This window comes from Mauremys reevesii, linkage group 14 (genome assembly GCF_016161935.1).
Source record: "Mauremys reevesii isolate NIE-2019 linkage group 14, ASM1616193v1, whole genome shotgun sequence".
Lineage (NCBI taxonomy): Eukaryota > Metazoa > Chordata > Testudines > Geoemydidae > Mauremys > Mauremys reevesii.
Genome location: NC_052636.1, coordinates 6,713,960 through 6,844,929, shown reverse-complemented (window position 1 = coordinate 6,844,929; position 130,970 = coordinate 6,713,960). Strand labels below are relative to the sequence as shown.

General features: G+C 52.7%; 1 protein-coding gene, 4 non-coding genes and 1 pseudogene across 5 annotated transcripts; 5 read left to right on the top strand and 1 right to left on the bottom strand.

Annotated features, from left to right (window-relative positions):
• The first annotated feature begins 2,863 nt into the window (after window positions 1-2,863).
• On the top strand, window positions 2,864-2,945 carry TRNAS-GCU. Its single transcript has one exon. It is a non-coding gene; the product is annotated as a tRNA-Ser (tRNA).
• Window positions 2,946-15,660: 12,715 nt separating this feature from the next.
• LOC120381407 (zinc finger protein 420-like) lies at window positions 15,661-92,062 on the bottom strand. Its single transcript, XM_039499597.1, has 3 exons — window positions 91,681-92,062; window positions 38,337-38,348; window positions 15,661-16,640 (listed from the first exon to the last, which is right to left on the bottom strand). Exons 1-3 carry the CDS (start codon window positions 92,060-92,062, stop codon window positions 15,661-15,663), a joined length of 1,374 nt encoding a protein of 457 aa, XP_039355531.1.
• TRNAT-AGU lies at window positions 40,791-40,864 on the top strand. The gene has a single exon. It is a non-coding gene; the product is annotated as a tRNA-Thr (tRNA).
• TRNAC-GCA lies at window positions 49,736-49,807 on the top strand. Its single transcript has one exon. It is a non-coding gene; the product is annotated as a tRNA-Cys (tRNA).
• On the top strand, window positions 55,171-55,252 carry TRNAR-UCU. The gene has a single exon. It is a non-coding gene; the product is annotated as a tRNA-Arg (tRNA).
• Window positions 92,063-99,109: 7,047 nt separating the features above from the next.
• Window positions 99,110-130,970, top strand: part of LOC120381406 — an 83,811-nt pseudogene continuing 51,950 nt past the window's right edge.

The following is a 130,970-nucleotide window of genomic DNA, read 5'->3' as shown; positions in this document are numbered from 1 at the left end:
GGTTACAGGAATTTATCACACAACCCTCCCTGCTCCCCAGAGCCCCACGGGGAGAAGCTAGGGAAGGGGGAGTCATTCCTCCCCTGCGCTCCCAGAAGAGCTGCTAGGACTCCTTCCTGCCAGCTACTCACCCCTGGATCCATCCTCAGCTCCTGGGATCTTCCTGCTCCAAAGGCTCCAGAGGCCTGGGGTGGGGAGGGCGTCACTGCACCGTCTGACACACAAGGGAGGTTTCTGGAATTGAAGGAAGGAGCAGAAAATGGCGAGGAAAGAAACAGAGAGAAAACGCCTCGTCTCCCCTCCTCCCAGCAAGAAATGTTACCAAGGACCCGCGTTAGGAAACGGTGCCCTGGGCAAAACTTGTACTTTGGCACTTCCCCATCGCCCTGGACGATCCCCTCCCTTACCCCCAGCTCCTGCACTCCCGACCCTTGCACCTCCCCCACCCCAAACTCTGCCCCCACCTGTGCCCTAAACCCAACGCTGTGTACCCTTTGCCCTTAACTCCTGCACTCCCATCCTGTGCCCCCAGCCACTGCCCTCTCCTGCACCCCCTTCACCCCAACCCTGCACCCTCCAACACACACACCCAGCCACTGCCCCTCTCCTGCACCCCTTCACCCCAATCCCTGCGCCCTTCCTGTGCCCCCAGCCACTGCCCCTCTCCTGCACCCCTTCACCCCAACCCCTGCACCCTCCTGTGCCACCAGCCACTGCTGCTCTCCTGCATCCCCTTCACCCCAGCCCCTGCACCCTCCTGTGCCCCCAGCCACTGCCCTCCTGCACCCCTTCACCCTAATCCCTGCGTCCCCTCCTGTGCCACCAGCCACTGCCCCTCTCCTGCACCCCTTCACCCCAACCCCTGCACCCCATCCTGTGCCACCAGCCACTGCCGCTCTTCTGCACCCACATCACCCCTAACCCCAGCACCCCCTCCTGTGCCCCCAGCCACTGCCCTCTCCTGCACCCCTTCACCCCTAACCCCTGCGCCTCCTGCGCCCCAGCCACTGCCCTCTCCTGCACCCCTTCACCCCTAACCCCTGCACCCTCCTGTGCCATCAGCCACTGCCCTCTCCTGCCCCTTCACCCCTAACCCCTGCACCCCTCCTGTGCCACCAGCCACTGCCCTCTCCTGCACCCCTTCAGCCCTAACCCCTGCACCCTCCTGTGCCACCAGCCAGTGCCCCTCTCCTGCACCCCTTCACCCTAACCCCTGCGCCTCCTGTGCCACGAGCCACTGCCCTCTCCTGCACCCCTTCACCCCTAACCCATGTGGGGACACTGACCTGTGTGCATAGAGCAGCTGGCATTGCTCCTCCGGGCACCAGTAGGGGCTGTGGGGGAGTGGGAGGTGGGCGAGAAGTGACATCATCCGCGCTCCCTGCATCCAGGTCACTTTCCTCAGCCGGGCTGCGTCAGGGGAGGGCAGAGAGCAGCAGCTTCTGATGCTCCCCTCACAGCCCAGCCCAGGTGGGGAAAGTGACCAGGACGCAGGGAGCACATAGTGTTGCTCCTCGCTCCCCCCACCCTCTATGGGGCCACGGAGGAGCATTGGGGCAGGGGAGAGCAGTGAGCAGCTTTGCACGGCCACACGGTGCCCTTGACCCCCTAGAGCCCTGGGCGGCTGCCGGGGGCCCCACCCCTAAGGCCGGCCGGGCTCCCCAGCACAAACAGCAGAGACACAGGGAGACTGGCCACCCATTGAGCAGAGGTAGCCTGGGCGGCTCGTAATGGAGGCTCGGGGGGGCTCAGCCTCCCCAAACCTTGCGTTGCCAAGGGGGCAGTGGGGCCCATGACTAGGGGCCCTGGCCAAATTAGGCCCCCCTGGAAAAGTCTCCCCCATGTCAGCCCCAGGGCTGGAGGAGCTCCCACTCCCTGCTACGGCCCGGGGGCTGCAGCAGGGCACAGAGCTTCTCTGGTCTCGGGGCCGCAGCGGGGCCGGGGTAAAGGAGTGACAGGGTGGGGCCAGTGGGGGAAGGGGTGGAGCAGAGGTGACAGTGGGTGGGGCCGTGGGTGGAAGGTGTGGAAGGGGGCGGAGCCACACACAGAAGTGTGGGGGGGGGCAGGGTTCCGGTGCTGGGGCCCCGGCACTTGTTCTCCCTTTCCCTGGGCTTTGGCATCACTAGCCCCTGCTGAGCGAGTAGGGGTCAGTGGTCCCCAAAATGTGGGGCATGACTTCTAGGGGGACACAGAGGAAGATTGATGGGGGCACCTCAGGGCCTGAGCCAGCCCCCATGGAGGGCAGGGAGGGAGCCCCATTCAGCCCCACTCTGTCCCAGCTCTTCCCCAACCCCACCCTCAGCCTGGGCCCCTGGCTCCCAGCCCGGCCTCGACCCCTTACCCTGTCCGCACCCTCTCCCCAGCAAGCACCGGCCCCACTCCCAGCCCCGGTTCTCGACCGCGGCTTCCGAGGGGCCACAGCCATGGATACGAGGGCGCAGTGTGAAATGTTTGGGGACCACTGGGTTAGGGTGACGTCCTCAATCACTTCTCTGCAGTCCAATGAAAGCGATTCCTCCCCCACCCACCCCTCCGTCAGGACGGCCTAGGTACGTTCTGCTGCCCTTCACTCGTACAGGGAGGAGAATAACATTTCATTCCACTCAATCCTAAAGTGATTTGTAACCCACCACCATCCCAAACTCGTCATTTTGGGGAAGCGGCCCCACCATGCTGCATAGCTAGGCAGAGTAGGGGTGTCTATGCAAACACGGCCTGTTCCTGAAGTCTTTCCCCAGCTCCTCACTAGATGTGAGGGGGGAGCTCATTCAGACCCTGCTTACGCTTAGTATTTAGAAACTCATTAGTGTCCCTATCTCTGCCGGCCTTAGATTTCTCCTCCTGTCCCTGTCTTAGCTGCTCAGATGAGGTAGCTGAGTGGTTAAGGTGATGGACTGCTAACCTATTGTGCTCTGCACGCATGGGTTCAAACCCCATCCTCATCAGCTGCATTTACTCTTCACTCTCCTTTATAGACAACCATCTCCCCCCTTGGTACAATGACAGATCAAACAAAACCTTTCTCAGAATCTCAGCTGCCTCCCCCTGTTGCTTCAAATAAAATGTCTAAATCCCAGATTTCTAAAAAAATTCTCTAGTCCTGCATTTCTTAGTTTTTATCTCAAAAGGGAACAGCCTCTTAATCTCCCCCAAACACCCTGGGACCTCCCCAAATAATTAAAATACCCCCAACCTGAGCAAGGCCACAACAGTGAACCAGAGCTAGTGTCTAGGCCAAGCTGTTCTGAAGGAGACAACTCAACCATTTTCCCTCTGCTTCCCTTGGCAAAGTCTGACTGAGAAAACAAAATTCCCAAACTGAAAATTTTCTGCTGAAAAACCACTACTAGTGTGTTTGGGGACTTTGGTTTGAATGTACTATTATTATTCTCTTCTGATTTCTGAATTATTTCAGTTCAGTGTTTGTCCTCCAGATGTGTTTACAGGTGTTGAGTTGTGGGGGAGAGAGGGCAACTCATGATGTCTCTACCCCCCCTTTCATAGTTTCTTCCAACGTGCTAGGAAGTCCCTTTGCTAGGATGTGAGTCAAGCAGTGCCCATTGTCGCTGTGCTATCTCGGAGAAGTCTGCATTGTACACGGTTCCTGGGATAGTCTTTGGGAGTGTGGATCCCTTTAATGGGCCAGCAGCGGGTCTGGCTCCTCTATTGTCACACCTGAAAGGCTGGTGGGGGGCATTTCCCAACCTCATCTCAGTAACACACACAGAGCAAAACTTCCCAGCCAATGCTACACACACAATCCAACACAATAGTAATGTTCAACAGACCAAGACTTTTGAAATGACACCTCACCAGGCAGACTTTGTACAAACCGTATCATCATTATATGAGACTGGTGAATATGGGGCTTCCAGGGTGCTGCTTTGAGCACAGCGAGCCACCCCTGGGCTGACATTGCAATGGAGACGTACCCTTAGAGTCCATCTCTCCTGGGATAAAGATGGCAGCATGGCTGGCCTGGGCCATCTGACATGGGCTCATGAAGCTAAAGCTGAGAGGCTAAGAACTGTGGGGCAGATATTTGTGTTCACACTGAAGCCTGGGTTCGGAAACCCTCACCCCTCGTGGGGTCTCAGAGGTTGGGCTCAAACCCATCTGTCTGCCCTGTAATTTTATAGTCTTGCAGCTCAAGCCCCATAACCCTGAGTCAGCTGACCCGGGCTTTGCGACAGGTGCCCTGGGTGTTTTAATCACAGTGCAGACATAACATTAGGCTACGTCTCCAGTGCAATGAAACACCCACAACTGGCCCGTGTCACGTTAATCAGGGTCATGCGGCTTGGGCTGTAAAGTTGCAGTGTCCGTGTCTCGGCTCAGGCTCAGTCCCCTGCTCCAGGAGCCCAGAAGGTTGGGAGGGGGTTTAGCAAGTGGAAATGGTAAAACCGCAGGGGAGTATTACCCTGGACTCATGGCATTTCTCCATCGGTCTGTCTGCTCTGGGGCGGGGACAATGACACGTCCTGCTGCATTCGTCATTTCAAAGGGTGGTTTAGGATTTTCATTCTCAGACACGGTGCACAAAACAGGACTCAACCCTCAGCATAAACTAAACAAGCTGCCCACAGATTCTGGCAGCCACAATGAGCATTTGGAGAGAGAGCTCAGACCTCCCCTGCCCCTGTCCCAGAGGGAGGGGCTTGTCTGTGAGGGGACTGGACCACTGACCTATCAGCTCCTAACTCCCAAACTTTCAGTAACTCTATCCTCAGTGCCTGTGAGTGTAATTTAAAACATAAGAAAAACCGCACTAGGCTAGACCGAAGGTCCATCCAGCTCTGAATCTTGTCTTCTGACAGTAGCCAGTACCAGGTGCCCCAAAAGCAACTCAGTAAGGTACCACTGGAACTTGAACCCAGGATCTCCTGTATACAAAACACTGGTTTTAGCCAGCTAAGCCATGGTGCCTACAGCTGCTGAAGAGATCATGTCTGCACACACCTGACTCTCTGCCAACCTCCATCTGGGCCTGACAAGCTTTGCTGGTGTTTGGATTCAGTAAAGCAGAGGAGCAGGTGAAGTTTTACTTCCAAGGTTCTTTGGACAGGTCTACACTACAAAATTAGATCGGTGTAACTACATTACTCAGGGGTGTAAAAAATTTACCTCCCTAAGCAATGCAGTTATATCAGCCTAACCCCGGTGCAGATAGCGCTGTGCCAACAGGAGGGCTTCTTCCATCAACATAGCTTGGGGAGGGGCTTGGTTAGTGAAGATGAAGAGAATAGGTGGCCCATGGCTCTTGCATTTGGGGAGGCTGGGTGTGAGCGCTGGAAGCTCCCTGGAAGTGGGGGGCCCATTGGTGCCCAGACCATGGCACTGCCCCCCACCCTTCTCCTCTCTCTGTGGCTCCACCTGTGCTCCCCCCTTGCTCCTGTTTGGCCACTTCCCACCCCCCGCTCTTCCTCTTTGGCTGAGGACGGCTCAGCCACCTCTCGCTCGCTCGTCCTCTCCCCCAAGGCCTTCCTGTCTGCTGCTTGTGCCTCTCCACCCCGTACCACAAGGTCTGCCCACCAGCCGCCACCACTCTGACCCATCCCTGCAACCCACCCTGCCCACCACCCACACCTCTCTGCCTCTCCCTTGAGACCTGCCCTGCCCACTGCCCCCACCTCCGAGACCTGCTCTGCCCACCGCTCAAAACTCTCTGCCCCTCCCGAGACCCACCCTGTCCACATCTTTCTTCGGTCGTCTGTTGTTATTCCATGAAGTATCAAGAATGGAATAAAAAGCTGAGTTTACTCCAGGGTGAGGAAAGAAAGGAGCCACCAACCCCCCGGCATTGCTGCTTTAGTTAAAATGTTTTAACTAAACAGCTATTGAACGTCCTCCCTATGCCCCTTGTGTCCCCAGAGCACATCCATGCTAGCAGTTCTTGAATGGCAACAGAAAGCAATGCACTGTGGGTAACTATCCCACTGTGCAACTGGCTGCAGGGTGTTTTGGGAAGGGTTTGCAATGCCTCACGGGCTGGTACAGCATCACATGATGCAGGTTTCTCTATCCCACCATTCCACGGGCATCTTACTAGATTACCAGCTGCTTTTCAACTGCGGTGTGCGTGGCAGGGTAGAGACTGTTTGTATGTGGGAGAGACAGTGTGTGTGTCTTGGGGAAGAGTGAGTGTGTTGAGCTAGGTAGGAGCAGATCATTATTATCCCTACTCGAAAGAGAGAGAACCTGAGGCTGAGAAAGGAGAATTGAGTTGTCTGAGGTCACACAGCCAATCAGTGGCAGAGTTGGGAATAGGACCCAAGAGCCCTGATTTTCAAACTAACCATCGGATCTTGAATTTCAGACATTGAATGACCTGAATAATGTGCTCTCAGATGAGCTCCAGACCAACAGTGCACAGTAATTATTCTGCAAGTATCTGAGGAGAACTGCAATGTCAGAGAGAATCATGAACTGCCCAGAGACCATTAATGCAGAGAAGCAGCAAAATTCATCAAACCTAGAACTGGTTCTGACTTATTTCCTTGGTCTTAAAAGAGACCAACAAGGACCTGAGTCTCCTCCTTGTCAATAACCCCCTGCTCAGCCAATCAGGGTAGAGACTGAGGATGGGAGGCTGAGGGTTCTCACCAGAGAGCCCAAAGGATGGCCCAGGTCACTGGTGGGGATCACTGCCCGAGCACTAGTTCAGCCTGGATAGGAGCAGATTCACCCCTGTGGCACCTCCTGCTGCTGACTTCCAGGAATTAGCTCTCCCAGCTCTGGAGCACACTCTGCAGGCTGATGATACACTTGTGCTTTTTACCCCTATGTCTCTCCCAAGACCCGGTGCCCCTTTATCTGAAATGCTGCCTCCTGGCAGTCACCCCTTTCTCTCAGGGTCTCCCCTTGCCAGGGGAACCCCCAACCACTATCCCCACCTCATCTCAGTACCAGGCTACTGCCAGTCATTGTCTAGCCCTGCACCCTGGGGCAGACTGCAGTATCAGCCACGCATCACTGGCAAGGAGGGTTTGGACCTGCTGCCTTGGCCTACCCCTGGGCTGCCCTCTGCAACCCCCAGGACCTATTAGCCTTTTGCTAGGCTGCAGCCTGGGGCTTTCCAGGCTGGAGCTCCCAGCTCCTCTGCCTTCCCCAGCCCTGCTTCACTCAAGTACCCTCTGTCCAGCCCCTGCAGCCAGGTCCTTCTCTCGCTACAAGCAGAAGGAGACTGACTGGGCTCCTGGCTCACAGCCTCTTATAGGGGCCAGCTGGGCCTGATTGGGGTTTGGCCCCCGCTGAGCCTGCTTCCCCCAATCAGCCCAGGCTCCTTGCCCCAGCCCCAGCCCTCTCCTGGCCTGTTTTAAGCCCCAAAGGGCAGGAGCAGGTAACCCCCAACACAGCCCCTATACTGGCTCCTCTCCAATTTCCTGTTGCGTTTCTGGCTGTGATTTTCCCTCACCTCCTTCTCCACGCACTCCTATCCGTGGCCCCACAAAGTCGTGAGACCTCCTGGTCAACCTCCTCCTCGCCCTGGCAAAAATGGCCATCTACGTGACCAGGGAGAGGCAGTTGGCCAATGGGGACTCCTGCGACTGTGGGGCTTGTTTCCGATCCTTAGTCCGTTCCCGTCTCCGGGCGGAGTTCCTCTGGGCGGCATCCGCTGGCTCCCTTGATGCCTTCGAGGGGCTGTGGGCGCTGTCCGGGGTTCTCTGCTCGGTGTCCCCGCCAGGATCCCTTCTTATGACCCTTTGACCGCACTCCTGTCCCTGTTCTTTTATTAGTTGTCCCCCCAATTAGTGGGTTTCTGATGCCCTGTTGAACCTCCCCTTAGGCTGGGGGGGGGGATCCGTTAGCATGGGGCGGGCTTCCGCCCGCCCCGTTTCCCGGAAACCCAATAGATACAGAGCTGCAGAGCCCTCCCCCACAACACACACACACACACATACCTACCGGTGTTGGGAGGGGAACAGGAGAAAGTACAAAAGAAGCAAGAGACGAAGAGAAAGGAGGGAGGGAGGAAAAGGTGAAACAAAAAGGACAAACCCCAATGTCCCCAGTGATTCTAAGGGACAAAATCCCAGGTGTGCAATAAAATTCTGCCTCCTTAAGCTCGTGTTTTCCATGCCTAGAATTCAACTCTCACCAGATGGATCAGACTGAACAGGTTTCAAACCTCCAGGAGGCTCTTACCTTCTAAACAGGGACGGCTGTTTTCTAGTAAAATCACTAAAAGGGAAGGAGAAAACTCGAAAGAGGTTCCTCCTGGCGCTCACGTCCGTGAACCCGAATACTCTCTCAGTCCTCAAAGAGAGACCTGGAGAAGGAGACTTGCTGGCGCAAAGCCACAGGGGTCTCTGAGGTTTCCCTGGCCCCTCGCCCCTGTCCTGCCTGGCTGATGTCAGCATCTCTCTGTGAGGTCACCACCTCCCCACCACCTTGGACCAATAGGCTGAGGTCCTGCAAAAGGCCTTTGTGATGTCACTGCCACACCCCTCCCTCGCTGGGCTAATGTCCTGCCCCTGGCCAGTGACGCTGGGCCCAGGCTCAATGGCAGGTGTCAGAGCCGCGGCATCAGGAGATGTAGAACCTTTGGTGGGGCCCCCGCCCGGGAAGGAACACGGTCCCCCCGCACCAACGAGGGACACCCCTGGTAGCTCGGGTCCCAGCCACAAAGCACCGGCCGTCGCCTCGACAGGTTCGGCGCCCATCAGCAGGGTGCCGTCCACAGCTGGGCAGGTTGAGGATTCCAGGGGACCCTTGGAGGCGGGAGCGGGCGCAGCAGGAGGGACGCTGGAGCTCGGGGAAGGGGAGCTGGGGTGAGGTCGGCCAGGTCGAGGCCTGCTGGCAGGATGTCGTCCTCCCCCAGGGTGACCGGGGTCAGACCCAGGGCCTCAATCTCCTCAAAGATAGAAGGGAGCTCACCCCCCACCACCCCAGGGTCCTCCCCCACTCGCGCCCGAGGCAGCGCTCACATTGGGCGTTGCAGGGGGCACAGGCGGCAAGGGAACAGGGGGGCCTCATCGGAGGCCTCCGCAGGGAGGGACTGCGGAGGAGGGATGGTGGTACCTTCCGGTGCTGCCACATCTTCCCCAGCCGGCACTGGCAGATGGGCCGACCCCGTGGGCAAGGTGGAAGGCTCGGTGTCTGCAGCCCCCTTTCTGGTCTTGCGGGGGGCTTCCGTGTCCGGTGGCACGAGCGGAGCCCGAGCCTGCCGCTTGCCCCGCTTACCCTGTACTCGGGTCCAGCCCTCCATGGCATCGCCTGCGGGTTGGTCGACAGGGGTTGGGTCAGGGGGCAGGGATGATGGTTCGGGGGCTCGGAGAGGCACAGGTGGGACAGCAGGAGGGTGGGAAGAGTCCCCCTGGGGAAAGCCCCCTCCCACACCCGGCAGTACCCCTGCCGCACCCTCCTCCACAGGCCCCGCCAGAGTGCAGGCAACAGACGCAGGAGCAGTGGTGGGCTGAGGAGGAGGAGGGGTGGCTCTGGGCACAGGGCGGGCAGGGGGTGCCGGCGATGACGGGGCCGGCACCCTGCCGGAGCTCAGGGGTCCTGGGTGCTCCTCCGTGCCGGGCCAAAGGGCAGTCCCTCCGAACGTGCCCCGTCGCCTGGCAGAGGTAACACCGGGCCTCCCCCGTGGAGTAATGCACCCGGTAATGGGCCCCCTGATAGGGGACCAGGAAAGACCCTCGAGTGCCTTCTGCCACGCACCGGCAGCAGTTGAAGCTGCACCTGCCGGCGGAACGAGAGGACGTGACAGAGGGCGGGGTCTTTGCAGCCCAAGGGGAGAGGGCTCACCACGGAGATGGGCTTCCCCAAAGTAGAGAGGGCGGGTAACAGGGCGACATTGGGCAGGAAGGGAGGGATGGAGGTCAGGACCACAAGGACACCCAGGTCCTCCAGCTGTTCTAGGGGGACGAACACGCCCCCCCACTGCCACGACCTTCTCCATCACCTCCTGGGCGGCGGCCTCTGAGGCAAGGAAGAAGGCCACCTTGCCGTACATTTTGGAGGCCGCCACGATGGCCGTGGGCCCCACCACCCTCGCCAATGCCCGCACGTAGGTCTCCACGTGGGGCGAGGCAGGCACCAGGAGGCAGCGGATGCTGTAGATGGTACCGGAGTCGGCGGTCGAGGGAGATGACGTAGCGGCAGGCGGGGGGCCGCCGCCACCTGGGCGTATGCTCTGGGGGCAAGGGGAAGGGCACCCACAGAGCTGGTGGAGGGGACAGCGGGGAGGGGCGCTGCGGCCGGTGGCGGGGCCGCGGCAGCGGTGGCAGGCTCCGCCATGGAGGGCTTAGTCTTCCTAGCGGGGCCCTTCGCCTTCTTTTTGCCCTGGCCCTTTCCGCCGGCTGGGGGGGCTCCCCCAGAGGCAGAAGGGGCGAGGGATGTGGCAGCAGCAGAGGGCACCCCGTCGCCCGCTGCTGGCAGCGCCTCAGCGGGCGTGGTGGCAGGTGGTCCGGCAGCGGCAGTTGAGGTCGAGACTAGGGGGTTTTTTGGGGGGAGCAGGTGGGGGAGGGGGGACAGGCATTGTTCCAGGGGTCCCACTCCATGCCTCCCGCCATGCTGCATAGGAGGAGAGAGGGAGGGGAAGGGGGAAACAGGTCACCACTCCTCCTGCAAGGCTGTGGGCAGGGAGGAGGGTGCCAAGATGGGGGCAGATAGGGGAACTATCAAGGACTGGGCAGAGGGGGGGTCAGTCACCAATACAGGATCGAAATCCGGCTCCTCTAGCTGCACTAGGGGAGGGGGAGGGAAGCAAGAGCAATGGGGGGTGCAGTGCAATAGGGGCAAACTCAAACAGGGAGAAGCAGGGGTGCACGAGGGGAGGGGCTACTCAGGGTGAGGGGCCGCGGAGGGAGGGGAGCAACCAGGCTGGGAGTGGGGCAGAGGGACCAAGGGGCTGGCTTCAGGGCTGGGGCAGGCCAAACAAAGCTGCAAAGGGAGATGGGTGGGGCAGGCCAACAAACTGAAGCTGGGTGTGGTGGGGGGCTACGAGGGGCAAAAGGGGCAGGCAACAAGGGGCAAAGCCAGGGGGCCAGTTGCAGAGGGGATGGGGTCAGTCCGGGGGCGGTATGTGAACCCACGAGCACTCGTGCAAAGTCAATATGGGGCTGGCTGCTGCTGGAGGTCCAAACGGTGGCAATAGGGCGTGGCAGGCCAGGCGAGCAGCTGAGTCCCAGAGGCAGATGGTAAGTGGCCTGCGGAGGTGGTGGAGGGGGCAGCGGTGGTGGTGGGGCTGGGGGGGGGGGACACAGATGGACCAGGGGGCAGGCTCCACACCACACCCCCTGTGTGCCCCACAAACACAGTCTGAACCCCACCCCTAGAGCACAGTTAGAGAGTTACTTAGTCTGCGATGGCCCCCTCCACAGTGGTCTCCAGAGTCCTGTGCGCTCCCCAGCAGCCAGTGGTCCTCGTAGTCCTCTTCCTCCTTCAGGCTCCAGCAGCTCCCCAGGGCAAACACAGCTCCAGCAGCAGCAGCTCCTCCGCCAGCAGCCCCGATGGCCAGGCAGGAATGACCCCCCCAGGTGTTAGCTGCAGTGGTGGAGGGGTCCTGGCTTCTCCTCCAGCGGTGGGGGAGGGGGGGCAGGCCAGCAAGCCCCCCCCCACCCCTCGCTCAGCAGCAGCGGCAGCAGCAGCCCAGGAAGGAGCAGTCCAGCCAGCAGCAGCAGCCCAGAGAGAGGGAGCTCCAGCCAGCAGGGCAGCCAGAGAAGGGGGGAGCACCCAGCCAGCAGGGCAGCCCAGGGACACAGAGCACTCCCGGCAGTGGGGTGCTTACCCTGCTCCTGCCCTGCGGGGCTTGAAGCAGCCCAGGAGAGGGCTGGGGCTGGGGCAAGGAGCCTGGGCTGATTGGGGGAAGCAGGCTCAGCTGTGGCCATGCTCCAGTCAGGCCCAGCTGGCCCCTATAAGAGGCTGTGAGCCAGGAGCCCAGTCAGTCTCCCTCTGCTTGTAGCAAGAGAAGGGCCTGGCTGCAGGGACCCAAGCAAGACACCTAGAGTGGGAGCAGGGATGGGGAAGGGCCAGAGGAGCTGGGAGCTCTGGCCTGGAAAGCCCCAGGCTGCAGGCCTGACTAGAGGCTGAATAGGTGCAGGGCTGCAATGGGGCAGCCCAGGGGGAAGCAGAGGCGGCAGGTCCAAACCCCTTTGCCTGTGATGAGTGGCTCATACTGCAGTCTGCCCCAGTGAACGGGGGCTGGATGGAGACTGGGCAGTAGCCGAGACTGAGGTGACGTGGGGATAGTGGGTGGGGGAGACCCAGACCTGGGGGGGTACTGCCAGGGGGTACTGCCAGGGTAAAAGGGGCACCGGGGTCCTGGGAGGGACAGGGGGCCAGCTGCGGTAAGGCAGATCACCGGCCTGCAGAGGGCGCTCTGACGGCTGGAGAGCTAATTCCCAAGAAGACCAGCAGGAGGTGCCGTCAGGTGCGTCTGCCCCCACTTACATTGGGGAATTGATTCTATGACAAGAGGAGGCGTAACCTATCCCAAAATGATCTCCCTCCTTCAGTTCAGTGACAGCCTGAAACATTACTTATCCCGGCAGAGCCGGAGGATTGAAAGCAGCTACATCAAATCCCTGTGTAGCTAGCAGGAATGAACACAAACACTCCCTGCTATCTGAAGAGATGTTTAGTTTTACCCTTGGTAAACTAGAAGTCTAAAGGGAAGGAAGGTGGTGCCATATATAAAGAGTGAAACACAAAACAATTATCATAGTTATGCCCATAGTGACTGCAAAATATTTCTATATTCTTCTTATCCTCAGTGTATTATTTTCTCTGGCGTCCATACATGGACTATACCTTGACCAAGAAATTTGAATCTCGATAAAATAATATACAGACAAGCAATAGGAAAGTAGAAACTACAGTGATAGAACAACAAAGAAATGAGGATTTCAGACCCCAGCTATTGATAAGTGATAAAATAATATACAGACAAGCAATAGAAAAGTGGAAACTACAGTGATAGAACAACAAAGAAATGAGGATTTCAGACCCCAGCTATTGATAAGTGAGTTGTTGCCAGACAGGATGCTATCATGGTAGAGGTTGCTTAACTGTCTGGCCCCCAGGGCAGGATTTTGAGGGCCTCAGAATGCCAGCACCCATCTTTTGTTTGCTTAAAACGCGAGCAGGGAGATTCCAACACCGCAGAACTCATGGAACTCCAGGAAACGTGTAACTTTAGGTCCGGGTGAGTGTGCCTAAAAATCAGCTGTGCTGGAGAAGGGCTCTAGGAGTTGAAAGAGATGTGCCATCTTGGCCTCCCGAAAGAGTGTCATCAAATATTAATGAAAACTAGGGTTGATAAGTCACATTCTTTGTAGTGTTAGGATTGGGGACTGGTCCAAAGTGCCAGTTTTAAGACTCTTTTTTCCCCTCTCTCGGGTGTTCTGGTTTCTGTATAGAGACGTGGTTTCAAATCCCACTCCTGACATGACCATTTTCTTTTACCTGGAGAAAATGGCCTCACTTCAATCTCCTTTGCAACAATAGGACACCATTTGTTTAGCTTTTCTATTCCAGTAGTTGTGAGAGAAGTTCCAAACTAGGGGGAAACAGGGCCTTTTCTCTCAACCGATCAATTTTTGTCTTCCTTCATTCCAAGCCATTTTCTCAGATACAGCCGTATTTCCCACACTTTTTTGTTCAGCGTTCTTTGCTTTTATGAAATTTTAGGGTCATCATTTAATTGCCCACAACTGTACTTATGAAGTGAAGTGAAACACAATATTTTTTGGATATTCTTGCAGAAGAGTTTTGCTTTCTGACCTGGAATTGAACAGGGGCTACCCAAGGGGGACAATGCTACTCCCTTTTCTTGCCTCATCCGAAAAAACATACATTCCTGATGCCCTTTGTTTCCTTGCCCTTTTTAGGGTAAATTTACACTTCTCAGAAGTAGAATCCTTTACAAAACCACTCAAAATCTCAGCTGTGTCGTAAGCAATGGCTTCCGGAAACATGCCCAGCTTTTCTTTAATTTGGTGACACGGGTCCAGGCAAGGGACTGGATACAGGCCTGGATCAGAATCTTCATTACCAGAGCTAGAATTTCTATTTAAAAATAGCTATTTTTCTGTTGCTATTAGATTTCCAACACTGATTTCATTTTATACACATTTTTTGCATCTATTAAGGATAAATTGAACAAAAATACCACTTCTCTTTCCTCAACACCTGCATCATGAAGGGGAGCATTCCGAATAGGAAAGATCTTCTGTGGGGCATGGGTTACAAAAATGCTTCGGGAACCAAATACATGGGCACTTTGCCAAGTTAAAAATCACTTAATGTGGAATTCTCTCCCCAAATCATCTGAGAAAATACTGACTTAAATAATTGAACTGCACTGTGATCATATGCACTTCCCTCAGTTAGTTGGGGTTCTGCTGTTGTTCACCATTTCCGAATAGAGATTTTAAATCACTGCTGTTTCTTTGTTAGCATGTGCAATAAATTGGAGAGTTCTCCACTGTTGACAGAACTGCACTTGAACTGTCATCATGGAGGGGTGGGAAAAAGCAAAGCTGAAGTGACAAATGAGGATTTTAGGAAATGGTCATTTGTCTTCAATTCTCCAAGAAATCTGAGCTACGTCCTATTGAACTGAACTAATATCCAATTGGGTGAGCAAACAGCCTTCAGGAAAGAGAGAAACCCACATCACAGAGAGACAGAATACATGGCAATGAAAGTATCAAGAGAAATTCCAGAGCAGGTTACATCTGATTAGTTAGAATCAGGACAAGAGATTCTCCCATCACATTCTCCTCTGATCCATTCAAAGCAGCTTCACTCAGCACTCTCTCAATAGTCAGTTATATTATTTACAAAATTGTAAGCATCCCAGCATCCCATAATGGGGGACAAAATAGTCCTCTTGCAGGAAGTGGCTTTACCAATAGATGAAACCTGGAATTTAAATGCCAAATAATCACACTATGTTTGTGATCCATTTAAATTCCCCTTCCAGGTCTTTGACACTTTCATCTCCAGTCATAGCGACTCTGCTATAGGAGGAAAGAAATCAAAGCATCATCTCCAAGCACGGACAGCTGAGAACTCTTCCTCATATGACATTTTGAGAAGTGGAGGGATAGAATGTGATGAAAATAAACTCTGCACAGAGAAGCCAAAATGTAACAGTTCTGGAGTGATGGGGAAGGAGGGAATCTCTGAACCACCCCATCTCCTTCCAGTGTCACAGAGGCTGAAATGACACTTTTTTCCCCTGCTCCTCTTTATTTAACTATAACATGAAAAATTCCCAATGTAACTGCTCTTTAGCACAACCCAGAGCAACGTGAGAACAACTGGCAAGGATTCAATCTGTATCACTGGCGACTCTAACAATCACTTTGCAATAGGAGGAAAGGTATAAATGTGATGCTCTCTGGTTCCTCATAAGAAGGGCACACTCCAGTTACTTGTGGGATAATTGAGTTGATAGAAAGGACAAATGGGCCCACCTCAAAAGAAGGCAAACTACAAAAGGCATAAATGGGCCACTCATCTGGCCAAGCTGAGGGATAACAGTGCTGCAAACAGTTCAAACAGATTAAAAAAGTTATTATGTGGGAATCAGGAAAAGTATGAAAGAAAAAAAATTGATAGCCCTAGAGGGTTTTATGGTGTTCACTGCCCTTGCAGATTCTCTGATGGCTAATATGAGCTGAGTGCCAAGAGAAGGTTTTTCCACACTCACTGCATTCGTAGGGCCTGTTCCCCGGTGTGGATTCTCTGATGTCTAGAAAGGTGTGAGCTGGTAGTGAAGTTTTTCCCACACTCACAGCATTCGTAGGGCCTGTCCCCTGTGTGGCTCCTCTGATGAATAGAAAGGGTTGATGTTTGAGTGAAGGTTTTCCCACACTCACTGCATTTGTAGGGCCGGTCCCCTGTGTGGATTCTCTGATGAACAGAAAGGGCTGATCTACGATTGAAGGTTTTCCCACACTCATGGCATTCGTAGGGCCTGTCCCCCGTGTGGATTCTCTGATGTTCAGAAAGGTTTGATCTTTGAGTGAAGCTTTTCCCACACTCACGGCATTCGTAGGGCCTTTCCCCCGTGTGGATTCTCTGATGTTCAGAAAGGTTTGATCTTTGAGTGAAGCTTTTCCCACACTCACGGCATTCATAGGGCCTTTCCCCCGTGTGGATTCTCTGATGTTCAGAAAGGTTTGATCTTTGAGTGAAGCTTTTCCCACACTCACGGCATTCATAGGGCCTGTACCCTGTGTGGATTCTCTGATGAACAGAAAGGTGTGAGCTGCTAGTGAAGCTTTTCCCACACTCACTGCATTCGTAGGGCCTGTCCCCCGTGTGGATTCTCTGATGTCTAAAAAGGTGTGAGCTGCTAGTGAAGGTTTTCCCACACTCACGGCATTCGTAGGGCCTGTCCCCTGTGTGGATTCTCTGATGAACAGAAAGGGCTGATCTGCGATTGAAGGTTTTCCCACACTCACGGCATTCGTAGGGCCTGTCCCCTGTGTGGATTCTCTGATGTTTAGAAACGTCTGAGCTGCTAGTGAAGGTTTTCCCACACTCACGGCATTCGTAGGGCCTGTCCCCTTTGTGGATTCTCTGATGTTTAGAAAGGTCTGATCGGCGACTGAAGGTTTTCCCACACTCACAGCATTCGTAGGGCCTGTCCCCTGTGTGGATTCTCTGATGATTAAGAAGGGCTGAGTAGTCACATAAGTTTTTTCCACACTCTGTGCATGTATTTTTTCTCTTTCCAATGATGATTTCCTGCTTTGTTGTGGTTTCCTTGAGGTCCTTCTGAGTTCCCTCAGAGGAAATACGTTTACCCATTTTCACCCCCGGCTGGTTTCCTTGTTCTCTCTCTGGTCTGTGCTGAATCTCACAGGATTTTTCCTCCTCATGACTCCTGGACACATTGCTTTTTGATCTTTGCAATAATGCTCTGTGTTTATCCACTTGCTGAACATTTTTCTGCTGAGAATTCTGCTCCTCTTTCTCACATGCCATTGCATCACCTGCGGTGAAAAAGACAGAAACATCAAACAGGGATGAAAAGTGAAAAGCTAAAACAACCTAAGTGCTGGAGGGAGGTCAAATAAAAATCACAAACTGAACTCCCCCATACTCTTCCCCAAAACAGGAGAGAGGAGGGGATCAATTTGGCTTTCAAATGCCATCCAAATTCTCAGGGGGAAGGGAGGAAGCTACTGCCTGGTGTCTGCTAGAATCTACGGGAAGCCATGAGCTATAATTACCCTGAGAATATTACCCCTGCTGGCAACAATAATGAACTGAGAGACCTCTCAAGGGCTTGGTAGGGCATCCCAGATGTTTCCTTCAGGCACTTTCACACTCAGAGTTGGTTTAATGTTTCCTCACCTCTGCAGGAAGATCTCAGGGTATGTTTTCCCTCTGAACCCTGCAGGTCTGAGACCCACGGCTCTTCCCCTTGTTCCAGCTGGGAGATCACATCAGGTTTGGAAAATGGAAACCCTGCTCAGATGAAAGAAAACAAAGGAGTTCCGTTGATTTCATAAAACTTTGTCATAAAAAAACATTCTATTAATTTAACTTTAATACTTAGTGTGACCCAGTGTGCCTGGGCTAGTCCTCACTGAAAATGCCAAGACCAGGGCAGGCTGAAAAAGGGAGAGCAGAGGCTCCCCAAACTGGTGGTTAACACGGAAGTTAAACTCACCGACCAGTCACCAACTGTGCTTCTGATCCCCCACACTGGTTATCGAGAAACTGAAAAAAGAAATCACACGGCCCCCTTTATTGCATCCCAGTTCTCTGGCTCCTAATCAGCACCTAGGTCCAGCACAGTGAGAGGTTATTTAAAAACTCTGCTCACATAAACAAAGTGTTCTTCTGACCCCAGAGTCAGTCACATTACCCGGTCAGTATAGGTTTGGATCTTACTCAAAATACTACGATGCCAGCCAGTCATTGGCATCTAAACTAAAGGTTTATAAGCAAGAAAGCATCTAAACTAAAGGTTTATTATAAAAGAAAAAGAAAAAGGGAGTTGTTAAATGGGAAAGCAGTCAGACACATTCAGAAATCTATACATCTGGTTCTTAGCAGTATTGGTGAGTTTCTGGCTTGAAAGGCTCTCTGGTACACATCCACATTATTCAGTCCTTTGTTCAAGCCTTCAGTTTGTAGAGAAGTTGCTCCAGAGGTAGGAAGGGGGATTGAAGACAAAATGGAGATGATGCAGCTGCCCTTTATATTCCTTTTGCCAATTGGCTTCTAATTCCTGTGTCCCAAACACAAGCTTCACAGCACATGGCATGGAAAAGCCTTGGAGTTCTCAGTACACAGTGTGATACAGCGTGGCCAGAGGGCAGCAGGAGAGGGTTAGCAGGGAGCCTTATTCCCTGCAGAGGGAAGAAAGTTTGCTATAGATTAACTAGAGCACCTGAAGCCAATTAGAGCCCCAGCAGTCAGTCACCTGATAAAGACCCTTGCTCCAATCAGACAGGGAAGGAGCTGGAGGAGAGGGGATTGGTGTTGGAGCAGAGAACAGTTTGAAGGGAAGCAGAGGAAAGTTTGGAGAAGTGCTGCAGTGGGCTAAGAAGTCCAAGACCCTAGGTAAGGGGCACCTGGCTTGTACAGAGGGAGGGCAGGAAGCCCCCACAAACTGAAGGGTAGGAGCGGGAAGTAGCCCAGGGGAAGGAACCATCAGTTCAAGTGGTTCACCACTATCCTCAGGGCCCCTGGGCTGGGACCTGGAGTAGAGGGCGGGCCCAGGTCCCTCCCTCTCCACTCCCCTCCTCAAGGACACTAGTGGGGCAGTTAATATTCCAATTCAGGGGCAAGAAATGGTGCCCTGAACCGCCCCCCCCCCAAGAAGAGAAAGCACGAGACCCATCATAATAGTGCCGGCAATTTGCCACAACAGGCATAACCCCGCATGTCTTGCTGACTCAATAGGTGTATCCCCTTAATCCTTTCCATGGGTTCATTGTATGGCTGATGACCCTAGCTGGGCCATCGAACAGGCTGGGCAGGGCTGATGCCAGTATGTCTGGGGGTGTCACTCAGAAACACTGCACAAGTCTGGAATACAGATATACCCTACATATCTGTAACTCACAATACAAAGATAGAAACAAGATTATCATACTTGGAAACTCATAACATTTTCACTGACTCCTTACATGGCATATATAGCACGATTCATTGCAATTTCATCATATTGGTATTGTGATACAGCATGGCCAGAGGGCAGCAGGAGAGTGTTAGCAGGGAGCCTTATTCTCTGCAAGGGGAGGAAGGTTTGCTACAGATTAACTGGAGCACCTGAGGCCAATTAGAGCACCAGCAGTCAGTCAGGTGATTAAAAACCCCCTGCTTCAGTCAGACAGTGTGGGAGTTGGAGTAGGAAGGTTTAATGTAAATAATATAATATAATTAATATTAATATAATACCCATATATATGTTGGGAACACACAGACATTTAACAAAGTTCTAGCCTTTCCATTGGCTCTTTTGGTCAGGTGCCCAATACTTTTTTTTTTTTTAAACCCTGTTGGCTTGTTAACCCTTTAGAGGTAGAGCAAGCAGAGAACTTGCACCAACAGGGATTTTACAGCCAACTGGCTGGCTGGGTGATTATAAAAGGGGGATCCATCCCCTCCCCTTCATTTATCACTGTAGGGCTTGTTAGGTACCATTTGAAAAGACATAATCTACTGAATATCCTCCTGTTAAACTGTGTAGCAACATTGTATGGAAAGTGATGAGATTTTACAGTATGATATTACTGAAAAAGCTGCAGCCCTAACCTTAAGTTTCTCAGAGACAGCAAGGCAAACAGCTGGTCAAATAGCCATTCTCCACCAGGCGGAAGGTGTGAAGAAGACATTTACATTCCATCACAGGGACACTTGAAGCTCGTATCTATGACAGCCTGTCACCATGACTCAGCTGAGAACTGAAGTGGTTTCTAGTACAAAGGACTGAATTATAAAAAGAGGTGAGGAAAATGCACGAGACTCTCTCTCTCTCCCCCTTTTCCCTCTGTTCATGACAACTCCTGAAGAACTGAATGTGGGCGGCAGGGGCAGGTTAGGGGGAATCCTGGCTGAAAGGAAAAGCAGCCTGTCTCAGCACATGGCGAGAGAAACATTTGTTTTAAATCCCTTTTAGCTTGTTAAGTTAAACATTAGTTTGTGTTTTATCTTTGCATTTCTTTCATAAACAATTCTGACTTTTATGCCTCATTACTTGTAGTCACTTCAAATCTTTTGTTTTTTCAGTAAATAATTTTGTTTCCTTTTTTTATCTAACCAGTGTGTTTAGATTAAAGTGTGTTGGAAACTCCATTTGGAATAACAAGGCTGGTGCATGTCATTTTCCACTGATGAAACAACAGATTTCATATGAGCTCCCATTGTTCAGGAGTGTGCTGGACAGTGCAAGATGCACATTTCTGGGGGAAGTCTGGGAGCAGAGAATTTTCTGAGGTTCTCCTGTGGGGTACTGTAATTTGTGAGTCACTGACTAGCAGCACTCAATACTGTGTAGCTGGGAGCGAGTTACACGCTGGAGACTGCGTGTGAACTGCCATGGGGTGGCTGCTCTCACAGTAGAGCAGTGTAAAAGGCACCCCAGCTTGGGGAACTGAGGGGACACAGCTGTTAACAGTCCAGATTGTACTGTGCTTAATGTCACAGACACTCAAATTCAAAGAGTCTCCTAAAACACACAGAAAGTAAATCCACGTCCCAGAAATCGAAGTCTCCCTGGCACTGCTTCTTGCTGACAGATGGGTCCAGAGACAGAGTCCTGGGGAAGCTGGAAACATAAGCGTGGGGCTCAGTGGAGAACGGGAACAGGAAGGGCAGGGATATTATTGAATGCAGGATCTCAGCAGTACTAGATGTCAGGATAACACATATTGCAGCCCATTGGCAAACATAATCCTAAATATACATATAAAATGATGGGGTCTAAATTAGTTATTTCCATTGATTTATACAAGGGCAATAAGATATTCTCTGTATTACTGTCTATCCCTTTCTAAATAATTCCTAACATCCTGTTTGCTTTTTTGACTTCCGCTGCACACTGCTGGATGTCTTCAGAGAACTATCCACAATGACAAAAAGATCTTTTTCCTGATTAGCCTAATTTTGCCCCCATCACATTGTATGTATAGTTGGGGTTATTTTTTCCAATCTGCATCACTTGACATTTATACACATTTGCCATTTTGTTGCCCAGTCACTTAGTTTTGTGAGATCTTTTTGAAGTTCTTCACAGTTTGCTTTGGTCTGAACTATCTTGAGCAGTTTAGTATTGTGACGTTATTGATATAATCTGGGACCATATAGAACATGGTTGCAACCAAGGTCCTGTAGTGGCACCAAATCTTATGTACAGGGGGTCATCTAAGGTGTCCAAGACCAGTTTATGGGTTGCTGGTTATAATTATGGTGTCTATATGTATGTATCATTTTGTAGTTGAAGTTATGAGTATTGGCTCTATCCTCTGTGTATTTCAAACTTATGCTGTGCTTCTGGGAGACATCCCAGACAACTTGGTGTTAGCTCTGCTTAGCCTGCTTGATGGCCCATTAAGGTCCATCAGCTATTCAACTGACCCATTGAGAGAAGGTAGATACGCCTTGTAACTCAGCAAAGTATGCAGGGACTTGCCCATGTGACTCCAGACTCCATTTTGCTGTCATTTTCCACAGTAAGAACAAAGAAGTGTTCTTACACCTGGAAAAGCCTATAAAAGGCTGATGCCTCATCTCCATCTTGTTTTCAATCCTGCTTTTTACCTCTGGAGGAACTTTGCTACAAACTGAAGCTCTCAACAAAGGACTGACTGACCCATCCCAGAGGAGGATGTACTCCAGAGTCTTGATTTGAACCTGCAGTTTACTCCATCACTGCTACAAGCCTGAACTAAGAACTTTGCCATTACTGCATGTAATTGATTCCATTTAACCAATTCTAGCTCTCATCTCTATCTTTTTCCTTTTATGAATAAACCTTTAGATTTCAGATTCTAAAGGATTGGCAACAGCATGATTTGTGGGTAAGATCTGATGTGTATATTGACCTGGGTCTGGGGCTTGATTCTTTGGGATCGAGAGAACCTTTGTCTTTTATTGGGGTGTTGGTTTTCATAACCATTCATCCCCAGGATGAGTGCACGGGTGGTGATACTGGAAGACTGGAGTGTCTAAGGAAATTGCTTGTGTGACTTGTGGTTAACCAGTGGGGTGAAACCAAAGCCCTCTTTGTCTGGCTCGTTTGGTTTGGTTTGCCTTAGAGGTGGAAAAATCCCAGCCTTGGGCTGTAACTGCCCTGTTTTAAGCGATTTGTCACTCTCAGTTGGGTCCCACCAGAACTGCATCATCACAAGTATCATCTGCAAACTTTGCCACCTCACAGTTTACCCCTTTCTCCAGATCATTTATGAATATGTTGAATACGATTGGTCAGAGGACTGACCCTTGGGGAACACTACTCCTCTCCATTCTGAAAATTTACCATTTATTCCTACCCTTTGTTCCTTGTCTTTTAACCAGTTCTCAATCCATGAAAATATCTTCCCTCTTATCCCATAATAATATAATTTATGTAAGAGCCTTGGAAAAAATAACCAACTATACATACAATATGATGGGGGCTAATTTAGCTACAACGAGTCAGGAAAAAAGATCTTGGAGTCATCGTGGATAGTTCTCTGAAGATGTCCACGCAGTGTGCAGAGGCGGTCAAAAAAGCAAACACGATGTTAGGAATCATTAAAAAGGGGATAGAGAATAAGACTGAGAATATATTATTGCCCTTATATAAATCCATGGTACACCCACATCTCGAATACTGTTTACAGATGTGGTGGTCTCACCTCAAAAAAGATATTCTAGCACTAGAAAAGGTTCAGAAAAGGGCAACTAAAATGATTAGGGGTTTAGAGAGGGTCCCATATGAGGAAAGTTTAAAGAGACTAGGTCTCTTCAGCTTGGAAAAGAGAAGACTAAGGGGGGATATGATAGAGGTATATAAAATCATGAGTCATGTTGAGAAAGTGGATAAGGAAAAGTTATTTACTTATTCCCATAATACAAGAACTAGGGGGTCACCATATGAAATTAATAGGCAGCAGGTTTAAAACAAATAAAAGAAAGTTCTTCTTCACACAGCGCACAGTCAACTTGTGGAACTCCTTACCTGAGGAGGTTGTGAAGGCTAGGACTATAACAATGTTTAAAAGGGAACTGGATAAATTGATGGTGGCTAAGTCCATAAATGGCTATTAGCCAGGATGGGTAAAGAATGGTGTCCCTAGCCTCTGTTTGTCAGAGGATGGAGATGGATGGTAGGAGAGAGATCACTTGATCATTGCCTGTTAGGTTCACTCCCTCTGGGAAACCTGGCATTGGCCACTATCGGTAGAGAGATACTGGGCTGGATGGACCTTTGGTCTGACCCGGTATGGCCATTCTTATGACCTGCTCTGTCCTTCCGATATATTTTGTACCCTGAAATGATTGTGTCCCATTGATTGTCCTCACTCCACCAGGTTTCTGTGATGCCTATTATGTCAATATTCTCCTTTAACACGAGGCACTCTAATTCACCCATCCTATTATTTAGACTTCTAGCATTTGTGTACAAGCACTTGAAAAACTTGTCATTGTTTATTTGTCTGCCCTTTTCTGATGAGTCAGATTCTTGTGTGTGTGAATGCTTCTCGTCTGATCTGGCCCCTACTTTATCCTCTTCCAGCCTCTCTGCTGGACTAGAACTAGAAACTCTATCACTAGTCTCTCCTCTAAGACAAGTCTCTGTCCGATCCAGGAGCTCCTCTGCAGCTATTGGCTTTCCCCCATCTCTTAGTTTAAAAACTTCTCCGCAACTTTTTTAATGTTAAGTGCCAGCAGTCTGGTTCCACGTTGGTTTAGGTGGAGCTCATCCTTCCTGTATAGGTTCCCCCATCCCCAAAGTTTCCCCAGTTCCTAATCAATCAATCTAAACGCCTCCTCTCTACACCATCATCTCATCCACCCACTGAGACTCTGAAGCTCTGCCTGCCTACCTGGCCCTGTGCGTGGAACTGGAAGCTTTTCTGAGAATGCCACCATAGAGGTCCCAGATTTCAGCCTCTTTCCTCGCAGACTCAATTTGGCCTCCAGGACGTCTCACCTACCGTTCCTTACGTCATTGGTGCCTACATGTACCACGACCACCGGCTCCTCCCCAGCACTACACATAAATCTATCTAGATGCCTCGAGAAATCAGCAACCTTTGTACCAAGCAGGCACGTCACCATACAGTTCTCCCGGTCATCACAAACCCAGCTATCCTTGTTTCTAATGATCAAATCTCCCATTACTAACGGCTGCCTTTTCTTAATGCCTGGGGTAACCTCAGTACAAGAGGTTACCCCAACACCATCTGGGAGGACGGTCCCAACTATGGGAAGGTTTCCCTCTGCTCCCATTGACAGCTCTCCTTCCCTGGGCCTTTCATCCTCCTCAACAGCCGCTCCTAACCCTCAGTTTTACTTGAGGAAACAGGAGATATTTGACACTGTGCGATACGGCTCCCGTGCTCTGTTCCCAAAGTGTTCTGCAGCAGGGGAGGGTCTCTGGTAGCGTGTGTGTCACTGGCATATTGGGGTGATGCTGAAACAGGGCAGAGTAGAGGTGGCATTGGGGGGCTGCCGTGAACCATGTCCCTTCTTTTCCCCTTCCAAGAACAGAGGGGACAGGAACCCTTACCCAGCGAGGTCACATTCTCATAGTTCTCCTGCATGACATCCCTGTAGAGGGCTCTCTGAGTGGGGTCCAGCAGAGCCCACTCTTCCCTGGTGAAATACACAGCCACCTCCTCGAAGGTCACCGGCCCCTGAAAGAGCAAGAGTCCAACACTCAGTACCTGCTGCCCCACTCACAGCCCCACTATACATGGGGGACAGGAACCAAACAGAAACTCTGGGTGGATTGCAGTCAGAGTCCCACCCCCACCCTGCTCAGAGCATCCAGGAAACACCAGGGGGAGGGGACGAAGCGAGAGCCTCTCCTCTCTCCTAGCAGACCCATCACCCCCCTACTAGCCACAGACTGATACAGGAGATGGAGCCCCTAGCAGGGTCCAGGGACAGCTCCCTGGTAGGAAGCCCAACACCCTCCCCATTCTGAAGAGCTGGATGTGAAGGGAGGGGAATCTCCCCCAAGCCTCATTGGTGGGTGCCCCCTTCAAATCTCACAGCAGCCGCTGGTTAGTCAGGTCGGGCTCCAGCACTAGGAGTCTGGTCAGTTTTCCCAGCCCCATGCAGCTGGGTTATTTTCTGCTCCACAAACTAGAGCATTTCCATCGCCGAACCTCCTGGGTCTGTTCCTAGAATCTAGGCCACATATTAAATAACTCCCAGCAGGTTTAGCGCACCCCTGTCCTCCTCCCTTTCTCCACCCTGTGCATTTCCTGCAAACCAGACTGCAACCTCCAAACCAGCCTGTGCAAACCTTCCCATCTCCCACGTATTTGCTGTCCCTCTCCCCCCCTGGAGGAACCCACCAGCAACCCCCTGATAATACCTACCTGAACTGGCTCCTCTGCAGCCATTTCTCTCCCCTGTCCAACGAGAGGACGGGATGAACTGGAGCAAAACATGGACATTATTCCGCAGCCTGGCAGGGCGAGAAGGGCAGTTGTGAAGGTTTCAGAACAGGCTTTAATTCATTTCACAGCATGATTCCCCCAGGCCCTTTCCCTGCAGACAGGCACCCTAGAGTCTGCCATGCTGAGAAAGGCTTGATCTCTTTGTACAGTGTAGACCTGGCCTCTCCTGCCAGGCTAAGCCCACAGAGACATTTTTAACCTCCCTTCTCCCTCCCCTCACCCCCTAACAAAGTCTCTGAACACAAGGCTAGAAAAAAGCAGAACCAAAGGAGTCACTGTGGGGGATCCCCTCAGACACTGACCCCACGGCAGCCACACCCCAGCAGGAGGGATATGGAGTCAGGAACTGGATTTTCCTCTGTCTGATTCTCATCTTTTCCACAGGAAAGTGACTCTATCCAGGGTGCAGTAATACATCTGTCTGGGCAGATTAGAGATCTGGAAATCTCTCTCCAAACTCTTCTCTCCCACAGCCCCTTTCAGTCTCTCTTTCTCCTTCTATCTCCTTTTCCCCTCTCCCTGCCCGTCTGGTAGGAAAGTCCCATTCCTGGGTAGTTTGCTCCCCCATGGCTGGATTTGCTCCTGCAATTGTTAATTGGATGAGAAATGAGGGGGGTCTGTTTGTGTGTAGTCATTTTAAGGCCAGACCCCAGCACTTTCCCTGAGGTCTTTCCGTTACCTGGAGACTCTGCCTCAGAATTTAGTATTAACAGGGCCCATGGCTGCCCTAGGGGGCTAGGACCAGCTGGAGAAAGTCATCCCCTGGGCCGGGCAGAGAAGCAGCTTTAATTCAGGTCACTTCCCAGCACAGAACCCCACTGGGGGAGCAGCAGCTGCTAAGCCTGGTCTCCCCGATCATAATGGAGGCTGCAGCGTCTGACCCAGGAAGCTGAACCCCAGTATCCTGAGCAGAGAGGGACAGAGCCTTTGAGCAGCTTCCCTCCTTTAGCTCTCTGGGGAGAGCAGCTAACGAGAGCCCCTCCTCACAGGGAGAATTGCTGATCTCATTTGCCCCACTGTCCATCTGGAGTCACTCCTTGTCCTTCCATACAGTGACTCTGGATTAACATTGGTCTCAATGAAACCAGATTTCAGAAAGAATGAGTCCAGAATGCTGTGGAAGAGACCATCGTGTGGCAGTGCTGACCCCCTTCCCACCTCCCTCATACCCCAGATCTAGGACAAGGACTGGGGGGCACAATTTTCCAAATGGAACTGAAAGTTCCTGCAGTTTTCAAAAGAGGAGAAAAGCAAAATCTGTGATTTCACACTAACAGTGACTGATAAGTGGATAGAAAGTTATCACAGTGACAGGGCATGTGACTGGGGAATGTCAGGCAGTGCTTGGAGCCAGGACTCTGACACAAGTTGATCAGAGAGAAGGATCATGGTTAGTAGCAGCCCCCAGACACTGCCCAGTACCCAGAGCCCAGACCCCACAGCCAGGGGCAACAGACACCCCCTAGCCAGGGTCCCACCAGATATTCCCTGGGACACAGCTCCCAGAATCCCTGGCCAGGGATCCCAGATACCCCTCAAAGCCCCACTGGCCAGGGAATCTCCACCAGACCATGATTGCCAGGTTGGGAATCCCAAAGGGTTCCCCCCACCAAGTGCCCCCAGCAGCCAGGGACAACCCGCCAGGAACTCAGTCCCTCACTGCCTGCCTAGGACACCCCCCTGATTTCCAGCAGGATCTGCCATGTCGTTTGTCTGGGACCCCCTCCTCTGCCCTGATGCTTTTCAGAGGGACCCTTCACTTTGCTTGCCTGGCATCCCCTGAGCTAGTGCCAGAGCTCCGCTCCCCCCCCCCACCCCTGTGCACTGGGCAGGGCAGCGATCCCAGGAGTCTGCAGGGGAAGCCCAGACAGAGCCCCTGGCACAGCACCAGGCTCCCTCTAACCCCCTGCCCCACCCTCAAGAGATGCCCAACCCCACTGTTCTGCAGCCAACAGCGACACCCACCTCCAGGACCCAAAGCCTCAGGGCTGGGCACATCAGAACCAACCCCCCCAAACCTCCAGAACCCACCAATTTGATTAGGGTCCCACCTGCCCAGTCACCTAAACAACTCCCACAACCACAACACCCCTTCAGCTCCAGCTGAAATCTCCCCACACAGACACCCCTTCCCCCAGTGCAACACTGTTACCTGACAGTGCCTGAGAAGTGGTTAGAAAGTGACCACCGCCCCCTGCTGGCCAGTCACACAGGCAGAGGGAGCCCCGGGGGATCTCTCTTGAACTGGAGTATGGAAGGTCTGGAGGGACAAAATAGGTAAGAAATGTTCATGCCTGTTACTAACAAATAATGGCCACCATGGATCCACCCCAGAGGTGGCTACATCTTAGCACTGTGGGAATCAATCTCTCACAGAGACCATTTGCCATGGGGTTTGGGATACTTCTGGACCCACACTGCACTCAGAGTGACCTCCTCATCCCGTGCCAGCTGGAGAAAAGAAAAGGGTCCAGCCAACTCTCCCATTGATCCCGAAACGGGGAGGCCTCGAGCTTTGATGTGTATTAAAGATGTGGCTGGTGTCTTTCATCAGCAAACATTTTAACACAGATAAAGGGGGGGGGGGGGAGAAATGGCTCTCAAAGGAGAGGGGAAAGATCCACACTGGGAAATTTAACCCCCTGCAACCTCCAGGATGGACAGTGATTCAGGGCAACAGGTTTCCTCTAAGAAAAGAGAAGTTGCTGGGATTGAGAAACATGGGGAACAGCCCCAAACATGAAAGGATTTTTAATTGATATTTGATAATAACGTAGAAGTGAAAGAGAAAGGGGGGAAATCTGAGAGATTTTGGCTCTATTTTTGCAAATAATAGAGAGGAAAGTGGAAAATCAAAGGAATTTTATATCAGTTTATATCTGATGTGCAGTAAAATGTCAGTGTTTCACATCAGTATTTGTTAAATGAAGAGAGAGGAAATGGGCAACATTTGCAAACATTTTATATCTATGTTTAAGAAGCTGAGAAAAGGTGTAAATCTGAGATTTTTTTTATTTTATAATTAGAGAGGGGGGGAAATCTCAGGGCATGTTCAATTAGAAACAAACAACTAGAGAGAAGTGGGGCAAACGTTTAGGGTATTTTATATCAACCTTTGAGATTTGCAGAAAAAACATGTCACAAACTATGCAACTGGAGGTGGAAAATCAGACTCCTGGAGAGACCAGGGGGAAATGGGGGAGACGGGAGAGCGGCTCGTTGGCGGGGAAAGGGGCGAATCGCCCCGGATTTTACAGCCCGGGTGAGACACTGAGCGAGAAAAGGGGCAGAACTGGAGAGAATTTGTATTGGGGGCGAGAGGCAAGTGGCACAAACAGGGACAGGATCCGATTAACCCCCCTCCCCCTTCCCCGCCCGCCACTCCCGGGAATTTCCTGGCTGCCCAGAGACAGTTCAACCCCGCATCCCACTGACCTTCCCACCCCGCAACTCCAGCTTCTCCCCGCCCGACACCCCTGCCGGGCCCCGCCCCCATCCCAGCGGGGGCGGATCCTGCTGCGGCTCCGAGGCTTCTCCCGGGTTCCCCGGGGCAGAGTCACGTGCGCGCCCCCCCCGCCCCCCCCCCCCCCGGGGTCTCTCACTCCCGGGGGCTCCGGGCGGGGCTGGGGCGGCAGAGCCTGGGCTGCCTGGGGCGGGGCCCAGCTGGAGAACCCCCCCCCGGCCTGGCCCCCCCGCACAAACCCCCCGGGGCGCAGCAGCGGCTCAGCCCGGGCCCAGCTCACGCGGAAGCGGCAGCAGCAGCTTTGTTCTCCCGCCCCCAGCGGGGCTCGCACGGAGCATGCGCGTTTTACCTGCTGAAACCCTCCCTTACCTGGGCTGGAGAGAGCGGAAGCGGCCCCGGGGCAGGCTGGGAGATGTAGTTCCTGACTCTTCCTGGAACGGAAGTGACGTTGGGGGGAGAGACCAAGCCGAGTTGCAAACGCGCGCGGGCCCCTGTGGCTCTGCCTGGCTCGCGCGGGGCCGTTGGAGCCTCTCTGCCCGCCCCTGCCCCGGTGAGTGAGAGACCCCGGCGGGGGGCACGTGACTCTGCCCCGGGGAACCCGGGAGAATCCTCGGAACCGCCTCGGCCCCAGCGGAGCCGCAGCAGGATCCGCCCCCCCCGCTGGGATGGGGGGCCCGGCGGGGGGAGATGGGGGGAGGGGGGTGTCGGGCGGGGGGGGGGAAGCTGGAGCTGGGGGGGGAAGGTCAGTGGGACGCGGGGGGGGGTTGAACTGTCTCTGGGCAGCCCGGGAATTCCCGGGAGTGGCGGGCGGGTGAAGGGGGGCGGGGGGTTAATTGGATCCTGTCCCTGTTGGTGCCACTTGCCTCTCGCCCCCGATACAAATTCTCTCTAGTTCTGCCCCTTTTCTCGCTCAGTGTCTCACACGGGCTGTAAAATCCGGGGAGATTCGCCCCTTTCCCCGCCAACGAGCCGCTCTCCCGTCTCCCCCATTTCCCCCTGGTCTCTCCAGGAGTCTGATTTTCCACCTCCAGTTGCAGGTCGTGACACGTTTTCTCTGCAAATCTCAAAGGCTGATATAAAATACCCTAAACATTTGCCCCACTTCTCTCTAGTTGTTTGTTTCTAATTGAATATGCCCTGAGATTTCCCCCCCTCTCTAATTATGAAATACCAAGAAAATCTCAGATTTACCCCTTTTCTCAGCTTCTTGAACATGGATATAAAATGTTTGCAAATGTTGCCCATTTCCTCTTTATTCATTTAACAAATACTGATGTGAAACACTGACATTTTACTGCACATCAGATATAAACTGATATAAAATCCCTTTGATTTTCCACTTTCCTCTCTATTGGATTGTATCCGTGCCAGTTGTTCTCACATTGCTCTGGGTTGTGCTGAAGAGCAGTTACATTGGGAATTTTTCATGTTATAGTTAAATAAAGATGAGCAGGGGGAAAAAGTGTCATTTCAGCCTCTGTGACACTGGAAGGAGATGGGGTGGTTCAGAGATTCCCTCCTTCCCCATCATTCCAGAACTGTTACATTTTGGCTTCTCTGTGCAGAGTTTATTTTCATCACATTCTATCCCTCCACTTCTCAAAATGTCATGTGAGGAAGAGTTCTCAGCTGTCTGTGCTTGGCGATGATGCTTTGATTTCTTTCCTCCTATATCAGAGTCGCAATGACTGGAGATGAAAGTGTCAAAGACCTGGAAGGGGAATTTAAATGGATCCCAAACATAGTGTGATTATTTGGCGTTTAAATTCCAGGTTTCATCTATTGGTAAAGCCACTTCTGGCAAGAGGATTGTTTTGTCCCCCATTATGGGATGCTGGGATACTTACAATTTTGCAAATAACATAACTGACTATTGAGAGAGTGCTGAGTAAGCTGCTTTGGATGGATCAGAGGAGAATGTGATGGGAGAATCTCTTGTCCTGATTCTAAATAATCAGATGTAACCTGCTCTGGAATTTCTCTTGATAATTTCATTGTCATGTATTCTGTCTCTCTGTAATGTGGGCTTCTCTCTTTCCTGAAGGCTGTTTGCTTACCCAATTGGATATTAGTTCAGTTCGATAGGACGTAGCTCAGATTTCTTGGAGAATTGAAGACAAATGACCATTTCCCTAAAGTCCTCATTTGTCACTTCAGCTTTGCTTTTTCCCCACCCCTCCATGATGACACGGAGAAAGTTCAAGTGCAGTTCTGTCAACAGTGGAGAACGTTCCAATTTACTGCACATGCTAACAAAGAAACAGCAGTGATTTAAAATCTCCATTTGGAAATGGTGAACAACAGCAGAACCCCAAGTAACTGAGGGAAGTGGATATGATCACAGTGGAGTTCAATTATTTAAGTCAGTATTTTCTCAGATGATTTGGGGAGAGAATTCCACATTAAGTGATTTTTAACTTGGCAAAATGCCCATGTATTTGGTTCCCAAAGCATTTTTGTAACCCATGCCCCACAGAAGATCTTTCCTATTCGGAATGCTCCCCTTCATGATGCAGATGTTGAGGAAAGAGAAGTGGTATTTTTGTTCAATTTATCCTTAATAGTTGCTCAAAATGTGTATAAAATGAAATCCATGTTGGAAATCTAATAGCTGTAGAAAAATAGCTCTTTTTAAATAGAAATTCTAGCTCTGGTAACGAAGATTCTGATCCAGGCCTGTATCCAGTCCCTTGCCTGGCCCTGTGTCACCAAATTAAAGAAAAGCTGGGCACATTTCCGGAAGCCATTGCTTACGACACTGCTGAGATTTTGAGTGGTTTTGTAAAGGATTCTACTTCTGAGAAGTGTAAATTCACCCTAAAAAGGGCAAGGAAACAAAGGGCATCGGGGATGTATGTTTTTTCGGATGAGGCAAGAAAAGGGAGTAGCATTGTCCCCCTTGGGTAGCCCCTGTTCAATTCCAGGTCAGAAAGCAAATCTCTTCTGCAAGAATATCCAAAAAATATTGTGTTTCACTTCACTTCATAAGTACAGGTGTGTGGCAATTAAATGATGACCCTAAAATTTCATAAAAGCAAAGAACGCTGAACGAAAAAGTGTGGGAAATACGGCTGTATCTGAGAAAATGGCTTGGAATGAAGGAAGACAAAAATTGATCGGTCGAGAGAAAAGACCCTGTTTCCCCCTAGTTTGGAACTTCTCTCACAACTACTGGAATAGAAAAGCTAAACAAATGGTGCTCTATTGTTGCAAAGGAGATTGAAGTGAGGCCATTTTCTCCAGATAAAAGAAAATGGTCATGTCAGGAGTGGGATTTGAAACCACGTCTCTATGCAGAAACCAGAACACCCAAGAGAGAGGAAAAAAGAGTCTTAAAACTGGCACTTTGGACCAGTCCACAATCCTAACGCTACAAAGAATGTGACTTATCAACCCTAGTTTTCATTAATATTTGATGACACTCTTTAGGGAGGCCAAGATGGCACATCTCTTTGAACTCCTAGAGCCCTTCTCCAGCACAGCTGATTTTTAGGCACACTCACCCGGACCTAAAGTTACACGTTCCCTGGAGTTCCGTGAGTTCTGCGGTGTTGGAATCTCCCTGCTCACGTTTTAAGCGAACAAAAGATGGGTGCTGGCATTCTGAGACCCTCAAAATCCTGCCCTGGGGGCCAGACAGTTAAGCAACCAGCATCCACAACCTCTACCATGATAGCATCCTGTCTGGCAACAACTCACTTATCAATAGCTGGGGCCTGAAATCCTCATTTCTTTGTTGTTCTATCACTGTAGTCTTCACTTTCCTATTGCTTGTCTGCATAATCTCTGTCTGGTTCTGTGATTGTTTCTGTCTGCTGGATAATTAATTTGTTGGCTGTAAAGCAATTCAGGTGGTGCGGTATAACTGGATAGATAATCATGTTACAGTATGTTGGGATTGGTTAGTTACATTTCAGTAAAATGATTGGTTAAGGTATAGCTAAGCAGAACTCCAGTTTTACTAAATAGTCTGCAGTCAATCAGGAAGTAAGGGGGGAATAAGGGCGGAATGGGAATGGGGGTAGGGGAATTGGAGTTATGTTTTGCTAAGGGGGGGGAATAGGAGGAGGGAATGGGAACAGGGACACAGATAAGCCTCTGTGGTGTGAGAGCTGGGAAGGGCAATACCGAGGAAGGAAATTGGAATCATTGCTTGCTGGAAATTCACCCCATAAACATTGAATTGTTTGCACCTCTTGAACTGCGGGTATTGCTGCTCTCAGGTCATGCGAGAAGGACCAGGGAATAGGAGGGTGATGGGATAACCCCTCTAAGAAGTACGTCTTTCAGGGTGTGAAAAACCCTGGAATCAGTATAATTAAGCTGCCCTAAGCCATGGTTAGATAGTGCTAAAGGAAAGATTTTTCTGTCAATGTAGCTATTACAAGGATGGAAAACCCCTCCAATCACTGTAGCAACTGTCTACTCCACAGTGCTGTAGCAGTGTCACAGCAGCATTTTAAGTGTAGGCAGCCTCAGAGAGACCAGGTCTGGCTCTGTGGATGCTCAGGCACTACAACAAGAGCAGTGACAATACACTGATGCTTCCGTAGTTGGCAGGATTCAAACTTGCCTGGGGAGACCCCAGTGGATTTCTAGTCCATCACCTTAACCACTCGGCCACAACTACTTGATGTATAGGTGCTTCACTACACAATGATTCTGTTCTCACTGAATTGTCACTTCCCATTGCTCAGACCAGCTCCCCCAGCACACTCCTGGCTGTGCATTAGTGTAAGTGTGTCCATGGCTGAACAACAAGAGTTCCTGCCCATTTCCCTTCCGGCTGGAGCATGATTAGAGTGTGTTTGTGGTTAACGACATTGCTATAGATTGTTGTTCATTCCCCACACTGACAATTCAGACCGTCCCGTTCCTATTCGAATCTCCACCAGATCATGTCAATAGCCGGAGTCAGGATTTCTCTGGGGCACTGAAATGTTTCAGGGGGTTGGTGCATGAACTCAGCCTTGCATCCATCCCAGATGTTTCATGGACTAACAGCAGCAGCGTAAAGAAAGAGCTGATCCAATATCTCACTGTCAGAGGTGAAGGTGGCCTCGTCCCGTCTGCATGACCATTGCCATTGCAGGAGAGAAGGTTTCAATGGAATCGAATGCCCTGGCTCAGACAAGAGACACAGGGAGGTTTTGCTGTTCATGGATCTGTGCAAGGGAAATTGTGTCTCTGTGTGAAATTGAGGAGGGAAATGAAACGTCCACATGGTGGCCCAATGCCCTAAGGAATGTGGGGGATGGACTCCGGCAGGGAAATGATTTCACAGGATCAAGGTATTGCCCTGATTAAAAGCTATGGCTAAAAGGCAGCCTCTGTTGTTAGTTCCTGAACCTGTGTAGGGACGCCCGAGTGCGTATCAAGTCCATTGCCGTAACCAGGGGTAGTTGATTATTTTATCAAGATTCAAATTTCTTGGTCAAGGTATAGTCAATGTATAGACGCCAGAGAAAATAATACACTGATAAGAAGAAGAATATAGAAATATTTTGCAGTCACTATGGGCATAACTATGATAATTGTTTTGTGTTTCACTCTTTATTATGGCACTACCTTCCTTCCCTTTAGACTTCTAGTTTACCAAGGGTAAAACTAAACATCTCTTCAGATACCAGGGAGTGTTTGTGTTCATTCCTGCTAGCTACACAGGGATTTGATGTAGCTGCTTTCAATCCTCCGGCTCTGCCGGGATAAGTAACATTTGAGGCTGTCACTGAACTGAAGGAGGGAGATCATTTTTTGACAGATTATGCCTCCTCTTAAAGGTGTTTGTCTGGCAGCCTTGGTTCCCAGGTCTCTCCTGAGGGAAGAAAGTTTCTGTTCAAAATACCAAAACTTAACAGAGCGGAGGGAAAGGCAACGGCCACATGATGAGGCCAATATGTACCACAACATGATTCTTTTATGTGGGATGACTCTGAACACTGACTGATCTGCACTCTCTTGTGTTTGAAGAGATGTTGAGTTTTGCACTTGGGAACCTATAAGGCTGAAGCAATGTTATGGATAGTGACACTGCGACTGAAGGGTGATTTAAGGTTGTAAAAATTGTTAAAAACACTGAGCTTAAACGTGAACTGCCTGTTATTAAAGGCTGGTTTCCCCACGTCGGTTCCATAAGCTCTGCTAGAAAGGCCCTGGGTTCTCTCCTGCCTCGGTGGGAACTCGAAGGAATCGTCCCCTGCTGCTCCAGGCTGATTTTTCTGTGGAGGGGGGCGTGGAATTGAGTTGTTTGCTGTTGAGAAGGGAGCCAGGCCAGTTCTCAGGGAACGAGAACTCCCAGCATCTGCCCAGCCCAGCCCAGGCTGCTGCCCTGTCCCAGCCTCTGTTCCCCTGGGGGCCCTGCATGTTTGACTCTAGAGCAGGCCGGGAGCAGCAGCTGAGGCAGAGGACACCTGGGCTGGGCAGATAGGAGGGAGTTTAGCAAGTGGAAATGGTAAAACCGCAGTGAAGTATTACCTTGGACTCCACAGCATTTCTCCATTGGTCTGTCTGCTTTGGGTCAGGGACAATGACACGTCCTGCTGCATTCGTCATTTCAAAGGGGGGTGTAGGATTTTCATTCTCAGACATGGTGCACAAAGCAGGACTCAACCCAGGGTGCAAATGAAATGAGCCACGCACAGGTTCTGGCAGCCACAATGAGCAGTTGGTGCGAGAGCTCAGACCTGCCCCTGTCCCAGAGGGAGGGGGGTGTCTACAAGAGGCTTGGACCACTGATCTACCAGCACCTAACTCCCAAACTTTCAGTAACTCTATCATCAGTGCCTGTGAGTGTAATTTAAACCATGAGAAAAACCACACTAGGCTAGACCAAAGGCCCATCTAGCTCTGAATCTTGTCCTCTGACAGTAGCCAATAGCAGGTGCCCCCAAAGCCACCACTGGGAGTGGAACCCAGGATCACCTGTTTACAAGGCAGGTGCTTTAGCCAGCTAAGCCATGGTGCCTGCCTGGGTGTAAGATATAGTGTCTGCCCACACCTGACTCCCTGCCATCTCCACCAGGACCTGACAAGCTTTCCTTGTGTTTGGATTCTGCAAAGCAGAGGAGCAGGTGATGTTTTCCTTGCAAGCTGTGTGTGTGTGAGTGAATCTTTGGCCAGGTCTGCTCTACAAAGTTGTTTCAGCAGAAATATATTGCTCAGGTGTGTGAAGAACACACAACGCTCCCTCGGTCGGCAGCTTGGTGTGGCTGGTGTACACACTGCAATGCCACGTCTGGCAACAAAACTGCCCTGTTTTGGTGACAAAATAAAACCACTTTGATGAGAGGCCTAGAGCTTTTTGCAGCAAACTTACAGTGACAGAGTGCCAGTGTAAATGCTGCTGGTCATTAAATCACCATAACTGGCCTCCGCCAGTATCCCACAATGCCGGCCGTGAACTCACCTGCCCTGCATTCCTGCTAAAGAGGCTGGGCCCCTCCCGTTTCATAGCTACAGGAAGTTCTGACAGCTGAGCCTGCTGCTCTGCTCCGGCAGCCAGGAGCAAATCACTGCCATGGAATGCTGCTCTCCGGCCCTGTGAACACAGAGCAGGGGGCGGGAACTTCCATACATGGGGGGGCCACCGGCATCTGAACTGTGACACCCCATGACACCCCTTCCCTCCAGGAGGCTCTTACCTTCTAAACAGGGACGGCTGTTTTCTAGTAAAATCACTAAAAGGGAAGGAGAAAACTCAAAAGAGGTTCCTCCTGGCGCTCACGTCCATGAACCCGAATACTCTCTCAGTCCTCAGAGAGAGACCTGGAGAAGGAGACTTGCTGAAGCAAAGCCACAGGGGTCTCTGAGGTTCCCCTGGCCCCTTGCCCCTGTCCTGCCTGGCTGATGTCAGCATCTCTCTGTGAGGTCACCACCTCCCCACCACCTTGGACCAATAGTCTGAGGTCCTGCCAAAGGCCTTTGTGATGTCACTGCCACACCCCTGCCTTGCTGTGCCAATGTCCCGCCCCTGGCCAGGCACTTTGGAGGTTTGAGCTACTCCCTGTGGATCACCCCACTCCAGGAGCGTTCGTTCTAGGCAGCAAGCCGGCTAGACAGGGAAACATCAGACGCTGCTCCCAATGCTACACTCAGTTTTTCAGAAATTAGTCGACTTTATGGCCAGAAGAGACCATTAGAGCATCTAATCTGACCCCCTGCATATCACAGGCCTCCTGTAGGACACCATAGCTACTTTTGGGGCAAACACATTCCAGAAAGGCATCTAGTCTTCATTAAATGACATCAGGAGATGGAGAATCCACCACTTCCCTTGGTAGCTTGTTCCTGTGGTGAATCATCCTCGCTGTTGAATCTTTGTGCCTTAGTTGTAATATGAATTTGTCTCTTTTCATCTTCCAGCCATTGGGTCTTGTTATTCCTTTCTCTGCTCGCTTCAAGAGCCCTTTAATACCCAATCTTTTCTCTCCATTAAGGCACTTCAACACTTCAGTGAAATCACCTTTCAATCTTCTTTTGATCAGCTAAACAAGTTGAGCTCTTTCAGTAGCTCCCTAGAAGGCATTTTTCTCCGGCCCTCAGAACATTTTGGTGGCTCTTTGCAGCTCTAGCTCCAATTTCACAACATCTTTTTCAAATGAGGACACCAAAACTGGAGGCTCTTCCAGTATCAGTCTCACTGATGCCGTGTCACCTCCTATGACGTTACTGACATAATCTGTAACTGTATAGATCACCATTGTGACCACTGTTCTATATTTGCAGCCAATATTGTAGAAAGGTTGTCGTGTAAGAGGTCTATGGAGAGGTTCTGATTGGCTGATTATAATGATGCTATCTCTAGATGTGTATCATTTTTGTAGCTGACGTTATGAATACTGGCTCTATGCTGCCCGTATTTCAAACTTGTGCTCTGCTTCCGGGGAACACCCCAGACAAGTTGGTGTCAGTTCTGCCTAGCCTGCTTAATGGCCCATTAAGGACCATCAGCTATACAATCTACCCATTGAGAGAAGGCAGATACACCTTGTGACTCAGCAAGGTAGCAGGGACCTGCCTATGGAGAGAACTCTAAGGTTTTTCTATGCCACGTGCTGGATAGAGTGTCCTTGGGACAAAGAAAGCAAAGACCACATGGCAAGAGACTAGAAAAGGCTGATGCCTCGTCTCCATCTTGTCTTCAGTCCTGCTTCATACCTCTGGAGGGACTTTGCTACAAACTGAAGCTCTGTACAAAGGACTGAATGACCCATCCCAACTTTGAATAGACTCCAGAGACTTGATTTGAACCTGCAGTTTATTCCATCACTGTTACAAGCCTGAACCAAGAACTTTGCCATTATTGTATGCGAAGGGTTCAAATCCATGTGCATTTTATATAACAACCTGGTCTATGGATTGTGCCAGTTCTTTTCCAGACCCAAAGTCCAGAGTATGGTCAAGGACCAGAGGCCTAGCAAATAGTGACCAACTAAGAGAAAGCTGGGGTAAACAGAAAGCCTTGCTTGCTAAGATAGGCCTGGTCAGCAAATTGCCAGCTGTTGGAGCTAAGAACTAAATAATTGTGTCTTATTCAGAATTGCAGACTGAACAAAGAATCCCTATTCCTATTGTGTTTGTTTCTTCTCTAGGGAGACATTCTTCCCACAGATCCAACCTTGAGTTTATGAAAAGTTGGCACGTCAGTATAAGATATGGCATCCTTCCACCTCCCTTCCAAGGGACCAATGCCTGCCTTAAGACACACAGAAAACAATCTTTATTGCCATAGACTTTCACTCTTTCTTTGCTTTAACCCCTAGGAATATACCTGTTCGACAATCAAAGGAGTTGCCCCATTCCTATGGATCCCAAATCAGAATTCAACATATATATTTTATACTAATAACATTTTATCAAAGTATTAATGAAATGTTAACTTGCTAACTTGAGACCATGGGTGGAGACATTATCTAATCTGTTAATCGTTGGCTAATGTGCTTATCCTGTCTTGCAAAACCTGTCCCAGGGTGTGGATCTGCCTAGCCTGTCACTTTCCCCAACCCATGGAAAATCTATATATTCTATTGTAATTAATTAATTAACAGTGTCTCTGAGCCTAATAAGCCCACTCTGCCAGCACTGTGTGTAATAAAGTCCTATTCTTGACCTCTACACGGTGTAGATTTGTGTCCTTCACAGACACCTGCTGAATAAAGAGGAGATTCAGCATCCATCTTGGCTGAATGTGTCTCCTCTCCCCACAGCTTGGTGATTTTTGAGGAAATGGAGAAGACTGCTGTACATCGCTTGCAAAAGAAACAGGTCTTTTTGGTGACAAGTGTTGAAAGGAGCCATTAGACAAATCTGGAGACAGTAAAAATGTCCCCCAATTGAACTGGCATCTGTGGATGCTGAAGCCACAACACAGAGCGCTAAACACTATATGAGAACGGGTGGTGTCAGAAGAGTCTCTACCAAAGCCTTTTCCCACCAGCAGGGGCCTCTCTGTGCACAGAACTCCTGGTAGTGTGATGGCTGCAGGCAGTGGAGAACTCCATTTTGGCACCTCTTTTGTGGTGAACATCTGCAGTGGCTATTAAAAGGTCTCTAGACAGTGATCTTTGTGAAGAGCTGGCTGAAGAACCTTCCTACTAACCAGGAGAGCCGGGCTTGGCCTGCCAGTTCTTCCTCGCCAAACCTAGTGTGTCTGTTGGCTCCTTTTTTTGTATCTCTTTTCAGAAAAAGAAAAGATCTGTCAGCAGAATCCTTCTAAGTGCTTGTTCAAGACAGAGAGAGCCTTCCTTGCGGCTAAGTCTTGGTGCCATGGGGCATGCCTCACTGCTGCACCTCCTGCTGACCATCCTAGCAATTAGCTCTGGTTCACCGGTGCGCCTTCATCTAGTAGCGTCTGGCCACCATCGGTTCTATCATTAGGACCCATGTTGCTCTCAGGACTTCAGTGTCCTCTTACGGACACAGCCCTCTGGCTGTGCCCCACTCAGTTCTCTCCCCCCTGCTGGGGGGGGGGGATGTCTTCTACCCAGACACTTGCCTCAGTGGCCGGCTGCAGTCCAGGGTGTAGCCACCTGTGTCAGTGGCTACTGAGGCAAAAGGTGTGAACCTCCAACCCTGCCATCTGTTCCCCTGGACCATTTCCCAACAGACCTAGAACCTTCCTCCACCTTTGTATAGGGCCTTAGTCTGGCAGTAGTCAACCAGGAGGTCACTCATGTACCCCTTACCCCAGCACTACTCTGATCATGGTGCCCTCCCGGCTCCTTCCTTTCTGGCAGCCAATCCTCCCTCCTCAAACTCCAAGGAGTGACTAACTCTTGCTGTGCTGAGCAGCTCTTTATATATGGGCTGCTCCAGCAAGCCTTCTCCTGATTGGCTCTCCCAATAAGCCCTTTCTTGATAGGCTGGGTTCTGCACAGCCTCTTCAAGGCTGCCTTAATCTTTCTCCTGCTTGTTTCAGGCAGACAGCCCACCACACATGGAAAGTGGCAAATGAGAAGTCTGGAGCTGAAGGAAAGGTTACCATGACTCAGAACTGAGCCGAGGTTGCTGCGACTGAAACACAGATCACTAACCATTATCTGATCACAGTGACTGGTGGGAGAGGCACATGTTAGAAGCCCTCTGTCTACTCAGCTGTGGCTTTCTGTGCACAGAGAGCCAGACACCTCAAGGTCTGCAAGTCTTGAGGGAAATGGGGAACGTCTGTACTTTCAAATTTGCAGGTGTTGACTTGAACCATCAAATGAAACAGTTGCAAATACTTTCTTCAGGCAGGCACCATGGCTTAGCTGGCTAAAGCACCTGTCTAGTAAACAGGAGATCCTGGGTTCAACTCCCAGTGGTGCCTTGGTGTATGGCTTTTGTCTCCTCTGCTCACATTTTCCTGCGTCTTCCTAGGAAACAGAAGAGGCCTCCCTTGGTATCCAAGTCATTGCTTGCTAAGGAAAAGGCTTCTTTGGAGAGAAGCATTGGAAACAATCAAATCACAAACCTGGAGTTGATGAAAACACTGCTATGACTGGCATTGGCATGGCGGTTGCTTCGACTGCAATTGCTGCAACACGAGAGCCTGCGCCACACATCCTTGTGATTCCCTGGAGATGTTCACACACACATGTCATGTCACCTTCCTTTTGATTGTCATTTGATGAAAAATGGAGCGGTTGGGAGAAAAGTCCCAGAGAGTCACACCGTGGCTAAGCTGGGTGACTCACCTGCTGGGTGGAGTTAGGGATGCAGCTCCCAGTAGTGCCTTAACAAATGTGTCTGCTCTTCCCACCTTTTGGTGAATCTTTTGCGGAAACAGAGAAGACTGCCTCTGCCTTGCAATGCAAAGGCTTGCAAAAGAAACCAGTTGTTTTTTCTGACAAGTGTCAGAAGGAGGCACATAAGAAATGTGGAGACAAGGAAAAGGTCATCGTAACTCAACATGCATCCATGGCTCTTGAGGCCAGAACGCAGAGCACTAAGCACTGTATGACCACAGCAAAATCTAAACTTTACACCTTATTACACTAGGCAGTAGTTAGGTCAAGCAATTTTCTCATCCTACTGGATGTTACCGTCCTTAATACATAGAATTCCCCTAAAACCTGGATTACTGTCCTCAGATGACCTTCATTTTCTCAGGATTCCTGCTGCTTCCAGCATAGGTGGGGGAGGAGAAAGGCAAAAACATGATGCCACAGTCTCCTATTTTATATCCTTAGTTCAAGTGTCTAGAAGACACTTGCCCAGACGTGTCCGGGTGGGCTCTGCTGAGTCACTAGGATGGGGAATCCTCCTGGTGTGGTCTCATAGACTTGAGCGGTCCCCACAGTGTTGTGTTTGGGCATCTGTCACTGAATTGGAAATCCCTTAATTACAATTCCTCTGCTGATTCATGGCTGTTGAACACCCTCCTCGGCAGGGGTCACTAGCAAAATTATAGCCTATTTCAGTAACAACCATACAGCAAAATGCATAACTTCACACACCCTCATGCTATACACATTTGGACAGAATAACCGATTTCAGCAGATCATGACTTTTCATACGATAACTTACATGGAATGGTTGGTAGGACATATCACAGCCATATAGGAATGATGACTATGTGAGCTACAGGGAGCTATTTTGAAGTACATCATGTCACAAAAGCCGATAGAGACTGGCCTTTGGGAAGAGCTGGCTGAAGAGCCTTCTGAGTAACTGAAAGATCCAGGCTTGGCCCTGCCTGTTTGTGCTTGCGAACTAAACTTGTCCGTTGGGCTCCCTTTTTTGTGTCTCTTTCACAGAAACAGAGCAGAAGTTCTTGGCCAATCCTTGAAAGTGCTTGTTCAAGACACAGAGAGCCTCTGTGCTGGGGCAGGGGTAGGGGTGCAGGAGGTGGTCGAGGGTGGAGGTGCTTACCTCGGGCAGCACAGCTCCCAAAGTGACTGGCACACACTCCCCTCCGGCAGTGGCTCCTAGGCAGTGGGATACGGGGGCGGGTCAGCTGTGGCGTTTGCACTCAGGGCTGCAGAGATATGCCGGCCACTTCCAGGAGCAGTGTGGCAGGGAGGGAGGGGGCAGAGTGGGCAGGGAGCCACCTTAGCGCTGCTGGCACATCTCCGTGTATCACTTGGGGAGGCATCAGGTCTCTGTGGGCTGCCTGGGGCAGGGGCAGTGGCCAAGGGGGCTCAGCCACCCCTTTGCCTCCTCTCACCAGGCTCCCAGCCCATCTTGCCGGCCGACAGGGATTTTAGGGTGCAGCAGCGCAGGGAGCAGGAAGGGCGAACCACAGCGGCTGCCTGCCCCACATGCAGGAAAATGGCTTGACCTGCTGGCCCCACGGACTAAGGCACCAGGTCTCCAGCTTGCCCCATTCGACCCAATGGGTTGATCTTGTGGCCAGAATTATTTGCAGTCGGGATTTCCCCCAACAGTGCCCCACAGGGGTCCAGGGTCAGCTCCAGCACAGGCCGCACAGGAAGGCTTAATGCTTGAGCTGCAGTGCATGCTGGGCAGGCTCTAAGCCGGGCTCCCCATGGCAGGAGAGAAGAAGAAGACTGGGCCCCTGGAGGGGCAGGCTGGGGCTTCCTGGATCCCATTTGCTCACAGCCAGCGCCCTGCCCCCACTCCCATGTCATCAATGGCGCCCCCAGGTCAGCCAGAATGGAGCAGCGGTTTTCACTGCACCAAGTCCACTTATGGCTTACAGGCAACTCCCAACGCCCCACCACAGCCCACCATGTCGGCCAGAAAGGAGCCCACTCAGCCTCGCCATTGCTGCTTTTCCTTCCCCCTAGAACCCCGCTTCTCCGGGCTGCAAGGAGCCATCCCTGGGAAGCCAAGAGGCAGGCACATGATTCTGCCTCCCAGCAGCCAACCGCACCTCCCCCGGCTTTGCAGAACGAATGGTGATGCTCTACTAACCCCATTTAGCCGCAATGAGGTGCTTAGCTTCTGCCCTGCCTTCCTCAGCTCGACTTTCCTCTTTTGCCCCATTCCTGCCTCACTTCCTCCTTTGGCAAGTCACGCAGAGGAGGCCAGCAGGAAGAGCCGGCCTCCACCGGCCAACCTCCAACAGCAGAGGAGGCCGAGCCACAAGCCTCCAAAAGGTGACACGCCGCACTCCTCTAGGTTCTCCAGCCTGATGCCAAGGTGCTTTCTCCACTGCTGTCAGCACCCTCTGTCATGCGGGGGTTGGAGTTATCCCAGGGACAGGCCAATAGGAGAAGGAGGAGGCCTTCCTGAACAGCAAGGGGATCTGGGAAAAGGAAGCCAGCATATTTCTGCCTGGTTTTGAACCAGGGACCTTTTGTGTGTTAGGCAAACATGATAACCACTACACTACAGAAACTCCATCTGCTTGGCTTTTGCTCACCCTGGCACAGACCGATGGACAAACCTAGAGAAAGTGGTGACAGCCCTTCAATGGGTCAGCTGGCAGAGCAGAGGACTGGAGCGGGCACTCAGGAAGTCATCCTTACGTCGCCCTTGTGACTCCAGCTTGAGGGAGAGCTTCTTTTTCTTCCCCTTGCTGACAAAGAGCAAGAGAAGAATGAAAGGGCAGGTGGGCCAACTCGGTGCAGAAGCCCATGCTGTCTTTTCCTGCTGCATAGCCTGAAATGAGGGACTCATGGCAGTTAAAGAAACTGCTGCACTTTCAGAAAACGTCCCACCCGTGCACAAAGGGGGATAGACGAGCGTGTTAGTCTAGCACGCTCCCAACTGAACTACTTCAGCAGCTGCTCGGTTTCTTTTTGGCCTCCTGCTTTTCTGTCTGGGATGTTGTTGTCAGCTATGGCACAGAAAAAGGACGTCATTGCGAGCGGCTCATGAAGACAAGATTCACTTTTGCCTTCCTTGCTCGGCTTTACTCGCTTCCTCGCCCTATTCCTGCCTTAGTTCCTGGGTTACTTGAAGGCGACGGGGGCCAGCAGTACCAGGAGGAAGTTGGGCAGCTAGACCATGGTGGCAGAAGTCCTGCCGCCACTTGCCACCCCACTCTCTTCTCCCAACCAGGGCCGGCTCCAGACCCCAGCGTGGCAAGCACGCGCGTGGGGCGGCCTTTTCCCGGGGGGGCGGCAGGCTGGGCCGGCGGACCTGCCGCAGTCATGCCTGCGGGAGGTCCACCGGAGCCCCGGGATGACCGGACCTGCCACAGGCATGACTGCAGATGGTTCGCTGGTCCCGCGGCGCGGCTGGACCGCCCCCAGGCCAGACTGCGGCAGCACAAGCCGAGCCGCCCGACCCGCGAACCGGCCCCCGCAGCGGGAGGTCCCGCTGAGCCGCGACCAGCGGACCCTCTGCAGTCATGCCCGCGGGAGGTCTGCTGCTCCCGCGGCCCGGGCACCTCCCGCGCATGACTGCTTGGGGCAGCCAAAAAGGTAGAGCCGCCCCTGCTCCCAACGTCACATATTGGCCACCAGGGACTTGGGGCCCAGCAGCGCAACGGAAGGCAGTGGACAGAGCCACCCTCACCTTGAAGCTCCGGCTCATTAAACCACATCTTCAATTGCTGATGGCCAATGAGAGACCGACATCGCTTGCTATTTTAGCACTTGGAAATGCCATTGGCCAATCTTTGGATCTCTGTAATGCTGCGCTTCAGTTCATGGGGGAAAGGTGAGAGAAGCGACCTTTGAACAAAGGGCCTGGGGTTAACATCCTAACGCTGTCTGTCTCCGACTGTAACACTATTTAATACTGGCCCACGCTGTGCTAGTGACAGTTCCATTTCTAGATGTTAGTACATTTCAGTTACTGTCAAAATTAAAAAGTTTCTATATGCTCAGAGGAAATGCATTTGTTTTATTTGCTTATATATGGCATGAATAAATACAGGTTTACAGAACCTAGCCTGCAAATTTATCATCTTATATGACAGAGAAAATCATGCGTCGAAATTGTGCGTCAAAATCATGAGCTGAGCTACAAATGCAATGAAAAATAAGATATTCAAAATTTTAACATATGGGGGGGGGGCACCGAAGACACGTCTTGCCTGGGATGCCACTTGGTCTAGGGGAGGCCCTGTCAGGGAGAGCAGGAGTTAGTCTCACACGCCTATTTCCAGGCTGTAATCTGTGGGCGCCCTGCTCTGGGGGAGGGATCGCAGCAGCCCAGTCTCAGGACTGGAACAGGCCCCGGATTGAGGTGGTGGCTGCAGGGTTTACAGCGCTCTGATGTCTCAGACAATGTGTCTCTCCCAAAGCCTCAGATCTGCATCCCCAGAAGGCTCCTGCGCTGCCTCCGCTCCTTTCACAGTCTATAGCAAGGAGCAGCAGCAAGGGTCAGGGATGAGCCATAGGGCACTAGGTGGGGGGCAGAGGGTTCAGGAGCCCAGAGTGTTTGCCTGTCTGGGCATTTTGGCTGAGACCTCAGGGACACATTGTGAGGCAGAATCCCAGGCATCTTATGAAAGGAGCATAAGGACGTAAGGACATACGAACGGCCAGACTGGGTCAGACTGGGTCCATTTAGCCCAGTATCCTGTCTTCCCATAGCGGCCAAAGCCAGGTGCCCCAGAGGGAATGAACAGAACAGGGAATCACCAAGTGACCCATCCCCTGTCACCTATTCCCAGCTCCTGGCAAACAGAGTCTAGGGACACCTTCTCTGCCCATCCTGGCTCAGAGCATGTCCTCCATGAATTGATTTAGCTCTTTTTTTGAACCCTGTTATAGTCTTGGCCTTCACAACCTCCTCTGGCAAGGAGTTCCCGCAGGTTGACTGTGCGTTGTGTGAAAAAATACTTCCTTTTGTTTGTTTTAAACCTGCTGCCTATTAATTTCATTTGGTGACCCCTGGTTCTTGTGTTATGAGAAGGAATAAGTAACACTCCTTATTTACTTTCCCCACACCAGTCATGATTTATAGACCTCTAGCATATTTCCCCTTAGTCAGCTTTTCTCCAAGCTGAAAAGTCCCAGTCTTATTATTCTCTCCTCATATGGCAGACACTCCATACCCGTTTCTGAACCTTTTCCAATTCCAATACATCTTTTTTTTAAGATGGAGCGACCATATCTGCATGCAGTATTCAAGATATGGGCGTACCATGGATTTATACAGTGGCAATAAGATTTTCTCTCTTATTCTCTATCCCTTTCTTCATGATTCCCAACATTCTGTTCGCTTTTTGCCTGCCACTGCCCATTGAGTGGATGTTTGCAGAGAACTATCCACAGTGACTCCGAGATCTCTCACGTGAGTTGGAACAGCTATTTTACATCCCATCGTTTTCCATGTAGAGTTGGGATTATGTTTGCCAATGTGCATCACTTTGCATTGATCAACATTGAATTTCATCCGCCGTTTTGTTGCCCTTTCACCTAGTTTTGTGAAATCTCTTTTTAGCTCCTCCCAGTCTGCTTCGGACTTAACTATCCTCTGTAGTTTTGGATCATCCGCAAATTTTGTCACCTCGCTGTTCAGCAGGTCGTTTATGAATATGTTGACTAGTCCCAGTACAGGCACCACTAGTTACCTGTTTGCATCCTGAAAACTGTCCATTTATTCCTACCCTTTGTTTCCTGGTTTTTAACCAGTTATTGATCCACGTGAGGACCTTCCAGAAGTGAACGTAAGCTGGTACATTCCGGTATGGGGTACTGGCAAGAGCGGGTATGCTGTGCCAGCCCGGCCCGGCTTCCCCAGTCTGGTGATTTAAAGGGCCCAGGGCTCCCTGCAGCCTCCCAAGCGCCCCTGGCGGAGCCCCGGGGAGCAAATCACTGCCCCGGAATGCTGCTCTCTCCCGCGCTACGAACACAGAGCAGGGGCGGCGGGAGCTTCCTTACAGTGGGGGGGTCACTATTGTCTGAACTGTGACACTCCCATGAAAACCCTTCCCCAAGGACCCACACTCACACCAACTCTCCCCCCGAGGCCACTCCCACAGAATTCCTCTCCCTCCCCAAGACTCCCCCTTTCCCTCCTCCATCATTTGTCCTAACAGCCAGTTAAGAGTGGTGGGGCCACGGCCCTCTAAACCCCCTGTTCCTGCACCCCTGACACAGAGCTCAGCAGCAGCGGTGTGTGTGTGCGTGTGACAGAGGCTGCTGTGCTGAGCTGAGCCAGTGAGGGAAGCGGGGGCTGATGTTGGGGCTGCCCCCTCCCCCTGCCTCAGGCCTGGTTGCTTGCAGCAGCTGTCTGAACATAGAGACAGTGTGCCGACACATTCCCTCTCCCCACACACACACTCTCTCTCCCCACACACACACACAGTCTGTACCCCGCCATGCACACTGCAGTTGAAAAGCAGCTGGCAATCTAGTAAGATGCCCATGGAACGGTGGGATAGAGAAACCTGCATCATGTGATGCTGTACCGGCCCATGAGGCATTGCAAACCCTTCCCAAAACACCCTGCAGCCAGTTGCACAGTGGGATAGTTACCCGCAGTGCACTGCTCTCTGTGGCCATCCAAGATTCTAGCGTGGATGTGCTCTGGTGACACAAGGGGCATAGTGTGGACATGCAACATCTGTTTAATTAAAACACTTTAAAGCCGCATTACTGAATAGTGTAGACAAAGCTTGAGAGTGAGACAAGACCCAGCTCCCTTGAAACTAAAGAACCACAACTTTATCCGAAGTTGGCAGGAGTCAAACCTGTGCAGGGAGACCCCAATGGATTTCTAGCCCACCACCTTAACCACTCAGCCACAACTACTGGGTTGAGATGTGTCTCTCACTGCACTCTAGTTCTGTTCTCACTGAGTGATCAATTCCAGTTGTTTCCTCAGACCAGCTTCCACAACACACACACTGCTGTGCCATTGTGTAAGTGTGTCCATGCCTGAACTGCAAGAATTCCTGCTCATTTCCCTTCTGGCTGGAGCATGAGGCGAGTGTGTTTGTGGTCAAAGACATTGCTGTAGATTGTTGTCCATTTCCTGCCTTGATCATTCAGACAGTCCCTTTCCTGCCATATCCCCAGCACAGCAGTGATCGCAATAGCAGGGGGCAGGTTTTCTCTGGGGCACTGAGATTTGTCAGGGGGTTGGTGGCTCCTTTCTTTCCTCACCCTGGAGTAAACTCAGCTTTTAATTCCATCCTTGGTGTTTCAAGGAATAACAACAGACGACCGAGGAAAGAGGTGGACAAGTGGGTCTCAGGGGAGGGGCAAAGAGGTGGGGGCGGTGGGCATGGCGGGTCTCAGGGGAGGGGCAGAGAGGTGGGGCGGTGGCCAGGGCGGGTCTCAGGGAGGGGCAGGGAGGTGGGGGTGGGCAGGGAGGGTCTCAGGGAGGGGCAGAGAGGTGGGGGCGATGGGCAGGGAGGGTCTCAGGGGAGGGGCAGAGAGGTGGGGGCGGTGGGCAGGGCGGGTCTCAGAGGAGGGGCAGAGAGGTGGGGGCAGCAGGCAGGCCTTGGGGTAGGGGGTGGAGAGGCACAAGGAGGCCTTGGGGGAGGAGAGGAGCGAGCGGAAGGTGGACCAGCAGGCCTCAGCCACAGTGGAAGAGCGGGGCTGGGAAGTGGTCAAATGGGAGTGAGGGCGGAGCACAGGTGGGGCCTCAGAGGGAAGAGAATGAGTCAAGGAGGTGGAGTGGGCAGGGCCGCCCAGAGGATTCAGGGGGCCTGGGGCAAAACAATTTTGGGGGGTCCTTCCATAAAAAAAAGTTGCAATACTCTAGAATACTGTATTCACATGGGGGCCCTGCAGGGCCTGGGGCAAATTGCCCCCCCTGCCCTCCCTCTGGGCGGCCCTGCCCTCAGCCTCTCCTCGTAAGTCCCCTGCCCCCTAATCATTTTTGTTGCCCTCCCCTAGACTCTCTCCAATTTGTTTCTGTAGTGGGGGGGACGAAAATTGGACTCAATGCTCCAGATGTGGCCTCACTAGTGCCGACTAGAAGGGAATAATCACTTCCCTCGATCTGCCAGCAATGCTCCTACTAATCCAGCCAATACGACCAGGTACACATATTGAATGCAGACCCAGCAATATTTGATAAATTGGTTACTGTCCATTCAGGAGTTTATTTCCCACCTATTCATAAATAATGAAGATGCTCTAAGCGGAGGGGAGAGAGCTGTCCCGTCCGTGTAGTTAATCCATCTCCCCGAGAGGTGGTAGCTCTGTCACTGGGGGAAGCTATGGGGGTGGGTGTGCAAGCTGTGGTGTTTACATGGATCTATAAATTTAATCAAACTCCATTTTTAAAAGCACTGTGGTCTGGGACCAGAACAGGAGATCTCTGAGGCAGGGCCTGTCCTTCAAAATCTTTAAGATCTCTGACTTACCTACACAGCAGTCATGGGGGTATAGCTCAGTGGTAGAGTGTTTGACTGCAGTTCAAGTGGTCCTTGGTTCAAATCCAAGTGCCCCCTTACAAACCTCTTCCCTCAACAAAAATAATGGCATTTCCATTATGTTCAGGAGTTCCACTGAATAGGGATTCCTGAAATGAATAGAAACACTCAATGTTTTCCTGTGCAAATGCATAAAAACCTAGCAAACATGTCCCTTCACTAAAATCAGTTCCAATCCTCTAAAGGATTAAAGAATCCTTATTGAGGTTGCAGGAAAAAACCATCCCGATGTGTAGAAAGAATAGTAAATATGGCAGGCGACAAGCTTGGCTTAACAGTGAAATCCTTGCTGATCTTAAACACAAAAAAGAAGCTTACAAGAAGTGGAAGATTGGACAAATGACCAGGGAGGAGTATAAAAATATTGCTCAGGCATGCAGGAGTGAAATCAGGAAGGTCAAATCACACGTGGAGTTACATCTAGCAAGAGATGTTAAGAGTAACAAGAAGGGTTTCTTCAGGTACGTTAGCAACATGAAGAAAGTCAAGGAAAGTGTGGGCCCCTTACTGAATGAGGGAGGTAACTTAGTGGAGAGAGGATGTGGAAAAAGCTAATGTACTCAATGCTTTTTTTTGCCTCTGTCTTCAAAAACAAGGTCAGCTCCCAGACTGCTGCACTGGGCAGCACAGCATGGGGAGAAGGTGACCAGCCCTCTGTGGAGAAAGAAGTGGTTCAGGACTGTTTAGAAAAACTGGACGAGCACAAGTCCATGGGGCCGGATGCGCTGCATCCGAGGGTGCTAAAGGAATTGGCAGATGTGATTGCAGAGCCATTGGCCATTATCTTTGAAAACTCATGGCGATCGGGGGAGGTCCTGGATGACTGGAAAAAGGCTACTGTAGTGCCCATCTTTAAAAAAGGGAAGAAGGAGGATCCGGGGAACTACAGGTCAGTCAGCCTCACCTCAGTCCCTGGAAAAATCATGGAGCAGGTCCTCAAGGAATCAATTCTGAAGCACTTAGAGGAGAGGAAAGTGATCAGGAACAGTCAGCATGGATTCACCAAGGGCAAGTCATGCCTGACTAACCTAATTGCCTTCTATGAGGAGATAACTGGCTCTGTGGATGAGGGGAAAGCAGTGGATGTGTTATTCCTTGACTTTAGAAAACCTTTTGATATGGTCTCCCACAGTATTCTTGCCAGCAAGTTAAAGAAGTATGGGCTGGATGAATGGACGGTAAGGTGGATAGAAAGCTGGCTAGATTGTCGGGCTCAACGGGTAGTGATCAACGGCTCCATGTCTAGTTGGCAGCCAGTTTCAAGCGTAGTGCCCCAAGGGTCAGTCCTGGGACCGGTTTTGTTCAATATCTTCATTAATGATTTGGAGGATGGCATGGACTGCACCCTCAGCAAGTTTGCAGATGACACTAAACTGGGAGTAGTGGTAGATACGCTGGAGGGTAGGGATAGGATACAGAGGGACCTAGACAAATTAGAGGACTGGGCCAAAAGAAACCTGATGAGGTTCAACAAGGACAAATGCAGAGTCCTGCACTTAGGACGGAAGAATCCCATTCACTGCTACAGACTAGGGACCGAATGGCTAGGAAGCAGTTCTGCAGAAAAGGACCTTGGGGTTACAGTAGACGAGAAGCTGGCTATGAGTCAACAGTGTGCCCTTGTTGCCAAGAAGGCTAACGGCATTTTGGGCTGTATAATTAGGGGCATTGCCGGCAGATTGAGGGATGTGATCATTCCTCTATTAGAATCATAGAATTCAAGATCAGAAGGGACCATTATGATCATCTAGTCTGACCTCCTGCAAGATGCAGGCCACATAAGCCGATCCACCCACTCCTTAGCAAGCGACCCCTGCCCCATGCTTAGACATTGGTGAAGCCTCATCTGGAGTACTGTGTCCAGTTTTGGGCCCCACACTACAAGAAGGATGTGGAAAAATTGGAAAGAGTCCAGCAGAGGGCAACAAAAATGATTAGGGGGCTGGAGCACATGACTTATGAGGAGAGGCTGAGGAAACTGGGCTTGTTTAGTCTGCAGAAGAGAAGACTGAGGGGGGATTTGATAGCTGCTTTCAACTACCTGACAGGGGGTTCCAAAGAGGATGGATCTAGGCTGTTCTCAGTGGTAGAAGATGACAGAACAAGGAGTAATGGTTTCAAGTTGCAGTGGGGGAGGTTTAGGTTGGATATTAGGAAAAACTTTTTCACTCAGAGAGTGGTGAAGCACTGGAATGGGTTACCTAGGGAGGTGGTGGAATCTCCTTCCTTAGAGGTTTTTAAGCTCAGGCTTGACAAAGCCCTGGCTGGGATGATTTAGTTGGGGATTGGTCCTGCTTTGAGCAGTAGGTTGGAGTAGATGACCTCCTGAAGTCCCTTCCAACCCTGATATTCTATGATTATATGATTAGATGCTCTAATGGTCTCTTCTGGCCATAATTTCTGAAAAACTGAGTGTAGCATTGGGAGCAGCATCTGATGTTTCCCTGTCTAGCCGGCTTGCTGCCTAGAACGAACGCTCCTTGAGTGGGGTGATCCACAGGGAGCAGCTCAAACCTCCAAAGTGCCTGGCCAGGGGCAGGACATTAGCCCAGCAAGGGAGGGGTGTGGCAGTGACATCACAAAGACCTTTTGCAGGACCTCAGCCTATTGGTCCAAGGTGGTGGGGAGGTGGTGACCTCACAGAGAGATGCTGACATCAGCCAGGCAGGATGGGGCAAGGGGCCAGGGAAACTTCAGAGACCCCTGTGGCTTTGCTTCAGCAAGTCTCCTTCTCCAGGTCTCTCTGAGGACTGAGAGAGTATTTGGGTTCACGGACGTGAGCGCCAGGAGGAACCTCTTTCGAGTTTTCTCCTTCCCTTGTAGTGATTTTAATAGAAAACAGCCGTCCCTGCTTAGAAGGTAAGAGCCTCCTCAAGGTTTGAAACCTGTTCAGTCTGATCCATCTGGTGGGAGTTGAATTCTAGGCATGGAAAACACGAGCTTAAGGAGGCAGAATTTTATTCCACACCTGGGATTCTGTCTCTTAGAATCACTGGGGACATTGGGGTTTGTCCTTTTTGTTTCATCTTTTCCTCCCTCCCTCCCTCCTTTCTCTTTGTCTTTTGCTTCTTTTGTCCTTTCTCCTGTTCCCCTCCCAACAGCAGCAGAGGGGTGTGTGTGTGTGTTGCGGGGGAGGGCTCGGCAGCTCCCACTGTGGGAGGTCCACACAAAAATGTGGGGCTGAAATAGTGCTCGGGCAGTGATCCCCACCAGTGACCTGGGCCATCCTTTGGGCTCTTTGGTGAGAACCCTCAGCCTCGCGTCCTCAGTCTCTACCCTGATTGGCTGAGCAGGGGGTTATTGACAGGGAGGAGACTCAGGTCCTTGTTCTCTTTTAAGACCAAGGAAATAAGTCAGAACCAGTTCTGTGTTTGATGGATTTTGCTGTTTCTCTCCATTAATGGTCTCTGAGCAGTTCATGATTCTCTCTAACATTGCAGTTCTCAAATACTTGCTGAATAATTCCTGTGCACTGTTGTTGGTCTGGAGGTCATCTGAGAGCATTTTATTCAGGTCATTCAATGTCTGAAATTCAAGATCCGATGGTTAGTTTGAAAATCAGGGCTCTTGGGTCCTATTCCCAACTCTGACACTGACTGGCTGTGTGACCTAAGACAAGTCAATTCTTCTTTCTCAGCCTTAGCTTCTCCCTCTTTCAAGTAGGGATAATAATGATCTGCTCCTACCTAGCTCAACACACTCAGTCTTCCCCAACACACACACTGTCTCTCCCCACACACACACAGTCTCCACACTGCAGTTGAAAAGCAGCTGGCAATCTAGTAGGATGCCCATGGAACAATGGGAGAGAGAAACCTGCATCACTGAAAGTGCAGCCATGGAGACACCACACAGCAGCCTTCCCTAGCAGGGGCAGGGGGGCGAGAAGCGACATCATCCGAGCTCCCTGCATCCAGGTCACTTTCCTCAGCCGGGCTGCGTCAGGGGAGGGCAGAGAGCAGCAGCTTCTGATGCTCCCCTCACAGCCCAGCCCAGGAGGGGAAAGTGACCAGGACGCATGGAGCACATAGTGTTGCTCCTCGCTCCCCCCACCCTCTGTGGGGCCACGGAGGAGCACTGGGGCAGGGGAGAGCAGTGAGCACCTTTGCACGGCCACACGGTGCCCTTTGACCCCCTGGAGCCCTGGGCGGCTGCCGGGGGCCCCACCCCTAAGGCCGGCCGGGCTCCCCAGCACGAACAGCAGAGACACAGGGAGACTGACCACCCACTGAGCAGAGGTAGCCTGGGCGGCTCGTAATGGAGGCTCGGGGGGGCTCAGCCTCCCCAAACCTTGCGTCGCCAAGGGGACAGTGGGGCCCATGACTAGGGGCCCTGGCCAAATTGGGCCCCCCTGGGAAAGTCTCCCCCATGTCAGCCCCAGGGCTGGAGGAGCTCCCACTCCCTGCTACGGCCCGGGGGCTGCAGCAGGGGCACAGAGCTTCTCTGGTCTCGGGCCGCAGCGGGCCGGGTAAAGGAGTGACAGGGTGGGGCCAGTGGGGAAGGTGGAACAGAGGTGACAGTGGGGGCCATGGGTGGAAGGTGTGGAAGGGGCGGAGCCACACACAGAAGTGGGGGGGGGCAGGGTTCCGGTGCTGGGGCCCCCGCACTTGTTCTCCCTTTCCCTGGGCTTTGGCATCACTAGCCCCTGCTTAGCGAGTAGGGGTCAGTGGTCCCCAAAATGTGGGGCGTGACTCCTAGGGGGACACAGAGGAAGATTGATGGGGGCACCCCAGGGCCTGAGCCAGCCCCCATGGAGGGCGGGGAGGGAGCAACACTCAGCCCCACTCTGTCCCAGCTCTTCCCCAACCCCACCCACAGCCTGGGCCCCGGGCTCCCAGCCCGGCCTCGGCCCCCGTTACCCAGTGCCCCACCCACTCCCCAGCAAGCAACGGCCCCACTCCCAGCCCGGTTCTCGACCGCGGCTTCCGAGGGGCCACAGCCATGGATACGAGGGCGCAGTGTGAAATGTTTGGGGACCACTGGATTAGGGTGACGTCCTCAATCACTTCTCTGCAGTCCAATGAAAGCGATTCCTCCCCCACCCACCCCTCCGTCAGGACGGCCTAGGTACGTTCTGCTGCCCTTCACTCGTACAGGGAGGAGAATAACATTTCATTCCACTCAATCCTAAAGTGATTTGTAACCCACCACCATCCAAAACTGGTCATTTTGGGGAAGCGGCCCCATCATGCTGCATAGCTAGGCAGAGTAGGGGTGTCTATGCAAACACAACCTGTTCCTGAAGTCTTCCCCCAGCTCCTCACTAGATGTGAGGGGGGAGCTCATTCAGCCCCTGCTTACGCTTAGTATTGGGAAACTCCTTAGTGGCCCTATCTCTGCTGGCCTTAGATTTCTCCTCCTGTCCACTTCTTGATAGCTCAGATGAGGTGGCCTAGTCGTTAAGGTGCTGGACTTCTAATCCATTGTGCTCAGCACGCATGGGTTTGAATCCCATCCTCATCGGATGCATTTAGTCTTCACCCTCCTTCATAGACAACCATCTCCCCCTTTGGTACGATGACAGACCCAGCAATGTTGCTTCTGTTACCCAAAATAGGGCCAGCTAGTAAGTGTAGGGAGAACTAATAACCCCCAGAGTTTGGCAAAAAGCAGCATGTTTATTATACTGACAGCTAAGCTCAAAAGAAGGGATGGGGGGTGTCATACTCACGCTCCCAGGACAGGCCTGGCACTGGAGATGTCAGGATCCTTTAAGGTAAGTGTCCCCCAGCGCCGCGATGGACGGTGTGATGAAGGTAAGTCTTCCCGAGGCACGATGAACTGCAATGCAGCGAACCACTGGCCAGGCGGTCGGGGCGAAGGGCATTCACTGGAGGTACAAGCTTGTGAGTGACTCCTGAGCACAGGGCCCCTTCCCCTTTTAAGGACCTGCTCCTCATGGCCTGCGACTGGAGATGACTTGGCTGCATCTGGTGGGTCACACTCCACCTCGGCCAGTGTCCATGCAGTGTCCCTGCTCTGGGTGTGTGAGTGCTGCCTAATGAGAGTCCCAGAGACCTTGTCTATCTAGGAGCTCTTCTGCTCTTCCAGCTGTTCAACCAGCCCCTTCATCCCACAAGCATTGCAGGAGGGGGGGGAGGGGGAAAGCCACTTCACAGGCATTCAGAGAGGGAGAGGAGACAAGCAGGGGATGGGGGGGGGGAAGTGTAACAGACCTTTTGGGGATACAGGTGATACGGAGCACACAGATCACTGCTGCTCCTACAACAGGGTAAGTTCTCAAGCAGCATGTTTCTTACTTTGCCCATCTGCCAATTTTGATGATTATCGATGGAAATATTTTGCCATTGGGTTGTGCGTTTACACAGAAATTTACATTTACCAACAAATACGTAATTCTTCCAGTCCTGCCTAGTCTGCAGTTGGTGGGTTTAGAGGGACACATTCACTCTCCCCACCCCCCAGACCAGGCCTGTGCTCTCAACTTCCCACACTGCTGGGATCCTTCCCTCATCTCCCCCCAGACCACTGCCCCACCCCCACTTCTGGGATCCCCTCCCCACACTGTCCAAATCCCCTGCTGGCAGGATCCCTTCCTGTTCCTTTCATTTCCTGTCTCCACTCTGGGCAAAAGCTCTGCACGGTTCCCACAGCAGAAGTTGAACCCAGGCCCCTGGGTGAAAACCAGGAATCCTGATCACTAGCCCATATGGGACTATTGGTGCATCTGACGAAGTGGGGATTCACCCACGAAAGCTCCTGCTCCAATACGTCTGTTAGTCTATAAGGCGCCACAGGACTCTTTGCTGCTGTTATTACTACAACTCTCTAAGCAAGGCCTGCACAACATACGGCCCGCGGGCCGCATGCAGCCCGCGGAGCCTCACTGTGCGGCCCGCGAGGGGATTCTAAATCCCTCGCACACGGCGCTCTGCGGGCAGCCCAGAGCCCTTTGAATCTCAGCCGCGGCCGGGAGTCAGAGGGCTCTGGGCTGCCCGCAGCGGCGGAGAGCGTAGAGCCCTTTAAATTCCAGCCGTGGCCAGGAATCAAAAGGCTCTGGGTTGCCCGCAGCGGCAGAGAGCGTAGAGCCCTTTAAATCCCAGCCGTGGCCGGGAATCAAAAGGCTCTGGGTTGCCCGCAGCCGCGGGGAGCCCAGAGCCCTTTAAATCTCAGCCGCAGCCAGGAATTAAAAGGCTCTGGGTTGCCCGCAGCGGCGGGGAGCCCAGAGCCCATTAAATCCCAACCGCGGCTGGGAATCAAAAGGCTCTACATTGCCCGCAGCCGCCCTTTGAATCTCAGCCGCGGCCGGGAGTCAGAGGGCTCTGGGCTGCCCGCAGAGATTCCCAGCCGCGGCTGGGATTTAAAGGGCTCAGGGCTCCCCGCGGCTGTGGGCAGCCCAGAGCTGTTTGAATCCCGGCATGCAGCCGCTGTTTGCCCCCTCCCCAGACCTCTGCCCCAACTGCCCCCCAGGGCCCCCACCCCCTATCTAAATGCTGCTGCTCCTTGTCCCCCGATTGCTCCCTCCCAAGACCCCTGCTCGAACTGCCAGTTGGGACCACAGCCCCTATCTAAGTCTCCCTTCTCCTTGTCCCCAACTGCCCCCTCCAACTTTCCCCCAGGACCCCACCCCCTACCTGTCCCCTGGGACTCCCAAGCCAATCCAACTGCTTCCAGTCCCATGACAGCCCCTGGAACTCCCTACCCTTCTCCAACCCCCAGCCCCCTTACCGTGCCACTCAGACCAGCGTGTCTAGTTCCATGCAGCTCCAGACACATTGCTGCCATGCTCCCCCATGGAGCCCACAGGCCCCACCCTGAGCACCTGCCTTCCAGATTTGAACACCTCAAAATTCAGGAGTGCTCAAGCTCAGTTTGGGCAGCCGTTACATCATTTCTCCCAAATTAAATATACTGACCCACTGTAACTTGCTGTAGAAAAAGCAGGATAAAATTGAGCAAGAAATGCTTATTAGCACTGGAATTGCTATTTTCAACAGCCATTGCCTTTTTGTTTGTTTCAGGAAGACAGTGATATTGCATAGGCAAATTCCCATAGAAAGAAAGAGTGGAACAAAAGAATAATAAAGGCACCTCAACTTTTCCTCATTTATGGAGGACAGTTTTATAATATGCATCCAGATCTCCTCCAATCACACAAGCTGAAAATTGTTCCACTTTACTGCAGCTCTGTAAGCATATGGGAACCAATCCTGTCTGTGTTTTGTGCACATCCAAAATTCCTGCTGAATGACCTGCCCTGGGAGCGTTACCAGTGACCCAGGGCTGGGGAGGCAGGAGGTGTGGGGGAGGCACTGGTGGGGGAGCCCAGTGCTGGGGCATCAGCAGGGTGGGGAGGGCACTGGTGGGGAGGAACAGGGGAAGCCCAGCGCTGAGGCGGCAGGGGGTGTGGGTCAGTGGGGGGAGAGCCCAGGATTGGGGCAGCAGGGGGGTACAGGGGGGAGCCCAGGGCTGGGACTGGGGGCAGCCAAATTTTATTTTGCTTGGGGCAGCAAAAAACCTAGAGCCAGCCCTGCCGGGTTCCCCCCAGCCGCCGGAGCCCCGAGCCCTTTAATTTGACCCTGAGGGCTCCCAGCCACCTCTTCAGCTGGGAGCCCCCGGTTGATTTAAAATAAAGTATCACCTCCCCACCCCCAACCTTCCTTTTTGGCCCACAGCTGTTTTGGTGGGGCGGCGCTGGGGAAGGAGGGTTTGTTTCTGCAGGGCTGGACGGCCCTGGGGTGGGGTGTTGCTGCGGGGCCAGGAGGTTTTGGCCCTCGGCTGTTTTCTTTGGAGGAATGTGGCCCTCGCTGCTTTACGAGTTGTGCAGGCCTGCTCTAATGGTCTCTTCTGGCCATAAAGTCGACTAATTTCTGAAAAACTGAGTGTAGCATTGGGAGCAGCATCTGATGTTTTCCTGTCTAGCCGGCTTGCTGCCTAGAACAAACGCTCCTTGAGTGGGGTGATCCACAGGGAGTAGCTCAAACCTCCAAAGTGCCTGGCCAGGGGCAGGACATTAGCCCAGCAAGGGAGGGGTGTGGCAGTGACATCACAAAGGCCTTTTGCAGGACCTCAGACTATTGGTCAAAGGTGTGGGGGGGAGGTGGTGACCTCACAGAGAGATGCTGACATCAGCCAGGCAGGACAGGGGCGAGGGGCCAGGGAAACCTCAGAGACCCCTGTGGCTTTGCTTCAGCAAGTCTCCTTCTCCAGGTCTCTCTCTGAGGACTGAGAGAGTATTCGGGTTCACGGACGTGAGTGCCAGGAGCAACCACTTTTGAGTTTTCTCCTTCCCTTTTAGTGATTTTACTAGAAAACAGCCGTCCCTGTTTAGAAGGTAAGAGCCTCCTCGAGGTCTGAAACCTGTTCAGTCTGATCCATCTGGTGACAGTTGAATTCTAGGCATGGAGAACACGAACTTAAGGAGGCAGAATTATATTGTGCACCTGGGATTTTGTCCCTAAGAATCACTGGGGACATTGGGGTTTGTCCTTTTTGTTTCACCTTTTCCTCCATCTCTCCCTCCCTCTTTTCTCTTCCTCTCTTGCTACTTCTGTCCTTTCTCCTGTTCCCCTCCCAAAACCAGGAGGGGATGTGTGTGTGTGTGTGTCATGGAGGAGGGCTCTGCAGCTCCCACTGTGGGAGGTCCACCTAAAAATGTGGGGCTGAAATAGTGCTCAGGCAGTGAGGATTGAATTAACCTTTTGTGGGTCCCAGCACCAAACATATTTGTAGGCCCCTATATAGTCACTGTGGGCTCTGAGTGTGGGCCTGGTGGGGCTGTGCCATTGGTGCCATAGCATACCCGGTACTGAACCTCAGAGACATTTTTCATTTTGATCACACACCTCTCCATGACTATACGCATTGCCATACACAGCTCCCTCAGCCCCCGGGTTTTCTCATTGAGCTGTACACCCATGTGGGTTTACCAGTGTCCCCAGTGAGCAGAACTTTCATAGTGATCAAGGAAACTCCCCACAGATTTATCTCCTTCCTCATTCAGACCTTCTCTAGCCATGTCTCGAGTACCCCCCATGTCACCAGTCACGGCATGTGGTCCTAGTCTCAGCTCAGAGTTCTAAAGCCAGCAGATACCTGATCAGTTCTGACAGATCCCCCCCTCAGCCCCCATCTTGCCATGTGAGCCAGCCACCTGCAAACACCATCTCCCCAAAGTCAGGACTTAGCCCTTGGGAATCCGAAGCCACCAGCCTCTCTCCCTCTGCTCCCATCTACATGCTAGTCTGCTACCTGGTCACCACCACCTCTCCCCATGCTTGTTTCCTTTCTACTTTGGACATGTTCCCACCCAGCTGGAAGCTTCCTCTGCCAGCCTGACCTGCTCCCTCTTTCCCTGCTCCCCCTGACATTCCTGTCCTACTGGTGACCTCTGTTCCTTGAGGTTAACTCCAGTGTCTTTAGCTGCTCTAGCTTAATGGCCCCAGTAGTCACAGAGCCACGTGTAGCTTCTCTGGCTACGGCCATGGGGCCAGTTCCCAGTGGCCAGCCTTAGCCAGCTGCAGCTACTAGCCGCAGGAGGGGTGGCAATGGCAGGGCTGAGCCTGCTTGAACCTTGCAATGGCTGCACTAGGGACTCTAAATCCTCAGCCCTGGCCCTAGGCAGCTGCAGACTCTGGAGTTAGGCACTTCCCTCCTCTAGGCCATGGCTTTAAATACCCGAGATTCCCATCACCTGCAGCAGAGGCCACCAATTCCCACGCCCCCCTCAGCCAGCTCCTAGTCGTGCAGAAAGTGCAGCCTGAGTGATTTTGGAGGCTGGGGTGGCAGGAGGATCCCGTCCCTGAGGAGCAGCTCTGCAACAAGCTCACGTGCTTCCCCGTTGGGACATTAGCCGTTACTGACAAGGTTTGTCTGTGTTCTTTTTTTTATCTCATTGTTAGGTGTGAGAAGTATGAACTGTTCAACAGGTTCCATTAGGTGGTTAATAAGATGTTTCTGAAGTAAATCACTGGCTTTACAATAAGATCCAATCTGGAGCATATGAACTATTGACCCCTGGACTCCATCTCTGAGAGGGGACTTGTTTACCATCAGGGGACAGGCTCAAACCAGTCCAAACTGGTTTTTCCCACCAAAACCAGCCCTCAGCGTTCCATCTCCTCAGCACTTTTCCCGCCACAGAAGTGATATAAGGACGTGCTCAGCGCCTGCGCGGGGCCGTCCCCCCCCAAGCGACGGCCCCTCCACGGTCGGGTCTTCCCAGCGCTCCCGAGCCGGAGAGTGACGAGCCCCCTCGGTCCCGCCGTGAGACTGAGGAACAGGAGGCCTGTCACCCCCATTCCTGCCGTCCTGCATCCCTGGTGTCCAGCCTCCCACGGAGCCCCCGGGGAGTGAGAGACCCCGGGGGGGGCACTGGGGCTGGGCAGGAAAGTGACTCTGCCCCAGGGAACCTGGGAGAAGCCTCAGAGCTGCCTCAGCCCCAGTGGGATTTGGGGGGCAGAGACTGGGGTCTGGCGGGGGGGATCCCCTGTGGTGTGGGGAGAGATGGGGGGTGTCAGGCAGGGAGGGGAGAAGCTGGAGTTGTAGGGAGGAAGGTCAGTGGGACGCGGGGTTGAACTGTCTCTGGGCAGCCAGGAAATTCCGGGAGTGGCGGGCGGGGGAAGGGGAGGGGTTAATTGGATCCGTCCCCTGTTTGTGCCACTTGCCTCTCGCCCCCGATACAAATTCTCTCTAGTTCTGCCCCTTTTCTCGCTCAGTGTCTCACACGGGGCTATAAAATCTGGGGCGATTCCCCCCTTTCCCCTCCAATGATCAGCTCTCCCGTCTCCCCCGATTTCCCCCCTTCTCCCCATGAGTCTCAAACGTCTGTTTAAAATCTTCTCTAGTGAGGGGCATTTTCCCACCCGTTTGATCTGCAGCGATTTGTCCTTGTGTAGGTGGGAAATTGTTGCCCTGAGTCATTCCCCAGCACATGGCTGCCCCTGGAGTGGGGGTGGGATGGCTCAGTGGTTGGAGCACTGGCCTGCTAAACCCAGGGCTGGGAGCTGACTCCTTGCGGGGGCCATTTGGGGATTTAGTTGGGGATTGGTCCTGCTTTGAGCAGGGGGTTGGACTAGACACCTCCTGAGGTCCCTTCCAGCCCTGATATTCTAGGAGGTGCCGGGTCTCTGCCAGGGCAGGGCAGGAGGCAGGGGGAGCTGGAGCCGGATCGCTTGGATGGGCTCTGGCTGGGAAGGTGTAATTCCTCCTCCCGGCCAGCGGGGGGCGCTGCGCCGCGGGAGCCACGTGAGCTGCCTCCTGGCCCTGCTGCTGCTGCTCTTTGGAGCTCTGGCCCTGGGGCTCCTGCTGCTGCCTGGTGGGTGCCCGGCTGCCTCCTGCTGCTCCCAGCCCCCCCCCCCGTGTGAGTGTCTGCGCCCCTCCCCCGCCCAGAGCCCCCTGCCTGCACCCCCCGCCGCAGCCAGCCCCTGTCACCCTCCCCCAGCCCCTGTCTGCACCCCCTGCCCTGCCCCCAGCCCCTGTCTGCACCCCCTGCCCTGCCCCCCATTGCGCCCCCTGCCCCCCCATTGCGCCCCCTGCCCTGCCCCCTGTCTGCACCCCCTGCCTTGCCACCCCCATTGCACCCCCTGCCCTGCCCCCAGCCCCAGTCTGCACCCCTGCCCTGCCCCATTGCACCCCCTGCCCTTCCCCAGCCCCTGTCTGCACCCCTGCCCTGCCACCCCCATTGCACCCCTGCCCCATTGCACCCCCTGCCCTGCCCCCAGCCCCTGTCTGCACCCCTGCCCTGCCACCCCCATTGCACCCCTGCCCTGCCCCAGCCCCTGTCTGCACCTCTGCCCTGCCCCCATTGCACCCCTGCACTTCCCCAGCCCCTGTCTGCACCCCTGCCCTGCCACCCCCATTGCACCCCTGCCCTGCCCCGCCCTGTCTGCACCCCTGCCCTGCCACCCCCATTGCACCCCTGCCCTGCCCCCAGCCCCGTCTGCCCCGCCGCAGCCAGCCCCATTGCACCCCTGTCCTGCCCCAGCCCCTGTCTGCACCCCCTGCCCTGCCCCAGCCCCTGCCCTGCCCCCGCCCTGCCACCCCCATTGCACCCCTGCCCTGCCACCCCATTGCACCCCTGCCCTGCCCCAGCCCCGTCTGCACCCTTTGCCCTGCCCCCATTGCACCCCTGCTCTGCCCCAGCCCCTGTCTGCACCCCTGCCCTGCCCCAGCCCCTGCCCTGCCCCCGCCCTGCCACCCCCATTGCACCCCTGCCCTGCCACCCCATTGCACCCCTGCCCTGCCCCCAGCCCCGTCTGCACCCTTTGCCCTGCCCCCATTGCACCCCTGCTCTGCCCCAGCCCCTGTCTGCACCCCTGCCCTGCCCCAGCCCCTGCCCTGCCCCCTGCCCTGCCACCCCCATTGCACCCCTGCCCTGCCCCCAGCCCCTGTCTGCACCCCTGCCCTGCCACCCCCATTGCACCCCTGCCCTGCCCCCAGCCCCGTCTGCACCCCCCGCCGCAGCCAGCCCCCATTGCACCCCTGTCCTGCCCCAGCCCCTGTCTGCACCCCTGCCCTGCCCCCATTGCACCCCTGCCCTGCCACCAGCCCCTGTCTGCACCCCTGCCCTGCCCCAGCCCCTGCCCTGCCCCCTGCCCTGCCACCCCCCATTGCACCCCTGCCCTGCCACCCCCATTGCACCCCTGCCCTGCCCCCAGCCCCGTCTGCACCCTTTGCCCTGCCACCCCCATTGCACCCCTGCCCTGCCCCCAGCCCCTGTCTGCACCCCTGCCCTGCCCTGCCACCCCCATTGCACCCCTGCCCTGCCCCCAGCCCCTGTCTGCACCCCTGCCCTGCCCCCAGCCCCATTTTATTGGGACAGTCTCAATTTTGGGGTCTTTTTCTTATATAGGATCCTATTACCCCATCTGCACCCCTGCCCTGCCACCCCCATTGCACCCTGTGCCCTGCCCCCATTGCACCCCTGCCCCAGCCCCTGTCTGCACCCTCTGCTCTGCCACCCTCCCTGCCCCCAGCCCCTGTCTGCACCCCTGCCCTGCCACCCCTGCCCACAGCCAGCCCCTGTCTGCACCCCTGCCCTCCCCAGCCCCGTCTGCACCCACTGCCCTGCCACCTCCTGCCCACAGCCAGCCCCTGTCTGCACCCCTGCCCTGCCACCCTCCCTGCCCCAGCCAGTCCCTGCCTGCACCCCTGCCCTGCCACCCCCATTGCACCCACCGCCCGCAGCCCCTGCCTACAGCCACCTCCTGCTCCCAGCTGCTCCCCTGTGTCAGTGTCTGCACCCCCGCTCCTCCTGCCCACAGCTGGCCCCTGCCACCGTCCCCACCCGCAGCCTCTGCCACCCCCGCCTCCAGCCAGCCCCTGTCTGCACCCCCTGGCCAGAGCCAGCCCCTGCCATCCGTCCTGCCACAGCCCCTGCCCACAGCCCCTGCCACCCCCCCAACCCCTGCCACAGCCCCTTTCCCCGCCACAGCCTGTCTGCACCACCTGCCCACAGCCAGCCCCTGTTGCAGCCAGCCCGTGTCTCACTCCCTGCCTCCAGCTAGCCCTGCCCCACGCCCCTGTCTGCAGCCAGCCCCATGGCCACTGGTGCCCTGCAGTTCTCAGGGCATGAACCCTGCACACCTGCTTCAATGAGGGGGGCAGGGAGCTGCCGGGACCCACACACGTGGACACCCGAGTGTGACCAGACAGCGAGTGTGAAAAATCAGGACAGAGGGTGAGGGGTAATAGGATCCTATATAAGAAAAAGACCCCAAAATTGAGACTGTCCCAATAAAATGGGGACATCTGGTCACCCTAGCACACCCCAGGGAGTGGCGGGGACCCACACATGGGAAACGGAGCTCAGTTCTAGTTCAGGCCCATCTTTGTAAAAAAGAACTGTAGGTCGGGTTAACATACATCTGTATTTTCCCAGAGATGTCAGGCTTTTAGGTTCTTAAATCGCTGTCTGGGTGGTAAATTTTAAAAATACCTCCCGGGAAAATACGGACATATGGTAACCCAATAGGTACAAAAAATCCATACTGTGGCACATCTCTTAAATCAGAACTTTCTATAGGGAACCAGTTGTTAAGATTTTAGCAGCTCATCACTGGAAGGGAGGCGCACGTGTCCCCCGTGGGGACTGCCCAGACCCCCGTTTCCCAATCCCAGTTGTTGCCCCCTAACTACCAACACAGTTGCCCCCAACCATCAGTTGCCAGTCACCCGCCCATCCCCCACTGCTGCCCCCTTCCTTTATCCAGGGACCTTTCAGCAACCCATCCCCCTCCCTTTTAATCAGCTCCTCAAAGGGCTCCCTGCTGCCCATGGGAATGGTGGGGGTGGGGCAACCATCACTTCCAGAATTGTAACATTTTCAGTAATCTCATACTGTAAAATCTCATAACTTTACATACAGTGTTACTACACATTTTAACAGGAGGATACTATTCAGTAGATTATGCGTTTTCAAATGATACCTCACAAGCCATACTGTGTACAAAATTGATCATGATTTTCTAGAAGAGTGAGCACAGGGGTATAGACTGACACAGTGTCTGTGTGTGTGTTCCCAGCAGATATGTGGGTATTTCAATCCCTTATAAGCATAGTGTTCAGCATCTTCAAGGCCCTGGGGAACTGGTCCTGGGAATTCACTCTTTTACCAAGTGTGACACTGTATGGAATTGTGAGACACTTTGGTATTAATAATAAAATAATAATATAATCTGATAAAATTGCAATGAATCGTGCTAGATATGCCATGTAAGGTGTCAGTAAAAATGTTATGATTTGCCAAGTATGATAATATTATTTCTATGTTTGTATCACCTTTGTATTGTGAGTTATAGATATGTAGGGTATATCTGTATTTCCAGACTTGTGCAGTGTTTCTGGGTGACACCCCCAGACATATTGGGATCAACACTGCCTAGCCTGTTTGATGGCCCATTGACGATCATCAGCTGTACAATGAGCCCAGGGAAAGGACCAAGGGGATACACCTATTGAGTCAGCAAGACATGCCGGGGTATGCCTGTCTACTGAGAACTCCAAGGCTTTTCCATGCCATGTGCTGTGAATCTTGTGTTTGGAACACAGGAAGTACAGGCCACATGGCAAAAGGAATATAAAGGGCAGCTGCATCATCTCCATTTTGTCTTCAATCCCCCTTCCTACCTCTGGAGCAACTTCTCTACTAACTGAAGCCTTGAACAAAGGACTGAATGACCCATCCAAACTGTGGATGTGTTCCAGACGGACTTTCAAGCCAGCAACTCACCAGTACTGCTAAGAACCTGATATATCCATTTTGGAATGTATCTGACTGCTTTCCCATTTAACTTCTTTCTGTCTTTCTTTCTTTCTTTCTTTTGTTTAAACCTTTAGTTTAGATGCTAAAGGATTGGCTGGAAGGATGGAATTTTGGGTAATATCCAAACCTATACTGACCTGGTGATATGACTGACACTTTGGGGTCAGAGGAACACTTTGTTTATGTGAGCAGAGTTTTTAAATAACCTCTCACTGTACTGGACCTTGCTGCTGATTAGGAGTCAGAGAACTGGGATGGAATAAAGGGGGCCGTGTGATTTCTTTTTTCAGCTTCTCGATAACCCTAGTGGGGGATCAGAAGCACAGTTGGTGACTGGTCAGTGAGTTTAACTTCAGTGTTAACTAGCAGTTTTGGGAGCATCTGCTCTCCCTTTTTCAGCCTGCCCTAACTTTGGCATTTTCAGTGAGAACTGCCCCTGGCCCACCAGGTCACACTAAGCACCGAAGTTAAATGAATAGAATGTTTTTTTATGACCAAGTTTTATGAAATCAACTGAACTCCTTTGTTTTCTTTCATCTGAGCAGGGCTTCTAGTTTTCCAACGTGATGTGATCTCCCAGCTGGAACAAGGGGAAGAGCCATGGGTCCCAGACCTCCAGGGTTCAGAGGAAAGAGAGATCCTGAGACCTCCCTGCACAGGTGAGGAAACATTAAACCACCTCAGAAGCTGTACGTGCCTGAAGGAAACATCTGGACTGCCCAACAAAGCCCTTGGGGAGGTCTCTCAGTTCATTATTGTCCATTGCAGGGGTCATATCCTCAGGGTAAATATAGTTCATGAATTCCTATAGATCCTAGCAGACACCAGGCAGTAGCTTCCTCCCTTCCCCCGTGCATATTTGGATGGGATGTGAAGGCTGAATTCATCCCCCTCCTCTCTCCTATTTGGGGTAAGAGTTTGGGGGAGTTCAGCTCCTGATTTTTATTTGACCTGTCTTCAGCACTTGTTTTCGTTTGGTCTTCCCCTTTCCATCCCTGTTTGAGGTTTCTGTCTCTATCACAGCAGGTGATGCAATGGCATGTGAGAAAGAGGAGCAGAATTCTCAGCCTGAAAATGTTGAGCCAGTGGGTAAAAACAGAGCATTATCGCAAAGATCGAAAAGGAATGTGTCCAGGAGTCATGAGCAGGGAAAATCCTGGGAGATTCAGCACAGACCAAAAACAGAGCAAGGAAACCAGCCAGGGAAGAAAGTGGATAAATTTATTTCTTCTTGGGGAACTCAGAAGATCCTCATGGAAACCACAACACAGCAGGATATCCTCAGGCGAAAGAGAAAAAATACATGCAGTGAGTGTGGAAAAACCTTCTCTCACAGCTCAGCCCTTTCTGTACATCAGAGAATCCACACAGGGACAGGCCCTATGAATGCACTGAGTGTGGGAAAACCTTCAATCGCAGTTTGCACCTTATTAGGCATCAAACAATCCACAGAGGAGAGAGGCCCTATGAATGCCGTGAGTGTGGGAAATGCTTCACTAGCAGCTCAAACCTTTCTCAACATCAGAGAATCCACACAGGGGAGAGGCCCTATGAATGCCGTGAGTGTGGGAAATGCTTCACTAGCAGCTCAAACCTTAGATTTAATTTACCCTGGTTCCTCAACTGTTGCTACAGCTCTACTACCCATCAGTCCAAAGACTGAGAGAAATGGAGAGTTCCAACCATTGTCCTTTTAGTATCTTATTGTTCCTCTCTCTGTTTTTTGTGCTGGCTTTTCTATTCTATCACTTTCTGCCTTTGTTTAGTTGGTAACAGTTGGTTTCCATCACTCACGTTTGTTTGTTTAAATCTCTATCCATTGTGAAATAAATTTTTTGCTTGTTTGATAACTGTACTCAAGTGCTGTGTGAGATACAGTAGCAATGGTCCACAGTAAAACTAGTAACCTGGGATACTTGGGGAAGAGAGGATCTGGGATTTCACCAGGTATCTGGTGATCCGGGCTGGACCCCAGAGGGGGACACATTGAAGGAACTCAAGGGTTAAGGTGGCTGCTGTAGCTCAGAGGCGGGTCCTTGAGTTCCAGTAGGCTGGTGAGTTTGGTCACTAACATCCAGCTGCCAAATGCAAAACTCCCTCTTCCTTGTGGCAGGTGGCAACAAGGAGACTCACAGTCCTCAGCACCCTGAGAAGGGTCACAGTGTGTCTCTGTGTTGATCCACCTGTCAAATCCACACAGGGAAAGCTCCCGATAGCACAAAACTCTGCCCTATGAAATCATGGAACATGTGCTCTGTGCTCTGTGAAAGCATGTAAAGAATCCAAGCGCTGGAGGACAGGGTTTGGGTCCAGAGCGACCTAGACAAATTGGAGGATTGGGCCAAAAGAAATCTGAGGAGGTTCAACAAGGAGAAGTGCAGAGTCCTGCACTTAGGATGGAAGAATCCTATGCACTGCCACAGACTGGGAACTGACTGAGTGAGGGGGGTTTGATAGCAGCCTTCAACTACCTGAAAGAGCAGCAGTGTGGGCTTTCTCCTTGCCACTTTTGCTGGGCTGGGCAGGCAGCCTGGAGGCCTTTCTAGAAGAGCATTGGGAACTGAGTTAGAAAAACCAATGTGAAAACCAGAACCTCAGGTTTAGACTCATTTATTTATAATATTAAATCTTAAATTCTAGTGTCACAGTCAATACAATTGCTTCAGCCTGATAGTTGCCCAAAGGGAAACTTAACGTCTCTCCAAGGGGAGTGGAGAGAAAGCACTTTTCAGAGTCCAAGAGAGACAAGGTGGGTGAGGGTAAGAGCTTGCAGAGGACCAACCTCTGTTGGTGAAAGAGACAAGCTGTGGAGCTAACCCAGCACCCTTCTTCAGTTCTGTGTAGCCTGGAAGCTCGTCTCTTCCATAACCAGCAGTTAGAACATAAGAACAGCCACACTGAGTCAGACCAGTTCATCTAGCCCACTCTCCCGAAAGTGGCCAATGCCCAGCGCCCCAGAGGACCCCTGGGTTCAACATGGATACACCACCACCACAAACAAGGTTAAAAGTCAATGCACATGGGAGAAGCATCTTGTGTTTCATTCCTTATGTCCTAGTCCCATCGTGTGGCCATTTCCTTTTCTTCCTTTCTGTTAAAAGCTTTGGTGTTTTGCACAGAAACATTATTTCCCCAGGAGAGACCCAGGAGTGGGGGGCTGCATTCCAGTACCAAACAGTCACTGGAAGGGGGCAGACAAAGGCCTTTAGGATGAGGCGTCCGTCACTGTCAAAAGATCATCTCCCCCCTGCAAGTCACTGGCAGCCTGAATTTGTTCCTTATCCTCCCAGAGTCTGGGGTCTGGAATCAGCACTACCCAGCCCCTCCGTACATAGCAGGAACAAACACAAACCTGGACTTTAAAACAAGCTGTCCCCTTCCTTCTCAGGGAAGATTTTTCTGTGATTGAAGTTGAGCTTCAGTTCCCCTCTCCTAGGGGCGGGGCAGGTGTGGGGCCAGCTCCAGTGAGATCTGTTTTCACCTTTGTCCCCTTTCAGCCACTCTGGAATGGTAACTCTGCTCCCAGCTGTCAGGCAGCTTCCAGCCCATCCACCCTGCTCACTAACTCTGTGGGCATGTGTCACCCCCTTTGCCAGCGCACAGAGCCTGCAGGAAAGCTACTCCTGCCAGATGCATTGGTGGGATAGTGGTGTGTGTAGGTGTCTTCCAAGCAGTTGATCTGGGTTTGATTCCCAGCCAATGCAATAATGGCTTTTCTCTTCTGTTTTTTCCTCGTCTGGAAGTGGTTTAATTTCAGTCACATTGTGTTACAATCACACTATCTATAGAATGAGACAATAAATGTGTCGAAGTCCAGGAGGTCATACAGGATGGAGGCACACAAGGGGCTGGAATGTGTCATCTGAGAAAGACAGAACCCTTGGAAACCTGCATCTCCCATCCCCTGGCCTTGTGTGTTATAATTCCAGCTCCGTGAGCTGTTTGTAGGATGTTCCGGCATGATGGGGAAATGAAGTTTTGAGTCAGTTTTTGCTCCTGCAGGTTCCTTTGCTGGTACAATTATAATAACATGAACAAAAGGGAGGCACAATAAACATAACCCCAAATTGCAATACAGGTGGGGAAAGAGACGATCACAGTTAAGCCAAACACATCAAAATAAAAATTAATACTAAAAAAGGGGAGGGGGGAAGAGATCAGGTATGTGGAGCTCCCCTTGATATTTGAACTCAAATTGTTAGAATCAAAGTTCAGACTTGACACTGGAAAACCTGCAACTACCTGTCTCTCTGAACACCTGTGATGAGCTCGGTGTTCAGAGGACGTGTGACCCAGGTCAGAACCAGTCACCAGATCAATATGACCCTTTATGGGCGACTTCTCTGCCCACTCTGCAATTTACATCTCCCCTCTCCCCCCCCGCTTCCCCCTCCGCAAACAGGGTGGGGTACAGCTCTGACTGAGAGGCCTAACAGGAGAAATTTCAGCCCAAAGACAAATTTGTGTGAAATGTTGAGAAATGAAGAGCCCCCTTCCCCTCCCCCCAAATCCCCAGAACTCTAGTGTCACCCCCATGGCACCAGCACAGGGAACCCGGTGAGATGGGGTTACAGAATACAAGGGGGAGGGAGCAGGGGAGAGAGGTGACAGGGAGTCTCTCTCTTTCCTTCTCTCTTCACTTTCTGTTCGTCTCTTTCCTTCCAGGAACTGCAGTCACAGCAGGGAGGGGTTTGTCTCTTTATTAGGGATCCCTCTGTGTCACGGAGGCTGCAAAAGTCATAGATTCTGTGGCTTCTGCAGTGGCCACTGCGGCTGACTCCGTGGCTGCCCCAGCAGCTGGCCTGGGGGCAGCTTGAGCAGTGGTTCCAAGGGTGGCAGGAGCAGCCACAGCTCAGTGGCTCCTGGCACCTGTCCTGAGGTGGCCGGAGCAGGGCTGGCCCTGGGGCTCCCCTCACCTGGCAGCATCTGGAGTGGCCAGGGGCGGCTCTAGGAATTTGGCCGCCCCAAGCATGTGCCTGCAGAGGTCCGCTGGTCACGCAGCTCCAGTGGAGCATCCTCAGGCATGACTGCGGAAGGTCCACCGGAGCCGCCTGCCGCCCTCCCGGCAAAATGCCGCCCCACGCGCACGCTTATCTCTAGCTTGCTTCTTGCTTGCATATATAAACCTGCCCCTGGAAATTTCCACTACTTGCATCTGAAGAAGTGGGTATTCATCCACGAAAGCTCATGCTGCAAAATGTCAGTTAGTCTATAAGGTGCCACAGGATTCTTTGCTGCTTTTACTAAAAATACCTGTGATTAAATCTTCGCCTTCCTCATTATCGATCAAATAAATCGCAATGCCTCCAGTGGCTTTAGCCCAGGACCCTCAGAGTCAGCAGCTGTTACGCCCCCACTGAGCTCTCTGGTCAGGTGTCCTAGTGCTGGAAGCCTCCTGTTTAGATCCTAAAATAGCGTTTTTGAACCAGGGGGGGCTGAAATCTTGGACCGGACATTGTAGCTCCACCGTTATTTTACGGAATTGCTTCAAAACAGCAAGTCAAGAAAGTCTCCTAAGTGCCAGGCTCTCTGCCATGGAAACAGCTGCCCTTGTTCTGCAGGAGTCTGTGCGTTCCACACAGCAACGTACACACCTGCTCCGCACTGAAGGGGGGGTCAGACAGTGACAGGGTTGGTAACACAAATACTTCAGACTATTAACTCCAGGTCCCTTCCTTTCTTTAACCCAGAATGTGCCAGTCACCTGGTAACCATGGTGTTATCTTCATCTTAAAATACTTCTCAGTACATTTTCTGCGAGCCCTCCACCCCCTGCCCTCCCTGCACCCAGCCCGTGTCTCCAGCCAGCCCCGCATGCCCCGGCTCCAGACAACCCCTGCTGCACCCCCCTGCCCTGCCTCCATCCAGCCCCGCACCCCATGCCCTGCCTGCAGCCCTGCACCCTCTGCCCTGCCCGCACCAGCTGCATCCTCCTTGCCCTGCCTGCAACCAGCCCCACACCCCCAGCCCACAGCCAGCCCCTGCCACACCCCCTGCCCTGCCTGCAGCTAACTCCTGCCGCACCCCCCTGTGGCCCCGCCCAAAGCCAGCCAGCCCCCACACACCCCCAGCCGTGCACACCCTGCCCTGTCTCCAGCCAACTCCTGCCACACACCCCTGCCTGAAGCCAGCCAGTCCCGCACTCCTCTGTCTCCAGCCCTGCCGACCCCTGATGCACCCCCCCTGCGTCCCTGCCTGCAGCCAGCCTGCCCCACACCCTGCCCTGTCTCCAGCCAACTCCTGCCACACACCCCTGCCTGAAGCCAGCCAGCCAGCCCCACACACCCCTGTCTCCAGCCAGCCCCGCACCCCTTGCCCTGCCTGCAGCCAGACCCTACCTCCAATCAGCCCCTTACCCTGCCTGCAGCCAGCCCCATGGCCACTGGTGCCCTGCAGTTCCCAGGGCAGTAACCCTGCACACCTGCTTCAATGAGGGGGGCAGGGAGCAGCTGGGACCCACACATGTGCCCACCGAGGGTGACCAGACAGCAAGTGTGAAAAATCGGGACAGGGAGTGGGGGGGTAATAGGATCCTAGATAAGGAAAAGACCCCAAAATTGGGACTGTCCCTATAAAATTGGGACATCTGGTCACCCTAGCACACTCCCAGGACTCCTGAGTTCCATTGCTGGGTTTCCTATTGGTTCCACTGCTGGTTGTTTTCCTTTTCCTGGGGGACTCTGGGCAAGTTGCTCCCCCCTCTAGGGCTCCGTCCCCAGCAGGCAAATGGGGATTTCATACCTTCCCGCTATTGGAAAGTGCTGGGAGAATCCCCCAGCCAAAGCTGCTCTGACAGCGCTAAGCAGCATCTGACCATTCAAGGTTGGAGCGCACTGCCCAGGAGGAGGAGTGTCTGGCTCTGGGGTTTCACTTCGGCCCAGTCTAGAGAGAGGGGCCTAGCCATGGGGTTTGGCTCAAGAAGACCAAGTCTCCAATTTGTTAAGGGCGTTTTGAATTCCAGTCCTGTGCTCCAAAGTGCTTGGTGTCAGTTGCACATTTTAGAACGATACTCTCCACTCCATTTTCCAAATCATCATTCATACTGTTTACCCACCTCCACTAGGCCTGGAACCCTGCCAAAGAAGGAAAGAGGATTGGTTTGGAATGATTTGTTCTTGACAAATCCATGCTCACTTGTCCTAAGAATCAAATTATCCTGTAGGTGCTGCTGACAAACTGAGTGTTTAAGAATGTATTGCAGTATCTCTCCAGCTATGGAAGTGAGGCTAGCTAGTCTGTAAGGCCCAGGGGTCTCTTTGTTCCCCTTTCAAAGATAGGTCCTGTCTTGTTCATGGATGGGAAGATGTTCTTTTTCAGGGATCTCAGGCGAGAACTGGGGCACAACACCTGGTTTGTTAAGGCCACAAAAATGGAGGCAGGAACCTCTTCTCTCCTGCTGGCAAAGAACCCCAGGTACCTAAAAGACAGAGACTCACATCCCTGAATGGGCTTTAGAAAAGGCAATGGTTAAAAAGTTTGGCCCCGACCATTTCTTGTTTCCACAGACTAGACATTTTAGCAAATTTTAGAATTCCTTGGTGCTAAACACCGTGAAACTCCCCTTTCTCCTTCACAGAGGGCTTTATCGCCCCTTATCTCACTCAGGCTCATGACTGCTCAGAGTTCGAGAACTGTCCCTGTTCCCATTGGGCAGATGGGGAGGAGCCTGAGGTACAGAGAAGGGAAGTGACCTGTCACCAGACGGATCAGACTGAACAGGTTTCACACCTCCAGGAGGCTCTTACCTTCTAAACAGGGACGGCTGTTTTCTAGTAAAATCACTAAAAGGGAAGGAGAAAACTCGAAAGAGGTTCCTCCTGGCGCTCACGTCCGTGAACCCGAATACTCCCTCAGTCCTCAAAGAGAGACCTGGAGAAGGAGACTTGCTGAAGAAAATCCACAGGGGTCTCTGAGGTTTCCCTGGCCCCTCGCCCCTGTCCTGCCTGGCTGATGTCAGCATCTCTCTGTGAGGTCACCACCTCCCTATCACCTTGGACCAATAGGCTGAGGTCCTGCAAAAGGCCTTTGTGATGTTACTGCCACACCCCTCCCTTGCTGTGCCAATGTCCTGCCCCTGGCCAGGCACTTTGCAGGTTTGAGCTACTCCCTGTGGATCACCCCACTCAAGGAGCGTTCGTTCTAGGCAGCAAGCCGGCTAGACAGGAAAACATCAGACGCTGCTCCCAATGCTAAACTCGGTTTTTCAGAAATTAGTCGACTTTATGGCCAGAAGAGACCATTAGAGCATCTAATCTGACCCCCTGCATATCACAGGCCTCCTGTAGGACACAAGAGCTACTTTTGGGGCAAACACATTCCAGAAAGGCATCTAGTCTTCATGAAATGACATCAAGAGATGGAGAATCCATCACTTTCCTTGGTAGCTTGTTCCTGTGGTGAATCATCCTGACTGTTGAATATTTGTGCCTTAGTTGTAATATGAATTTGTCTCTTTTCATCTTCCAGCCATTGGGTCTTGTTATGCCTTTCTCTGCTCGATTAAAGAGCCCTTTAATACCCAATCTTTTCTCTCCATTAAGGCACTTCAACACTTCAGTGAAGTCACCTTTCAATCTTCCTTTAATAAGCTAAGCAGGTTGAGCTCTTTCAATAGCTCCCTAGAAGGCATTTTTCTCCAGCCCTCAGAACATTTGGTGGCTCTTTGCTGCCCCAAACTCTAATTTCAAAACATCTTTTTCAAAGGAGGACACCAAAACTGGAGGCTATTCCAGTATCAGTCTCACTGATGCCGTGTCACCTCCTGTGACGTTATTGACATAATCTGTAACCGTATAAGCAGCAAAGAATCCTGTGGCACCTTATAGACTAACAGATGTTTTGCAGCATGAGCTTTCGTGGGTGAATACCCACTTCTTCGGATGAAAGCTCATGCTGCAAAACGTCTGTTTGTCTATAAGGTGCCACAGGATTCTTTGCTGCTTCTACAGAACCAGACTAACACGGCTACCCCTCTGATACTTGTAACCATATAGATCACCGTTGCGACCGCTGTTCTATTTGTAGCCAATATTGTAGAAAGGTTGTCGCATAAGGGGTCTATGGAAAGGTTCTGATTGGCTCATTATAATTATGCTATTTCTAGATGTGTATCATTTTTACAGTTGACGTTATGAATTCCTGCTAATTTCCCCACTGGCTGGAGCATGGCTAGAGTGTGTCTGTGGTTAATGATGTTGCTATACATTGTTTGTTTCCTGCCTTTGCAATTCAGACAGTCCCTTTTCCCAACATATCTCCAGCACATCATTAGTTCCAATAACAGGGGCAGCTTTTCTCTGGGGCACTGAAATTTTTTGGGGAGTTGGTGGCTCCTTTCTTTCCTCCCCTGGAGTAAACTCAACTTTTTATTCCATGGTTCATGTTTTATGGAATAACAACATCAGCATGAAGAAAGAGGAGAGGGAATATCTCACTGCCAGGGCTGAAGGTGGCCACGTCCCCTCTGTTTGACCATTACCATTGCAGGAGAGAAGGTTTCAATGGAATCGAATGCCCTGGCTCAGACTAGTGACACAGGGAAGTTTTGCTGTTCATGGATCCATGCAAAGGAAATTGTGTCTCTGTGTGAAACTGAGGAGGGACATGAAATGCCCACAGGGTGGCACAATGCCCTAAGCTAAGGCAGGAGGGTGAAGGAATGGGGCTGAGGAATGACTGAAGTGGACTCACCTGGGATTGAAATGACATTTGTTTGTGTCGGGCAGTGAGAAATGTGACATTAATTCAGATGCAGGGTTGAGGCTTCTTTAGCTCCTTGTAAAACTTGAACTTGATTTCCCAGAAGGGAGAAAGGGAAAGTCTGGGGCGGCCTTGAGTCCCTGGCTGGGTCTCCTGGGCAGTGGAAAACATCCCTTGTTTGGCCCTGCCAAGGGGATCGTGGAGGCTGAGACGCCCCTCGGCTTGGATCAAAGGGGGAGTTGGATGGAATTTATCACACAACCCTCCCTGCTCCCCAGAGCCCCACGGGGAGAAGCTAGAGAAGGGGGAGTCATTCCTCCCCTGCGCTCCCAGAAGAGCTGCTAGCAGGGACGCCCAGAGGCGGGGGCAAGTGGGGCAATTTGCCCCAGGCCCTGGGTCTTGCAGGGGCCCCCACAAGCAGGAGTGTCGCTGGGGGGAGCAGGGGGGGCTGCCACTCCCCCACTGAGCACATTCCCCCAAAATGGCGCCTTAGTAGGAATTTGGAATAAGGTGGAAAGATCTGGAATTCCCCCCCCCCCGCAGAGTTGATTGGCCGCCGGGGCCTGATTGAGCCGCTCCCATTGGGCCTCCAGCAGCCAGACCCCCCCTTGCACACACACACACACCCCGCTGCCTCAGCACGCTGCGGGGGAGGGGCTGTGTGCTGGCACGTGTTTAACGTTGGCTCCAGTGGCAGCCAGTGGCTCGAGCTGCCGGGTGGTAAGAGGAGTCCTGGGGGGCAGTTAGGGAGCAAGGGGAGGGTTGGATGGTTCGGGGGGGGACTTTCTGGGGCCTGGGGCAGTCAAGGAACAGTGTGTGGGGGGGGGGTTTGATGGGAGGAAGTCTGGGCCTCTGTCCAACAGCAAAACTGCAGCATAGAAAAGCAGCTGTCAGCAGGAAGTGCTATCAGCTGGCCTGGGCAGCCTGCACGGCCCCCAGCCCGCTTGCCTGAGCTGTATTGTTAATGCATTTTAGTTGGAAGATGCAGCCTGAGTGATTTAAAGGCCCCAAATGCAGCTGAAAGAGCTGGGAAAGTTGCAAGCTTTCTCTGCTGGGCTTTTCATCGGGGTCACACAATGCAAACCTGCTCGAGGCTCCGCACAAGAGATTTCTTGAGGCCGTCCATGCAGCTCACAGCTTAAGCTCTTCTAAGCTTGCAGCCGTGGCACAAAAGGATTTGGGAGCAGTTAACAATTCTGTGTGGTTAAGAGATTTTCATTTCCTGGGCCCTGCTACCCAATGCCACAGGGGAGACTGAGTGAGTAGCCCGGCTTGTCCTCTGCAATCCCTTCCCTGTTTCTTTCCCTTGTGTTTGCAAGGGTCTCATTAACATGCTGCATCCGAACGCGCCTTTCCTCCAGAGACACAGCCTCCGGGCTTCTCCTCCTTCCTCACTTTCTCCTTCTCTCCCTCTCTGTGGTTTTTCTCCATGCCCCGTCCCTGGTCTGTGCTCCCTCTCCACCCCATGCACTGTATTGAGCACGTCTCTGCCTCTCTTGTTGATGGGCTCTGTGCTGGGATGGCAGAGGCAGGGCTATTGTTGGGTTCTCTGCTGGGTCTGTTTGGATCAGACTCTAAAATCAAACGCTCCCTTTGCTAGCAGGATCCCTCTGCCTGCTCGGCAGGGCTTCTGGCTACACACTAGAGCCAGGTGCTAAGGCAGAAGCAGCTGCCCATGTACCCTCAATGGCAGGAGCGGTGCATGGTCCCTCGCCCCCCCCCACTTTGGATTACGGGGTGTGTCTTGGTGTATATTGGGGGTCCTGTCAGGGGGCGGGGAGTGGTTGGATAGATGTGGGAGTCCTGGCAGTCTGTCTGGGGGCAGGGGTGTGGATAAGGGTCTGGGCAGTCAGGGGACAGGTGGAGTTCTAGGGGGCAGTCAGGGACCGGGGTCCCAGGAGGGGGCAGTCAGGGGACAAGGAGTGGGAGGGTGTTGGGGGTTCTGAAGGGGGCAGGAAGTGGGAGGGAGCGGATGTAATTAGTAATTTGATATGTTGGGTGGTGCCTTTTTTTATGTGTTCGCTTCCCCTCATGTGAGAACCTGGCTACGCCGCTGCCCACGAGAATCCAGTATTCTACAGTATTGCAGCTTTTTTGTCTGGAAGGGGCCCCCGAAATTGCTTTGCCCCAGGCCCCCTGAATCCTGTGGGCGGCCCTGGAATAATGTCGAGTTTTTGCTCAGTGGGGAGGAGGGCAGTGGGGAGGGATCCTGGAAGCAGGGGAGTTGGACAGTGTGGGGAGGAGAGCCCAGCAGTGGGGGTGGGGGGCAGAGGTCTGGGGGGAGGTCAGGGAAGGATCCCAGCGTTGTGGGAAGTGGGCAGCATGGAGAGCCCAGGCCTGGCATGGGCTCTGGGCAGAGTGACTCTGTCCTTCTACACTCCCCCCCGGCAGGCTAGGCAGGACGGGGAGAATTACATGTTTGTTGGTAAATGTCAATTTCTGTGTAAACACAGGACCCAATGGCAAAATATTTCCATCGATAATCATCAAACCTGACAGATGGGCAGAGTAAGAAACATGCTGCTTGAGAACGTGTCCTGTTCCAATCCGATACGGGTCCCTTCCGCCTTGGGCACCACCAGGTGGGTGTTTCATTTCCCTCCCTATTTTCACACAGAGACACAATGTCCTTTGCATGGATCCATGAACAGCAAAACCTCCCTGTGTCTCTTGTCTGAGCCAGGGCATTCGATTCCACTGACACCTTCTCTCCTGCAATGGTAACAGTCAAACAGAGGAGACGTGGCCACCTTCAGCCCTGGCAGTGAGATATTCCCTCTCCTCTTTCTTCATGCTGATGTTGTTATTCCATAAAACATGAACCATGGAATAAAAAGCTGAGTTTACTCCAGGGTGAGGAAAGAAAGGAGCCACCATCTCCCCAAAAAATCTCAGTGCCCCAGAGAAAAGCTGCCCCTGTTATTGGAACTAATGATGTGCTGGAGATATGTTGGGAAAAGGCACTATCTGAATTGCCAAGGCAGGAAATGAACAATCTACAGCAACATCATTAACCACAGACACACTCTAGCCATGCTCCAGCCAGTGGGGAAATGGGCAGGAATTCATAACGTCAAATATCAAAATGATACACATCTAGAAATAGTATAATTATAATCAGCCAATCAGAACCTCTCCATAAACCCTTTACGCGACAACTTTTCTACAATATTGGCTACAAATAGAACAGCGGTCACAACGGTGATCTATACGGTTACAGATTATGTCAATAACGTCACAGGAGGTGACACGGCATCAGTGAGACTGATACTGGAATACTGCCTTCAGTTTTGGTGTCCTTGTTTGAAAAAGATGTTGTGAAATTGGAGCTGGGGCAGCAAAGAGCGACCAAATGTTCTAAGGGCTGGAGAAAAATGCCTTCTAGTGAGCTATTGAAAGAGCTCAACCTGCTTAGCTTATCAAAAGAAGATTGAAAGGTGACTTCATCGAAGTCTTGAAGTGCCTTAATGGAGAGAAAATATTGGGTATTAAAGGACTCTTTAAAATAGCAGAGAAAGGAATAACAAGACCCAATGGCTGGAAGGTGAAAAGAGACAAATTCACATTATAACTAAGGCACAAATATTCAACACCGAGGATAATTCACCACAAGAACAAGCTTCCAAGGAAAGTGGTGGATTCGCCATCTCTTCATGTCATTTAATGAAGACTAGATGCCTTTCTGGAATGTGTTTGCCCAAAAGTAGCTCTTGTGTCTGTGATGTTATTGATATAAATCGGGACCATATAGAACATGGGTTGCAACCAAGGTCCTGTAGTGGCACCAAATCTTAGATAAAGGGGGTCATCTAAGGTGTCTAAAACCAGATTATGGGTTGCTGGTTATAATTATGCTGTCTGTGTGTCTGTATCATTTTTAGTTGAAGTTATAAATGTTGGCTCTATGCTGTCTGTATTTCAAGTTGGTGCTGTGCTTCGGGGGGAAGCCTCCCAGACAAGCTGGTGTTAGCTCTGCTTAGCCTGCTTGACGGCCCATTACGGACCATCAGCTACACAATTGACCAATGGAGAGAAGGCAGACACGCCTTGTGACTCAGCAAGGTATGCAAGGACTGGCCCATGTGACTCCAGACTCCAGTTTGCTGTAATTTTCCACAGTTCTTACAAAGAGGTTCTTACACCTGGAAAAGCCTATATAAGGCTGATGCATCATCTCCATCTGGTCTTCAACCCTGCTTCTTACCTCTGGAGGGACTTTGCTACAAGCTGAAGCTCTGCACAAAGGACTGAGGACCCATCCCAGTGGGGGATGTACTCCAGAGACTTGATTTGAACCTGCAGTTTACTCCATCGCTGCTGCAAGCCTGAACTAAGAACTTTGCCATTACTGTATGGAATTGATTCCATTTAACCAATTCTAGCTCTCATCTCTACCTTTTTCCCTTTGTAAATAAACCTTTAGATTTTAGATTCTAAAGGATTGGCAACAGCGTGATTTGTGGGTAAGATCTGATGTATATATTGACCTGGGTCTGGGGCTTGGTCCTTTGGGATCGAGAGAACCGTTTTCTTTTATTGGAGTGTTGGTTTTCATAACCATTCATCCCCAGGACGAGTGCACTGGTGGTGATACTGGGAGACTGGAGTGTCTAAGGAAATTGCTTGTGTGACTTGTGGTTAGCCAGCGGGGTGAGACCGAAGTCCTTTTTGTCTGGCTGGTTTGGTTTGCCTTAGAGGTAGAAAAACCCCAGCCTAGGGATGTGACTGCCCTGTTTGAGCAATTGGTCCTGATTTGGCACTCTCAGTTGGGTCCCGCCAGAACCGCATCGTCACAGTGTCATACAGGAGGCCTGAGATATGCAGGGTGTCAGATTAGATGCTCTAATGGTCACTTCTGGCCATAAAGTCGACTAATTTCTGAAAAACTGAGTGTAGCATTGGGAGCAGCGTCTGATGTTTTCCTGTCTAGCCGGCTTGCTGCCTAGAACGAACGCTCCTTGAGTGGGGTGATCCACAGGGAGCAGCTCAAACCTCCAAAGTGCCTGGCCAGGGGCAGGACATTGGCACAGCAAGGGAGGGGTGTGGCAGTGACATCACAAAGGCCTTTTGCAGGACCTCAGCCTATTGGTCCAAGGTGGTGGGGAGGTGGTGACCTCACAGAGAGATGCTGACATCAGCCAGGCAGGACAGGGGCGAGGGGCCAGGGAAACCTCAGAGACCCCTGTAGCTTTGCTCCAGCAAGTCTCCTTCTCCAGGTCTCTCTTTGAGGACTGAGAGAGTATTCGGGTTCACAGACATGAGCGCCAGAAGGAACCTCTTTCGAGTTTTCTCCTTCCCTTTCGGTGATTTTACTAGAAAACAGCCGTCCCTGTTTAGAAGGTAAGAGCCTCCTGGAGGTTTGAAACCTGTTCAGTCTGATCCATGTGGTGACAGCTGAATTCTAGGCATGGAAAACAGGAGCTTAAGGAGGCAGAATTTGATTCCACACCTGGGATTTTGTCCCTTAGAATCACTGGGGACATTAGGGTTTGTCCTTTTTGTTTCACTTTTTCCTCCCTCCCTCTTTTCTCTTCTTCTCTTGCTTCTTTTGTCCTTTCTCCTGTTCCCCTCCCAACACAGGGAGGGAAGGGTGTGTGTGTGTGTTTGTTGTGGAGCACTGCTCTGCAGCTCCCACTGTGGGAGGTCCACCCAAAAATGTGGGGCTGAAATAGTGCTCGGGCAGTGATTCCATCAGTGACCTGGACCATCCTTTGGGCTCTCTGGTGAGAACCCTCAGCCTCCCATCCTCAGTCTCTACCCTGATTGGCTCAGCAGGGGGTTATTGACAGGGAGGAGACTCAGGTCCTTATTGGTCTCTTTTAAGACCAAGGAAATAAGTGAGAACCAGTTCTGTGTTTGATGAATTTTGCTGCTTCTCTGCATTAATGGTCTGCTGCCGCTGAGGGGAGCCTGAGCCCTTTAAATCCTGGCCCCCGGCCCAGCCGCCAGAGCCGTTGCCGGGATTCAAAGGACTCTGGGCTGCCCGCAATCATGGGGAGCTCTGAGCCCTTTCAATCCTGGCCCCAGCCCGGCTGCCAGAGCCCTGGCCGTGGGCAGTCCAGAGCCCTTTCAATCCCCGCCGTGGAAGCCGGTGTGGTCCAGCACGGCATACTGGCTCTTGCCGGTACGCTGTACCAGACCAGACCAGCTTACTTTCACCTCTGGGTGGGTGGGGGGTGCTGCAATCCCCTGCTAGAAAGTAATGGTGGTGGGGGATTCTGTGAGCAGCTCAACATCCAACTCTGGTGGCAGACACAGTGTGGGGGAGTCCAGGTATTTCTAGGATCCACTATTTTCACCTGCCTGTAAAGTCCAGCTTTCCCCAGCACATTCACTGCAGTGCAATTGGGTCACTGTTTCCATGGCTGCACAGCAAAGAATCACGCCCGATTTCCTTTTTAGCTGCAGCAGGATTAGCCTGTGTCGGTGGTTAATGATGTGGATCTTGTAATTTGTTATTCATTCCCCACCTTGACAATTCAGACAGTCACTTTCCTACTCAACTCCCCAGCACCTCAGTGACCCCAGTAGCAGGGGTTGGGTTTTCCCTGTGGCCAAGATTTTCAGGGTTCTTTTCCCCTCCACCTAGAGTGAACTCAGCTTTTCCCCATCCCAGACAATCCATGAAATAACAGCAGCAGCATAAAGAAAGAGGGGAGGGAACATCTCACGGCCAGGGCTGGATGTGCCCAGAGCCCCTTGCTTGTCCATTGTTTCCATGGAATTTGGCCCCCTGCTTTGCACAAGGGACAGAGAAAGATCTTGCTGTTCCTGTGTCTGTACAAAGAAAATTGTGCTTCTGTATGAAAGAGAGGTGGGAAATGGCTTCATGGTAGGACAATATCCTCAGGATTAAGATCTAAGGACTCAGGCTGAGAACTGATTTAACTCCACTCATCTGGGATTTAACAAATTCTCTTCCATGGAGACACTGGGAACTTGTGACATTGATCCAGACTCTGGGGGTTCAGGCTTCTTTAACTCTCGGTAAAAACATGAACTTGATTCCAAGAAAGGAGAGAGAAGCCCGAAGCTGACTTTAGTCCCAGGCTGGGGTCTCCTGGATGGGTGGAAACTTCCTTCCCTGCAACCAGGGGACAGCAGCTACTGGAGACATACCAGGGCTCGGAGGAAGGGGGATTGTTGCATGGACTTTATGCACACAGGGCCCCACTAACTCTAAATCCTCCACTGTAGTAGGAACTTAGAAAGTCAGACCTTGGTCAACGGTAGGACTGGGTTTTGAAAAAGAGATTCTTTTTTCCTCCCCTTCATGAGAAAGAAAGTAAGAGCTGGCAGCTCAGGTGCAGAAAATCACTTTTTCCTCTGGCTGAGGAGCTGGCAATCAGGTACAGATGACTGGTGTCTCCTGAAGGGAGGGGGCACAATGTCAAGGTTCAGCCCCACCCCCCTTAGGATCAACAGCCCCTCCCAGCTGTGAACAGTGCAGGGAGAGGAAGCAGCAAAGGCAGCCCCTCTCCACCCACCCCTCCAGCAGCTGCTGTGTAGGGAGGGAGCCTGCCAGCACCACATGATGTAGCAGGCCATAGCTAACCCAGGTGGGGCACAGGACCCCACACACGCCCTCTGCAAGTGTTGCCTCTGAAATTAGGAAAACTGGTGAATTCAAGGCACAGCTGCACACCCAGAAGAAAGGCCAGCACGACACGCCCAGGGTGAAGGGGGTGCTAAAGCCTGGTATCAAACCAGAAACCTTCAGATCTTCAAGATAATGCAATCCCAACTGAGCTACTTTGGCAATGACCAGGCCAACCAGGAAGGCTTAATACACGAGCTGCAGCACATGCTGGGAAGATTTAAACCTGGATGTCACAACACAGGAGACAAGCAGTGGACTTGGCCCGGAGGGGCAGGCTGGGTTTTCCTACATCCCAGTCACTCAAGCCAGCACCTGCCCCCTCGCAAGCTGTCACTGGCACCCCCAGCTCTGGCCCCTGCCTGTCCTCTCACCCCTGTCTGCGTCCCTTTGCCTGTAGCAGTGGCACGATTCCCAGCCGTGGACCATGGGGGACATGGAAAAAGGTAAGGGGGGACATGACCCTGAAGTGTTTTGGGACCACTGATCTCGGTGGTGGGACAAGGGGGTTAAATGTTGGCAGAGACCCCCAAAGGGCAGGTGTGGCTGCTTTCGAGCTGCCTGGGCCCAGACAATGGCCACAAATTCTGTCTCCTAGCAACCGATGGCCGGGGCGCACCTGCTGCAAGAGGCCAGCTGGCCGGGAGGAGTCGGAGAACAAAGAACGAGCTGGAGGCCAGGTGAGCAGGTTACCAGGGAAACAGGACAAAGGACAGACGAGGGGCAAAGGGCCTGGCTGAGTCGGGCTGTTGGGAGCAAGGAGTCTGCTGGGTTGGGACTCGAGGGGAGAGCCCAGGCTCTGAGTTCGGGGTCTCCCCAAGATGGACGTTGCTGAATCTTCCTGCTTCCTGTGCGAACACAGAACTTTCCCAGGCTGGATTCCAGACCCCTAACGAACCTTCTGTTGTACAGCGCTGACGGAGTCACTGGTGATTGTGGAAGTCGGGGGCACATGACTCCCCTTCGGGGGCGGGGGTGTAAGGCTTTCCCAGGTGTCCTATTCAGATGGACTCATGACTGGAAGGTCTTGGGGTGGAACAGGGATGCTGAAAGGTCCAAGGTTGGTCTGAGGAGATGCTGAAGCCAAGGAGGCTTCCCCCAGTGAGAGCATGTGGGAGGAAAGACTTGGACCTGCCAACTTTGGGAACCTGTGAATGTGAAGTGACCAAGTGGTGAGTTAACAATGATGCTGTTGCACAGGATCTGACTGGAACGAGAAAACAAAAAGTCCTTAAAGTGGAACTCTTGGGTGAATAGAATGAGCTGATTTGTATTCAACCTTGGAAGGCAATAGACTGTTACATCCGTCAGACCAGCCTGGTTTGGTTTGGTTGGTTCATGGGTTGGCTGCTTTCCCTGGTAAATTGCAGAGGGTTCAGAGAAGAGCCACAGGAATGATTAAAGGCTTGAGCAGGGAGAGAAGTTTAAAAAAATCCTGCAGCTCTGACAGCCCAGGATAACCTCCCACTGCTGGCAATGGGAATTGAGCCTTTGTAACTAGCTGCTGGTACCTGAGGTCTCAGCTATGGATTAAACTGGTGGCAAAGGCAGCTTCGTCCAAAGCAGTGAAGGATGTAAGTCAGGCCTGCACAAATCGTAAAGTGGCGAGGGCCATATTACTCCAAAGAAAACAGCTGAGGGCTGAACCCCCCTAGCCCTGCTGACCCCCCCCAGCACCGCCAAGGCCCCCCCAAAACACATCACCCCAGCGCCGCCCAGCCCCCCTGAAATACTCCCCCCCCCCCAGCACCGCCTGCTCCATGGAAACAAATCCTCCTTCCCCAGCGCTGCCCCACCAAAACATTGAACCTTGGTAATAAGTTATAGCGGGCCCCTAAGGTAGTATAATTAAGGTAAAAGAAAAATGTCTCTTTGCTAGAAGTAGAATAAGATCTTCCTCCCGCTTGGTAGAGTCGCCCTGTGGAGTGAATGAGGTGGGACTGAGGAAGGCAGCACCTCCAGACAGCTGCACCCCTTGGAGAGGGGCTGGGAGCCAGACCAGATCAGCAGAAGAGGTCAGCCACTGACTCCTCGCTCGCCTCCTCAGCTCCCCACCCTCCCGGCTCGCCTCCTCAGCCCCCGCCATTGCCCGCCCACTCGCCTCCTCAGCCCCCCACCCTCCCGGCTCGCCTCCTCAGCCCCGCCACTGCCCCCACTCGCCTCCTCAGCCCCCACCCTCCCGGCTCGCCTCCTCAGCCCCGCCACTGCCCCCACTCGCCTCCTCAGCCCCCACCCTCCCGGCTCGCCTCCTCAGCCCCGCCACTGCCCCCACTCGCCTCCTCATCCCCACCCTCCCGGCTCGCCGCCTCCGCCCCCCCCACTGCCCACCCACCCGCCTCCTCAGCTCCCCATCCCCTGGCTCGCCTCCTCAGGCCCCGCCACTGCCCCACTCGCCTCTTCAGCCCCCACCCTCCTGGCTCGCCTCCTCAGCCCCGCCACTGTCCCCACTCGCCTCCTCAGCCCCGCCACTGCCTGCCCACTCGCCACCTCAGCCCCGCCACTGCCCCCACTCGCCTCCTCAGCCCCCACCCCTGGCTCGCCTCCTCAGCCCCGCCATTGCCCCCACTCGCCTCCTCAGCTCCCCACCCTCCCGGCTCCCCTCCTCAGCCCCCACCACTGCCCCCCCATCGCCTCCTCAGCCCCCACCCTCCCGGCTCGCCGACTCAGCCCCGCCACTGCCCCCACTCGCCTCCTCAGCCCCCACCCCGCTGGCTCGCCGACTCAGCCCCGCCACTGCCCACCCTCCCGGCTCGCCTCCTCAGCCCCGCCACTGCCCACCCTCGGCTCGCCTCCTCAGCCCCGCCATTGCCCACCCTCCCGGCTCGCCTCCTCAGCCCCGCCATTGCCCCCACTCGCCTCCTCAGCTCCCCACCCTCCCGGCTCACCTCCTCAGCCCCGCCACTGCCCACCCTCCCGGCTCGCCTCCTCAGCCCCGCCATTGCCCCACTCGCCTCCTCAGCTCCCCACCCTCCCGGCTCACCTCCTCAGCCCCGCCATTGCCCCCAATCGCCTCCTCAGCCCCCACCCTCCCGGCTCGCCGACTCAGCCCCGCCACTGCCCCCACTCGCCTCCTCAGCCCCCACCCTCCCGCCTCACCTCCTCAGCCCCCACCACTGCCCCCACCCGCCTCCTCACTCCCCACTCCCGGCTCACCTCCTCAGCCCCGCCACTGCCCCCACTCGCCTCCTCAGCCCCCACCCTCCCGGCTCGCCTCCTGAGCCCCCACCACTGCCCCCAATCGCCTCCTCAGCCCCCACCTCCCGGCTCGCCGACTCAGCCCCGCCACTGCCCCCACTTGCCTCCTCAGCCCCGCCACTGCCCCACTCGCCTCCTCAGCCCCCACCCCTGGCTCGCCTCCTCAGCCCCGCCACTGCCCCCACTCGCCGCTTCAGCACCCCACCCTCCCGGCTCGCCTCCTCAGCCCCGCCACTGCCCGCCCACTCGCCACCTCAGCCCCGCCACTGCCCCCACTCGCCTCCTCAGCCCCCACCTTCCTGGCTCGCCTCCTCAGCCCCGCCATTGCCCCCACTCGCCTCCTCAGCTCCCCACCCTCCCGGCTCGCCTCCTTAGCCCCCACCACTGCCCGCCCACCCGCCTCCTCACTCCCCACTCCCGGCTCGCCTCCTCAGCCCCGCCACTGCCCCCACTCGCCTCCTCAGCCCCCACACTCCCGGCTCGCCTCCTGAGCCCCCACCACTGCCCCCACTCACCTCTTCAGCCCCCACCCGCCCGGCTCGCCTCCTCAGCCCCCGCCACTGCCCACCCGCCTCTTCAGCCCCGCTCTCTCACCTGCCACTTGCCTACTCACCTCCCATGGGCCGCACAGTGAGCCCACCCGGGCCGCGTGTTGTGCAGGCCTGATGTAAGCGAAAGAGCAAAGCTGGCCATCCGGGGAGCTGCTGCAGTCCTGTAACCACAGCTGGACTGGAGAAGAGGAAAAACTCCCTAAAGTGCTGGGAGCAGCCCCGAGAAAAGGAAGTTTGTCAGTGAGATCAGTAACAATAAATGTGAACTGAAGGAGTGCTTTCTCCTCTGTGCCGACAGGTTTGAATTGTGTTACTGTACTATGAGATAAAGCTTTACAATATCCTGCTCTAATTTCAGGAGGGGTCTGTAACCATAATCAGTCTCTGTGGGAAGTGGGATATTCAAAATTCCCAAGGAATTTAAAGGGTGGGGTTCACAGTTGGTCACCTGAGGGCTGTGCAGTTCAAACCGCTGACCAGAAAGGAGAGAGCAGGGATTGTGGGACATGTACCTGAGGCCAGTTGCAGCACTGTAATCGAGCAGGGTGTCTACACTGGTACCGCGGCGCTGTAGCCCCGGCGCAGAAAGCTGTACACCTCTCGTCAGGGTGGATTTTTACAGCGCTGCAACTGTGCAGTTTCTGTGCACTAAGTGGCTTGGCAGTGTGCACACCTCAGGAGTTACACCACAGAAATCTGGTTTACTGTACAGAAACCTGCCAGTGTAGACAAGGCCGTAGATGGCTTAACTAAGAGCCTAAGACTGGTCATACTGGGTCAGACCAATGGTCCGTCTAGCCCAGTGTGCTACCTGAGAGTGACCAGTGCCAGATGCGTCAGAGGGAATTAACAGAACAGGCTTGTTGACCTGCAAGATGAGGGTTTTTCACCATTGCCTTTAACTTCATTGTTGTTGATTCCTACTTATCCTCTCTCACCACAACTCCCCCAGGGTCTCTGGGCAAATCAGGTGTGAACCACTCCTGTGATACAGGCCTGTCCCAATCCAGCTGAATTGAGGCAAACTTTGGGCCAATGTCCGTTTGGAAAAGGCCCACTTAGGCCAGCAGGTTTCTCAAAGTATCTGTTGCTGTGAACAGCATGTAGTGTGGATGTGTGAACCCTAGCATATTAAACATGAAAGAAACACAAGGCCAGCACTGAGGAGGTTTCCAGAGCCAGGCCTGAGGGTGAAACAGTTGTGCTCAAAAGGAAAAGTGGCCTCACCACCTATAAAAATAACTGGTTGCAAAAACAAAACAAAAATTAATTAATTAATTAAATAAAAACGAAAAATAAAAAAAAACAACCCAGAAAAGCTCCTATCACACACCCATCACCACTTCAGATTTTGACATCTCCTGCCTGATGTGACATCTTTGCTTTGCAAACAAGAGACCTGGGAAACTCTGTGGTTGTTACCCTCTAACTGGATAAAGGTTACATGTCTTGTCTCAAGTAATTTTTCTCCTAACAGAAGATTTATTTTAAAATTTATCAAAATAAATTCCATTTGAAATACTACTAATAAAATTGTTACAGTCTATACAGGGTCTCTAGTCCCATAAATGCTATTGCTCTCACCTATTCCCCCACTCTAGTTCCTTGGCAAAACTAAGACACCAAATCACAGCCTCGGGACTCAGCATTCATGTATCCTGCAGTCTGAACTTGGAATCTGATACATTCCCCCATTGGCTACCATCATTTGCCCAGCATGGAAGTGCTTCTTGTCCAACAAGGCAGCCAGATTGGGACCCATAGGCATGGAATGGCTGTGAAGGAATCAGCTGTTTCTCTCTGTGCTTCATCTAACTTTGGAGCCAAATGGTAAAAGGTTGTTCCCAATTTAATAATGGCATCCTTTATGAGTGTGCCAGTTAATTAGGGAGCAGGTTCTAAAAATAGTTTACCTGGGCCACAGGTCACCATAGCTTCCATCTCTGGGGTGAAAATCAACCACTAGTACCTGCAATTTCTACCCGAGTTCTTGTCAAATCTTTGACCTTACATGGGGTAATTTCACACTTCTCTGGAATAGAATTCTTCACCAACTGCACAACAGATCAGTAACGACAGTGAGGTACAACTCCCCCAACTATGCCCTTTTATTTCTTTAATCTGGAGGCACAGATTTAAATTAGGGACTAAATTCAGGTGCAGTTTAGAATCCCTGTAAGACAACAAATGTCAGGTCTCTATTAAAAACAGGATATTTCTATTAAAAACAGGATAATTCTGCAGCTATGATGACATCTTCATCATCTGGACCCATGGGAAGGAGACTCTGGAAAAATTCCACCACGATTTCAACAGCTTCCACCCCTCCATCAACCTCAGCCTGGACCAATCTACACGGGAGGTCCACTTCCTAGACACCACGGTGCAAATAAGTGATGGTCACATCAACACCACCCTATACCGAAAACCTACCGACCGCTATGCCTACCTTCATGCCTCCAGCTTCCATCCCGGACACACCACAAGATCCATTGTCTACAGCCAAGCACTGAGGTACAACCGTATCTGCTCTAACCCCGCAGACAGAGACCAACACCTAGAAAATCTCCACCAAGCATTCTCAAGACTACAGTACCCACACGAGGAAATAAGGAAACAGATCAACAGAGCCAAACGTGTACCCAGAAGCCTCCTACTGGAAGACAAACCCAAGAAAGAAACTAACAGGACTCCACTGGCCATCACATACAGTCCCCAGCTAAAACCCCTACAACGCATCATCAGGGATCTACAACCCATCCTGGACAATGATCCCACACTTTCACAGGCCTTGGGTGGCAGACCAGTCCTCGCCCACAGACAACCTGCCAACCTGAAACATATTCTCACCAACAACTGCACCCTGCACCATAGTAACTCTAGCTCAGGAACCAATCCATGCAACAAACCTCGATGCCAACTCTGCCCACATATCTACACCAGCAACACCATCACAGGACCAAACCAGATCAGCCACAACATCACCGGTTCATTCACCTGCACTTCCACCAATGTAATATATGCCATCATATGCCAGCAATGCCCCTCTGCTATGTACATCGGTCAAACTGGACAGTCTCTAAGGAAAAGGATAAATGGACACAAATCAGACATTAGGAATGGCAATATACAAAAACCTGTAGGAGAACACTTCAACCTCCTGGCCACACTATAGCAGATCTTAAGGTGGCCATCCTACAGCAAAAAACTTTAGGACCAGACTTCAAAGAGAAACTGCTGAGCTCCAGTTCATCTGCAAATTTGACACCATCAGCTCAGAACTAAACAAAGACTGTGAATGGCTTGCCAATTACAGAACCAGTTTCTCCTCCCTTGGTTTTCACACTTCAACTGCTAGAACAGGGCCTCATCCTCCCTGATTGATCTGACCTCGTTATCTCTAGCTTGCTTCTTGCTTGCTTATATATACCTGCCCCAGGAAATTTCCACCACTTGCATCCGAAGAAGTGGGTATTCACCCACAGCTCATGCTGCAAAAACGTCTGTTAGTCTATAAGGTGCCACAGGATTCTTTGCTGCTTCTGCAGCTATAGCACATTCAACACGGATTTCATTTTCTACACATTTGCAGCACCTCCCAGGGTGAGCTGAACAGAAATGTCACTTCCATTTTCCATCCCTACCTCAATAGGGATTGTATTTCCCAAATAATAGGCAACATGCACCTGATTAGGAAGGAGATCTCTTCAGGAGCGACCTCCTGCAGGGCCTGGGCCACAACTGCTTTGGTCGTGAAATACATGGGTATTTTGCTTAGTTCCAAATCATTTACTAGGGAATCCTCTTCCCAGCCCTTTAGAAAAAATAATGACCTAACCAATTGAACAACAGGGGGATTGGAATGGTGATGGGGAATAAGGGAATCCTCTGACTTACCTAACTACGTCTGTTGTTACAGCAGGTGAAATGACATTTTCCCCTATCCCTGCCCTGTTCCTGCTCTTTCTTATAGTTCAATATATTTTAAGTGAGGAAAATAGTAGCAAAAATATCTGCTCTGCAGCACAACCTGAAGCAACATCAGAGCAACTGGGAATGAAACAATTTGTTTCCGAAGGGAGAACTCGATGACTAACAATTGCTGTGAAATGGGGGAACAGTATAACCATGATGCTCAGGGTTTGTTTAGACTAGGGAAAGTGATGGAGTTTAGGTCAGGTCAAGGGGAAAGCTAATGCCAATCCCTGCACCTGGGCTGCATCTGCACAATAACTCTAATTGTCTTTTTACATCAAGATCACTAACTTGAGCAGCCAACGCCACGTACAGCCCTAGTGGATGTAAGGCACAGATACGTTTTGCCTCAGTGTACCTTGTTGGGATCAAACCTCCAGGAGCTGATGAACATTCCTCGCTCAAAAGGAAAGGAGTTGATAGAAAAGATCACAGGACAGACCCCAAAGAAGGGTGAGCTACAAAAGGCAGAAGCAGGTAACTCATCTGGGGGAGCTGAGAGACCACAGTGAAGATGGTGCAAAAATCACAATGTGGGAATTAGGAAATGTGTTTTTTTTTTTTTATCTTGCCCAGCCCTAGTCAAAGGATTTATTACAGTTCTCTCTCATGTGGATTTTCTGATGTCTAATAAGGCTTGAGCTCTGACTGAAGCTTTTCCTGCACTCAGAGCAAGTGTAGGGCGTCTCTCCTGTGTGGATTCTCTTATGTCTGATAAGGTCCGAGTTCTGACTGAAGCTTTTCCCGCACTCAGAGCACGTGTAGGGCTTCTCCCCCGTGTGGATTCTCTGATGTGTGATAAGGGCTGAGCTGAAACTGAAGCTTTTCCCGCACTCAGTGCATGTGTAGGGCGTCTCCCCCGTGTGGATTCTCTGATGTCCGATAAGGTGTGAGCTCCGACTGAAGCTTTTCCCGCACTCAGCGCATGTGTAGGGCCTCTCTCCTGTGTGGATTCTCTGATGTAAGATGAGGACAGAATGATAAATGAAGCATTTCCCACACTCAGAACATTCATAAGCTTTCTTACCCATGTGGATTTTCCTATGTGTGATAAGGGCAGAGCTCTGATTGAAGCTTTTCCGCACTCATGGCACATGTAGTGTGTCTCTTCCAAGTTGATTCTGTCACTTGTTATAAGGTCTGAGTGCCTACTGAAGTTTTCCTCTGGCCTCTGCTGAGTCTCACAGGCTTTTGGTTTTTCTGGGAGTGCATAACTCCTGGAAACATTCCCTTTGGGTCTTCCTGATAAAGTTCCATGTGGTTCTCCTTGCTCAGCATCTTCCTGCTGGAGTGTCTCCTCCTCATTCTGACTCACCATCCCATCACCTGATGGGAGACACAGAGAATCCAGGCATAGGTCACTACCTGCGCCACAAAGAAAGAAAATTTCAGAGAGGAATGGAAAAAGGGATGAACAATCCAAAATATGTGTGGGAGAGATCAATCCTATCAGGAGCTGATTTTCCCCAAAACCTTCCCCAGAGGAGAGAAGAAGGGATCAGTTTTGGTCTGCATCTCACCAGAACACTCAGGGGAAAGTGAGATCGGGGAGGGACCTGCTGCCAGTTGTCAGTCAGAATAGGAGGGAAGCCATGAGTGACATCTGCCATAATGATTCCACATCTGCAGGGAACAATCCTGAACTTGGAGAGCTCACAGGGTCTTTGTAGGGCATCCCAAATGTTTCCTGCATTCCCGCACAGTTTTTGAGTTGGTTTAACCAATTCTTCACCTGTGCAGGCAGCTCTTGGAAGCACTTCTTTCTCAGAGCCCTGGAGGTCTGGGACCCACGGCTCTTCCCCTCGTTCCAGCTGGGAGATCAAATCAGGTTTGGAATTTGGAAACCTTACTGCAGGCAAAGAAAATGAGGGAGGTCAGTGGAATTTGTGGGATACTTGTCACAAAGAATATTCCATGGTTTTAACCCCCAGCTCATTTTTAAGCAGTAACATCCCAAGGCCAGCTTCCTTGGCTCCAAGTGGCAGGAGAGTTATTATAATAAATCATATTAATTACCTTAGTGCCTAAGGACCAACTAACAGTGGGTCCCCATTGTGCTAGGACAAGTACAAACCCAGAATAGTAGCTGGGCCATGCCCTGAAGAATTTACAATCTAAATATACAAGACAGACACAGAATGGGGGAAGGGGTAGAACCCACTGTTAGGTGTATTTTTATCACGTAGCTGGTTACAGGGTGTAGATGAGCGGACTCACCCCTGCAGTGCCTTCTGCTGGTGACTCCTGGGAATTAGCTCATTCCAGCTCTGGAGCGCTTTCTGCAAGCCCGTGATCCGCCTGTCCTCTGGCCCCCCTGCCCCTCCCTGGACCCGGTGCCCCTTTATTTGGGGTGCTACCCACAAGCAGTACCCCACCAATCTGGGTCTCCCCTCCCTGGGGAACCCCCAAACCACTATCCCCACTTTGCCTCAGTTACTGCCTAGTCTCCATCTAGCCCCCGTTCACTGGGGCAGACTGCAGTGTCAGCCACTCACCATAGGCAAAGGGGTTTGGACCTGCTGCCTTTGCCTACCCCTAGGCTGCCTCTTCAACCCCCAGTACCTGTTGGCTTTGTGCTAGGCCGCAGCCTGGGGCTTTCCAGGCAGGAGCTCCCCAGCTTCTCTGCCTTTCCCCAGCCCTGCTCCACTCAGGTACCCTGTGTCCAGCTCCCTGCAGCCAGGCCCTTCTTCCTCTACAGGCAGAGGGAGACTCTTGTCTGCCCCGGGCTTCTCTGTCTTTCTAGGGCCAGCTGAGTCTGTCTGGGGCATGGCCCCAGCTGCAGCCACTTCCCCCAACCAGCCCAGCCTAAAGGCTGCTTTCTCCAGCCACAGCCCCCTCCCAGGGCTGTTTTTAATCCTTCAGGGCAGGAGCAAGGGACCACCCTGCTACACAGGGGTATAAAAACAAAGAATCAAAATCACAGTCTGCCTGTGTCTGGGCCTTCTCTCACTAGGACAGTCTGAGGCCTTGTTCTTAGGCTAAGGCCTTTGGCTAAGCAGCAGGGGCAGCCATCAGCTGGGAAGCGAAGGGTCACATCCTCACATCCCAAACCAGTCACACTGAAATAAGGTGCTATTGGGCTGTTAGGAAGATGATCCTGTCCTGATACTGCCCATCACCACCAGATAAAGAAACAGATCTTAAAATGGTTAAAGAAAACCTAGTTTGACAGCAGCCTGTCTGGCAAGAAATCCCTTATCAATGCTTGTGGTTGTGAAAAAGATGGTTACTCACCGTAGTAACTGTTGTTCTTCGAGATGTGTTGCTCCTATCCATTCCATGTAGGTGTGCGCGCCGCGCGTGCACGGCTCTTCGGAACATTTTTACTCTAGCAACTCCGGCGTGCCGGCTGGGCGCCCCCGGGAGTGGCGCCACCATGGCGCTGAATATATATCCCAGCTGGCCTGTCCGCTCCTCAGTTCCTTCTTGCCGGCTACTCCGACAGTGGGGAAGGAGGGCGGGTCTGGAATGGATAGGAGCAACACATCTCGAAGAACAACAGTTACTACGGTGAGTAACCGTCTTTTCTTCTTCGAGTGATTGCTCCTATGCATTCCAGTTAGGTGATTCCCAAGCCTTACCTAGGCGGTGGGGTCGGAGTGAGACGTGGCAGAGTGTAAGACTGCTGAGCCGAAGGCTGCATCGTCTCTGGATTGTTGCACCAATGCGTAGTGGGAAGCGAAGGTGTGGACAGAAGACCAGGTGGCCGCTCTACAGATGTCCTGGATGGGAACATGGGCCAGGAAAGCGGCCGACGAGGCTTGCGCTCTTGTTGAGTGAGCGGTGAGGCGGCACGGTGGCACGCGAGCAAGCTCGTAGCATGTCCGGATACATGCCGTCACCCAGGAGGAAATCCGCTGCGAGGAGATCGGCTCGCCTTTCATGCGGTCGGCAACCGCCACAAACAGCTGTGGCGAACACCGGAAGGGCTTCGTCCGCTCGATATAAAAAGCGAGGGCCCTGCGGACGTCCAGGGTGTGAAGCTGTTGCTCATGAGGTGAGGCGTACGGCTTCGGGAAGAAGACCGGAAGGAAGATCTCCTGATTGAGGTGAAAGGCCGACACCACCTTAGGGAGGAAGGCCGGGTGTGGTCGGAGCTGCACCTTGTCTCCGTGGAAGACAGTGTATGGTGGACTAACCGTTAGTGCCCGGAGCTCAGAAACTCGTCTTGCCGATGTAATTGCGACTAGGAAGGCTGTCTTCCAGGAGGTAGAGTGGCTAGTGGCTCGAAGGGCGGTCCCATAAGCTTGGCCAGAACGAGATTTAAATCCCAGGTTGGGGAAGGACGCCGCACCGGTGGGTACAAGCGGTCCAGGCCCTTAAGGAAGCGGGAAACCATCTGGTTGGAGAATATGGACCGACCTCCCATGGATGGACGAAAGGCGGACACGGCTGCCAGGTGCACCTTTAAGGAGGAGACCGCGAGTCCTTGTTGTTTAAGGTACCAGAGGTAGTCCAGGATTGTAGGGATAGGGACTAGGAAGGGATTAAGGCCGCGCTCATCGCACCAGAGCGCGAAACGCTTCCATTTCGCGAGGTAGGTGGAGCGAGTGGAAGGCTTCCTGCTTTCAAGTAGGACTTGCTGTACTGCCGCCAAACAGTCCCTCTCTGCGTGGGTCAACCACGCAGGTACCAAGCTGTAAGATGGAGGGACTGTAGGTTCGGGTGGCAGAGTCTGCCGAAGTCCTGTGTGATGAGGTCCGGCCATAGCGGAAGGGGAATGGGATCCCGAACGGAGAGCTCGAGCAGCAGGGTGTACCAGTGCTGCCTCGGCCAGGCCGGAGCGACGACTATTACGTGGGCCCTGTCCCTCCGAAGCTTGAGTAGCACCCGGTGTATGAGCGGGAACGGAGGGAAGGCGTAGAGGAGGTGATCCGTCCAGGAGCAAAGAAATGCGTCCGACAGGGAGCCTGGGGAGCGACCCTGGCACGAACAAAACAGGTGGCACTTCCTGTTCTCCTTGGAGGCAAACAGGTCTATCTGGGGAAACCCCCACCTCCGGAAAATTGTGTGCGCCACATCCGGACGGAGAGACCACTCGTGGGAGAGGAACGACCTGCTGAGATGGTCGGCCAGCGTGTTCTGCACTCCTGGAAGAAAGGACGCTTCCAGGCGAATCGAGTGGGTCACGCAGAAGTCCCACAGGAGCATCGCTTCCTTGCAGAGCAGGGAGGAGCGAGCTCCGCCCTGCTTGTTCACATAGAACATCGCCATCGTGTTGTCCATGAACACCGCCACGCAGCGGCCTTGCAGACGGGCGCGGAAGGCGAGACACGCCAAGCGGATCGCTCGCAGCTCCCGGACGTTGATGTGGAGGGAGAGCTCTTGGGGCGACCAGAGACCCTGTGTGTGAAGGTCGCCCAGGTGAGCCCCCCATCCCAACGCCGAGGCATCCGTGGTCAGGGTGACGGATGGGCGAGGAGGGCGGAACGGGACTCCTGCACACACGACCTCTGGGTCCAGCCACCAGCTGAGCGAATCGAGGGTAGGCTTCGTGACCGTGACCACGACCACCAATGCGGGCGGTACACCGATGCCAGCCAAGATTGAAATGGGCGAAGGCGCAGCCTGGCGTGCATGGTCACGAATGTGCAGGACGCCATGTGGCCCAGGAGGCGCAGGCAGGACCGAACCATCGTCGTGGGAAAGGTGTGTAGGTCCCGAATGATGGAGACCATTGTCTGGTGCCGAGACCGAGGGAGGCAGGCCCTGGCTAAACTGGAGTCGAGGACCGCTCCGATGAACTCCACTCGTTGTGATGGAGTTAAAGTGGACTTCTCGGCATTGATGAGAAGGCCCAGGAGCCGAAATAGGGATAGTATTTCCGTCATCTGGTCCATTACCAGCTGTCGGGATGTCCCGCGAACCAGCCAGTCGTCGAGATACGGGTAGACGTGTATGCGACGACGGCGGAGGGCTGCGGCCACCACTGCCATACACTTGGTAAAGACCCTTGGCGCGGTGGACAGGCCGAAGGGCAGCACCACAAACTAGTAGCGCGCACTGTTGACCATGAAGTGCAGGTAGCGTCGATGGGGAGGGTAAATCGCGACATGGAAGTAGGCGTCCTTCATGTCGAGGGCGGCAAACCAGTCTCCCGGATCCAGGGAGGGAATGATGGTCCCCAGGGTGACCATGCGAAACTTGAGCTTGAGCAGGTACCTGTTGAGCTCGCGGAGGTCTAGTATGGGTCGGAGACCTCCTTTCGCCTTGGGGATGAGAAAATATCGGGAATAAATCCCCTGCCCCGCATGTCGTGCGGCACCTCCTCTATGGCCCCCAAGCTCAACAGAGTCTCGACCTCTTGTAGGAAGAATTGCTCGTGAGAGGGGTCCCTGAAGAGGGACGGGGAAGGCGGGTGGGAAGGAGGGGGCGAAATAAACTGAAGGCGGTAACCATACTGGATAGTACGAAGGAACCAGTTGTCCGATGTTATTTGGGACCACGCCGGGAGGAAGTGGGAAAGGCGGTTGTAAAATAACGGGGTAGGATCCGGGAAGGAGACTGATGGGCCGTCCTCGGGTGTCCCATCAAAAGGCCTGTTTGGGCCCTTGAAAGGGGCCTGGGCCTGGTTGCGTCTGTTGCCCGATGGTCTACGGCGGTTTAGGTTAGCACGCCGACTATTATATGGCCTTGACCTGGCCTGGGTAAAGGGCCGGTAGGGCTGCTGCCGGAATGACCTCCTCTGGGTAGCCGGTGTGTGCATACCTAAGGTGCGAATGGCAATTCGACCATCTTTGAGGGTCTGAATTCTGGAGTCCGTTTTCTCCGAGAAGAGACCCTGAGTGTCGAACGGGAGGTCTTGAAGGGTGTACTGCACCTCAGGCGGCAAGGTGGAGGACTGCAGCCAGGAGATACGCCGCATGGTCACACCGGAGGCCAGGGTTCTGGCTCCTGAGTCCGCCGACTCCAGAGCGGCCTGGATGGAGGACCGGGAGGCTTTTTTGCCTTCGTCCAAGAGGGCCGAGAACTCTTGACGTGAGGCTGTTGGGATCAGCTCCGAAAATTTCGCCAGGGACACCAAGATGTCAAAGGTGTAACGAGCGAGAAGAGCCATCTGGTTGGCAATCCGGAGCTGGAGGCCACCCGCCGAATAGACCTTCCGGCCCAACAGGTCCATGCGCCGTGCGTCTTTGGATTTTGGCGCCAGAGCGGGCTGCCCATGCCTCTCCCTGTCATTTACGGACTGTACCACGAGGGAGTCCGGAGTCGGGTGCATATAGAGGTACTCGTATCCGGTGGGCGGGACCGAGTACTTGCGCTCCACGCCACGCGCGGTGGGAGGGACGGACGCCGGCGACTGCCAGGTGGTAGTGGCATTCCGCTGTATGGTGCGGATGAAGGGCAGGGCCACCCACAGCGGGGCCTCGGCTCCAATGACGGTCACCGGGTCGTCATCCTCCGGGACCTCCACCACGGGGAGGTCGATAGCCTTCGCCACCCGTCGAAGAAGGTCTTGGTGGGCCCGCAAGTCAATAGGAGGGGGGTCTGCGGTAGAAGCCCCCGCCACCGCCTCATCCGGCGAGGATGATGAGAACAGACCTTGGACCACCGCTTCTGGAGCTGGTTCTTCCAGGGGGTGTGAAGCCGCCTCGGACCCTGGATGCTGCGCGGGACCAGGTGGCGACGGGGCCTCACCCAGTGGTGATGGGGGAGGCCTGCTCACCGTGGCTTCGGGCACCCTATGTTTGGCGCCCATGTGCCTCGGCGGAAAGGGGAGTCCTTGAGGCTCGTGGTAGGCCCAAGGGACCCAAAAACCCCACTGCTGTGGTCCGTGGTCCTGGCCTTGGGGGTCGGCCCAGAGATCTCTCCCGCTGCCCACCTGAGAGGCGACTGAGGGCTGACGAGAGGGCAAAGGCGGGGCAGAGGCGCTGAAAGATTGCGCCGTGGATGCCGGCAGTAGGTCCCTGAGCGGCTTCGGGAGTCACGGTGCCGGGAACGGTACCGGGATCCGGACCTCCCTCGGTACCGACGGTCGGGTGACCGGGACCGGGAGCGTCTCCGGGAGTGCAACCGGTACCGCGATGTTGAGCGGTACCGGGACTGCGACCGGTGCCAAGACGGAGAGCGGTACCGCGATGGTGAACAGTGCCGAGATCTGGATCGGCGTGGCGGTGACCGTCTGCGGGACCGGGAGCGGGAGCGGGACCGACGTCTATCTCGTCCGTCAGGGGGAGGCGGCCGCATCATCGCCGGCTTGCCCGCTGACTGAACGGCCCGCACCGGCGGTGCTGGGGGCCGGAGGCTCGGTGCCTCTGTGAGCTCGATGAGCTCTCTCGCCGATGAGAATGTCTCGGGCGTGGACGGGAGCTGCAGCTCAACCACGGTTGGCACCGGGGAGCAGGGTGGTACTGGACTCAACGGCTCTTGCGGTGCCGGAGTCGACGGTACCGTGCACGGTTTGTGCACCGCCGCAGCCGGTACCGGAGGCGCCGGTGGTGGCTGGGCAAGCGGTCCCGTAGCATGCGGCTTAGAGGCCGTCTGCGCTGTCTTCCGTTTTCTCGTTGGAGAGAGGGAACGGTGCCGGGACGCCGGTGCCGGCTGCAGAGCTCGAGCAGTCTCGGTACCGGAGCGGCTCGGGGCCGCCGGTGCGCTGCGCGCCGATGACAATTTCGGTGCCGCTGGGGTCGGCGCAGGAGGTTGAAGTGTCGCCTCCATAAGGAGCTGCTTCAGGCGAGTGTCCCGCTCCTCTCTAGTTCTCGGCTTAAACGCCGTGCAGATGGGACACCTATCTGGACGATGGGTCTCCCCGAGGCAGCGCAGGCAGGAGTCGTGCGGGACCCCGACAGGCATGTGCCGCTGGCAAGCCGCACAGGGCTTAAACCCCGGTGCCTTGGGCATGAGCCCGCACCGGTTGTGGAAGAAGAGGGGCTAAACCCCCCTAATTCCCTTACTATACTATATCTAACTAAACTTATTCAACTAATCTAACAACTAAACTAACAACCAATTATGTACACGCAGGGAAATGGAGAAACACTAGGGCTGTGGAGGTAAAGGAGCACTCCACTGTTCCAACTGGCCGTCACGGGCGGTAAGAAGGAACTGAGGAGCAGACGGGCCGGCTGGGGTATATATTCAGCGCCATGGCGGCGCCACTCCAGGGGGCGCCCAGCCAGCCTGCCGGAGTTGCTAGGGTAAAAATGTTCCGAAGAGCCGTGCACGCGCGGCGCGCACACCTACATGGAATGCATAGGAGCAATCACTCGAAGAAGAACCCTCATTTCTGTATTGTTTTATCTTTATGGCCACCACTTTTACAATGTTAAACAGTCTGGTTCTCTAACTGGTTTTGTCTGCTGTATAATTAATTTTGCTAGATGTAAGTTAATTAGGGTAGTGGGATACAATTGGTTAGAGAATTATGTTTCAATGTGTTAGGATTGGTTAATTAAATTTCAGTACAATGATTGGTTAAGCAAAGGTATAGCTGACAATGTTACTATATAAACTTAGTCAAACAGGGGGGGGAGCAGGGAACGGGGACACAGGGTAAATGCTCTGCGGCATCAGAGCTGGTAAGGGGGACACGGGGAAAATGCTCTGCGGTGTCAGAGCAGATAAGGGGGACACGCCGCCGAAGACCCCAGGCCTCCTGAATCCTCTGGGCAGCCATGAGTGACAATCATTCCCTTGTCTCTGTCGGGTATTCCATTGATGTAGGTTACTCCCAGCCAGTCCTTAATGACCCATTCATATCATCCCATGACAGCTACGTGACAAAACACCTCACGTCTTCTGCTCTTTATAATCACAACAATACCAATGACAGCAGGAAACTGAGGTGTGCATTGGCATCATACAAGTATCACCAAAAGTCCCACCTCTATCTCAGACACACTGCTCATAGCCCCCGGAGAGAAAGCAAAGCACAGGAACTGGACGTTAGTCCAGCGAACACAGTGGAGGACAAGCTGCAATCCTCACACCCTGGTAAAAAAGGAGAGGCATGTGGGTCCCTACCCACAGAGAGGGGCTGGCTACAGGCCTGATATCTGAGGGGTCATTCCTTGAGCAGACCATGGAGGCAAGTCAAAGGCTTCGCTACCCCAGAACTGTGACATCGCAAAAGCACAGTTTGGGGAATTAGGAAATCTAGTGACTCAGGTGTAATGGGAGGGAGAATTAAACTCCCCCAGTGGGAGGAGAAGGCTGGGGAATTACACACTAACATTCAGGAGCAACAGCCTCTAATTCTTCTGGAAAAGGAGAAGGTCAGAAACAAGAACTGGGCCACGCAGCCTCAGGAGGGACCGGCTCAGAGATCCAAGGAGCAGGGAGGGAAGACGGCTTGTGGCTGCTGCAGATGGGGAGAGGGGGGACAAGACTCTCTCCAAACTCTCACTCTTCTTGACCCCGACCTGAGTTTACGATCTATGACCCAGTCTCACGTCTTGTGGGCAATTTTATACTCGCTAGAGGTAAGATGTCATGATCAGAGAATTGCTTATTAGCTTGGAACATGCGTGGAGGGGCAAGGAGGTGAACATAAAGAAATGAGTTATTCAGGGCAGGTCGACACTACAGCCGGGATTGACGCTCTGAGATCGATCCAGCCGTGGTCGATTTAGTGATACGATTTAGTAAACGTAGCCTAAGCTTGCTACAGTTCAGGGCCTTATATTACGCTGAGGCTTTGTGAGAGTGGTTATGCTGAAGTCTGGGATTTACCTGAGGTTTGGGTAGGGATTCAGGGTTAAAGGTCTGGAATCCCCCACAGCTCTAGATCCCCAAACCTCTCCTTCCGCCCACTGACCCACCCACCCCACTTCCTGGGTGCCCTTCCTCCACACTCCCCTCTCCTTATGGGAGATAAGGGAAAAGAGGGGGACAAAGAAACTTGTCAAAACTTGGATGATGAATAAAGTTATTACTGCTCAGCTTCTTTAGAGACCCCACAGCTTCTAATAACCCAGGGGACAGGACTCCTTACCCAGCGAGGTCACCGTCTCATAGTTCTCCTGCATCACATCCCTGTAGAGGGCTCTCTGAACAGGATCCAGCAGAGCCATTTCCTCCCTGGTGAAATACACAGCCACCTCCTCGAAGGTCACCGGCCCCTGAAAGAGCAAGAGTCCAACACTCAGTACCTGCTGCCCCACTCACAACCCCACTATTCACAGAACAGCAGCACCAGGTAAATGGAAGCTCCGGGAGGCACATGTTAACAGAGTCCCACCCCACCTTGCTTAGAGCAGCCAGGAGGCATCAGGGGGCGGAAAGAGAGAAACTTTGTGTCTCCCAGCTGACAGACGGAGGCAGGGTCATCACATTTATCACATAGCTACTAACCAGAGCTTAATATAGGAGATGGGCCCGTCTCTGGACCCTGCTGCTGGCTCCCTGGTAGGAATCCCAACACTCTCCAAATAAAATATATAGAAGAAAGGGGAACTCAATAGTAAAGAATCTAAGTTAGAAGGTCAGAATTGTAGAAAGTTGGCAAGGGAAGCTATCAGAAATCAATGATCAACCAATGAAAATAAGAAGGAAGTTTTTAAAAGTACAAAATTAATCCTAACAATGGTAGTGGTACATTACTCGAGGGAATGGCAGAATTAACAACAACCATGCAGAAAAGGTAAAATGTTCAATAAATATTTCTCTCCTGGATTTGGAGAAAAACAGATGATGTAACTCATATCATAAGGTGTTGACGCTGACAGTCTTTCCATTCCAAAAGTAACTCATGAGGACATTAAACAGCAGCTATTCAAGTTAGATGTGTTTAAATCAGTGGGTCCAGATAACTAGAGTTCTGAAAGATCTGCTGGAGGAGCGTGGTGGACTGTTAATGTTGATTTTAATTAGGACTTGGAACACTTGGGAAATTCCACAAGACTGGAATAAAGCTAATGCTGTGCCAATATTTAAAAACTATCAAAGAGATGTCGCAGCTAATGACAAGTGTGTCAGTCTGACATCGATACTGGGCAAGAGAATGGAGCAGCCGATACTAGATTTCATTAATAAAGAAAGGAGGGTAATATAATTAGTACCCATTAAAAAGGTGTAGACACAATAGATCCTATCAGACTAACTGGATATCCTTACTGGATGAGATCAAAAGTTTGGTTGCAGCTAATAGTACTGATGTAATATACGTAGGCATATGAATTGGTTCAGCACAATATTTTGACTAGAATGTACAAAATACACAAGGCATACATTAAATAGATTAAAAACTGGGATTTTAAATAGGGAACCATGGTCGAGTGGATTTCTTTCTAGCGGGTTCCCGCAAGGATTGGATCTTGGCCTGTGCTATTTAACATTCTTATCAATGACCTGGAAGAGAATATAAAATCATCACTGATAACGTTTGCATTTGCCACAAAGACTGAGGATGGGGGGTAACTAATGAAATGTCAGTAGGTTCAGGTTTCAGCACTGGGAGTCTGGGAAGTTTTCGCAGCCCTGGCTGGAGGGTTATTTCCTGTTCCACAAAGAGGGAAAGTTCCATTCCCTACACTTGTGCCTTGACATTAGGACCTATCTGACACTACAGCCCATATTCAGCATAGTGGCAGGATTATAGTATGATTAGGACATGAGGCATTTTGTACAAGATGAGTCATGTGCGGTGTCACTGGAAAAGTTATGATTTGCTGAATATGATACCTGTGTGCATGGATCATGTTTTGTATCTGAAGTTATGGATATTGACTCTGTATCTGTCTTTCAAATGTGCTTACTCTGGGTAACACCCACAACGAGCCTTTCAGGAACAATGAAGAAGCCAGACAGTGCTGATGGTTCAGCAACAAAGACATGTGACCAGACCACATGACAATGAACTTTATTTTGGTACCTGTATTTTTCCACAAACTGGACTGGGAACTTAGTTTAGAACAAAGGGTTCCCGACATATGGAAAAGCTACATAAGGTGGGTGTGACATCATCTCTTGGCTTCATTCTCCACACAAGAGAACTCCTGGAAGCACCTGAGGAACAAAGACTGAACTGGGGGAAGTGCTGGTCCCAGGGTAACGAGATTTCTAGCTTGTGTATGGAAACTTGGGGGACTGCTTCTATCATCAGTCAGGGTGAGAAATTGCTAATTCAAATTCTATCCAGATAGTATGTTAGGCTTTTTTGAGTTTTTGGTCATTTGCTAAGTCATCTGCTTTGATCTGTTTGCTAACACTTATCGCAGGGAAATTGGCTGTTGTCTTCTCTCTCTCCTTGAGTGGCTTAGGTAAAGCACTCAGGTAGCTTAGCTGGGTGTATGGCGCCACCTGCTCTCGTGTTGGGTGATAACAGGCCCTGGAGAGGCTGGCTGAATTTCCAGCAAAGCAGCGTGAGAAGGGCCAGCCCAGCTTGAGGGTTAGAGGACACAGCGGTTCCCAGAAGCTCCCCAGACTGCACCCCGGGGTGACAACCCATCACACCCTCTAGTACACAAGTTTCAGCAGGTTTGTCACATCCTGTCCCCTCCCTTTCTCCACCCAAGATATTTCCTGCCTCCTACCACCTCTAGCAGCTCCCACCAGTGGTGAGCTCCAGCCGGTTCGCATGAACCGGTTGTTAAATTTAGCAGCCTTTTTAGAACTGGTTGTTCCAGGACAACTGGTTCTAAAAAAGCTTTTAAATTTAGCAAAGGCTCGGGCAGCTGTCCACCCGGCCCCTGGCCCCAGCTCGCCTCCCCCTCTCCTGTGAACACTCCGCCCTCCTCCTCCTCCCCCTCCCCTGCTTCCCACAAATCAAATGTTTGCGGGAAGCCTGAAACAAGCAGCAGGCTGGTAAGCCGGGCCTGGGGGAGGCAGTGGGACGGCGCGCGCGGCTCAGTCCGGCTCCACCTGAGCAGCTCCCCCTGGCACTGGCTGAGCGCTCCAGCCGGGTCCCGGCTAAGCACCCCTGGCTTGGGCTGGTCCCGGCCGGCTCCAACACGGCCCAGCACGGGCCCCGCAGCACCAGTCCTGGCGGCGGCTCCAGCCCGGATCGGGAGTCGGGTCCTTTGTCGCCAGTCGCGGTCCTGGCTCCAGGCAGTGTGGTAAGGGGAAGGGAGCAGGGAGGGTGTTCAGTGGCTTGTGGGGGCTGGATAGGGTCAGGGCGGTCAGAGGGCAGAGTACAAGGGGCTGAATGGGGCAAGGGTCCCGGGGGCAGTCAGAAAGGAGCAGGGGTTGGATGAGGTGCTGGGGGCAGTCAGGGACAGAGAAGGGGTGGTTGGATGGGGCAGGGGTTCCAGGGGCATCAAGAATGAGAGGAGGGGTTTGATGGGGTGGCAGGGGCAGTCAGGGGATGGGTCAGGGTCCCCACGGAGGGTGTCAAGGAGCATGGGGGTTGGATGGGGCAAGACCCCCGGGGGGGCATGACCCCCTCGTGAGGTGAGGAGGAGGGAACCTGTTGTTAATATTTTGGCAGCTCATCACTGGCTCCCACCCTCCTGTACATTTACTGCTTCTCTCCCTCCAAGCAGAACCCACCACCAGCTCCCCGAGAATCCCTTACCTGAGCCAGCTCCATTGCAGCCATTTCCTTCCTGCTGGGAGGAGGGGATAATCTGGAGCAAAGTGTGGACGCTAATCTGTAGCCTGCCAGGGCGAGAAGGGCAATGGGAGAGAATTCAGACAGGGTTTCTGTCCTTTCCAAATGTCGATTCCCCCCAGCATTGTTCCCTGCCAATGGACATTCTAGGTTCTGCCACACTGTGAAGCACAGAGTGACCTTCTCCCAGTACAGGCCTAGCCCCCTCCTACCAGGGTGTGACCCTCTGACACATGGTGACACCCTCCCAGCAGCAGAGTCTCTCTGTTACACTTATCAAGTTTGCGGAAGATACCAAGCTGGGAGGGGTTGCAAGGACTTTGGAGGATAGAACTGAAATTCAAAATGATCTGGACAAACTGGAGAAATGGTCTGAAGTAAATAGGATGAAATTCAATAAGGACAAATGCATAGTACACCGCTTAGGAAGGATCAATCAGTTGCACACATACAAAATGGGAAATAACGGCCTAGGAAGGAGCGCTGCGGAAAGGGATCTGGGGGTCACAGTGGATCACAAGCTAAATAGGAGTCAACAGTGTTGCAAAAAAGCAAGTATCATTTTGGGATGTATTAGCAGGAGTATTGTAAGCAAGACACGAGAAGAAATTCTTCTGCTCTCCTCCACACTGATTAGGTCTCAACTGGAGTAGTGTGTCCAGTTCTGGGGGGCCACATTTCAAGAAAGATGTGGACAAATTAGAGAAAGTTCAGAGAAGAGCAACAAAAATGATTAAAGATCTAGAAAACATGACATATGAGGGAAGATTGGAAAAAACTGGGGAAGACTCAGAGGGGACGATCACAGTTTTCAAGTACATAAGAGGTTGTTACAAACATGCCGGAGAAAAATTGTTCTTCTTAACCTCTGAGAATAGGACAAGAAGCAATGGACGTAAATTACAGCAAGGGCGGTTTAGGATGGAGATTAGGAAAAAAACCTCCCTGTCAGGGTGGTTAAGCACTGGAATAAATTGCCCAGGGAGGTTGTGGAATCTCCATCACTGGGGATATTTAAGAGCAGGCTGGACAAACACTTGTCAGGGATGGTCTAGATAATACTGAGTCCTGCCTTGAGGGCAGGGGACTGGCCTAGATGACCTCTCGAGGTCCCTTCCAGTTCTGTGATTCTAAGAACCAAAGGCCAGAGAACAACAGAATCAAAGGAGTCACTCTGGGGATTCTCCCTGTCACTGTCCCCAAGGCAGCTCTCTCAGGTTTAGAAGAGTGGTTTTGTGAAAGTTACTGGGGGCCCCCCCTTAATAGCTTACAAGTGGCCAGTAGGGGGAAGCACAAGCCTCACGTACACAGTAACCTGAACTTTTGAACTATCTTTTCTCTTCTGCCTCAAAGCAGAGAAATCTTGCTCCAAGCCAGTTTTCACTGACCAGATAACGGTTTCACAGGGTCTGCAACCACCAATGAAGCGTTAACACGACTTGGTCTTTGTCTGAACGTGTATAAAGGATCTGTAAAACTTGTGTCAGGCAGAGTCTTCTGTATCTATTTACAGGGCTCTCCTTTCTTCTGCAGAATAAAGCAATCTTTCCTTATCCCTGTCAGGCTGTTATTGGCTCTCAGCTAGATGGACCCACTATTTCTGTAACAGTTTGATGCTCCAGCCTTTATACAGTCTCTCCTGGCAGTGCCCTTTCATCAGCAGGGCCTAGTTTTAGCTTTTGGGAAGCGTGACCCGGGGCTCTGAGACTGGGCCTTCTTGCCACAGCACATCTTGTTTCTTTCTATGGCTCCCCAGTAAGTCCAAATGAGTAGATACTCCTCATGCAGACTGTGAACATAAGAACATAAGAGCTGCCCACTGCATCAGAGCAATGGTCCATCTACCTCAGTGGCCAATGCCAGGTGCCCCAGAGGGAATGAACAGAACAGGGAACCATCAAGTGATCCTTCCCCTGTCACCCATTCCCAGCTTCTGGCAAACAGAGGCTAGAGACACCATCCCTGCCCAGCCTGCCTGTGACACTGGCAGATGAGGTGTTAGCTCTTACTCAAGCCTCTATGTCTTAATTGAACAGGGACAAACACACAGTGGAATCAGTCTGACTCACCTGTGTTAGTATTGTTAAAACAGGTATTAGGATTATAAGAACATTTTTAGACTTTATTGAATGCTTTACTGAGTTGCTGCCTGGGTTAACATCTGACTAGTTGCATTGTGAGCCTCTGTGGCTCTGTAAATCACCACACAGGACAGAGACTTTACTTAGGTGAAGTGCTGATTGACAGCCGAATGCATTACACCCTGCCTGGCAGGAAAGGTCCATCCACACCAGAGAGACTATTATGGGATGTTAAAGAAGACACAAGGCTGTTGTTGTGCTCTTGACTTCCCATTAGCTGAGTTTACAGTTCAGAGCACATGGCAGGAAGGGGATGAAAAACCCCACACAGAAGGAACTGATTATCTGTATGCTGCTTGGACTCTGGGGGGCAAAGTTTCTAGGCATAAGCACGAAATCCCCAGCTGCTTAGCCGGGGTTAGTCCTAAAGAATATGCAGAGCTTGCTTATTAGAGAAGCTTCTATTACCTTTGACATTTAAGACTGTAACTTGTCTGCATCTGGATGATTAGCTGCTGTGACAGGGCAAGGCCAGATGGCTATAGGAAAGTAGTGAGAAACAGGTATGTTAGCCCCAGGCTAAACAAATCCCTGTTACCATGGTAACCAAAATGACAGTTGCTCCAGGTTAGTCAAGACACCTGGGGCCAATTAACATCCTTCCAGAAAGCAGTGGAGACAGCTAGGTTGATTGAGACCCCGAAGCCAATCAGGGGCTGGCTGAAACTAGTTAAAGAGCTCCCAGTTAGGCAGGTGGGTGTGCAGAACAGGAGCTGTGGGAGCGACTGAGCAGTACACACCAGATCAGGCACAAGGAAGGAAGCCCTGAGGTAAGGGTGAAGTGGAGCCTGAGGAAGTGGGGTGCTGTGGGAAGTAGAACAGGGAATTGTATGTGTCCTGTTTCTAAAAGGTCAGATACCAAGGCTGATACTATTAGGGTCCCTGGGCTGGAGCCTAGAATAGAGGGGTCCTGGGCTCCCCTTTGCTGCCCTGATTAATCACTGAGACTGGGAGACAACAGAGACTGTGCAAGGGAGGGTAGCTTTGCCTCCCCTCCCTCGCTGGCTTACGATGAAAATGGCTCAGTGGGCTGTGACCCTTGTCCCTAGAGAGAAGGGCTACGTGGAGGGTCACAGTGAGCCTCTGAGGCTAGCAAAATCCACCAGGAAATGCAGGGCCCATGGAGACAAGGACAGAGCTTTGTCACACTGCTTTAACTTTGTAAACAACTCTCATTTCCTTTCAAATAAATCTTAATACAGGTTGTGACAGGACTGGCTACAAGTGTTGTCTTTGTTGGGAGATCTAAGAGTCAGCTGACCCAAGGAAGTGACTGGTCCTTTGCGCCTGGCAGTAACCTGAACGTTGCTGTGACTCGTGGGGTAAGGCAGGGTTCTCAACCATGAGTCTGGGGCCCCCTAGGGGGCCGTGAGCAGCTTTCAGGGGGCTGCCAAGCAAGGCCGGCATTAGACTCGCTGAGGCCCATGGCAGAAAGCTGAAGTCCCAGCGCATGGGGCTGAAGTCTGGGCCCCTGAGCCCCACCACCCAGGGCCGAAGCCGAAGCCATGTAGCTTTGTGGGGGTCTGGGGCCCCAGGAAGTCGCCCTGTTTGCTACCCCCTAACACCAGCCCTGGCTGTGATGTTATTAATATAACCTGTGACTGTGTAGTTCATTGGTACAACCACTTATATATTTGCAGCAAATGTTGTACAACGGTTGTCGTGTAAGGTGCCTATGAAAAGGTTATAATTTGCTGCTGATGATGATACTACCTGTGCGGGTGTATCATTTTTGCAGTTAAAGTTATGAATATTGGCTACGTTCTTGTACATCGATGTGTTAAGATTCTTTAGTAGCCTTAGTAAAGCATTAGATCAGCTTCTTCAGAAAGGAATTTGCAAATCAAGTGCCCAATCAAGAAACACTTAAAGGACCTTGGGGAAACTCCAATCCACATACCCTGGTGGGCCGGGCCAGTTTCTTTACCTGCCACGTCCACGGGTTGGCCGATTGCAGCTCCCACTGGCCGCGGTCTGCCGTCGCAGGCCAATGGGGGATGCAGGAAGCTGTGCAGGCTGAAGGATGTGCTGCCTGCCACTTCCCACCGCCTCCATTGGCCTGGAGTGACAAACTGTGGCTAGTGGGAGCCGCGATCGTGCAAACCTGCCAACATCGCAGGTAAACAAACCGACCCAGCCTGCCAGGGTGCTTACCCTGGTGAGCCGCGTGCCAAAGGTTGCTGATCCCTGAGCTAAAATATTTAAGAGACAAGTCAGTTGAAAATATAGTGGTGCAAGAACAAAGTAACATCGCTTCCCATTCCAGCTGCTGGAGGCTGCAATCCCCTGTCCTTAACATGGTTATTGGGCTGAAATCTCCCCTTGGCCAGTCAGAGACAGACACGTACCTGTGTCGCTCCCCAGCTCCTGTCGCAGCGTCTCTAGGGGAAGGAGAAGATGGGAGAGGTGAGAATTCAGGCCCTCACATTCATGGAGAAACCCCCATTGCTTATTAATGGAACTGCTGTTAACGACGAGATGGTGACAGAGATCACAGGCCGATAACGCAGCCGCTGCAGACAGAGCCAGCCCCACAGGGCTGCTCCATGGGGAAGGGCGACTCGCTGAGCTGGGCTGCTCCATGGAGCCCAGGATCAGTGACATCACTAGAGTCCCCGACTCCTTCCCAGGGTCAGGGTCGCTCTAACCAGAGGAGACGCCACCCCCAGACTCCAACTCACCTTTGAATCCCAGCAGCACCTCCTGCAGCATGGCACTTTGCAGAGAGAAATCGCTGAGTCTCTTCTCCAGCTCCGCAAACGACGGCTCTGGCTTCCGAAACATCCCGTCCTCCCTGCTGGGGAAAGGAGGGGTGAGAAATAGGCCTGAGCCCCACACCCTGAGCCCAGCAACCCCCAAACTTCACGAAACCTGGATCTGAGCTTTGTAGCCTGAGATAGTCAATGTCAGGGTGAGTCACCTCAGCCCTGTGCTCCCCAGAGAGACGGGAAGTGGGGAGACACTAGAGCAAGGAACGGAGACATTGTTCAGGGGCTTTCTCAGGGACGCTCTGGTTCTGTGGGGGGGCAGAGCCACCCCCTACGCTGGTTTACTGCAGGAACAAGGGGCACCAGCACGGGGATTATGTGGAAAGGGAGGAAACACAGACCAAAGAGTGGGCTGGTCCTACATGCTGACAGTGGCCACAGACAGAGCCCAGGGCTCCAGCAGGGAATGAACGTGGGCCCTTTAATGCCAAAACCCCCGAACCCTTCAGCTGAAACAGTAACCCTGGGGTGTCCAGCTCCTTTGGCAGAGAGGGCCACACTGCCCTGTCCGTTACGGCCAGTGGCCAGGGCATCGGGTTAGGACTCTGTGCCCTGCTCCATTCACAGCAGAACACCCACTGCTCTCCATCGGATACCCACGTACGAAGAACAAGGGGGGAATCTGCCCTTCGTATGGGAAATAAAATTTTAGTTCTTAGTATTTTGCCAAGTCTTTGTCTGTCACACTCAGTGTCACTCAGGAGGAAAACAGCCCCTTCCCGGACACCCCTGTAGGGCCCTGCTGGTTCTTCCCTGTGTTTCCCTGCCTTTCCCACCCTCCTTTCTCCATTTCTCTCTCGCTTCCTTGTCCTTGTGTCTCTCCTCTGTTCTTCCCTCCTACAGCAACCCCCTATTCCCACCCCACAAAGGCTTCACTCCCGCCCTCTCCCCGTTCCACCTGCTTGAGTGATCAGCCAGGGAACGTTTAATGTTCACATCAAAGTGCTGCCATTTCAGTTGACACCCCGCTGACATTAACAGGGGACAGGAGAGTTCACGCTCTCAGAGCTACGGCTTCAGGCTGCTGGCAGCCCCAGCAAGGCAACCCTGTCTCCGTTTACACTGGGGACGTGCTGAGGGCTGGCAACTCACTTTAACAAGGCGGCTGAGATTCTGCACCCTCTGAGTACGTGACGTGGCCACGTCAGTCCAGGAGACAGGCCTGGTCTGTCCCATTGGCCCTGGGTCTAGCAGCCCTGCTGTGACCTCATGAGCGACCAGACAGTAACTGGCTCGTCTCCTACCCGGAGTCAGCCACTAGGGAGACAGAATCACACGCTCCCAGGGCAGGGGCAGCTTCCTACTCAGTGCAGTTATCAAACCTAGCGGCCCATGAGAGGGAGCGAAATGGAGCCCAGGACTTACCTGCCCCAGTGCTCCCAGCACCTAAAAAGGAGAGAAAGAGGAGGCCGTCAGGGGAGTGTCCTGGGCGGGAGGCCTCCTGCTCTGCAGGGGTCACCACTGAGGCCTCGGGCAGTAGGGAATTTCAGGTTTACATTCCCAGAGCAGCTGCCCCTACCAGCCCCAGCAAACCCTGCGGGCAGGTCCCACTGTGAAATCTTCTCCCGGGCACTTTACAGGCAGAAGATATTTCTCTGCATTGAGAATCAAATTCCCCAGGGCTGAGAGACCCAGAAGGCCCTGGCCCCACTAAACCCATTAACCTGCAGTGACAGGGGCCTTGGGCCTGGCTCAGGACCTCAGCATGGTGGGGAGGATTTCACCCTCCAAGTGCAAATGCAGAGAGACATTTCCAGGAGAGAAGGTCTTGGGGCTGCAGCATCCAGGGCCCCCAGGGCCCATCCCTGGCGCCGCTGCCAGACTCACTGGGTGACCTTGGGCAGGGCTCTGCCCCTCCCTCTGCCTCACTTTCCCCATTTGTCCCCTCGGGATAATGCCCCTGCCCCCACTCTGTAAAGGGCTTTGGGGTCTAGGGCTCAAGCGCCCAGAGAAACGCTGCATATGATCATTGCAATGACAGCCTGACCTGCAGGGGTTGGCTCAGCGGCTGCTGCCCTTCTCTCCTCCCCTCTCGCTGAGCAGGAAATCTGCCAGGACAGGCTGCAGCCGCCCTCAGCCCTTCTCCGGACACTGGCTCTCTCTCGCTCCTCCAGCCGGGCCAGCAGCCGCTGCTCCTGCTCCTCCAGAAACCCTCGCAGCTCCTGCCACTCCCAGACGATCTTCTGCCTTTCGGCTGCTGTCTGTTTCTGCAACAAGGAGAGGCGGCTCAGTAACAGGGAACATAGAACATAAGAATGGCCAGACTGGATCAGACCAAAGGCCCATCTAGCCCGGTATCCTGTCTTCTGACAGTGGCCAATGCCAGGTGCCCCAGAGGAATAAACAGAACAGGGCATCAAGTGATTTCATCCCCTGTTGCCCATTCCCAGATTCTGGCAAACAGAGGCTAGGGACACCATCCCACTCATCCTGGCTAATAGCCACTGATGGACCTGTCCTCCATGCACTTCTCTAGTTCTTTTTAGAGCCCTGTTAGTGTCTTGGCCTTCACAACATCCCCTGGCAAGGGGTTCCACAGGTTGACTGTCCGTTGTGTGAAGAAATACTTCCTTTTATTTGTTTTAAACCTGCTGCCTGTTCATTTCACTGGGTTACCCCTAGTTCTTGTGTTATGAGGAGGAAATAACACTTCCTTATTTACTTTCGCCACACAAGTCATGATTTTATAGACCTCTACCATATCCCCCCTTAGTCGTCTCTTCTCCAAGGTGAACAGTCTCAGGCTTTGTCTACACTGGCACTTCTCTCCTGCCAACAAAGAGCAGCTACACTGCGCGCCTGGCAGCAGAACGGCTATAGCGGCACAGTCGTGTGGCTAAAAGCTGCGGTGTGCAGCCATAGCCTCAGTCTTATTAATCTCGCCTCATGCGGAAGCTGTTCCATATCCTTCATCATTTTTGCTGACCTTCCCTGAACCTTTTCAAATTCCAATATATCTTTTTTGAGATGGGGCGACCAGATCTGTATACAGTATTCAAGATGTGGACATACCATGGATTTATATAGAGGCAATAGGATATTTTCTGTTTTACTCTCTATCCCTTTCCTAATGATTCCCAATATTCTGTTTGCTTTTTTGACTGCTGCTGCAGATTCAGTGGATGTTTCCAGAGAACTAGCCACAGTGACTCCAAAATCTCTTTCTTGAGCGGTAACAGCTAATTTAGACCTCATCATTTTCTGTGCATTTGATATTATCTTTTCCAATATGCACTATTTTGCATTTATCAACATTGAAATTCATCTGCTCCATAACAGGAGAAAATCATAAATGCACGTGGGGGCGGGTGGCAGAGTTATTTACCAGAACACAAGAGCTCTTGCAGTGGGGGATGGGAAGTTCATTTATCCCGGGAAGGGAGAAGGGATCAGGACCGGGTGAGCTGTACATCACCTACAGGAGGACACTTCTCCCAAAACCTCATCAACGTGCACTGAGCCAAATCCTCCACCTCTGCAGCCCACATTTCATCTCCTTCCTCCCCATCCCCAGGAGCTAGAAAGGATCCTGGTCACTGTGACATCCAGACAGCCCGTGGGCAGGGGCTCTGGGCTAACTCTCCTGCCCAGCAGCCTCCTGCGTCCTAAGGGCATCACGTTACCCCGTGTCTGACCCTGCAGGCTCCCTGGGCTCCAGCGAGGATGGATCCTGGCTGAGGCGGGCAGGGTGGGCCCTGCACTCACCAGGTCATTCTTATGCCAGGCAAACCTAAGTGGCGGGGGGCTCTGGGCACCTACCAGCAGCTCCTCGCTCTGCCGCTCCTCCTCGGCTTTGGCTGCTTCTCTCTCTTTTCCCAGAGGGGCCAGATGCTTTTGTGGGGCCTCCTGGAAGAAGCAGGGGAAGGAGGGTTAGAAACTGCTGCAAACCTCCCAGCTGCCAGATTTCAGGGCCCGTCCTGCCCTGCAGACGCCAGTGCAGGGTCCCTGGGACTCAGACTGAGAGGAGCTGGTGAAACAGGGAGCAGCTTTTCCAGAGGAAACGCAGGGCCCCAGGCTGCAGGGACAGGGGTGCAGCCCAACCCCCAGCTCCCCGGGGCCTCACCCACATCCCAAGCAGCCAACTTCAGACAGTCCCCCACTTGCCCCAGCGCCAGCCCCCAAAGCTCCCGCAGGGCCAGATCTGAACATGGAGCCCCCCAAACATCCCCCAGCCCTGACCCCCCCAGCGCACCCCAAACACCCAGCTCCCCCCCCGCCCCAGTCACTCCCCATCCCTGACCCCAGCACACTCCCAGCTCCCCACAGCCCCATCCCCAGCTGCTCCCCAGCCCTGACCCCAGGGCATTCCCAGCTCCCCATCCCCAGCCCTGACCCCAGCACACCCCAAACTCCCAGCTCCCCCAGCCCCATTCCCGGCCGCTACCCCCAGCCCTGACCCCCAAACTCCCAGCTCCCCCAACCCCAACCCCACAGCCCTGACCCCAGCGCACTCCCAGCTCCCCACAGCCCCATCCAGAGCCGCTCCCCGCCAGGCTCTGACACCCCAGATCCGCCCCGGGCCCAGCCTGGGCTCCGAGCTCTGAGCCGAGCCGCGCTCCGGCCTCCTGCAGCTCCCGGCCCAGCCGCTCCCGGGCTCCGTCGGCCCGGCCCCGTCGAGACACTCGCCCCCGCAGCCCCGGGCAGCCCGCTCCGGCCGCGGGAGCTCGGGACCCCGGGCGAACCAGGCAGCCAGGCCCGCCCCGGCAGGCGTGTCCGCCCCACGCGTGTCCCCGCCCCCGCGCTGCCCCCGGCCTCACCGCGCTGCCCGCGGGCTGCAGGGCTGGAGCAGCCCCACGCCGCGCTCCCGGCCCCGGCCATGGCCCCGCTGCTGCACAAAGGGGCGGGGCCGGGGAGGCAGGAAGGGCAGCTCCTCCCAGGCCTGGCCCCGCCCCGGGCCCCACGCAGGGGGGTGGGACACGCGGGGACCCGCCTCAGCCCGGAGGGGGGCGGGGCTCCCCAGAGGAAAAACGGGGGCGGGGCTGGTGCTGCTGAACCATCAGACTCCGGAGCCCCCGGCTGAGAATGCAGCGAGCACGTGTCCGTTCAGCGCTGGAGGTGGGACCCAGCTCGTGTCAATCACCTGCCTCTAAAGCGTCTAAATCCCTGGGCACAGCTCGCCAGGGCACAGCTTGGGAGCTGCGCTGGGAATAGATCCAGCAGGAAATCCCGTCCCCCCCTCTGCTAGCTTGTGTCTTGTTACAGCCCTGGAGATAATCCCGCTGCCTGCACGTGTTCTGCAGAGAACAGAGGGGCAAATTCTCTCCCTGTTCCCCCTTCCACAGCCATTAAAAGACGGAATAAACCCCCAGCAGCGCCGTGCCCCACCGAGTCCCCTGTGTAAGGAGAGATGTTCAGTGACGGGCTCCAGCTCAGCGTCACCAGGTTTATATAACTTTTGGTGATGCCCAGAACTGGTCCAAGTCTTGCCCATCCTTCCTCACCCCCAAGCTGTGGGAGGAGTTTGGGTACATGAGGTGCAGGCTCTGGGCTGGGCAGGGGTTGGGGTGCAGGGAGGTGGGGTGGACCCTGGAAGGAGTTTGGATGTGGGCTCTGGGCTGGGGCAGGGAGTTGGGGGCAGTGGTGGGCTCTGGGAGGGAGTTTGGGTGTGGGCGGTGTGGGATCTGGGCTGTGGCAGAGGGTTAGGGTGTGGCACCTATCTTGGGCAGCTCCCGAAAGTGACCCACACCCCCCATCTGGCAGCAACTCCTACATGGAGGAGGCCCGGGGGGCGTGGGTCTCCTGGCACCACTGCCCGCTGGCACCACCCCTGCAGCTCCCATTGCCGCAGTTCCAATGGCAGAGTTGGCACTTGGGGTGCGGGCAGCGTGCGAGAGACACCCACGGGGGCTGCAGGGATGTGCCAGATGCTTCTGGGAGTGGTGCGCCGTGCGGGCGAGGGTGGGCAGGAATCCACTTTAGTCCGGCTGTGCTGCGGTAGTGGTGGCAGGAGCCCCCGGGTCCTTTCAAATCACCCGGGGCCAGCTGCTCAGGCTTTCTGACTTTCTGATGGGGAAGCAAAGGGAAGGCACATGTGTCCCTCATGAGCAGTTCTGGGGAGTCTTTTTGGGGCTCCTGAAGCAGGCAGCAGAGAGGTGCAGCCCCACCACCAAGTCTGTTTCACTGGAGGAGAGTGGGGGCTGCAGGGTGATCTCCCACCTCCGTGCATCCAGCAGCCTGTGCTCCCCCCTGCAGTGCTGGAGCCTCCACATTTATTTATTGACAAATAAAATTTGCAGAATTTTAAAATATTGTGCACAGAATTTTTTTGGTGCAGAATCTCCTCAGGAGTGAGACTGACTCAGGGAACCTCCTTGGATTGTCACTGCTTGGTGAACCACTCAGCCACCACACCAATGCACAGAGAGTGCCCAGCCCCACTGCTATGTGGGGCTGGGGGCTGGGGTCGGGTCATACACATTCACACTGTGCGCTCCCCCCGCTACAAACCGCTGCTGATTTCCCAGTTAGGACATTAGCTGTTACCGATAAGGTTTGTCTGTGTTGTTTTTTTTTATCGCATTGTTAGGTGTAAGAAGTATAAACTGTTCAATAGGTTCCATTAGTTGGTTAATAAGATGTTTATGAAGTAAATCACTGGCTTTAAAATAAGATCCAATCTGGAGCATATGAACTATTGACCCCTGGACTCCATCTCTGAGAGGGGACTTGTTTACCATCAGGACACAGGCTCAAACCAGTCCAAACTGGTTTTCCATAAAACCAGCCCTCAGCGTTCCATCTCCTCAGCACTTTTCCCGCCACAGAAGTGATATAAGGACGTGCTCAGCGCCTGCGCGGGGCCGTGCCCCCCAGCGGCCCCTCCACGGTCGGGTCTTCCCAGCGCTCCCGAGCCGGAGCGGCAGGCCCCCTCGGTCCCGCCGTGAGACTGAGGAACAGGAGGCCTGTCACCCCATTCCTGCCGTCCTGCATCCCTGGTGTCCAGCCTCCCACGGAGCCCCCGGGAGTGAGAGACCCCGGGGGCACTGGGGCTGGGCAGGAAAGTGACTCTGCCCGGGGAACCTGGGAGAAGCCTCAGAGCTGCCTCAGCCCCAGTGGGATTTGGGGCAGAGACTGGGGCCTGGGGATCCCCTGTGGTGTGGGGAGATGGGGGTGTCAGGCAGGGAGGAGAAGCTGGAGTTGTAGGGGAAGGTCAGTGGGATGCGGGGGTGAACTGTCTCTGTGCAGCCAGGAAATTCCCGGGAGTGGCGGGCGGGTGAAGGGGGGAGGGGGGTTAATTGGATCCTGTCCCTGTTTGTGCCACTTGCCTCTCGCCCCCGATACAAATTCTCTCTAGTTCTGCCCCTTTTCTTGCTCAGTGTCTCACACGGGGCTATAAAATCTGGGGCGATTCGCCCCTTTCCCCTCCAATGATCAGCTCTCCCATCTCCCCGATTTCCCCCGTTCTCCCCATGAGTCTCAAGCGTCAGTTAAAAATCTTCTCTAGTGAGGGGCATTTTCCCACCCATTTTATCTGCAGTGATTTGTCCTTGTGTAGGTGGGAAATTGTTGCCCTGAGTTCTTCTCCATCCTGGAGGTTGCAGGGGGTGAAATTGCCCAGAGATCATCTTTCCCGTCTCCTTTGTGAATCATTTGTTCCCTCTTTTACCTCTGTTAAAATGTTTGCCGAAGAAAGAGACCAGCCACATCTTTAATACCCATCAAAGCCAGAGGCCTCCCCCTGTTTGGGGATCAGTGATTCCCAGCTGGTAACGGGAGAGTTGGCTGGACCCTTTTCTTTTCTCCAGCTGGCACGGGATGAGGAGGTCACTCTGAATGCAATGTGGGTCCAGAAGTATCCCAAACCCCATGACAAATGGCCTCTGTGAGGTTGATTCCCCCTGTGCTAAGATGCAGCCACCTCTGGGGTGGATCCAGGGTGGCCATTATTTGCTAGTGACAGGCCATGGAAATTTCTTACCTATTTTGTCCCTCCAGGCCTTCCATTCTCCTGTTCAAGAGACATCCCCCAGGGCTCCCTCTGCCTGTGTGACTGGCCAGCAGGGGGCGGTGGTCACTTTCTATCCACTTCTCAGGCACTGTGAGGTAACAGTGTTGCTGGTTGGGGGTGGGGCTGTGTGGGGAGATAGCAGCTGAAGGGGGATTGGGGTGGGGGGAGGCCTCTGGGTGGCGGGGCCGGGGGTACCCTAGTGCGGTGGGTGGGTTCTGGAGATTTGGGGATTCCGGGGGTGGTTGTGATGTGCCCAGCCCTGAGGCTGTGGGTCCTGGAGGTGGGTATCGCTGGGGGCCTGGTGGCTGCAGAACAGCCGGGGTGGGCGTCTCTTGGGGAGGCGGGACAGGGGTTAGAGGAGCCTGGTGCTGTGCCAGGGGGCTCTGTCTGGGCTTCCCCGCAGACTCCTGGGATCGCTGCCGTGCCCAGTGCACAGAGTGTGTGTGGGAGAATCCCGGCGCTAGGCCAGGGGTGCCTGTAAAGCACCAGGGGATCCCGCAGAGGAGGAGGGTGCCAGGCAAAGGGCAGGCAGATCCTGCTGGAGGGCGGGGAGGATCCTAGGCAGGCAGTGAGGACAGAGTTCCCAGTGGGGTCCCTTTGGGGGTCTCTGGCGGTTGGGGGCCCTTGGTGGGGGGAACCCTTTGGGATTCCCAACCTGTCAATGAAGATCTGGTGGGGGTTCTCTGGCCGGTGGGGCTCTGAGGGTATCTGAGGTCCTGGCCAGGGACTCTGGCGGCTGGGTCCCAGGAATATCTGGGGAGGAGGGGCTGGGGCTCTGCGGGCTGCTCCTGACCTCGCTTCTTCTCCCTGATTAGCTTATGCCAGAATCCTGGCTCCAAGCACTGCCCGACATTCCCTGGCCAGGCCCAGTCACTGTGATAACTTTCTAGCCACTTATCAGACACTGTGAGGTGAAATCACAGATTTTGCTGCTCTGCTCCCCTCTTGAAAACTGCAGGAACTTCCAGTTCCATGGTCCTAGATTGTCCAGTCCTTGTCCTGGATCTGGGGGTGAGGGAGGAGGGAAGGGAGTCAGCGCTGCCACACAATGGTCTCTTCCACAGCATTCTGGACTCATTCTTTCTGAACTCTGGTTTCATTGAGACCATTGTTAATCCAGAGTCACTGTATGGAAAGACAAGGAGTGACTCCGGATCGACAGTGGGGCAAATGAGATCAGCAATTCTCCCTGTGAGGAGGGGCTCTCATTAGCTGCTCTCCCCAGAGAGCTAAAGGAGGGAAGCTGCTCAAACGCTCTGTCCCTCTCTGCTCAGGATATTGGGGTTCAGCTTCCTGGGTCAGACGCTGCAGCCTCCATTGTGATCTTAGCAGCTGCTGCTCCCAGCAGGGTTCTGTGCTGGGAAGTGACCTTAATTAAAGCTGCTTCTCTGCCTGGCCCAGGGGATGACTTTCTCCAGCTGGTCCTAGCCCCCTAGGGCAGCCCTGGGCCCTGTTAATACTAAATTCTGAGCCAGAGTCTCCAGGTAACTGAAAGACCTCAGGGAAAGTGCTGGGGACTGGCAAGAAAGTGACTCTGCACAAACAGCCCCTCCTCATTTCTCCTCCCAGTAGCAATTGCTAGGAGAAAATCCAGCCATGGGAGAGCAAAGCCCCCAGGAATGGGACTGTCCCAGCCAGAGGGGCAGGGAGAGAGGACGGGAAGGAGAGACTGAAAGGGGCAGCGGTAGAAATGAGGGGAGATTTCCAGCTCTCTAGTCCGCCCAGACACATGTATTGCTGCATCTCTGGGCAGAACCACTTTCCAGTGGACAAAACAAGGATCAGACAGAGGAAAAGCCAGTTCCTGACTCCATATTCCCCCTGCTGGGGTGTGGCTGACGTGGGGTCAGTGTCCGAGGGAATCCCCCACAGTGACTCCTTTGGTTTCTAGCCTTGTGTTCAGAGACTTTGTTAGGGGGTGAGGGGAGGGAGAAGGGAGGTTAAAAATGTGTCTGGGCTTAGCCTGGCAGGAGGGGCCAGATCTACATTGTAATAAACAGATTGAGCATTTCCCAGCATGGCAGGATCTAGGGTGTCTATCTGCAGGGAAAGGGCCTGGGGGAATTCTGATGTGAAATTAACTAAAACTGGTTCTGAAACGCCCACAACTGCCCTTCTCCCCCAGACAGGCTGCAGAATGACGTCCATGTTTTGCTCCAGCTCATCCCAGCCTGGCGTGGGACAGGGAAGAGAAATGGCTGCAGTGGAGCCAACTCAGGTAGAGATTATCGGGAGGTTGCTGGTGGGTTCCTGCTGGAGGAGAGGGACAGCAAATACACCGGAGATGGCAAGGTTTGCACAGTCTGGTTTGGAGGTTGGAGCGGGGCAGGAAATGCACAGGGTGGGGAAAGCAGGAGGCCAGGGTGTGGCAAATCCGCTGGGAGTTATTTAATAAGTGGCCTAGATTCTAGGAACAGACCCAGGAGGTTGGGAGGTGGAAATGCACTGATTTGTGAAGAAAGAAAATAGCCCACCTACATGGAGCTGGTAAAACTGACCAGACTCATAGTGCTGGAGCCTGAGCTCACTAACCAGCGGCTGCTGTGAGATATGAAGGGGGCACCCATGAGTCAGGCTTATTGGAGCTGCCTCTCCCTTCCTGCTCCTCACAATGAGGAGGTTATTGGAGCTTCCTACCAGGGAGCTCTCCCTGGACCCTACTAGGTGCTCCAACTCCTGAATCAGTCAGTGGCTAGTAGGTGTGTGATGGATCTGCTGGGAGAGACAAGGGGCTCTCTCTTCGTCCCCTCACCCTGGTATTTGCTGGATACGCTGAGCGGGGTGGGGGTGGGACTCTGTTGAGTGGGCTTCACCCAGAGCTTCCATTTGATTGGCTGCTCTCTGCCACAAATAGTGGGGCTGTGAGTGGGGAAAGAGGTCCTGAGTGTTGGACTCTTGCTCTTTCAGGGGCCGGTGACCTTCGAGGAGGTGGCTGTGCATTTCACCAGGGAAGAGTGGGCTCTGCTGGACCCCGCTCAGAGAGCCCTCTACTGGGATGTCATGGAGAGAACTATGAGACTGTGACCTCGCTGGGTAAGGGTTCCTGTCCCCTCGGTTCTTGGAAGGAAATGAAGAGTTAAGGTTCACGCCAGCCCCACAATGCCACCTCTACTCTGTCCTGTTTCTGCATCACACCAATATGCAAGTGACACACACTACCAGAGACCCTCCCATGCTGCAGAACACTTCGGGAACACAGCAGAGGAGCAATATCACACAGTGTCAAATAGCTCCTCTTTACTCAAGTAAAACTGGGGGTTAGGTCCAGCATAACGAACAGAAGCTTCCTACCTCCGGCCTTCTCTCAAACCCTGAGCCTTCTCTACCCAAACCAGAATGTGCTTGGAGTGTAACAAGCAGGCAGCTGGAGTCAGAGCTGCTGGTCCAGGGTTACTTATCACACAAACACTCTGTGCGTCCTTGAATGCTGGCTGAGGGTATCCATACAGGGGATCTCCAGCAGCAGAACACTGAATCTCACCCAGGATTACAGATGACACAACTCCTCACTGCTCTGGATTGCACCCCAGCATGTGAAAATGGCCTAGGTTGGTAGTGACATTTCTTGAGACATGCAGAGTCTTGCTCCCATATCACCAGGTGTAATAACAATAACAGGAAAGGCCGAATATGGAAAACTGATTGTTCAGCTTGCTTTTGACCTGCATCATATTTTGCAATATATTCCAAATAAGGAAATTAACGCGCAACGTATGTGTCATTGTTTGGGGTTTTAAGCTTTAAAAGGCTTGTGTGATTTTTAGCTCGGGGACAGTATTCCAATAGCTGTTGCCCCCTGCACACTTTTAACCAAGAAAAGAGCCTCAGGCTGAGCTGATTCAAAATCAATCGTGTGGTCGTTTTCCACAACAACTTCAAGAGGTCCCTGTGATGGAATATAAATGTCTTCTTCACACCTTCCCCTTGCAGGAGAATGGCTGTTTGACCAGCTGTTTGCCTTGCTGTCTCTGAGGAACTGCTCTGTGGGTGTTCCCAGAATTGTAACTTTTCAGTAATATCATACTCTAAAATCTCATAAATTTACATACAGTGTTACTACACGTTTTAACAGGAGGTAATATTCAGTAGGTTATGCATTTTCAAATGATACCTCACAAGCCATACTGCGTACAAAATTGATCATAATTTTCTAGAAGAGTGAACACGGGTATAGACTGACACTGTCTGTGTGTGTGTTCCCAGCAGATATGTGGGTATTTCAATCCCTCATAAGCACAGTGTTTGGCATCTTCAAGGACCTGGGAACTGGTCCTGGGAATTCACTAGTTTACCAAGTGTGACGCTGTATGGAATTGTGAGACACTTTGGTATTAATAATAAAAATAATAATATAATCTGATAAATTTGCAATGAATTGTGCTAGATATGCCATGCCAAGTTTCAGTGAAAATGTTATGATTTGCCAAGTATGATAATTTTGTTTCTACGTTTGTATCACCTTTGTATTGTGAGTTATAGATATGTAGGGTATATCTGTATTTCAAGACTTGTGCAGTGTTTCTGGGTGACACCCCCAGACATATTGGCATCAACACTGCCTAGCCTGTTTGATGGCCCATTGAGGGTCATCAGCTGTACAATGAGCCCATGGAAAGGACCAAGGGGATACACCTATTGAGTCAGCAAGACATGCTGGGGTATGCCTGTGTAATGAGAACTTCAAGGCTTTTCCATGCCACGTGCTGTGAAGCTTGTGTTTGGGACACAGGAAGTACAGGCCACATGGCAAAAGGAATGTAAAGGGCAGCTGCATCATCTCCATTTTGTCTTCAATCCCCCTTCCTACCTCTGGAGCAACTTCTCTACAAACTGAACCCTGGAACAAAGGACTGAATGACCCATCCAAGCTATGGATGTGTTCCAGATGGACTTTCAAGCCAGCAACTCACCAATACTGCTAAGAACCTGATATATCCATTTTGGAATGTATCTGACTGCGTTCCCATTTAACTTCTTTCTGTCTTTCTTTCGTTTAAACCTTTCGTTTAGATGCTAAAGGATTGTCTGGAAGGATGGAATTTTGGGTAATATCCAAACCTATACTGACCTGGTGATGTGGCTGAGCCTTTGGGGTCAGAGGAACACTTTGTTTATGTGAGCAGAGTTTTTAAATAACCTCTCACTGTACTGGACCTAGTTGCTGATTGGGAGTCAGAGATCTGGGATGCAAGAAAGGGGGCTGTGTGATTTCTTTTTCAGCTTCTCGATAACCCGTGTGGGGATCAGAAGCACAGTTAGTGACTGGTCGTTGAGTTTAACTTCAGTGTTAACCAGCAGTTTTGGGAGCATCTGCTCTCCCTTTTCAGCCTTTCCTAACTTTGGCATTTTCAGTGAGAACTGCCCCTGCCGCACCAGGTCACACTAAGCACTGAAGTTAAATTAATAGAATGTTTTTTTAGACCAAGTCTTATGAAATCAACTGAACTCCTTTGTTTTCTTTCATCTGAGCAGGGTTTCTAGTTTTCCAACTTGATGTGATCTCCCAGCTGAAACAAGGGGAAGAGCCATGGGTCCCACACCTCCAGCGGTCAGAGGAAAGAGAGATCCTGAGATCTTCCTGCACAGGTGAGAAACATTAAACCACCTCAGAATCTGTAAGTGCCTGAAGGAAACATCTGGGATGCCCTACAAAGCTCTTGGGAGGTCTCTCAGTTCATTATTATCCCTAGCAGGGTCGTATCCTCAGGGTAAATATAGTTCATGGCTTCCTATAGATCCTAGCAGACACCAGGCAGTAGCTTCCTCCCTTCCCCCTGCGTATTTGGATGGGATGTGAAGGCTGAATTCATCCCCCTCCTCTCTCCTACTTGGGGGAAGAGTTTGGGGGAGTTCAGCTCCTGATTTTTATTTGACCTGTCTTCAGCACTTGTTTTTGTTTGGTCTTCCCCTTTCCATCCCTGTTTGAGGTTTCTGTCTCTATCACAGCAGGTGATGCAATGGCATGTGAGAAAGAGGAGCAGAATTCTCAGCCTGGAAATGTTGAGCCAGTGGGTAAAAACAGAGCATTATCTCAAAGATCGAAAAGGAATGTGTCCAGGAGTCATAAGCAGGAAAAATCCTGGGAGATTCAGCACAGAACAAAAACACATCAAGGAAACCAGCCAGGGAAGAAAGTGGATAAATTTATTTCCTGTTGGGGAACTCAGAAGCTCCTCATGGAAACCACAACACAGCAGGATATCCTCAGGTGAAAGAGAAAAAATACATGCAGTGAGTGTGGAAAAACCTTCTCTCACAGCTCAGCCCTTTCTGTACATCAGAGAATCCACACAGGGGACAGGCCCTATGAATGCACTGAGTGTGGGAAAACCTTCAATCGCAGTTCGCACCTTATTAGTGATCAAACAATCCACAGAGGAGAGAGGCCCTATGAATGCCATGAGTGTGGGAAATGCTTCACTAGCAGCTCAAACCTTTCTCAACATCAGAGAATCCACACAGAGGAGAGGCCCTTTGAATGCAGTGAGTGTGGGAAAAGCTTCACTAGCAGCAAGACCTTTCTAAACATCGGAGAATCCACACAGGGGACAGGCCCTATGAATGCACTGAGTGTGGGAAAACCTTCAATCGCAGTTCGCACCTTATTAGTGATCAAACAATCCACAGAGGAGAGAGGCCCTATGAATGCCATGAGTGTGGGAAATGCTTCACTAGCAGCTCAAACCTTTCTCAACATCAGAGAATCCACACAGAGGAGAGGCCCTTTGAATGCAGTGAGTGTGGGAAATGCTTCACTAGCAGCTCGGCCCTTTCTGTTCATCAGAGAATCCACACAGGGGAGAGGCCCTTTGAATGCCGTGAGTGTGGGAAAAGCTTCACTAGCAGCTCAGACCTTTCTCAACATCAGAGAATCCACACAGGGGAGAGACCCTTTGAATGCCGTGAGTGTGGGAAAACCTTCAATCGCAGTTCGCATCAAACAATCCACGAGGAGAGAGGCCCTGTGAATGCAGTGTGTGTGGGAAATGCTTCACTAGCAGCTCAAACCTTAGATTTAATTTACCCTGGCTCCTCAACTGTGGCTACAGCTCTAGTACCCATCAATCCAAAGACTGAGAGAAATGGAGTTCCAACCATTGTCCTTTTAGTATCTTATTGTTCCTCTCTCTGTTTTTTGTGCTGGCCTTTCTATTCTATCATTTTCTGCCTTTGTTTAGTTGGTAACAGTTGGTTTCCATCACTCACGTTTGTTTGTTTAAATCTCTATCTGTTGTGAAATAAATTTTTTGCTTGTTCGATAACTGGACTCAGGTGCTGTGTGAAATACAGTAGCAATGGTCCACAGTAAAACTAGTAACCTGGGATACTTGGGAAGAGAGGATCTGGGATTTCACCGAGTATCTGGTGATCAGGCTGGACCCCAGAGGGGACACATTGAAGAACTCAAGGGTTAAGGTGGCTGCTGTAGCTCAGAGGAGGGTCCTTGAGTTCCAGCTGGCTGGTGAGTTTGGTCACTAACATCCAGCTGCCAAATGCAAAACTCCCTCTTCCTTGTGGCAGGTGGCAACAAGGAGACTCACAGCCCTCAGCACCCTGAGAAGGGTCACAATGTGTCTCTGTGTTGATCCACCTGTCAAATCCACACAGGGAAAGCTCCCGATAGCACAAAACTCTGCCCTATGAAATCATGGAACATGTGCTCTTCGCTCTGTGAAAGCATGTAAAGAATCCAAGCGCTGGAGGACAGGGTTTGGGTCCAGAGTGCCCTAGACAAATTGGAGGTTTGGGCCCAAAGAAATCTGAGGAGGTTCAACAAGGAGAAGTGCAGAGTCCTGCACTTAGGATGGAAGAATCCCAGGCACTGCCACAGATTGGGGACTGAGTGAGTGAGGGGGGATTTGATAGCAGCCTTCAAGAACCTGAAAGAGCAGCAGTGTGGGCTTTCTCCTGGCCACTTTTGCTGGGCTGGGCAGGTGTCCTGGAGGCCTTTCTAGAAGAGAATTGGCAACGGAGTTAGAAAAACCAATGTGAAAAACAGAACCTGAGGTTTAGACTCATTTATTTATAATATAAAATCTTCAATTCTAGTGTCACAGTCAATACAATTGCTTCAGCCTGATAGTTGCCCAAAGGGAAACTTAACTTCTCTCAAAGGGAGTGGAGAGAAAGCACTTGTCAGAGTCCAAGAGAGACAAGTTGGTGAGGGTAAGAGCTTGCAGAGGACCAACCTCTGTTGGTGAAAGAGACAAGCTGTGGAGCTAACCCCACACCCTTCTTCAGTTCTGTGTAGCCTGGAAGGTCGTCTCTTCCATAACCAGCAGTTAGAACATAAGAACAGCCACACTGAGTCAGACCAGTTCATCTAGCCCACTCTCCCGAAAGTGGCCAATGCCCGGCGCCCCAGAGGACCCTTGGGACCAACATGGATACACCATCACCACAAACAAGGTTAAAAGTCAATGCACGTGGGAGAAGCATCTTGTGTTTCATTCCTTATGTCCTAGTCCCATCATGTGGCCATTTCCTTTTCTTCCTTTCTGTTAAAAGCTTTGGTGTTTTGCACAGAAACATTATTTCCCCAGGAGAGACCCAGGAGTGGGGGCTGCATTCCTGTACCAAACAGTCACTGGAAGGGGGCAGACAAAGGCCTTTAGGACGAGGCGTCCGTCACTGTCAAAGATCATCTCCCTCCTGCAGGTCACTGGCAGCCTGAATTTGTTCCTTATCCTCCCAGAGTCTGGGGGCTGGAATCAGCACTACCCAGCCCCTCCGTACGTAGCAGGAACAAACACAAACCTGGTCTTTAAAACAAACTGTCCCCTTCCTTCTCAGGAAGATTTTTCTGTGATTGAAGTTGAGCTTCAATTCCCCTCTCCTAGTGGCGGGGCAGGTGTGGGGCCAGCTCCCAGTGAGATCTGTTTTCACCATTGCCCCCTTTCAGTCACTCTGGGATGGTAACTCTGCTCCCAGCTGTCAGGCAGCTTCCAGCCCATCCACCCTGCTCATTAACTCTGTGGTCATATGTCACTCCCTCTGCCAGCACTCACAGCTTGCAGGAAAGCTACTCCTGCCAGATGCATTGGTGGTATAGTGGTGTGCGTAGGTGCCTTCTAAGCAATTCATCTGGGTTTGATTCCCAGCCAATGCAATAATGGCTTTTCTCTTCTGTTGTTTCCTCATCTGGAAGTGGTTTAATTTCAGTCACATTGTGTTACAATCACATTATCTATAGAACGAGACAATAAATGTGTCGAAGTCCAGCAGGTCATACAGGCTGGAGGCACACAAGGGGCTGGAATGTGTCATCTGAGAAAGACAGAACACTTGGAAACCTGCATCTCCCATCCCCTGGCCTTGCGTGTTATGATTCCAGCTGCGTGAGCTGTTTGTAGGATGTTCGGCATGGTGGGGAAATGAAGTTTTGAGTCAGTTTTTGCTCCTGCAGGATTCCTTTGCTGTTATAATTATAATGACATGAACAAAGGGAGGCAAAATAAACATAAACCCCAAGTTGCAATACAGGTGGGAAAGAGAAGATCACAGTTAAGCCAAACACTTCAAAATAAAAATTAATACTAAAAAGGGGAGGAAGAGATCAGGTATGTGGAGATCCTTGATATTTCAATGCACATTGTTAGAATCAAAGTTCAGACTTGACACTGGAAAACCCGCAACTACCTGTCTCTCTGAACACCTGTGATGAGCAAGATGGAGTTGGGACACCTGTTCTGCTTCAATCATTTATTGTCTCTCTGTTCTCTCCTTCGCCCCCCAATTCCTCATCTCCAATGTCTCTGCCTTTCTCCTCTTGCTCCCTCTCCCCTGCCCTTTCCAGGAACTCACGCTCTACAGCATTTAGGACAAGCCAGAGCTCCCATGTTCTGCACATGAGCCTGTGTCAGAGGACGTGGGACCCCAGTCAGAACCAGTCACGGATCAATATGTCCTTTATGGGCGACTTCTCTGCCTGCTCTGCAATTTACATCTCCCCCCCCCCCCTGCAAACAGGGTGGGGTACAGCTCTGACTGAGAGGCCTCACAGGAGAAATTTCAGCCCCAAAGACAAATTTGTGTGAAATGCTGAGAAGTGAAGAGCCCCCTTCCCCTCCCCCCAAATCCCCAGAACTCTAGTGTCACCCCCATGGCACCAGCACAGGGAACCCAGTGAGATGGGGTTACAGAATACAAGGGGGGAGGCAGCAGGGAGAGAGGTGACAGGGAATCTCTCTCTTTCCTTCTCTCTTCACTTTCTGTTCTTCTCTTTCCTTTCAGGAACTGCAGTCACAGCAGGGAGGGGTTTGTCTCTTTATCAGGGATCCCTCTGTGTCACGGAGGCTGCACAAGTCATAGATTCTGTGACTTCTGCAGTGGCCCCTGTGGCTGACTCCTTGGCTGCCCCAGCAGCTGGCCTGGGGGCAGCTTGAGCAGTGGTTCCAAGGGTGGCAGGAGCAGCCACAGCTCAGTGGCTCCTGGCACCTGTCCCAAGGTGGCCGGGCAGGGTTGGCCTCTGGGGATCCCCTCACCTGGCAGCATCTGGAGTGGCCAGGGGCGCTCTAGGAATTTGGCTGCCCCAAGCATGTGCCTGCGGAGGGTCCGCTGGTCCCGCGGCTCGGTGGACCTCCACAGGCATGACTGTGGAAGGTCCGCCGGAGTTGCCTGCCGCTCTCGGCAAAATGCCGCCCAGCGCGCCAGTGCGCGCTGGGAGTATGGAGCCGGCCCTGGGAGTGGCAGTGGGTCCCAGGGCTTCTCCCCAGCACATGGTGCCACGGGTCCCCAGGACTCCCTGCGCCCACAGCTGGTGCCATGGACCCCTGGGCCTCCTCCCCAAGATTCAATGAGGTATTTATGGTATAAGTCATGGCGGGTCATGGGCAATGAGCGTTTGGTTTTTGCCTGTGATCTGTCCATGACATTTACTAAAAATACCTGGGATTAAATCTTTGCCTTCCTCATTATCGATCAAATAAATCAGATCGCCTCCACCTGCAAGTGGATTTAGCCCAGGACCCTCAGAGTCAGCAGCTGTTCGCCCCCACGGAGCTCTCTGGTCAGGTGTCCTGGCGCTGGAAACCTCCTGTTTAGATCCTAAAATAGCGTTTTTGCACCAGGGGCTGAAATTTTGGACTGGACTTTATAGCTCCACCGTTATTTTACTAGATTGCTTCAAAACAGCAAGTCAAGAAAGTCTCCTAAGTGCCAGGCTCTCTGCCATGGAAACAGCTGCCCCTGCTCTGCAGGAGTCTGTGCGCTCCACACAGCAACGTACACACCTGCTCCGCACTGAAGAGGGTCAGACAGTGACAGGGTTAGTAACACAAATACTTCAGACTAGTAACTCCAGGTCCCTTCCTTTCTTTAAACCAGGATGTGCCAGTCAACTGGTAACCATGGTGTTATCTTCACCTTAAAATACCGCTCAGGACATTTTCAGTGAGCCCTGCACCCCATGCCCTGCCTGCAGCCAGCCCCTGTCTGCAGCCAGCCCTGCACCCTCTGCCCTGCCCCACCAGCTGCATCCTCCCTACCCTGCCCGCAGCCAGCCCCACCCCTGCCCTGCCCGCAGCCAGCCCTGCACCCCTGCCTGCAGCCAGCCCCACACCCCTGCCCACAGCCAGCCCCTGCCACACCCCTGCCCTGTCTCCAGCTGTCTCCTGCCGCACCCCTGTGGCCCCCAAAGCCAGCCAGCGCCCCACACCCAAGCCATGGACACCTGCCTGTCTCCAGCCAACTCCTGCCACACACCCTGCCTGAAGCCAGCCAGCCTGCCCCACACACCCCTGTCTCCAGCCAGCCCTGCACGCCTTGCCCTGCCTGCAGCCAGACCCTACCTCCAGTCAGCCCCTGCCCTGCCTGCAGCCAGCCCCATGGCCACTGGTGCCCTGCACTTCCCAGGCAGTAACCTGCACACCTGCTTCAATGAGGGGCAGGAGCAGCTGGGACCCACACATGTGCACACCCGAGGTGACCAGACAGCAAGTGTGAAAAATCAGGACAGGAGTAGGAGGTAATAGGATCCTAGATAAGAAAAGACCCCAGAATTGGGACAGTCCCTATAAAATTGGGACATCTGGTCACCATAGCACACCCCAGGACTCCTGGGTTCCATTGCTGGGTTTCCTATCGGTTCCACTACTGGTTGTTTTCCTTTTCCTGGGGACTCTGGGCAAGTTGCTCCCCCTCTGGGGCTCCGTCCCCAGCAGGCAAATGGGGATTTCGTACCTTCCCGCTATTGGAAAGTGCTGGGAGAATCCCAGCCAAAGCTGCTCTGACAGCGCTAAGCAGCATCTGACCATTCAAGGTCAGAGCACACTGCCCAAGAGGAGAAGTGTCTGGCTCTGGGGTTTCACTTCAGCCCAGTCTAGAGAGAGGCCCAGCCATGGGTTTGACTCAAGAAGACCAAGTCTCCAATTTGTTAAGGGTGTTTTGAATTCCAGTCCTGTGCTCCAAAGTGCTTGGTGTCAGTTGCACATTTTAGAACGATACTCTCCACTCCATTTTCCAAATCATCATTCATACTGTTTACCCACCTCCACTAGGCGGAACCCTGCCAAAGAAGGAAAGAGGCTGGGTTTTGGAATGATTGTTCTTGACAAATCCATGATCCCTCGATGCTAGAACCAAATTATCCTGTAG

Coding starts and splice junctions, on each gene's coding strand:
- LOC120381407 (XM_039499597.1), bottom strand. CDS start 92,062: ATGGGTAAGAAAGCTTATGAATGTTCTGAGTGTGGGAAATGCTTCATT.